This window comes from Harpegnathos saltator, unplaced genomic scaffold (assembly GCF_003227715.2).
Source record: "Harpegnathos saltator strain DR-91 unplaced genomic scaffold, Hsal_v8.6 scaffold280, whole genome shotgun sequence".
Taxonomy (NCBI): Eukaryota; Metazoa; Arthropoda; class Insecta; order Hymenoptera; family Formicidae; genus Harpegnathos; species Harpegnathos saltator.
The window spans coordinates 463,781-607,959 of NW_020230073.1; the positions used below are offsets into that span (position 1 = coordinate 463,781).

General features: G+C 45.5%; 6 protein-coding genes across 13 annotated transcripts in view; all 6 read right to left on the reverse strand.

Annotated features, from left to right (window-relative positions):
• The window catches only part of otd2 (homeotic protein ocelliless), a 17,924-nt gene extending 12,289 nt beyond the window's left edge, over window positions 1–5,635 (reverse strand). The window contains exon 1 of one of the 3 annotated variants that reach the window (XM_025299492.1): window positions 5,251–5,635. The gene's annotated coding sequence lies outside the window, so the exon portion shown is untranslated. Of the gene's footprint in view, window positions 1–4,433; window positions 5,147–5,250 lie in introns of those variants that run through there. The other 2 variants (XM_011148841.3, XM_011148842.3) reach the window with 2 other exon arrangements.
• A 25,728-nt stretch (window positions 5,636–31,363) lies between these two features.
• On the reverse strand, window positions 31,364–97,022 carry LOC105187812 (orthodenticle 1). The gene is made up of 4 exons (XM_019843461.2): window positions 96,438–97,022; window positions 50,786–51,189; window positions 37,597–37,751; window positions 31,364–32,602 (listed from the first exon to the last, which is right to left on the reverse strand). The coding sequence occupies exons 2-4, from the start codon at window positions 50,997–50,999 to the stop codon at window positions 31,889–31,891; spliced, it is 1,083 nt and encodes a 360-aa protein (XP_019699020.1). The 5' UTR covers window positions 51,000–51,189; window positions 96,438–97,022; the 3' UTR covers window positions 31,364–31,888.
• Window positions 97,023–106,656: 9,634 nt separating this feature from the next.
• Window positions 106,657–115,207, reverse strand: LOC105187806 (sodium-coupled monocarboxylate transporter 1). The gene is made up of 9 exons (XM_011148843.2): window positions 115,027–115,207; window positions 114,601–114,836; window positions 113,482–113,827; window positions 110,830–110,984; window positions 110,349–110,489; window positions 110,181–110,289; window positions 108,712–108,933; window positions 107,331–107,863; window positions 106,657–107,090 (listed from the first exon to the last, which is right to left on the reverse strand). The coding sequence occupies exons 2-9, from the start codon at window positions 114,819–114,821 to the stop codon at window positions 106,997–106,999; spliced, it is 1,821 nt and encodes a 606-aa protein (XP_011147145.1). The 5' UTR covers window positions 114,822–114,836; window positions 115,027–115,207; the 3' UTR covers window positions 106,657–106,996.
• Window positions 115,208–115,658: 451 nt separating this feature from the next.
• LOC105187808 (KICSTOR complex protein ITFG2) lies at window positions 115,659–118,382 on the reverse strand. The gene is made up of 6 exons (XM_011148849.3): window positions 118,082–118,382; window positions 117,756–117,981; window positions 117,372–117,673; window positions 116,461–117,248; window positions 116,079–116,313; window positions 115,659–115,995 (listed from the first exon to the last, which is right to left on the reverse strand). The coding sequence occupies exons 1-6, from the start codon at window positions 118,226–118,228 to the stop codon at window positions 115,816–115,818; spliced, it is 1,878 nt and encodes a 625-aa protein (XP_011147151.1). The 5' UTR covers window positions 118,229–118,382; the 3' UTR covers window positions 115,659–115,815.
• Window positions 118,383–130,195: 11,813 nt separating this feature from the next.
• Window positions 130,196–136,903, reverse strand: RIC-3 (RIC3 acetylcholine receptor chaperone). Of its 6 annotated transcripts, none has more exons than XM_025299487.1 (8): window positions 136,596–136,903; window positions 135,901–136,254; window positions 135,032–135,294; window positions 134,790–134,967; window positions 133,894–133,946; window positions 133,055–133,221; window positions 132,765–132,951; window positions 130,196–131,932 (listed from the first exon to the last, which is right to left on the reverse strand). In XM_025299487.1, the coding sequence occupies exons 1-8, from the start codon at window positions 136,738–136,740 to the stop codon at window positions 130,964–130,966; spliced, it is 2,316 nt and encodes a 771-aa protein (XP_025155272.1). In that variant the 5' UTR covers window positions 136,741–136,903; the 3' UTR covers window positions 130,196–130,963. The 6 variants fall into 6 exon arrangements, with proteins under 6 accessions (XP_025155272.1, XP_025155270.1, XP_025155271.1 ...); XM_025299485.1 differs by lacking the exon at window positions 133,894–133,946 and adding an exon at window positions 134,315–134,451 and having other exon boundaries at window positions 136,596–136,902; XM_025299486.1 differs by lacking the exon at window positions 133,894–133,946 and adding an exon at window positions 134,315–134,454 and having other exon boundaries at window positions 135,964–136,254; window positions 136,596–136,901.
• A 672-nt stretch (window positions 136,904–137,575) lies between these two features.
• LOC105184096 (28S ribosomal protein S36, mitochondrial) lies at window positions 137,576–138,492 on the reverse strand. Its single transcript, XM_011142648.3, has 4 exons — window positions 138,351–138,492; window positions 138,161–138,215; window positions 137,889–138,064; window positions 137,576–137,714 (listed from the first exon to the last, which is right to left on the reverse strand). The coding sequence occupies exons 1-4, from the start codon at window positions 138,372–138,374 to the stop codon at window positions 137,697–137,699; spliced, it is 273 nt and encodes a 90-aa protein (XP_011140950.1). The 5' UTR covers window positions 138,375–138,492; the 3' UTR covers window positions 137,576–137,696.
• Between the last annotated feature and the right edge of the window lie 5,687 nt (window positions 138,493–144,179).

The window sequence follows — 144,179 nt, forward strand, 5'->3', positions numbered from 1 at the left end:
CTAAGAGGACGTCTCACGAAATAATTGCTCCCGGCATCGAGAATCTGAACTTTCCTTCTCTCTCTCTCTCTCTCTCTCTCTCCTCTCTCTCTCTCTCTCTCTCTCTCTCTCTCTCTCTCTCTCTCTCTCTCTCTCTCTCTCTCTCTCTCTCTCTTTTCCACGGAGACGCAGCTTTATGTCGCAAAGTCGCACATTTTATGCAGACGGATTTATAGCGGGATACCTCCGTCGAGAGGCATGGCGGCGAGCACGTAGCCATGCGCACCGAGTCGTGCACGAGGAAACGTCTCTACGCGGAGGAGAGACTCGCGTTGAATGCAATTTTAGCCCCCTTCTTCCTCGTCCCCGTCCGCCCCGCCGCCGTTCGGAGTACGGCTGCGGCGTTTGTTGCGCGTTCATTGAGCGTAAAACTTAATTCCCGTAGAAATTCCACGAGGTATACGAGCGACAAGGGTATACCTCCGGGCCGGGGGCTCGTTCTCCGGTAGTTAGTCTTTATTCTCGGCCGGCAAAAAAGGAGATGCCGATGGGGCTTGCACCCCGTCGCCGCCCGTCCACGGGGATGAGCCTCCTCCGTTTCGTCGTCTCTCTATCCTCCCCGGCCCCCTTCCCCGTACGTCCGCCGTATATACGCCAGCGTTTCTCCTCATCCTTCTTTCCGCCCTGACGGACGGCGGAACTTACTGATTCCTCGGAGCCAATTTCGAGAAGGTTTTGTTCCCTCGGGCCGACATTCACGGTTCTATGGTGGCCGCGTCAATCCTCCCGTCGAAGGCACGGCGTAACATTAGGGCCCGTTCGCACGTGATAACATCGAGCAGGGTTCCCGACGAGAGAGTTTCGACGCTCCGAGGCTGAAGAGGAGATTGAATCCGTGAATCGGAGAACCGAGGGACCGCGAATGCCTATCCGAGGTCTCCCTTCGAGGGAACGGGGGCGTCTCTTCGCCGGCGGTGTGTAATGTGTTTCGACTTGTGCGAGAGCGAGAGAGAGAGAGAGAGAGAGAGAGAGCAAGAGAGAGAATTTCTATCGCGAGTTTGTTCATTGGAATAAACTCGGGCTCTCGCGTTACGAAATCCGTCACTCGATCGCGCCATGACGTTACGTCGAGACCGAAGTTGCGTCGCGAGAAGAATTAACAGCTCGTTAACACGAAAGACGCGATGTGTGTCCTTGCGTGCAGACCGTCCATCGCGTGGAAGCCCTGGAAACTCTCTCGGCAACTTTGTTGTTCGGCTTCCGCGTCTTCTTCAGCGGCGAAGTCATCTTAGATCGAGGCGCACGTGCGCTGTTCTTCTGCGAAATTATCTTTCAGCACGGGGAACGAGGGTCAAGATAATCACGACCCTGGCACTTCGAGTACTCTCTCCCGATTTTTGCAGTTTTGCATCTCTCTCTCTCTGTCTTCCTTTCTCCCTCCCGGGCAGAGAGACACCAGCAGCGCGCATTCTTTCGGTCTTGCTTTCGAGCTGTTGAAAATACCGGCGATCGCCGTCGACCTTAACACGATATCATTCGCACCTTAAATACTTCGTCATTAACGATGCACTCGTCCGATTCGTTCCGCCACGTCCATTCCGGCGCGCATAAACGTCGCACGCGTCGGCCTCCATCGTATCTATCGCGGAATCTCTCAGCGTCCACTTCATTCCTCGCGATTGCGCGTGTATACAGTGTAAGGATCCTTACATTCATGCCAATCGCGTCCTCCTTTTGCTCGTGAGAGACAGTAAACGCCGCGTTTTTCGAAGGCCCGCTCGAGGAAGGAAGCTCGCTCTGCACGAGCTGCGCGAGGCGGCGAATCGCGCGAATCGAACGACAGGCGCCTTTTTGCGGCCGAGAGACGGCGAAGAGATAAAATTCTCTTCTTAAACGAAGTCGCAATCGCCGTTGTCGCGATGTCCTCCGATGCCTCTCCATTTGATATCCTCGCAAAGAGCTGTGCATATACGAGTTGCTCCTTTTCCTTCTAAATATAAACTAGGTCGGCGCGAGACCTCCTAGCCGATCGATGTGTCCTTCTTCGTCCTCGTCGACCACTCGCGGATCTCGTCGGATCTCACGAACCGGTATCGGCCAGCCGTCGTCGCGTTGCATTCTTTTACGCGAGCGCGCCGCAAAAATGTCGCTCGCGACAAACAGCAACGGCCGTGGCGAAACACTCGGCTCCCGCCGCGGCGGAGGGACACGCGTCCTGGCTCTTCGTCCTGGCGTCGACCGGACGGCTTCGGTGCCGGCGAGGCAGAGCTCTCACGCATTAGATTGGAAGATCGAGCGCCAACTAGGATCCGAAACGTCCTTCGCGGTCGCCGCGAAGGAGACGCGCCAGCGTACGTGTACAGACGATGACGACGCAGACGGCGACGACGTTGTCGACGACGACAACGGCAACGACGACGACGACGATGACGACTACGTGAAGGAGACGAAGGACCTCCTCGTGGGGGCAACTCCTCCCTTAACCGGGAGGGAGGCAAGCCAAGAAGATTACCGTAAGCAGATTATTTCCGTGGAAATCCTGCTGGCCAACTCTCTCGGCACGCTGCTACACCGGAGCGTTTCGGCAGCGAAACTTCCTGCGGAATTTCCAGGCGCGAAAGGAAGTAGTCGAAGCCCGGTGCAGCGCGCTACAAGATCTGCTCTGACAGCAGCTGTCGGACATCGTAGATAAGATTATTGAAGGATCAGGCATCGCCCGTACGCCGTGGAATAGATCCTGACGAGCTGCGCTCTCGTCGCCGCGAAGCTTCGTAAAACCGACGCGACAGCTCGCGAGCTGTTCGCTCGCTTTTCTTCGCGCGCGCGCGCGCGCGCGCGAGAAACGCACGGGGACGTCGGCGCTCTCCTTTAATCACCGTTAATCTCGAACGGCTGACGTGTTAATCGTAACGTACATTTCGTCCTTCGCACGAACGGACGCACGGCTCTGGTCGACAACACGACTCGTCCCGCGCCGATGATAATATGTTCCTAAGCATCTGGCGGCTCGCTGCCTCTCTCTCTCTCTCTCTTTCTCTCTCTCTCTCTCTCTCTCTCTCTCTCTCTCTCTCTCTCTCGTTCGATCGTGCCGAACGGAGATAAACCGCCGATAAAACCGCCGAGCTCATTGATTCGATTGTTTATGTGTACGAGGCGTGCGACGAATTCTCGCGCGGGCAAAATGCGGAGAGTGTGGATCTCAATTTCTGTACCATCCGCGCGTTACGTCGCGCTCTGAAGAGGCTCGCGATTTTTATCAGCTTGTCCGCTAATACTCCCGCAAAGCGGCGTGCGCGTTTCATCTTCTTCTTTCCTTCCTCTTTTGTCTGGCGGACATAAAACATGTAGCGTGGCGGCGATCGATGGCGAAATTATGAATCGTTGTGATACACGGGCCAGCGAAATAGATTCTCATCGATTTTTTCTGCGCGTTTTTCTGCACGTCGGCTAATAACTTGGGACGCATGGATGCAATTAATAGACTTCCGCCGAATACGCGCTGTGTGCGCGCGTGTGGTGTGTGTGTGCGTGTGTGCGCGCGCGCGCGCGCGCGCGCGTGTGTGTGTCTCTTTCTCTTTAACATCGCGAGTTTCTGTTAACGTACGCGAATTTCGTGGATCCGCGCTCTTTTTCGCCCGTCACTCGCGAAATTTCCCTCGCTGTGCGGAATTTCGCACGGTTATTCCGAAACAAGTTCGCCCACGAATTTATACATTCTCTCTTTGGCCGGATGAAAGCTTCCATGTACGCCTCGCCGATTAAATGTCGGCGTTTTCGAGATATTCGCGCACCGCAGCGCCCGAATTCGGTTGATTCGCTCGGCCGGGATTCTCTCTGTCTCTTTTTTTTCTCGTTTACCGCGGGAAGTAATCGCAGAGGATATCCGCAATCCGCAGAAATCATAAAAACTGCGGCGTACGCCGGTCGAATTCGAACCGGCGAGGGGATCCACACGGTCCGGAATGGTTATTAATCGCGAGCGTTTACTAAGAAAGATGACATTTTTAACAGCACACGGTCGAGTGCGCAAAAGGAGAGAGAGAGAGAGAAAGAGAGACAGAGAGAGAGAGAGAGAGAGAGAGAGAGAGAGGGCAGGCGAGAGGGGAAAGGTGAACGTTGAGTAATAACCTTCGCGTTGTTCGCACGAGTTAGTTTGTCTCGTTGCGTGGAACGTCTTATGTAATTGTTCCAACGAACGCGCGAGACTTTCGCAGCAGAAATTCGCAGTAAAATATGCGCATCCTGCGACACGAAGAAGCGACACTCAGCGACATCGCGATGCACTGTCTCGCGGTCTTTTTAATTCCTCATGTTTAAACAAAAAGAAAAGAAGCCTCGCGACTGTTACGCGAAACGAGTCGCTCGATCGATAGATACGTCATTCCTGATTCGCGACGAAAGGTTATCAGCACAAATAAGCGACGCTGCTGTGTTATGCGCAGCTGGAAACTTACGATTATCTAACAGCGAAGCACATCCAATTACATCGCTCTCGGCTCTCAGCCAGTCGTGTATAATTTGTATTGTACACAATCTTCGTTGTTTCTTCGATGCACGAAACGTCGAAACGATTCCACGAGCTGTACTGACGCGAACGACAGACTCGAGCATCCAGACCCCGAGGTACCTTCAAACTCACGAACTTCTATTCTTTCCCGCCAAGAGATCTAGATTACACCGCGGCATTATCGCGCTTCGTTAATCGCGCGCTTATCAACATTCTCGGCGAGCGAATTAGGTCAGTCGCTGTAAGTTATCCAAGTAGTAGACGGAACGCTCGGTCCTATTGATTATCGCCGTGCAATCGGAACACCAGGTGACACGGCGAGCAGACGGACGTTGTTTTCTCACTACACCTCTACGGGCACGTGGACCTATGTAGGTCACTAAATCGTCCAGAGATGATTCACGAATCATCCGGCACATGACGAATCAGCGAGGATCCGAGCGGCACAACGCTACGCGGTAGCGGAAGACGCGAGTGACAGCTCCGAGCCTGCGGCGCGGCGCGGCGCGACGCGACGCGGCGCGATGAGACAACGATGTGAGAGGAACCGGTGTATTAAGGAAAGGCGACGACGCACATCTCAGATCGGACCGGTGGTCAGCGGCAACAGCAGCAGCACGTCACACAGCAGCAGCGCGACGACAATCGGCGAAAGTGCCGCGCGAGGTGAGACGAGACGAGACGAGACGAGGCGAGGAGACGCGAGACGCGACGCGGTACTTCCGCAACGTGGCGGAAATAGCGAGAGGACGCTCTCTACTCACCCACGAGCACTCGTAATTGCCGGCGCCGGTGCTCCCGCGTCGATATTCCTCGTCTTGAGCCCGATAATCCCAGCCGAAGCCCCCGAACTCGTACTCCAACACACACCGCTGGCCCGACGCGCTAGTACTCGCCGGCGCGCTCCCAATGTCAGAAAAGAGACGGGCTAGGTCGTTCGATCTCTCGGCACCTCACGCGCACACCACTCCGAAACCGGCGCTCACCACACGGCGTTTCGCCACTCCACCGACTCACCGAACGAGCGCGACCGATAGCTCGTAGAATACGGATGTATACACGATAATGACTATTCTATTCCCTAATCCGTCGGAGTCGTCCACGGCGCGGCTCTCCTCTCTTTCTCCCTCTGGTCTCTCGCTCTCTCGTGCATTCGTCCCTTCTCACTCTCTCTAACTCTCTCTCTCTCTCTCTCTCTCTCTCTCTCTCTCTCTCTCTCTCTCTCTCTCTCTCTCTCTCTCTCTCTCTCTCTCTCTCTCTCTCCCTCTCTCTCTCTCTCTCTGTCTCTTTCTTTCTCTCTCCCTCTCTCTTTCTCCCTCTCTCTCCTTCTCTCACCCTTTCTCTCTTCCCCTTTCTCTCTCTCTCTCTCTCTTTCTCTCTCTCTCTCTCTCTCTCTCTCTCTCTCTTGCTCGCTCGCTCGCTCGCTCGCTCTCGCCCTCTGTCTCTCCCTATCACCCTTCCGTTCCCTCCCTTTATCCGCGTTCGTCCATCTCGCTCCTTCTCTCTCTGTCTCTCGGAATGTGGGACAGATGGACAGAGACGGGAGGTAACGCGCGAAACGACGACGACGACGACGACGACGACGACGACGACGACGACGACGACGACGACGACGACGACGACGACGACGGCGACGACGACGACGACGACGACGACGACGACGACGACGACGACGATGGTCGGTAGAGAGACCAGCGCGCGAGCGGCTATTATAGCAGGAGGGCGTAGGAGAGCACCCGGCTCAACTTTTCACGAGAACTTTAGTTGTTACGGATCGCTCTCTTGGTCGAGGGGTTATGCGCGCGGGGGACGCGCTCGTTCGCCGGCCGCCGGCGGGGGAGGAACGTCGGCGTCGGAGCATTGGGAAGGGATGGGGTGCGCGACGCGATCTCGAAACGACAGAGAAGCGCGGCACGATGGCGCGACGAAAAGGCGCGAGTGCGAGCGAGAGCGGTGGGGTAGCGCGAGAGGGGAAGGCCGAGCGAGAAGGCAGGGCGAGAGAGGTGGGGGCGCGCGTTTTGCGCAAACAGGGGGGAGGGGTTTGGCTGGAGGAGAGACCGACACGGAGAGCGGGCTCGGGTGCGGGAGAGAGAAGGACGAGTGGGTGCTGCGCGGCAGGGAGGGAAGGCTGATGAGAGAAAAAAGACAGATGCAAGCGCGACGCGTGAGATGAAGTGAGAGGGAACGACACGCGCCGTCGAACCGCGTCGACTCGTTCCGGAGTTGGCGTGGCGGAGGCAGTGCCGACGGTCTCCGCGGCACCCTGATGGGGACCCAATGGCAGCTCGGGATGCGAAGCAGCCTCGCAGCCGCGATGGCAACGCTGTGCGACAACGGCGTTACGTACTGTCCGTCTCTAAAAATATACTCAAGCCCGGAGAGAGAGTCCTCTCTTCTCTCGCTCTTCCTGTCTCTTTTACGCCTCGCGCGATCGCACTTCCTTCCTCTCGCATCGGCGCGGCGGCTCTCTCGCTCGCTCGCGGAGGTGTACGAATAGATTACGAGGAAAATACGCGAGCGTAAGAGACGCTGGCCATTACTTCGTGACGTTAAGAGCGAACGAGCAAGCGTGTTTCGGCTCGCATTTCTCGGGCCGGGCGGGTGCGATTCGCTCCGGCTGGGTCGGGACGACCCGGATCGAAAAAATTCGATCATGCCGTGTCACCGTTGGCATCGATACTTCAAGTATCGATGTGTCGAGGGGATTAATGACTCTTCTTTGCTTTCCTTCGCTAGTTTCACGGCTACGGGACTTGAACGCTATCGATCTACGGTCCGCGGAAACTTTGCCGATCGCTCGCGACTGCCTCGCTCGCGTAAACAAAGTATGAACTTTAAGAGACGGAAAGTACGGAAGAAGTTACGCCAACCAGACACGCGCGCGCGCACCTCGCCTCGAGATAAACAAGAATGGAGATCGACAACGCGCGGTGTTGCTTGAATCAGCGAGATCTCTCGCCCCGCCGCCGCCCCCCCTCCCCCTTCCCCGCGTTGTTTACGTTTCACCTTCTCGCAGGGCGCAGCGCGTCGCCTAATCGGGCGCAACGGTAGCTTCCGCTGAATATTAATCTTCGACGTGATATCAAACGCATCCACGGAATGGAGATCACGCTTTATTAGCGCGTTATCGAAAATCAGGTTACAGCCCGTCCCAAAAAGCGATGGCACGCGTGATAACAATCCCGCGGCTGGACTGGACTCCACGGCTTAGACGCGCGTCGCTCTGTCGCGCTTTAACCCACAATGCCTAATCTCGTTACCGTTCGAAGACGCCCGGCGCGAATAATTTTTCTCCCCGAACCACGCGGGGCCCGGTATTCTCTTCCTCTCCCTCCCCTTCCCGCCCCTGTCTCTCACCCCCTCCTCGCTCCGTCGGCGATTCGCCGCAACCCTTCCTTTTGACGCGCTCTGTAGCCAGGTGATAGCTACACATACCCGCGGTATACCCGCAACATAGCAATTTAACTTGCTCACGTGCGAGCGGTTAATGCTCTTACGGGATTTCGAAAAGATCAGCCAGCATTACTATGCTATTAGCGTAGCTAAAACCGGCTTGCTTCCATAAACCTATACTAACGCGCGGCCACTTTATTCACCGCCGGGGCCCATTCATGCGCTCTTACGCCAATTTTCCTCATTGACGGATCGGGACGGCGGGATTGCATCGTCGTGTGAGACCTATCGGCGGCGACGAGTCGACGAGCCGCGATCGCCGATTTCGCACCTGCGCGTTCGATTTCACGGTGATAACGAAGAGACGGACGAAGAACGGACGGACGGACGGATAGATCGCGCGCGGCGTTGTTTTGACAGACAGCTGAGGTATCGCTCAGAGACATATCGCTCTCCTCTTCCCGCCCGTCTCTTTTCTTCTCTCCCTTTGTCGTCTCTTTCTCTGTCCGTGTCTTGCTCGTTCTCTCTGTTGCAGTTCGTGAGAATTAGCGATTCCAGGCGCACGTGGCGCCGCTCGCTAATGTAAATAGCATCGTGTGTGTGTGTGTGTGTGTGTGCGGAGAGTGGCTCGCCGCGAAATGTTTGGTATTCTCTTTCTCTCTCTCTCTCTCTCTCTCTCTCTCGCTTTCTCATACTTGAGGTAAGTTATCGGAGAGATGCGAATAGGAAAATATATGTACAGAACCACTAGCGAGTCCTGACATCGATAATGGGAGGGGGAGTTTAATAAAATTGTTTTATTTTATATGTTTCTTTGTTTCACTCCTTAGCTTTAACTCCAGGATTAACGACGAGGACGTGGCGAAACTTATAATCCCATTGTTTTGTTTCTTTTATTTTTTTGTTTTTATTTTTTACTTTTTTAAAATCAGTTAAAAAAGGTTTTTTTTATTCTTTATTTATTATATTTATTATATTTATTATCTTTTTTATATATTATTATTATATATATTATGTTTTTTATATATTTTTATTATATTTATTATATTTTTTATGTATTTCTATATATATTTATGTCTGTATTATTTAAATAAGTCCTCTCGAGCTTTTAGCTATTTCGTTTAAAATATCTTCAATGGATGACGTTAAATCCGTATAAAGATTCATCAGCGCCAATCCATTTAAACGGTTCTCTGAAGTTGTGCCTAAGCGACAGGTTCAAGATTCAGAGTTCAAAGTTCAATGTACTCGTATCTATCGCTAGACACGATAACCGTATCATATAATTGTAGACTAGGTCATTCTGAACGAAAAAGGCCTTTACCATTTTGCAAATAAACACCATTTTGCAAATTTTCAAGCTACCAATTAAAAGAGCCTTTAGACGTGGTCAATCATTAATAACTCATTTCAATTATTAATAACTTAATAACTATTTTTGCAAAATGGCACATGACTTTTCTTCTCAGTTTCATCTGATTAATCTTTAACAATTTTTCGTTTCCAAAAGATCCCGGACACTCTGTATATATTCGTCTGTGCCTGAAGGGAACAATCAATGTACGATAACTTTGAAGTTTCTTTCGCTTAATCTATCCTTATTGCCGATAAGTTTCCGACGCGAGATATTTTTTATTCCGAATGTACAATCGTCTCAGTTCATATACTCTTCGCGTCGTGCTGTATCAAGCGTCAAAGAGCATAAGAAGCATATCAAGAATAAATATCGTATCACGTCGAGCAAATACTCTCGAAACATAAAAAATATATGCTTTTGCCTTTACAGCAATTTTGCGAGGTTGCGAGGTCCAGTCGTTACAAACAAAGGAAGAAAAAAGAGAATACAGACGCAGAGAGAGAGAGAGAGAGAGAGAGAAGAGAGAAAGAATAGTTGTGCACTTCCTGCTTTATCGCACGTGCGATTGACGAAACGCGCTAGAGACAATTCGGCGAATAACAGGCGACACGCGCACGAGCGAATCGCGTGCGTATTTATTGCCGATTTTATCTGAAATTGCGCGATAAGGCGCGCGCAAAATGCTCGCACGTTTTGAACCGTAATCTACCCCGGCGGCATTAAGAGATCTGCATCAAATCGATAGTGGTATTACAGGTATTACACGGCATTAAAGTAAGAACCACCAATCCCAGTTTGACACGATTAATTAATTAACCGCCGGCAATCCTACCGGCGCTTTTTACCCCCGCGGTGGAATTCCGCGATCGTAATATTTGCGGCGACGTTGCTGTTAACGCGCGGCGAATCCGACGCGACGAGACCGCCTCGCCGCCGCACGCCGGTATGCCGAAATCGTATAATTTTCCTCGTCGCTGACGTCGCACGTCGCTTTCACCGGGGCGTGCGGACCGACGGTCGTCGTTAGGCAGCGCGTAAAATCGCCGCGCTATCTGCTCGTACTCATTGTACTTCTCACTTATCCCTGCCCGTAAGGTCGATACAGACAGGCGTCCGCACCTACGTTATCTCGCGCGCTCGCTACGACGCTTTCAATTAGTGTAAGACGCCACTTAAAGATTATTATCCTCGTCGCTGAACGAGACAAATGCTCTCGCAGCTGCGGATTATTCGCATTGAGTTCCATTTGCGGCTGGAGATCCGCCGCCGTCGCCGCCGTCGCCGCCGTCGCCGCCGTCGCCGGCAGGTGCAGGCACGGGCGGGAGCGCTTTTGGAGGCAGATACCAAAATATCGCGCGTATATCTCTCGCGCTTACCCCCAATCAGCGTCAGTCGCGCTGGAAATTGATTAATTAAACATCACTGCGTCGCGTTGTGTTCGACAATATACGTTAGATCGAGTCGCTTCCGCTTGACGAACGCGACCGAGTCTCGTATACACGTTCGTAAACGTCCGGATCCGCGCCAATCGAAACACACAGTCTTACAGACACGTGCGCGATCGCGAAACTCACAAATACGGTGTAACTAGGGGGGAGGGAGGAGGAGGAGGTGGGAGATTAAACAAAGCGACGACACCTCTCGAGGCGGAATTATGTCGCGCGAATTATGACCTCGGCGCGCTCATGCAATCTTCCGAGGATCTCGACCGAGAAAGGGGGAGATCAGCCCCGGATATTCGGGAGGTCATCCCCTTTCTGCGGGCGCCAAAGTCGTTCCCAAAATCTCTTCCTGCACGGACGCTTAAGGACGACTCTCGTTAAACGATCGATGCGCGCGAAAGCGCATTCGTGCTCCGGGGGCTTGAAGCGCTCCTGGATTTTATATAGAATGTAGTTCATGCTCATCATCCCGAAGATCAGCCGGCTGAGCCGTTCGACAAACTGTTCGAACAAAAAGCACTGAAAAAAGACAACTCGGTGCAAATAACCTTTGCTACGTTTCTCTTCCCTTTCCCCTTCGCCGCCCGCTGCGCTGCCCCCTTTATCCATTTCTTCTGTCTATCTCTCTCGTTCGCTCGTACCGCTTTATCTCTCTCTCTCTCTCTCTCTCTCTCTCTCTCTCCCCCACGTTTTATCCCCCTCCCCCCTCCCTCCTTTCTCTTTCTCTCTCCCGCCCGCCACAGCCACGTTATGTCCTTCGCTCGGGATTTGTCTGTCTCTTTTCCGGGCCGGCGAAGCCTCTTTCGCCGCGCGTCGGGGACTCTCCTCGTCGCGCCCGCGCGATGCAGGACTCATTGACGAGAGGAGAGAACGGAATTTGAAACTGAGGCAAGCCGCTTATGAAGTTTTTGCGTAAATCACCGGTGAAAGTCACCGAGTTACCAAGTCAATGAATTACCCACCTCGCCGTACGCGCGGGCCCGTATCCGATGGGGTCACGTGCGCCTTGGGGTTAGCGGGAATGATAAGTGCCTTCCGGTTTTAATGGGATACACCTATCCCACTCGAGCGTTCGAGAATGTCTGATGGCTTAAATTATACAATCGCTAAAAGAATATTAGGGAACTAGAGGAAGGCTAGAGATGGAAATGCTGCGATAACATGGAGCCCGGCAATGTTGCGTCCGATAAGATAGCGCAACGTCAAATCTTTATCGAGAGATCTCCTTTCTTGTTGCACATGTGCGCGCTCTTGCAAGAGAATTGAACCGTGGCACTATCTGGCGGGTCGCATGGAATATCAAGCGATGTCGAAATGTCGATGTCCACACTGCAAACCCGAGTGTGTTATTTTGACACGTATAAGCTGAAGCTTTCTTCGCGCTTCGCGCTTTCTTGAAGCGCGTCTGAAATAATCACGTCATTCGATGCATCTCGATGCGTCACTTAAAGCGTTTAAACGCGTTAAAGGACGCGTGATTTAAGACGACAAGATACGCGTAAAGGACGCTTATACGCGTCAAAACCACACACTCGGGGAATCCTCCAATCGCGGATTCCGCGTCGCCGTATATCTGCGACTGACCGTGCCGTTCGATCTAACGTTCGATCTAATGTAAATTCGATCGACTCCATCGACGCGGTAGGCTCCATTACAGCCATTGTGTTCGGGGACGTGTCCACCCACTGCCTCTCGTACACGACTATCGAACACTATCCGGAACGACAACGAACGCCATTGATAGTGATTGATCACGCGAGTGCAGATAGAATCGCGCGGGAAAAAAGTGGCCTTTAGACGCGCACCGCGGGTTTCGAGTGGATTTCGTTGCGGATACTACGATTATTCTTTCCTCGGACAGTTTTGCTCGTCATCTCTCGGCACACCTACCCTACGCCGGACACACCGGCGGTTTTCAGCGTCACAATTCCGACACTGCACAGGTGTTTCACAAACCGACAATTTCCCAGTGAATAATCTCCCTCGCCGCACATCGGCATTAGTCGGCCATTTCAGCGAACGCGCGCGCGGGACGATAATATTTTGAGGAACCGCCCATTCCGCGCGCGCGACCTGATATCGATGGAGTGTTAAAGAAAGGGATTTCGAAGAGCGTGTACAACAACGGATCGTACAGTTGCGACAGGAGAATTTCTCGGTCGAGTCGACATTGTCGGGCCTCTCGATACACTCGCAGATAATTTGATTGTGCCAACCAATAGCGAGATTCTCTAAGCGGTATCCCGCGGAGGACCCAATCCTATGGCCTATTCACGTAATTCTGCAGCGTAATACTCGCGGGACGCGAGATACCGATCGTGTACAGCCAGTAAGAAACTGATTCCACGCAGTCACCAAGCACGGCGTCATCGCCTTACCACGAATTTTACTCCGTGTCAAAATATAGCTATAGATGTACCAGACCGCATCGACCCGACGAAATCACGGGGACTTTTTCCGGCCACTTTGAATTTAAACACATCTGTAGCTGTGGCTTTTGAACCACTACTAGTTGCGTGGATTTCGGTGGTTGGTTTGCTCATCAATCTTCACCGCATATCGTTCCCGGTTTTACTCGAAAAATAACCGTAGTTGCTGAGAATGATCCAGAGTTGCCACCGAAACGTTCAAGATTTGGGTAATTATGCAATATAGAGAATACACCTTCAGTGACTTTGACCCTGACATATGTTGTCAAAGTCATCACCCTGAATAATGTGCAAAGGGTTTTAGGCGATGCTCATTGTTTGCTAAAAAGTTATCAACAAAAGAAGTTTCATTAATCGAGCGTAATTTTTCGTATACTGTATACATTTAAGTACGATAAACTTTACGCATATGTGAGCAGAGAAGAAGCTCAACTGCATAATTATTGAAAATAATTATTAAAAACAAGTTTTGATAAATACGATTATTTCGCCTTGTTAAATTAATGAGTCTACGATATACTATAAAATAACAGATTCTGAGAAGATTAGCAAAGACCCTTACGCAAGGTTTGGCACAAATGAATTACTTAAACGCAAACCTTGCGTAGGGGTCTTTGCTATTCTTTTCAAAATCTGTTATTTTAATATACAGTAGACTTATCAATTTAGAAAAGCGAAAGATTTAAATGCCAAAATTTATGTATATAAAAACGAACGTATTGATAATTCGTTTTGATGGTTCCGAGTACCATTCAAAAAGTTTAAATTGGCGGTCATTGTTTATTACAAACGGTGAATATAAATTACGTTCATTTTGTTGAGCTTTTGTTGAGCCAACAATAATGGTTCTTCCTAAATCATTATTGTCTATAACTGAAGGATGTCCACGACCCTTCTCATCTTCAAGGCTTTCGTTTCCATTACAAAATTTTTGGAACCAGTGTTGAGCTGTACGTTCACTAATTGACCCTTCGCCAAAGACAAATTTCATATTTCCAGCAGTTTTTGTTGCTTTACGTTCCAATTTAAATGCAACAAAATCGCGCGAATTTGCTTTTTTTCCGCGATTAATTTAAAAAATTATATCCAACAATACTAAAGACTAAAAACAATAAACATAAGCTGAAATCAGAGCCAATTATATAAACATAATTGTTTACAATGATGTATCACATGACTATAACAAAAGATAACGGTAACTAGAAAAATCAGCGCTAAGCTTAAAATGATAAACACCGCAATTTTGCACCAACCTAACATCAGTACACATTTATATTTGCGTTTTGGCTCTTATCAACTCGATGTCTATTGTTTCGACTTGTGAGGTCACGGGACAATTTTATAATTCATACTTCAAGAGATACGACGATATATATTTTTATCACATCCAACCGAAGGAATTGTAATTGTGGCACAACAATGTATATAAATTATATACGGGCGCTTATCGCCTCGTGCATAATGTAAGATCCGATCGCGGGAAAGTGCGCGACGCACGGGAGTATCAAAACAAACAACGAAAAAGGCTGCGAAAAGATTGTCGTCGCTGAGTGCTGAGCGTCGAAACAATGGAACACTAGCGAAACATACCGAAACTTCACGGCGGTCAAACATGTTTCCGCCCGAGCAATAGACAGACCTTCTCTCGATGCTGGCGAAAGATCGAAAGAAGAAAGAAGATATAAAGTGTAAAATTTCCGACGGACGGGCAGAAATCAATGTTCCCGCCGATCGTAACCGGTGGCGATCTCTTCCAGTATAAGGCCGAGGATCATAAATCGCGTAAGACGAGTGGCAGGAAGGACGATAGAAACTCGGGCAGCAAGGAGTGGGTGGCTGTCCCGTATAGTGGCAGTCCGTGTTCCCACATTTATTATCCTGGAAGTCGCACCGGCACTAACGAGCTTTTGATCGTTCGTGTCGGTACGGGGTCCATTGGAACCGCGGCCGTGGCACCTCTTTGCACCGGTCGTTGTCCATATGAGAATACCTGCTACCGACTCGTTGGCCCCTCTTCTTCTTCTTCTTCTTCTTCTTCTTCTTCTTCTTCTTTCATTGTCCAGCATTGTGTGAAAAAGAATCTGGCGTTGCGCCGGACGTAAAAGATTTCCTTGTACGAGGGAAGGAAATCGGGCTCCCCCGCTCATTCTTCCTACTCTTTCCCATCGCGTGAATCAATTTCAAGGTGACGCCTCTTCGCGGTACACTCGTGGCTGAAGGGAGCTTACTGCGATCCGTTAAATACGACGTAAAACCAGCTTCCGGAAGCGGTCAATATATCACGTGAAACCCCCTTCCCCCTTATGTGTAAGATGAATTTAATGCAGATGAGGCACGCGATAATAATTTCTCGCTTTTCTACAAATTACTACGCCCGGCACGTTAATGAATCGATTTAGTTTCAAAGACGAAACAACAACGGTGGTGAGAAAGAAATCGGGAAAGGGACAACAAGAGGGAGGGAGAGAAGAAAAGAATTATTGTAGAAGAGGGAATACGTAGACGACGGAATGTGCGACGGTCGCACATCCTTATTCTTGTGTGGTAGCTCGATGGAAAGTGGCCGGACAACGTAACGTGAAAAAGCTTGGGGGAACGCTATCGTACACGTATATCCAAAAGTCGAGCCGATGGCGAAATTTACAATGGGACTCGCGGATAAGCCGGTTACCAACGCATCATCCCTCAGAAAACGCTTCCATTGCGTGTACCCGGGCTTCGGCTCACTTTCGAGGGAACCGTCGATTTTTCGTTTCCGGCGCTTTTAACTCGCACGACGCTTTGAAACGGCGAACAAAAATATCCATCGACGTCGCGAAATTCTACGCGAGTGCATCTCGATCGAGACGCAGAGTATAATCTGTCGCCTATATATCGACTATACAACGCTCGATGAAACGCGTAACAGTGCGCGTGCACCGACGCACACGCACCGCGTAACGCACTGCGAAATTACGCGTTATTACGGTATTATCGGCGACGGTAGTTCTCTCGCAGTTTCTCCGGGACAATTCCGAGATCGCTTCGCGCGGAGAAGGAGAGGGAGAAAAAGAAGCGACGGGATCACCGGGAGGGTCGAACGCGGTAGGTCGGATCCATTTTGCAGGGTACCGTCCAGATTTCCCGGGGGAATCTCTCGCGGCGAAGGGATGAAAGAGAAGGAGACGCGACCGTGACGCTCACGGAGGGTGAAGAAGACGGGGCTTCGGCTATTAGCGATCACAAATAGGCTATTACGGGCCCATTAATAGAGTGCGGCCACGAGACGTACGCCGGCCGAAACGAGAATCGCGGGTACCAAACATCCATCAAGCTCGGCTACGTCTTTCTCTCTCTCTCTCTCTCTCTCTCTCTCTCTCCCCCCTCCCCTCCGTCGCCCGCTTCGCTTTCTCCCTCTCACCTCTCGCTCTCTCCTGTCTTTGTCTACGTCCCGCTTCGCTTCTGCTACGAACGACGGTATAGGGTTTCCGGGAGCCCCAGAGACCGGTAATCCGAGATTCACTTTGTGCATAAGGACTCGCGCGTCGCGCACGCACTCGTTTCGTGATGCACGCGTTGCGTCGTTGACGTGCGCCCACTACGCGTCGCGCTCAGAACGAACGCTCGACGTCCACGGACTGCGAAGAACCGCGCACTTCGCTGCCGCGCTCCGGTTTCGGAAGCGCGTCTGCATTGAGTCCGCGAATCTCCCGCTGTTGCTGTTTCACGTTTGTCTGACTCTACGGGGTGTCGTGTACATCATGGAGCTTCAATTATACCTGAACTTTGAAAGTTTATACGTACATACAGATACAAAATCCGCCAATGAAAACTTTTCATCTCGCTTATATTCGGTGACCGATTGATTTCTGTCAAAAATCCCGACATGTCAATATTGTTTTCAAAGGAGCTAATTGAATTTAACTATGTCACTTTATCCCCTTAATTGGGGTAGCCATCCCCCCCAAAGAACCTTAGATAGCAATAGGGGACGAATAATATTATTCCAACCGCACCTTTGAAATGATAAAAGGTGTGGTTTTAATACTTTTTACAACAGCGCATATTTTTTTAAATTTGAGTGAATATTTTTGGAATATACAGGGTGTCCGCGATCTTTTCGAAAACGAAAAATTGCGAAGATTAATTAGGTTATTCTGAAACAAAAGAGTCCTTTAACATTTTGCAAATAAGTGCTTAAATTTTCAAGTTATCGATTAGAAAAGCTTCTAGATGTGGTCATTTTCAATCATTGATAACTTAATAACTATTGCGATTTTTGCAAAACGATACTTGACGTTTCGTCTCGGTTTCAACTGATTAAGAGGATCCTGGAGCCGTCGGCGTCGCCGCTCCAGAATCCTTCTAATCTTCACAATTTTTCGTTTCTAAAAGATCCCGGACACCCTATACATATGCAGAATCCGCCAACGAAAACTTTTCATCCCGTTCATTCTGCAACCGATATATTTTTGTCGAGAATGAAAATACCGATACATGTCAATATTATTTTCAAAGAAGCTGTATAATTGTAATGAATGTAACTATATCATTTCGTCTCCTCAATTGGGGTAGCTATCCCCCAAAAGATCTTAGATAGCAATAGTGGATGAATAATATATCATTTCAAAGATATTTTAATACTCTTTACAACAGTGTTTATTTCTTTAAGTTTGAATAAATCTTTTTTGAATATATATTGACATTATATTGAATACACACACACATATGCTAAGCTGAACGGACTTCTCGTTCCGCAGCTTACTCACTTACGCAGCGTACTTGCTGTACGCAAAACATGCATGTGCACGTGCTTTTGTTTGATGAGAAATTGAGAAATGCGAATCTAGAGTAAATATCTCCGTCTTAACCGTGAAAAAACGGGATGAAAGGAGCACTAACGCGCGACTCGAAAGGGCGGCGGGAAAGTGGCCGCCAAGATGAGCAACGAATACGATCGCCGGTAATAAACGTAAGCTCGGCTAATCGAGTAGGCAGAGCGACGTAGGCTTGAGCCACGTGCCGGCCGACGACAACGTCGTCGACGACGACGTCGGTGGCAAACACTAGTGCGTTGTTAGTCCAGTTAGTCAACATTGGTGCCTCGGATGTTAAGCCGACCCGTAGTAGCACTGACTAACCCACCCTTGCCGCATCCCCTTTTCCTGTCGATCGTACGCCACGCCGAATCACCCGTTCGCTCGGCAGGCAACGTTCGTCGCCGATTGTCCGCCGCTCGGAGACACACACGCACAATGCTGCGCGACTCGAAAGAGACGTCTCACTTCATTACGCGGTCAGGCCGAAATATATACGCGATATACGAAATATACGTAATAATACCGGGGCGTTGCTCTCTCCCCATATTTCTGCTTTATTAATGTATCGATATCAATATTGATACAACTACAATTAATGAGTAGGCACACACACACACACATATAGCTGAAATCAAAGGGCAAAGTTGTGCCGGTGGTCATTGTTACCGCGTTCGCGCTCGACAAATACTTATTTAATATTTACCGGCAGCGAGACTTTGTGCACAATGTAGCGGTCGCAGGTACACACGGTGCGCGCTACGAATCACCGCAACGCACCGCGTATCGTAATTGGATACGTAACATTCTTTGAAGGCAGCGCATGCTCACGCTCCTCTGGGAGATCATAAGCCGCATCGGCCAACCGAGTCACGCCCGGCGACCCGTCACCGGTTTGATTCTTCATCGATTTCCAATCCCGATAACGAGCTAGTTTTTCCCGACCGCAAGCTCTCCAACTCGCGACGAATAATGTCATTCATCTCCGGCTTAACATTTCCCGTCCGTTAATCTCGCGCGCGCGCGCGCGCGCGCGCGTGTGTGTGTGCGTGTCTGCGTGCACACGCTAGATCGGCCAGGCTCTTGACGCGCTATCGATCGCGGATCTCCGGTAATCGGCCGGCCGCCTCGGACGATTAGGGACTTCGGTCGTAACAAACTCCGGCAGTTGTCTGCGGCTTAAAATTCGGTAACGTTAATCTAGTTTGAACGGCTAAACGCGACGCTCGCGCAACTTCCGGCTCGCTTTTAAAAGGCTTTCGCGACAATCGTCGCGCGCGGATAATTAAGCGAAACTCCGCGGCGCGAACGCTCGGGTTCTCTCGAGAAACTTCGCTGCTGACTCGCGAGTCGGATCGCGAGCTGCCTGAAAAACTCACCGATTGATCGGAGACGGATAAACAATCTGACCAGAAACTCGCTTGTGCAAATGAAGAAAAACAAGCTCAGTGCGGCGATCCTCTGATCTCGGATGATTCCCAGCCGTCGCTTATCGTCGTGATCGGCGCGCTGATCGGCGTCGCACGCTCAGCACGTGGGCCTCATTATCGGCAATTAACGGGGCAAATCTTCACGAGCCGATGACCCTACGCGTCCCCCCTCCCTGTCGCGCCCTTCATTCTTTCGCCCCCTATGTACGCGTCCGATGTTTTCCTAGATACAGCCGCGTCTTTACGGTCGCATAACGGTAGCTCTTTCCTATCTCCAGCGCCAAGGACCCTAACCGGTGCGCGCAGAGATCGCTCGCTCGCTCGCTCGCGCCGTGGCGAAGAGCGGAGCAGGGCGGAGGGAGCTGAAGAGTGGTCGCGGCGGGTTCGCGCCAGCAGAGAGAAGGCAGCGGAACCGGACGAGAGGGTAGAGACGAGGGTAGTTGCTGGTCGCGAGGGGCAGCAATCGGGCGGTGGAGGATCGGGGAATGGCGGGTGGCTCGTGGAGAAACGAGCGGGAAGCGGCGGACGGGAGGGCGAGAGGTGGAAGCGGGGGTTGTAAGCCGCTTACGCCCGCCGAGCGGAGAGCGACTCCTCGCTAATTATTTATAGGACCCTCTCTGGGCTCTCTCTTCTTGCACGGGAGATCCTTCGTGGAGACGAGCTCGCTTCTGCCTCCCTTTCTGCTCGCCGCCCTCCTCCTCCCTCTCAGACCCCCGATCCCCTTTCCGTTCCTCTCTTTCTCTCCCTCTCTCCCCCCCCCTTTCTCTCTCTCTCTCTCTGTTTGCCGTCTTCCACCGACCTCGTTCAACGTCCTCTCTCTTCCCGCTCTCTCCTCCTTTTACTCTTACGTCCGCAGCCACCCCCTTGCCCCCTCCCGAACCCCTGTCTTCCCCCGTCCAGCCGGTCCGCGCTCTATACTTTCATTCTGTGTGCAGAACTTATAACTGCACGGCACTCTCTTTTATCCCGACAGTGAGCGCACCTCCGAGTTTCCTAAAATGGGTATGGTTTTGGAGAGGCGCGCGACGCAGCTCGCCGACATTCAACGGCGGCGGCGGCGGCGGATGTCACGGAGCTTCCGCTAGTTTCGGCATAATCGCACCGCCGATCGCGCGAACTCGCGCGATGTGTAGCACGTGCTCGGGAGGCGCGGGCGGTAAGAGAGGAGAGGCAAAATCGCGTAAAACTCTTAACGGAGGACAATAACATCACGCTCGACGGCTCTGTGAGGTAATCACGATGTATAATGCAATTGTCCGCTCTGTCGTTAATTGAGAGCTCGTAATCTCAACGGGCCGTCACATTTTGCGTGCGTGCGCGTGCGCGCGCGCGCGCGCGCGCGTGCGTTAACGCGGATTCGTGCTCATCGTGTGATTATCGCCGGAGAGGCTCTTTCGCGCCTTCTCCCCGCAGGCACGCGACGCGTGAAGGAGCTGGAATTCCTCCGCCGTGCCGCGTCGGCCTCGCTGCCGGCGGCGGAAACGGACGGTTCATTTTTTAGGATTATACTCGCGGACGCTTTTCCTGCAGCCTTGCGGAAAGGACCCGAGGCTCCTGACAAGAACGAACGAGCGGAAAAGGAGAGGGCACGATATGCGCGCATAGGTGCGCGCGTTGATCGTCGACGGGCCGAGTCGAATGTTTGGACAGAGGGAGCTTAACAATGCGTAAGCGGCCCCCTTGACTTCCTGGCGGAGCGTCTGATCTTCTTCCTGGCCGTCGGCTAAAGGTCGAAATTAGGTCGAGCGTGGGAGGCTGGCGAGAAAGCGAGCTCTCAGGAGCGATTTCCCGATCGAGCGACTGCGCGATCGATTTCCGTCATTGTACAGGTGCGCGTAACCGCCGCCGCCGCCATACAGTCGGAATGAGCGACGGAGGTATCCTCCTCGGCGGAGGCAGGATGCGATCCTTCAAGGGCCCGAAGCCTCGCGAGGACGCTAATCCGCTGGGACGAGACCCGTCGATAATATTGTGCTGATTAAATGAGGCGGCGCGAGGCATCGAAGAATCGGACGTATTTTTTTTTGCGCGCGCGCGCCCGCGACGGCTGAAGCGAGAGCGCGCTCCTCCTCGGCGAAGCCCCACGTCGATTATGGAGCGACTCAATACGGATGAGAGCGGCACGGCGGCGGTCCTTTCAAGCGCGGCGATGCTGAATTTTTAATAACTCGAATCTCTACATCCCGTTTGTGCGCGCTCCACGTGGCTAACCATTTTATATTTCGATCAATTCCAGCCGCCGCGCCGTCGCGCGCGACGAACTGCCGTTGGCGTCGCCCGGTGGATGCTATTATTTCGTACGTCTACTCGTCCTCGCGATCTGTTCCTCCCGCTCGGACTGAATCGCTTAATTTACAAGATCAGTTCGGGCGATCGCAGTTACGCGCGTCTAATTGCTCACCGTTGCTCCATTATTCGCTCGCGCGGTTTTCGTCCTCCCGAGAGCTCGATGTATATCGGGGGCCGTTCCGTCGTCAGCATTCGTCTCTAATTAGCGGGTGACGGACGCGTTACGGTTGAGTTTGTCGCAAAAACCGTCGTCCGGACCAATCGTGCGGAAGGACGAAGGGCCGGGACGGGCGGGAGGGGGAAGGGGCAAACGAGGAAGATCAAAGGGTGCGGTGTCGGGCGCAAGGACGCGTCGCCGGCGACGTCTCGATGCGCACTGACTAGCGACTTTTTCAATCGAATTTGCGGCGCGGCGCGATCCCGATTCCTTTCTGATTCGATTTCGTCGAGTTTAAAACGGCCGCTTATAGAGCATTAAGCGATCCTCAAAGTGGGAACGGGAAAATCTAGTTACGGCTGCGCGAGCTGGCCTCTTTGATCCTGCCCCCTCCCCCCTCCTTCCTCCGCCAATCTCCCCCCCCCTCTCTCGGGTACACGCTCATTCTTTGTTTCGCCACCGACCTCCCTCAGCGGTCCCTTCCTCTCGTTAGGGATATTGCCAATCGAGAAAGAATTCCCTTCTGGACTTTGCGGACCTCCGAGATTCTGTGAAAATTTCATCCGCTCTTTATCCTCTTCGTCCTGTTTCCGTGAATCGCGCGCACGCTATCTTCCTCCGCCTCTCTCTCTCTCTCTCTCTCTCTCTCTCTCTCTTTCTCTCTTTCTGTCTTTCTCTTCCTTTTTTACGTATTTCTCCCACGGCATAAATTAATCTTGCGTATGGCGACCGCCGTTAATTTTCCGCCCGGAAATATATAAGTCGCGGAATAATCGTGGCCGCAGCCCGCGGCGCGATTTAATTATTTAATCGCCGGCCGAATTATCAAGCCGGCGGTGCTACGACGTTTTATTATTTATACTGTTTGCCCGCGGAAATTGTTGGCGCGATTGAACGAAATATTAGGAATTCGCGACGGATGGAGTTTAGTGACGATTTAGCGCCGACGACTTTTCGCGAGCGTGTTTATAATTTATGACTTACTCTTCACGCGTGTCGAACCGTCGCACCCCCGTCGTGCGGACGGACGGACGGACGGACGGACGGACGGACGGACGGACGAACGAACGAACGAACGAACGGGACGCAGGTGAAAAATGTAATGCGCGTAAACACACTCGGATACAAACTGCCCCTTCTGCGTCATTCTCATTTTCACCTGTGACCCGCCACCACGGCGTGAGGAAAAACAAAATATAGGTTAAACGAATGTCGAGGATATATTGCATTCCCCCATTCCCATTCTCCCTCCCCCCCCCGCCCCTTCACCCTGGTGTATAAATCGTGTTTTATAATAAATCCCTTTATGACATGCTTCAAATATATGAAAATGTCAGCATCCGATATCTTACAGGATATACGAATGAGTGAATGAATAAAAGAATTATTTGTTTTTATGTCTCTCTCAGGAGTGACAAATTATATCGCGCGCAGAAGCGGCCAAAATTCAAAAATTCACTTCTGATTTTCGTCCCTGAGAACGCTCGTATTTTCAATTTAACGGCTACTTGCGCTAAAAAAGAAAGAGAGACCGAAATAAATAATTTATAATTATTTAATTGATGATTCGCGCGCGTATTGCATGCCGCGACTTAAATTCGTCGGTGAGTATCCAAAAACCGCACACATGCGCACACATGTGGAAAAAATATTGTTCGCAACTGACTTCCTGTTGAACATCTGGGAACCAAACGAAGAGAGATCGACGAAAGTCTAGACGAACCGTTTTTGTATCAGCTACTTCGTGTCAAGATTTCCATTTGCTTCATTGTCTTTAGTTATCTCAACCTCACATTGACAGAAATGTTAATCGCATGTTAAAGAAAAGTCTATCGGCCGTGCTGGGGAACCAATGATGCGATAATGAAATATATAGCAAGTTATCGTTTCTTATCTCGTGTCTTGGGTTTTTCATCTCTACTTTCCATTCTATTCTACAAAAAAGGTTACTGGTACTGAGGTTATTTTTATCGTATACATGTGATTTCTCGTGATTTTCCCGATAGGATACCTCCCAGGAACATTTGATTATCGCGACATGTCAGAAACATTATACTCCGTCGTAAATCAAGTTTATCAAGGGTCATGTTCCGGTAGCTTAACTGATCCCGAATTATCCATCGGCAGACGGGTGGCTGGCTGGCCGGTCGGCCGGTCTTCTCTCGCGAAGACGGGTCACTAGTACCGTCCACGTCGGCGGCGACGTCGGGACGAAGTTTCGGATAGATGTGGTGAGAGGGCATAATGCAAGTATTAAGCCGCTATAGTCAGGAGCGGAGGCTGTAGGAAAAGGGGTAAGAGAACCGTTTGCGAGGATATAGGTAGGTAAGTCGGGGCTTAGCCCGGTGACACAGTGAGCGGAACCGAGGCATGAAGCTTACCGGCGGCTCCCGAGTTGTTATAATGGGATCCGGCTAAACGCAAGCCGATTTTAACTCTTCGCCGCGACACTCGGCCAAGTTCAAGGCCATTGTCTTCGCCGCAAGGAGGAATAAGCGGTCGCCGACTACGCGCTTACGCGTCCATCTCGCTGCGGCACCTCCGCTGCGCGCCGTGGCCGCCGATATCCTCGCGGCGAAGCTTCGCCGCGGGACGCGGCGGACAGGCTCGGCCCGGCGAGGATAACGCACCAGCGTGTCGTCGCTTTCCTCTTCCTTACCGCGCCTCTTCCTTACCTTTGATCCCCCGAAATACTGCGCGCATTGTTCAACACATATTCCAACGATCTGGCTGGTCTGCTGGTGGATGCAGGCAAGAAAAGCACCATTTTCCTCCTTCCTCCTGGCGCGTGAATGATTTTGCAACCGCGTTGCAACGTGTTGCACGGGACTATCGACGCGAATTCATCTAGTCACATTTTCGGATGTGCTCGTCTCCTGTTCCCGAAGAATACAAGAGGCCATCGTTGAGGATAACCCTTATTTCCCATTTATTCGCGGGGCGAACGCGTGACGCGAGTCGGCACGCGTTCGTGCGTTCCTGTCACGAGCGAAGCGTTCCCTCGTGGTGGCTGCACTATCATTCTTCATTATGACGTAAGGCACGACCCGGTTGCGTCGTCCGTCGAGCGCTCGGATGAGCGGCCAGTGACGCGAATCTGGCACGGCAGAGCGCCGCGGCTAATACTCTTGAGTTCGTCTTTCGCGCACATAAGCATCTCCCCGTTCCCTTTAAAAGAGAGAAAGTCGCAGAGGATTTGCGTCCCGATTATGCGTGCGTGTGTGTATATAGGGTCATGAAAGACCGCGGGCGAGTGCGCGCGGGCAACGGCCGATTAGTTATAGCTCGTTAATTTGATGAGTTAGAAAGGATGCCGGATTACGGCATCAAAAGGTAGACAGGTACGCGATCTGTCCAATTAGTCCGGCACACAGAGCAGCCCTGGGAGGTGTAGGGCGGGCGGCTCTTCTCTGCCTGCCGTGGGGTCCTTTGTTGCGATATTTAGACTACTTAGGTATACCCGCGCCACTAACGTCCCTCCCTCTCTCACCCTCCCGCCAAATCCAAATGCTTCGCACTGCTGTTTCGGGCGCGCGCGCGCACGCGCCACCTGTGATCTTTTAATGAACTATCATCCCGCTTGCACTATCATTCTACTGTGCGAGAGATGAATTTGGCGATCGAGATTATGATCGACGTTACGTTACGGCAAAGCATCGGTTTCCCCATCCGCAGGATTACGCTCGCACGCGCTCGCGTTAGCGGCGGGACTCGCTCGTTTAACCTTTCGTTCTCGCCGGTGGATTCTTTAATCGCGATAGCCGCGCGTTTATCGTGCGCGCAGGTAAATAATTTAATTAACTGTCCACACAGCGGGACGTGTGTGCCTGCTCCTTGGAGACTCGCCGCGGCTCTATCTCGGATCGGGCGGTGTTTTTAGAAATTAAGTAAACGAGGGCGATAATCGCCATGTCGCCGGGATGCACGCGCGCGCGTTTCATGCGGCAGGAAAAATTAGACGCTAGGGAGAACGCAACGAAGTGCGGCGGCGGCAGCCAGCGACGTTGCATCGTGATTATGGCGACCGCGAGTTTGTAATTAATACACGCTTAATGGTTCGAGATCGATACGCACGCGGCCACTCAAATAACGAAACGCGGTCGCTTTGATGTTAATTAATTTCAAGTGCATTAGCAGAATTGCAGCCCGCGGCATAGGGTCTTGCGAACATCAATGTGATTAATAAGAACCGCGCTCGCGATCTATAAAGCTGTCAGGCCAAAATGGAAAGAGAGAGAGAGAGAGAGAGAGAGAGAGAGAGAGAGAGAGAGAGAGAGAGAGAGAGAGAGAGAGAGAGAGAGAGAGAGAGAGAGAGAGAGAGAGTGTATGTGGGTGGTGTGCGCGCGCGAGGAAGAGACGCGTATTGCGCGCTGTGAATTCTCTCGCAGGCAGCTACAGAGTGCGAAACGTAATCCGCGCATCGGGAGGACGCATACACGAAGCGATAAAATTTCGATCCGAAACGAGCAGATGACGTGATATCGATATTCTTCGAAAAGGACCAGCTCGCTTTGCTGGCTCGCAGGACGCTGTAAGCGACGTGGAGACAGGAAGAAATGATCGAGACCGCTTATTAATAATATGCGATATTTTATTATCCCGATATAGGAAGATTCTCGTCGCATATGATGGAACAATCATATATTTTACAAGAGATATACGTTATGTACACATTCGCGTTGTATTATTACAAAGTAGCTTAGGTCTAGGTTTGCATAATATTCATTAAGATTTTTTTTTTAGGTCTATCGGTTTTTCTATCGTTAATCTTAGTGATATCCTTCTCTCCTTCGCTATTCCTTAATAATCGCATAAACTCTAAGCTTTACGAATAATAATATACACTAGATAGTACACGAAATATACACTCACGATTAGGTAGGCATTTCTTCACGTATCTTTTTTTTTTCCTGTTCGCAGAAAACACATTTACGTTAATTAAGTTAATCGCGCGGAGAAAACGCGACGTGAACTCTTACGACGAGGCTTCGCTCTCTCTTTTAAACGGGGACAAGTAGTGCTATAGAAACAAACGACTACATAAGAATATACAACTATACAAAAGCCTCACGACGAGGCGAGCTTTCACTTCACATTGTGCTATTGTTTGTTCCACCTTTAGCTGAACTTGTGTGTACTTCTCGCCGTTAGAGTGTGAAAAACAAGTGTATAACTTAGCGTGGAAAAGAAAATGTTCCAAGTTCTGTTTTGCGCGGCGCGGTACTCGCGTTCAGCTAAAAGCGGGCTTCGGAGACCTCGTATCTACGAAGCGACGTTCTCTCGTGTTTCTCTTCTTTGTGTGTGTGCGTGTTCACGCGCGATTGTGACTTTCTTACGTGTTTTTTTATTTACAAGTAAAGTATCTTCCGGCTACTGGCCGTACTTGATATGGATAATTATGAATACAATATTAATCGTAATAATGAAGTGTGTAATACTAATGATAATGGCGGCAGTGATGCGGTATTCGTCCGTGTAATCTTAAAAATACAAAGTATAGCAATTAGACCTTAAAAGAAATCGCGATGTATGGTGCGCACGATTGATACGCATGCTGCCGCATAAATTTGAGAGATTTAAGATAATTTGTATATAAATATTATGCTCTTTTCTTTTAGTCTGGCATACGCGAGGACAGATTTACTCGTTACGTTGTAACTCCTTGTCTTTCTTTCTGAAGATTTAACGAGAATTAATTTCTTATTGCCATTTTCTTCTTACGTTTTGAAGTTACCTTCAGGAAAGCCGTGTGTGTGTGTGTGTGTGTGTGTGTGTGTGTTTAACGTTTGTAAATAAAATTCGCATTTCACCGATAAAATAATATCGCTCGCTATTAAGAAACACGCGATACGCGATACTTTCCAGACAGCACAAGACGTTCTCAAGATGATCCTATGATGAATATGTCCAGAATGTCCTGGGATATTTTAAGAATATGGAATATCCTTAAAGTGTCCCAGGACATCCCGGACATATTCGGAATAATATCGGGGGATATTTTCAGGATATTTAATTGTGTTATTGTAAATATTTTAAATGAGAATTTTATGCGTATATTTGACTTCATTAATTATAGTGCAACATTAGAAGTAATTTCAAAATGTTAAGTAATAAAATATAAATCTCCTATAAATGTCCACTGTGTATCCGCTAGTCTCCGATAGCATAAGAACCCAGACAGCACAATCTTCTAAAAAATGTCTCAAGGATAAACAGTATGAATATAGCCTATTGAATTTGTGATTCTGAATTGTGCTTTCTGTCTTTTCGTTTAAATTATAAATGTAAGGAAAATAAAGCATTTTCGCGTGCGCGCGCGCGCGCGACACTAAATCCCAAATCGGACTTAACAAATTGAATACATTAATAGCTCGATCCAAGAGTCAAAAGATTTTAGGATTCTAAGAGATTAAAATTTAAAAGGATTCAAAATTATTTCGTTTCTAAAAATGAAATTGAAACTATTAAGATATTAAATTTGCCAATTCCGATTTAAAATCGAGTCAAGTGCATTTTTTCCTTGTATTTATAATTCACATAGAAAAAACATAACTCGACACAATTCGAAATTTGACACAATCAGCAGCAAATTCAATACATTATGCTTTTTTACTTTAGACGCCTAAGAAATATCCGCAACATATCCCGTAGAAAAGTATTCAGACAAAAAGGAGATTTCTTAGTCCGCTTTTAAGTTCTAAGTGACAAAAGTTCAAAAACATTAAAAATTCTTCAACACTCAAATCTGTTACACTTATTATCATATTTACATTGGTCAAGTAATAACAAAGAAGAAACTAAAGATAAAATTTAAAACTAAGTATTTTGTAAAAGTATTTCATATTTGCTACTATTTGCTTATACGATTTGTTGCAAATGTCGAGGACTTATTCTTGACCAGATTTCAAATATGCTGGTGATCGATGTTTCCCCACGCTTCTTCCAAGATTTCGAATAACTTGATTTTATTCGTTACGTCGCTCTTGTCAACCTTCTGGCCTCTAAAATGGATCACAAATTTTCAATTGCGTTTAGATATGGCGATTGTGCTGGTCAATCCAGCGGTTTGATCCTTAAGTCACGGAAAAAGATAGTAATTTTACGAGCGATGCGTTTTGGATTATTAGTTTGTTGGAAAATAAAGTCATCTTTTAAACCAATCTTTCTTGCTTTCGTCAAACTTGCTTTCGTTGCACTCCAAATCACCTTCTTTCAGAAGTCTAGTGGCTTCTCAATGTAATTTTTAACGAATTCTAGACGTTTGATCTTATTGGTCTTTCGTATCAAAAGGCGATGCAGCGCTCGTCTCATGCAATCAGCTGATTGTCTTTGCTACAAGTATATAAGAAATAAGTCATTTGTCCTTGTCCATTGTCATCATACTTGTATCCAGTACGCCTACCGTTTCCCGTGCGCTCATTGACCCAGACGTCTTAATTAATAACTTAATGACTATTACGCGAATAACTTTCGCGATTTGTGCAAAATGATGCACATGACTTTTCTTCTCAGTTTGATCCGATTAATCTTCACAATTTTTCGTTTCCAAAAGATCCCAGACACCCTGTCCCAGACACAGAATGTATAAAAAGTTCACTGGGACGGCGAAATATCTCGAAAACTAAGCATTTTAGGGAAAAATGTTTCAGACAAAGTTATATGGTTTCAAAGGGGACACATAACAACTCATCGTATCATTTTGTTTACACACAGAGAGAACGATTTAGTTGAATCTAACAAATGCTTATTTGGAATAGTCGAAATAAATTTTTTGATTGATCGAATAAAATTTTGTTTGACGCAACAAAAAAATTTCGTTGGAACTAAGCTGCAACAAAATATTTTTGTTGCGTCAAACAAAACTTCGTTCGATCAATCAAAAAATTTATTTGGACCATTCCGAATAAGCATTTGTTAAATTCAACTAAATCGTTCTCTCTGTGCAGATGGCGCCACTTTTGAGATATTCACTGATCATTACTTTTCTTAAATAGAAACTTCCATTTTTTATTATATCATCTTTTTCTGTTTAACACGTTGACTGCCAACTACGAGATATCTCGTAGGTTGTTTAGGTTGCCCAGGACGCCTAACTACGAGTTATCTCGTCCCTTCATTACTTGCCATATTTGTACAGCTACGAGGAAACTCGTATAACAGTGTAAATATGAATAGATGGCCTCAAGAAAGAGAATAAAAAATGTTTAAAAAAAAAAAACATTTTTTAAGGTTTTTGATTATTACTATGTACTATTATTAAAGTTTTTAATAATATAACATGATTAAATCAAATTGGCTCTTTTAGACCGGAATCGTGAAAAATTCCGTGGCAGTCAACGTGTTAATTAGTTTTTCTACTTGATTTTCTACTTAATTAGTAATTTTCTACTTAAAATTAATTTAGACAACTTTTGTCTGACATTTTTTTATTTGCCTATTTTTTGAGATATTTAAGGAAAACTTTGTAACTTTTTCAACATTTAACTTACGATATCTCGCTAACTGTTTGTCGAAGGGAAAAATAATACTACGCCCTTTTACTTTATTTAATCTCAAGAATATATTGCTACGATAGTGCCCTAACTTTTGTTAACTTATCGACCTTTGGAAATTTCAAAATTATCAAATTAACAAAGACGCTATCGTCGTAAGTGCCCTATAGTTCCTCTAATTTCCAGCAGTACCGAGAGAGAGGTAGTCTGCATGCTCTTGCTAATGAAATTAGATAAATAAATGCTCCAGTGCGTATTTTATTTTGTCCAAGATAAATATGATAATAAATGTAACGGACTTGAAGTGTCGAAGCATTTTTAATGTCTTTGGAATTTTTCATTAAGAATTTAAAAGTAGACTATGAAACCTCCTTTTTGTCCGAATACATTTCTTTTCTATCTGTCAAGATTACCGAGTTATTCAAGCAAGTATGAAAGTGTTCGTGATGCGTACCTGATTTTGTTCTGTACTGCACGTCCCAGCATAAAATTCGGGTATCCACAGGATATCCGCAATGTCCGTTTGAATTGTCCTTGGGATTTCCGGAGGATGTCATTGTGCTATCTGGGTCACGATACTCGATACTCGATACTGAGAGATATTCGTATCAGCGAATATTATTTCTCCATAATTGCCGATTAGTGATTTTACGGATTGTCTATATTCGATTCCTAGTACATTTTCAGTACTTTAGCGAATCGCGTCTGATTATCTCGCTTGTAACGATGCAAGCGCAAAGCCGAGTGCGTTAATGTGGGGCATTTGGCGATCTGATGGATACACGGCTACTCGTCCTCACTGCGTTTCACCGCGGTGCACTTTATTCGCAAACAATTTCGCAATCCGCGCGGTACTCGGAATGAGAAAGAGATAACGTAGTCAATCGTTGATATCATTAATTAAAAGTCACTACAAAATTAAAAAAAAAAATATTACTCTCGTTTCACTAGATTGATAAAGTAATTCGATATTTCTAAAGACGAATAAATACAGTCTCGTCTTGAGTATGTACAATTTCGACGAACTCAGCAACTTCGAACACACAGTGCCGTACTCGCGCGATATCGCTCGAATTTATATTTCTCTTTGTGTGTGTGTGTGTGTGTGTGTGTTTAAAATATATAAATATAATATATTGTAAGAGCAACTGTGTGATTTTGCTATTCGTAAATTATAAATTACAAATCACGGGGAACGCGACGCGGTGAACCGATGCGCGTTCTTCGACCGCGGGGTTCCGCCCGAGCCATTTTTCGTATCATCGCGCGCGCGCGCGCGCGCGGTCCGCTGATAAGCAATAATCGGGACGACACACCTTTTGGCGACTTTCGCGCGCAGCCAGCGCGGTGTGCGTGCACGCGACGAGTGCCGATCATCCGCCTCCGTGACCGGCGCCGTGAATCTCCGGGCCTTCGGCGCGTCCAGTCGATCCTCGCCGTCTTCGCGCAGCCATCCTCGGCAACGACGCATCAATTGTCGTCGGAGTCCAGGTTGCCGTTCATCTCGTCGCAGTTCTCCGTGGCGTTGAGCCGCCAGTGGTAAGACGACGAAGAACTGGCTACAGTCGCGGTCTCTTGGCTTCGGTGAAAAATCCCGGAGGATCTGCCGGCGGAGCGCTATGTCATCGACGAGTATCTTTGATCGGGCAGGACGTAACCGTCGGTGTCGGCCGACGAGGCGATGATCTCGTTGCTGCCGGCCGGGTTCACGTGGTGACTAGTCAGGTGCGACATGGACGAGGTGATCATGTTCGGATGATACTGCGGGTGGTGATGATGATAGTTGGTCTGCGGACTGTGCATATGCGAGAGCTGGGTCGGATAGTAGTCGCCGGTGTACGGCGTCTGGTAGGCGTTATAATTCTGCCCGGCGTACTGGCTCGTGTTGACGGATGTGGTCGTGGCGGAGGCCGGGGTCCAGCTGAAGCCGGGCGGATGGTACTCGGTGGTGTGGTGGATCTGATTGACCGGAGTCGTGTAGGACGGCGGTTGCAGCTGACTGGAGCCCGGCGTCAGCGGTGGCGACGGCGTCGTCAGGTTGCTGTTGCCCGCGCTGCCGCCGGTCGGTGTCGTCCCCATACGCGGATACGTCGTCGACGTCGTGAGCAACGGCGAGCTGCCGGCTGCCGGCGCTTCTCTGCCCTGCGGCGGCGAGTTCGGCGGGGATCGTCTGTTGGACGTCGTCGTCGACGTGCTGGTCGGTACCCTATTGGTCGCGTTGCTGTTGTTGCTGTGATTCTGACTCGATCTGGGGGAGCTCTTGGCTGGCGGCGGGGTCTGTTGCTGTTGCATTTGCTGTCTGCATTTCGCTCGGCGATTCTTGAACCAGACCTGCAACAGAGAGAGAGAGAGAAAGAGCCGAGGACGGCCCGTGAACGAGCTGCGGGAACCATCAACGACCAGACGCAGCGGACGTGTAAGAAATGGAAAAACGAAGGTCATTATTCGTGTCTCTTCCGGGACAATGTCTCTGCGATGATGATGATGATGATGATGATGATGATGATGATGATGATGATGATGATCGTCCTTGGGATAATATTCCGTCGCGGAAGAGTTCCAAGATACTCAACACGGCCGGAGAAAATCAATTAAGCCCCCCTGACTGAGGCATCGTCCGCGATATCTCAGCGAGCTTTCAACGAGCCGTGAAAGTCTGTTGCGGGAGGCAACTGATGGAAGCCGTAGCCCCAGGGACCGTCGGGGGAGGAAAGGTGTCCCAGTGTCCCGCCGCGAGAGACGAGACCGACCGAATGGGGAGTTAATCGGTGCAATGGGAAAGTAATCGCGGCCGAGCGGGCGTAACATTTCATTAAATCGCAACAATAACAAGGACTCGGAGGGAGGAGCCGTACGGGGGGCGCCCGTACGAACGCCCGACGTCCCGACACGCGTGTATTGGAGCATCCCCTGGGATCCTCGGTGACTACGGTGTAGTTCGTTGGCACGCATGCGCGAATCAGAGCCCGCCGTATGAACCAGGCTTGTTTCACCCCGGTGTTCGAGATCAAATAGTTGCTCCTGCCAACGAGTGAATGCGTGCGTGCGTGCGTGCGTGCGTGCGTACATACACGTGCATCTCGTTCTCATGCATACACGAACGTGTACCGCATACATACGTAAGCTTTCATACACATGTGTAGTTGTGCTTTATGACTATAAATACGACACGCTTCCATGTACGCACACGCGCGCGCGGCAATCCAAAAGACGCGCATACACACACACACACACACACACATACACACACACACGCGCGCACGCTCGCGCGCGCGCGGATTTTTCTCCCTGGAAAAGGGATGGCAGGGGGACAAAAAGCAACCCCTCGCAGGCCGCAAGCTCACGAGTGCGTTGTGACCGCCCTTCTCCCTCCTCCGTCCCGCGCGATACTCCCCCTCACGCATCCCTCTATAATCCGGGGGGCACAATGTGGCCAGGGGTGCGATCCTATGAATCTATGCCCGCGCCTTTAAAAGCGGGACCCGTCATCGTTGTTGTTATTATCGGCGGCATTGTAACAGTTGTTACGGAGAGCGCGAATCGCCGGAGCGTACAGGGGATTTCGAGCTGCAATGCCGCACACGTCCGCCGCCGCCGGCGGAGCGGCAAAAGCCGAGGAGCCATGCGCGCCAACCCTTTCTCTCGCCTTTTGTCTCGGCGACGTCAGGAGGAGACGTCGCTCACTCTTCGATTCAATTAGAGATTGTTCCGAGAGATTATTACGGGCCGGCGAAATTATGTCACGTTATCGCATGCATCGTGGAGAAATGTTGCGAACTAGATGGAAGATGGAGATTCTTACGAGACGCGGAAAGGGCTGCCATTCGTCCCGAATGATTCCGTCGCGCCTCGCGCGGCGCGATCGTAACGCAACGTTGAGGGTAACGAAAATGTTGGATCTGCGCGATGTTCTCTCTTTCCCCCTCCGCAACGTCTCGACAACGAAAGCGTCTCGGTCGACTCGGGGAAGCTGTAATTACTCGCCACCGTGCTCGTCGTCGCCCCGCTTGTTTGTCTTCCGCTCGTCTCCGCGCCGAGCGCCGATAGGCGGATCCATACGCTTCGCAAAAGTCATCCTCCGCGAGGCGAGGCGACACTATGGACGCGCCGCGACGCGACGCGATGGGGTGCGCAAATCTGTCCGGGCGCGTCATGCGCGCGGATATTGCGTATCAACGCGCGCGCGGCGAAACGAGCCCTCGCCGGTTTCGAACGAGGAAGACGGATCGACGTCGAGGTCAACGCGGCAGACAGAGAACGATCCCATTATAGCGCCGTGTTTGCACAACGACACCCCCTTTCGGAAGCTATAGACACGCGCGCGCGCGCGCGAGAGAGAGAGAGAGAGAGAGAGAGAGAGAGAAAGCGAGAGAGGAGGCAGAGAGGGCCACCCCAAAAACCAACCAAACAGGCCGCGATGGCATCCGAAGACCCCCGGGGGCAACCACCGCCGACGGTTTCACGCCTGTCCACGAGGCCGAGGTGCAAATTGCGCCACCATCTGGTTTACATCCAACGAGCGGGAAACCACCCCGCTAGCCGGGAACGGGACGGAACGAACGAACGGGAGAGGGAAGGGAGAGGGGGCGGCGCAGCTGCGTTGACACTGTGTCTGTTATGACAAATATATTTTCTTATTTGTACTATTAATACGAGCTCACCGGGGAGAGTATACCTATCCGCCGGGTAGGAACGTGTCATCGTTTGGTACGCACGATTGATGGAGGAAAGTAGCGCGCGCATGTGTGTGTGTGTGTGTGTGCGCGCGCGCGCGAAAGCCGCACGTGTTGTTTGACAATCGCGAATGCGCCGATCAGCGCGCGCGTTTGACGTTTGCTCGTTTGTCCTTCGCGCCCGATATCGCGGCACCGTGAATATTTGATCGTGGAACGCCTTTTTTTACTTCCATCTATCCCCTCCCCCTGCTCTCTTTCTCTCTCTCTCTCTCTCTGTCTCTCTTTCTCTGTAGTATAGGAAACATCCTACAGGAGCACACTCGGATACAACGGGAGCCAAGGGAGCATGCCGACTCCTCTATCTTCAAGCTGAGATTCGCGATCCTTGATTGATATAATAAGAAGGGGACATAGAGACAATAATAAGTGTAACGTAGAGAACATTGTTAACAATCACATAAAAGACTCATGCTTTATTAACGTACAATATTACGCTTATGATATTCGAACGCAAGCCTCTGCCCGGTACATATTCACAGAGCGAAGCTCTGACTATGGAACTCGGCGAGACGACGACACTCGAGGCACGTGGCGATAAACGGCTCAGGAGTCTGGCGATAGTTTCGTCCACATAAAACCCATCGAGAGCAGCCGGTTTCTCTTCCCACTCGCGAGGAAATCGTTTGTCCTGCTTTCTTGTCTGCCATCCACGAAACAACATTTTTCGTTTCGGCTCGCAAGTGACGTACGAACGACGCGGCGTTCAAAGAGAGAGCGAGAGAGAGAGAGAGAGAGAGAGAGAGAAAGAGGGAGGAAGAGAATGAGAAAAAAAGAGAGAGAGAGAGAGAGAGAGAGAGAGACAGAAGAAGAAAGGGAGAACGAGAGATTCGATGGTGAAGCGAAGCGCGGCGCGTCGCGTCTCTCGCAGCTGCGTGGTTCTCTTCAGCGAGAGAGAATCGCGCGTATAGAGCTCTCGCGCGCGATAGATAGAGCAGGGGGCTATAATCCAGGAACAAATCAACGATATGTTGTGCCTTGCACACCGCACTACCTTGTGTGTACCTTTATCCGCAGCGTACACGCGCCTACCGCCCGCGGTAGGGTGTGAGACCTTTGCCATCCTGCGTCCCCTCCCCCTCTTGTATCTCCTCAGCAGACCCCCTGCCTTTAAAACTTTCAGATAGTGTATCCCTCTCCTCTTCAGATATTATATTATTCGTTCGCGTAGATGCTATAACTTGGAAACGCGCGTATGCAGCCGAACTACATACGTGTGCCGCGCGCACGCGCGTATGTATGTGTACATGCGTACACACAGATAAACTCCGCGTATAGCAATTGTAGTTCGCCACTGTGCGCGCGAATACGCACACAACCACACACGTTCAACAGCCTCATATACGTGCCTCATATACGAGCGCGCGCAGATGTATATACGTATGTACGTATGTATCCCTACCGTGCGGTACACCCTTTTGCAGTTGCGCCGCCATTCACGGAGGCTTAACTTCGCGCGGAAACTCCACCGGCCCCGAATTTCCTCGCTTTTGTCCTATATATTTCATGATTCCCGCGGGACGCGTTCGTTACGATACGCGCGTTACCTGGCTGTGCGAATCGCCGGTGACTTGGACGCGTTTCCACAGAGAGCGCGAGAGAGAGAGAGAGAGAGACAGAGAGAGAGAGAGAGAGAGAGAGAGAGAGAGAGAGAGAGAGAGAGAGAGAGAGAGAGAGAGAGAGAGAGGCGCAAACGAGCGAGATCACACGCAGGACCTGCCGCCGCGAATAAAACGTTCGACTCTCCACAACCGAATCCGAAGCGACGCGATCTCGCTCCTTCTGCTTCTCATGTCTCGCCCGACATGCCGCGCAGCGCGATCGACTTATCCTCGCGTATCGCGCGCCAACGATGGTCTACGGTGGATTGAAATTCGGAATTCAAGGCACGAGCTCGAAAGCCCCCAAGAGAGCTGGAGAGAAGAGAGAGAGAGAGAGAGAGAGAGAGAGAGAGAGAGAGAGAGAGTGTCGCGATCGTGACTTGGTAGCGCCCCGCCGCGAAATAAAGATGTCACGGGGACCGCAATAAAAGCGTCAACGAGCTCGTCGGCACATCTATCAATGTACGAGCCCCGGGCTGGGACAATGGCGAGATGGAACGACGTAGGGCGCGAATGCCGCGTTGTGTAAATACCTTAAATCTCGCGGATGATTGCCCGAGCACGAAGTGTGCTCTCTTCTCGGTCTCTCTCTCTCTCTCTCTCTCTCTCTCTCTCTCTCTCTCTCTCTCTCTCTCTCTCTCTCTCTCTCTCTCTCTCTCTTTCTCTCTCTCTCTCTCTCTCTCCCTCTCCCTCTCTTGCACTCTCTTCTCTTCCCCTTTTCTTCGCTCTCGCTTTTCGTTCCGAGATCGGCGTGTTTGCATGTTACATTGAACGTGCAAAGGACATAATGTAACTCGAGGCGTCAATACGCAGAAACGAGCGCGCGCCGCGCGCGGCGACCTCGGGCTCACCGGAAGTTCACGGAAATCCCGTCTGAGTGACGCAGTTTCTCGTTGTCATAACCCGATCGTCGTCGACAGCTACAATTCGCCAAGGAAATTAAGTCCACGAACGGAAGGAGAGGAGGGAGGCAGTGACGCGAGGTAATTACCTGGACTCGTGACTCCGGCAAGTTGATCTTGAGAGCAACTTCCTCTCGCATAAAGATGTCCGGGTACCTCGTTTTCGAGAACAGTCCCTCCAGCACGTCCAACTGAGACCTGGTGAAGGTGGTTCTCTCGCGACGCTGCTTGCGCTGATTCATTCCTGCAACACGAGAAGAAATAGCGCTCGATGTTAATTATCGCGTCTCGTAAATCCCGGCGCGGGCTTTCGTGTTTCGTCGCGTATCCTCCAATGCGGTGCGCTTACGAGCCCTCGTAAAATCGCCCCGCGCTTCGAGAGAGAGAGAGAGAGAGAGAGAGAGAGAGAGAGCAGCGATACGGAAATTTGCCGGCCACGCTCGCGCACGACTATCGTCGTCCTCGTCGTCGGCGGCGGGTCGATCGGCGGTTCATTAAACCGCTCGATACTTTCGTGTGTTAATTGTACGCGATAGGAGCCGACGGTTTTACACCCTGCGCATAAAACGCAACGACGCGATCGACGTCGATGCGATGTACAGATAACGTTAAAAGTGCAAATAACGCGTGCAAATAATCGCGAAGCATGCCTCGCCGAGGTCCAACGAACTCGCACGTTGCGTAACGAAGAACGGCACAAACGAGATTGCTAGAGGATAGGAAATCGAGCTCATGTCGAAAACGTTTAACTTTCCCGAAGAGTACGCTCCAATCTTCCCCTTTGGTGTATACCATAAAACTACTATCGGATGAGGAAAGAACGAGGAGCGAAACCGCCGGAGAAGCTGTCGTCAGGTAGAAAACATTGATATCGCTTCAATACATTCGCCAGTCGCACGGAACGCTCGTCGATGACGATGTTTTCCTCCTCCTGCTCTTTTTCTTCTTCTTCTTCTTCTTCTTCTTCTTCTTCTTCAAATATGGAGCGTCGATGTCTTCCACGAAGAAGACGGGGGTTGCCGTGTACGCGACGGACGAAGGGCCGCAAAGGGGGATCTCTCGTTGCTCTTCCCCTCCCCCCTCTTTTCTCTCTCTCAACAAACGTGGAGGGGTGTGGAGCGTTGCGAGGCCGCGATAGCGTAATTTTGAACAGCTCCCCTCCGCCCCCCAATGGCCCACCCCACGCTCTCTACCTTCCTCGTGCCATCGAGCCTCGCTTGGCTCGTTTCGGGACCCACGTAATCCGCTTATGAGGGGGTCACAGGGGTGCCATGAGGCAGGATGGGGGAGGGAGGCAGGGAAGCAGAGAGTACACCCCGGAATACACGAGCATCCAGAGGACCGAAGTCGCGGTTCGCTCCCAGCTGCCGCTGGAAACGACGATACCGGCTCTCTCTCTCTCTCTCTCTCTCTCTCTCTCTCTCTCGCTCTCTCGCTCGCTCTCTCTCTCGCTCTCTCGCTCTCTCGCTCGCTCTCGACGGCGAGCGCACCGACCGACCGCGAACGAGCGCGGCGCGCGTATATACGACCCGTGTGTCCTCGTCGCGGGCCAATAAAAAGGAGCGCTTGGAAAACTGCGCCTTGGCAGTGTCTCCGGGTTGGAAGCCGGATCGTAAAGTCGAAGGCGGAATGGTGGAATCCTTGACCGAACCGGGGGGGGGGGGAGGAAGGGCGAAGGGGGCGGGGGAGATCGCCGGTCGCTCGGCCGCCGGAGTATTTTTACGCGGCGAATTTTCGTGCTGTCGTCTCGCTGCGCGCACGACAGCGAGCGAAGAGCTCGCGATGTTAATAAGGGGGGAAAAGAAACGGAGGCCCTTGGAATATACCCGATCGAGGATGTGGCCTAATCTCTTCATGAGCCTTCCTCGGCCGTGGTAAGCTTTTCCATGGCGCGAGTTCCTTATCCGACTTTATGACCGCGATGATCGACGACGTGTGCGAGTTGGGTAATCGAGAAAACAGGGTCATTCGCGGGCAGATCGCGGCGAAACCTTTCTATATACGAAGTATACGCCCGCGATCGCGACGGTTTAAGACTCGGTTGGCACGCGAAGCAGCTGTTTACCCGACGATCGATGCTCTCTCTCTCTCTCTCTCTCTCTCTCTCTCTCTCTCTCTCTCTCATACACACACATACACACACACTCCTTCCTCTCTCATTTTCTTATCGATGCGCAGAGCAGCTACTGGACGAGCAAAAAGAGACGCGGCATTATAGTGCGAGAGGGAGAAAGTTAGCGTTTCAGCGGTGAAAAGCAAAATGATTTAAGCTGAATGAAAAGCTGGGCGTTGCGAATCAAGAAGAGTACATGGCGGAGGAGAAAAAAGATTGTGTCATTTGTAAAAAATCGTGGGTCTGTTCTTTTCAGCTGAACTCGTGCTGCGCTGGAACTGCGCTGGTTCAGAACCAGAACCGACGAGTACAGCAAAGGCTCGTAGGTGCAGAAATGCCAGATAAAATAAAAAACGCCACAGTGCAGAAAACCACATAGCGCAACACGTGATTGCAGCTGTTAATTCTTCAGATGATTCTTCAGATGATTCTTCAGATGAAGAAGATTTTCTTTTACCTTTGTGTACCTCCATTATACACGCAGAACCTATCTCGGATGAAGAACATGATGGTAATATACTGTTATTTTATGCGGCAAAATCGGAATTAATATTAATAAAGTAAAAGCTACAAAAGTATCTCGTATCTAACAACTTCAGGGAGATGCTATTACCAACGCAAATGCTACCAAAGCCGTTCATGGAGTCAATAGCGCAATTGCGATAGCGATCAGCAGCTTCTGTGAACAGCTTCAGCGTTTTGAAGGGTGTTTGAAATTATTAGCTTCTGGATATTAATATTGATTTGTGTTACTAGAAAGTAGAAAACAACTTTGATATATGTTTAATATATCTCTAAATGTTTTATATATTTCTTAATGTTTCAGATCAATTTCTGAACGATTTAATGTCGGTAGAAGTGTACCGCATTATACATATTCATAACATATATAAAATAAAAATAATTAATACCAGCACTTTGTACAGTTCATATCACCATGTTCTGGGTGTTCATGACTTACAAACACTATCAAGGCAAACGCTATCTTTACACTACTTTGGAAGAAATAGCATTGATAGCGCGAAGTTATGATGTAAACGCTACTATTAATGACGTCATGACAGCCGTTATTAGCGCTACCGTCTAGCTCTGCGAACAGCCTGTAGCGCTAAATAGCACCAACAGCGTCTCCGTGAACGCACCCTGAAGGTCCCTGTTCTTTTCAAATGCACTACCTAAGCCGGTGTAAATCTTGCCCTCGCAATATAATGAACTGTTGCATTAAGCACTCTGCTGCACTGGTGGAAAGAACAGTAACATCTGACGTCACTTCTGCCGGAAAGAACGCTTCAATGTACACTTCTTGAACTATTAGGTGTACCGAAAAGTCTTTTCATATTTTAAAGCTTCCAATTTCCGTGGTTGCACAGTGTACGGGTTCTTAATTTTAATCCAGAATTAATTTATATTCAAGGATCAGTTAACAACATTTCTTTATTGTACATATCAATTTTCGTTAAGATCGAACTTACTCTTGAAGAATGGCAGCGTTTGGACCAAGTGAAGAACACGGAGAAACGGAAAGGTTTTCCGCTACCCCGAATAGTGCAGAAAGTTCAGCTGGAAAGAACGAATCCCGCGTACGCGCGGTTGTGCCGCCTTAAAGGACGAGCAGCAAAGCGCCACTTGAACGAGGAATAATTCGCATATAACGTGAGACATTCAAACGTGGTGACTTTCAGGAGAAAGAACGAGGCGCGTGAAACATTTCAGTGAGTAGCAGCGTAAACGTCAGTGCGCTCAAGCGACTTGGGGCTTGGACGAATACGCCGTTCGAGGTACGAACGACAGTGGAGCTCTCTCAATGGACGCGGGGCAACAGAAGCAAAGCAACCGAAGCGCCGAAGGAAGGAGCGGTCCAGGAGGAGGAAACGACGTAGCTCTCGTATCGCTCTCGCATCTCTCTCACCCGGGCGCTCTCCGCTCTTGGCTTCGAAGAGACCTCGGGGGATGACGACGATGACGACCAACGACGACGAACGACGACGATACCTGCGTGATTGGCTAACGAACTGGTCGAGTGGGCTACCAGCATGGCACCGCGGTAGATCCACGGAGCAGATTGCGTCGAGCTCACAATGTACGAACGCCACGGTGGTCGGAATTACCGCCATCGCTTCGTGACGGGCGCGACACACCCGCGATCGTCGGATCTATACGATACGTATCTCGGCCGCCCCCGTCGCGCGGATCCGCCATTGATTACAGGCAGGCAGAAAAATCCTCGGGGTGAAACAATCGCCATAGTTCTCGGGATAATCTCTGATCTGATCGGCCCGGCGCGGCGGGGGGAGTCTCGCGGTATTTCGCGACTACGCGACTGCTATCTTCGCGTGTGTGACGGGGATATTTCTTTTTTACACGCGCGGTGCGAACGACGCTTGCACAACGCGAAGATATTGAGAGAGAAAAAATGGCGGGGTCGAGAAATCTCGGCGATGAACGAGACTGCCATTGGAGTCTTTTCATGTGAACGTAGTCGTCGGATACGCCGGCGGAGATGGCGGCGGCGGCGGCGGCGGCGGCGGCGACGGCGACGGTAAAAAGGGGCTCCGAAAGGACGCTCTGATTGTCGAGTGGGCGTTAACGACGGTCTTTGCTATCGGCTCGGCGACAGCAGACACTTGCCCGCGGTCAAAACAATAGCTCTCCGATTATGATGGCTCTCGGCTGCTTCGAAACGCGGAGCACCGCGTACTCGTCGCGCTCGCGCTGCGTTTCGAACAACGGCTCGGCAATCTCCCTTCAAACGTAATCAAAAACATGTAAAATCGTCGCCGTCGCGAACGAGCGAGTAGTCGTCCAAATCGCCGCGAGTCGTTTGTCGTTGATTGCGCGCTGCGATAAAAAGAGAAAAAAAAGAGAAGAAGAAAATGAGCACGGAATATCGCGGATCGGAAAGTGCGCGCGCGCCCTTTGCGATTGATTGAAATGCATGAGCGGGAAGTCGTGACGACGCTTCGACGAGAGACAGTCGTCGGGTAAGCGATCCTAATGGGTCGGCAAACACCCGCTGGCTCCCGGAGTATGATCCAATTTATTATCGTCGGCGTGAGAGACGCGATACCGGGGAGGGTTGATATAAGGGTTGCTCCGCCTCATTGGCCCGCAACCAGATCAGACGCGACCCTAATAGCAAATTCGTTTCCCGTTTATTGGATTCTTCCGCACGTTTCGCCGTTTCGTCGGCAAGATCGGCGCGAGTCAACGGGCTGCTAATAGAATTTGCACGCTGATCTCTCGCGCTCACAATCCGTCAGTCGCCCCCCCCCCTCTCCCCCCCACCCGCTGGCCGTTTGCGCGAGCGAGCGAGTGACTCGGAAAGTCATCTCGTGTCGGGCTGTGACTTTCTCTCTCGTTGCGATAACCGGGAACGGAAGTATCCGTCGCTCGTTAAGCTCGTTAAGCTCGCGCTTGTTACGCGCTGCGCTCGCGTCGCGATTCATTTTATTTCGAGGAAACGTCTCGGCACGTGGAGCATCGCGGACGATTAGCGCCGGCAAGACGCGGCCAAGTCATTAAAGTCACTCGCGGCGAGCTGATAGCTGCTGGAATTTTCCTCGCTTGTCTACGCCGCGTACGCGCAGCTCGGTCTACGAGAAGGGAGGAGATCTATTAAATTACGATCCAACGTGGCCGCGCGCGCGGCAACAAAGTATACGGCATGAAAATAACTAGTGATCTTCGTTGACACGTTATTACTTTACGCGCGCGTATCGCCCGGCTCGGCGTGTTCATATTCCCGCGGGGGGGAAAGCGAGAGAGAGAGAGAGAGAGAGAGAGAGAGAGAGAGAGAGAGAGAGAGACTGAAGGGAGGAGGGAGAAATAGAGGGAAAAAGAGACAGAGACAGAGAGGCCGCGGTAAATTATACAAATAAATGCACACCCGATTCAGATAACGTCGCAAAGCCCGTTGCGACTGAAATACGGCGGCGGGAATTTATCTCGGGTGCAACATATCACTGATACGCCGGGGGACTGACGGTAATTAATCGCAATTACATGTACAGCTCCGGCTGAGTGGCGAGCGCGCATCGGCGCCGACAATTCCCGGCGAATTACCGCCGGCTTCACCGCCGACGGGCTTTGTGCGTCCGGCGCACTATTCGCAAAAATTCGCCGCCGCGATTGTTTACCGTAGACGCGCCGCGCCACTGTAGTGTGTGACTTGGCCGCTGTTTTCAGCCGCGGTCTTGCGCGGCTTCATACTCCCGACCGCAAAGCTTTCAGCCCCCCCCTCCGCCCCCCTGTGCGTCTCCTCTACCCAGCGTGGCTGGCGAAAAATTTCACAATCGCATCTCGCGAACTTAACGCTTTCATTCGCGTCGCGCGCTCTCGGCCCGCTAAACCGCAGTAAGACGAGAGAGAGAGAGAGAGAGAGAGAGATCAGGTTGGAATAACAATAATATAATATACTCGTGTCAATACACGCAATGATGTACGCTGACGGTGTGATGACGGCTCTTAAACCGTCGATGCATCGCAAACAAAGAACGTCGAGCGTTGGGGAAGCGTAAAATGGCGGATTCGTCGCGGAGAACCAAACGACTACTTTGATATTCATAGAAGCGAAACGTGGCGAATGGCGGATGGAAGACAGGCGGATGGAAGGGGGGGCGGGGCACGCCCGAGGAGAGAATCGAAAATTAATTAAAAGCTAAAACGCGAATAGGCTGCTACACGGCGCTGCCACCGCCAGGGATGGAGGGTTGGATTATTGGGGAGGAGGGGGCGACCGTGGGATGACAGCACGTGGCGAGCGGTGACAGAAGAGGGAATTCTAAAAGGCCATCAGCTACGAAAACATTTGGTCGACTTTGCGTTTACAACGTGACCGTCGTGTGATCGCAACGCCGTGGGCTCGACATGAGCGAGAGCGAGAGAGAGAGAGAGAGAGAGAGAGAGAGAGAGAGAGAGAGAGAGAGAGAGAGAGACAGAGAGACAGAGAGAAGGAGAAAGAAAGGGTGGGGGGAGAGAGCTAGAGAGGACCGAAGGAGCGTGTGTTATTCTCGCCGATCTATGTTCCTCTCATCGGGAGGTGATAAAAAGCGACAAGAAGAGGACGAACAAAGGAAAAGAAGCCATCCCGTGCGGAAGTTCCGACAGGTAGCGATGGAAAAGGGAAAAGAGCGAGAGCGAGAACGAAAGAGTAAGAGAGAGAGGGGGGAGAGAGGGGGTGGGAGAGAGAGAGAGAAAGAGAAAGAGAGAGAGAGAGAGAGAGAGAGAGAGAGAGAGAGAGAGAGAGAGAGAGAGAGAGAGAGAGAGAGAGAGAGAGAGAAGTGCGTGTGGCCATGGCGGATAGTCGTCCTCGCGTGTGATAATCTAGTGCATAAGCATAAGTACGTAACAAAATACCGACGTGCGTCCGGGACGTAGGCAGGGCAGAGTAATCGGATAAGCTTCGCGTTGCAACGCTCCGACCTACGCGCGCTTCGCCATTCCTCAGCGCGAGTTTCGCTCGCCCGCCGAGGAGCTTCGTTCGGCCGGCGAAGTTTCGTGGCGGTCGGCGATGTTTGCATAAGGGAATTCCGGTGTAAGGGAAACCCCGGCCGAGCACAATAGATCTGACCGTATCAATAACAAAAGACGTAATTCCGGGGAGGGACGTCGCTCGCGGTGGCGGCGGCGGCGGCGGCGGCGGCGGCGGCGGCGAGGTAACAACAGTCGGCGGAGCGACTGACACGGGCGAGAGAAAGAAGCGAATGAGAAATTGAAGCAGAGAGGCGGTGTGTCCCAGCGTCAACGTATCGCCGTTTCACGTGACATTTCACTCAACGTCGAGTGTTTGTCTTGCAATTAGGTCTAGATTTGTGTTTGGCCTCTCTGCAAGTCCGCCTACTCAATTTAGCGGTAACACGCGCCGCGCGACGGAAGAGCGGCCCTTTCTCTTCGTTCTCTCTCTTCTCTCTCTCTTTCTCTTCTTTCTCTCTCTCTCTCTCTCTCTCTCTCTCTCTCTCTCTCTCTCTCTCTCTCTCTCTCTCTCTCTCTCTCTCTCTCTCTCTGTCTTTCCGTCGTTGCTCCGTTTCGCAGGCGCTCGGTGGCACAACGACGTGCACGCAGCGCAGCACGTGCCCGCGCCACGTGCCGCCCTTAACCTGACGCCTAATTGAGTGATTGGAATCGCGCCGAATTGACAAGCCCGCCGGCGAAGGACACACTCGACACCGCGCAGCAGACACTCAATCGTGAGACGCATCCGGGGTGGGAAAATCGCGTGAGCCTCTTTCAGCCGTGACGACGCTTCCTTTCGCTTCATGTATCGCCACATGTCTCGCGGTTTCAAGCAGCGCAACTCGCGAGATCATAAACCGAAAGGGCGAGGAGCGAGGCAGCGCGCAGCGCTTCATCCGTCATTCCTCCCTCGATTAACGATCGTCAAGCGGAAAATCGCCCACGACGATGTCCTCCTTCACGCGTCGCGACACCGTCTCCGTCGCCGCGACGAGCCGCGAAGAGAGGAAGTTAAGTGGACGGGCAATTTCTCCGCGACAACAAATAGTAGCTCGGATGGGAAAAGGGCGGAGGCCATGTGACGCGATTCCCACGTATCCCGCCGGCGCGCGTCGCGAATCCTAGGAAGAGAAAGAGAGAGAGAGAGAGAGAGAGAGAGAGAGAGAGGGAGAGAGAGAGAGAGAGAGAGGGAGAAAGAGAGAAAGCGCTACCGCTTGCGCAGCCCTTCCAGCCTCCTCGACGAGCCTCCTGTCCGAAGTTATCGCTCTTTCGTCGACCTGGCTGCGATCGTTTCCCCCTTGAGCCTCTCCCGCCGGCGTGATTGCATAACAAAATAAACAGCGCCGCACAGCGCGTATTGCGCTACACGAAATCGCCCTTTGCGACCACGCGCCGACGTTGCCGAACATCGTCGCGCAAATTAATTCCCCGCCGGGGGTTGCCGCGGCTTCCGAGATGGGCTCGCGCGAGTGATGGGGCGGTAAGATGGGACGCGCCACGTTCCTCTGAAGGCGCCCGATGAGGCAAACGCGCGCGCGCGCACGATGACCTCGTATCTAACCCGCTACGGCGAGTCGGGAATGTTGCTTCGTCACGTTCGCGGATAATACAGGCGGAAGTTTCCGGCGGCAAGAGCGGCGCGCGCGCGCGCGCGTGCTATTCCCTTCGCGCGTCCGCCCTTTGTTTCTATTTCCGTCCCTACCGCGCGCAATCCCGCGCTGCTACATCGTCATCTTCGTCTCTCGTCTTCTCGTCCTCGACTACGACCTCGTTGTTCGTTGTTTCTCTCTCGTTCGCCGGCTTTTCGTGTAGCGCGGATACGCCTACAACGGATAGAGGCGGCTGGACGTAGGTACGCAGGGACCTAACGGACAGATCCGTGTTTCCATGGAAACCCACCTATCTGCGTCGGTTGGACCTATACTGCCTGCTGCCACCCTGATAAGCGGCTTACTCTCATGGTTCTCTCCACTCTTCTTCGCCGAAGCATCCCCCGACCTCTCCCCCCGGCCGCTCCATCTCCTCGACACCCTGCTCCTGCCCCCTCCTCGCCCTTCTCCTGTCGACGCCCGCGTCCCGCACACCTCGGCGGCCCGGGGGACCTCTTTCGAGTCGAAGGAGAAAGAGGGCGAACGGCGAAAGACGGTCGGGAAAGAGAAGAGCGAAGAGAAGCGTCGACGACGACGCTTTTCGCCGAATCGTGCCGCTAAGAGAAGCCGACGCGAAAATGTTGCCTCTCTCTCTCTCTCTCTCTCGCTTTCTCTCTCCCCCTCCCTCCCTCTCTCTTTCTCTCTCTCTCACATATTCTCCCCCTCCCCTCTGTCACTTCCTCGCATTTTGTTCGTTCTATTCTACTTCACCTCGTGCTCAGCTGTACTAACGCATAGTCTTCTTGCTTCTTCTTCCCTCTTTCTTTCTCTGTGTGTGTGTGTCTCTCTCTCTCTCTCTCTCTCTCTCTCTCTCTCTCTCTCTCTCTCTCTCTCCCTCTCTCTCTCTGCCTCGGCCTTCCACCTTCGGTACCCGCGTTCTCGCCTCCATCCTCCATTCTCCTTTCCACAGTAGCGATCTCTTTCTATATACGCACGCTCCGACGTCGGTGGCACACTGGAAAATTTATGCAGTCAATTACCGAGCCGGCGCTGCGACCTCGAGAGTGGTACCGGGGCACAGTGGGAATCCTCCCTGAGATTGCTTCGTCTTCTCTGTCTTCTTACTCTCCCTCATTCCCACCTCTCCCTCCCTCTCTCTCTCTCTCTCTCTCTCTGTCTCATTCTGCCTATTTCGCGCGCCGCCGCCGATCATCTGGATTTTTTCGTTCGCGAGGTTTAAATGGTGTCCGGGAAACGTCGAGCTCACCCTCACGGCTTCTCTGTGGGAGGGCATTCGAAGTGGTTTTGGTTAGCGGTCACGAAATGCGGCGTAATGGACGGTAGCCGCGCGGGTGCGCGCGTTCTCGTGGCTGGGTTTTCCGCACGTATTCATTTTGCCGGGACTTGGGGATTTTTGCGCCGAGTCGCAGATATTCCGATCGAACAGTTCGGATGTGGTCGAATTCGCCGCGGGAATTCGTCACTCATTATCGCGCGTCTTTCAGCGCGCGGCTTCATTTCGCGCAATTTTTTTTCTTTTTTTCTTTCACGTTCACCTCGCGAGAATTAGTACGTGCGGCAGCGGTGCAGTCGCGTGCATGTTTCTTACCGAGTCACACAGCGATAGCTACAGTCAGGAAGCCCCGAGATTGCTCGGACGGTCGTACGGTTTCAGTCGATGCATCGATTTGCATGGCAATCAATAACGGCGAATATGACGGGCACGTGAAATATTCTTACAGAGCGGCAGGCCAGGCTGGCGTGTTAGAAAGATGTGGCGATGTTAGCGGGAAGACGCATCAATTATTGAAACATAATCAGACGCGTGAGCGTAATACAAATCGCGCAGACATGCGCGGTAATGAAATAACAATACGGGCGACAAAAAAATATAATTCTTCGTTATTTTTGTTTGGTGTTCGCACCGAACCCCCTAGCGAGATTCTGACGAGCGGTCGAACGGTCTTCAGGGGTGCGCGATATAAAGAGGACACAAAACAAAGGCAAAGATAAACAAAGAACAGGTATGGTAATCCTAAAGGCTACGAGCCGATTGGCCAAGGGTGCCGAATGTTTTCGTTTGCTGCGTTTTCGCAACCGCTGTCCCTTCCGTGACGAATTTTCCGCAGCCGCTGTCGCTTCACGACCACGAGAGCGGCCGAGACAGCGCCCGAGGTATAATTGTGCCATTATTTGCGGACCCTGACACAAATCCCAACTCCGTCGCGAATTAATACGGTCCTGCTAATCGCTACGAGGAGCCTCCGCACGGTTGCGCCATCGCGAAGCCCTCAGTGTTGTTCCTCCCGAGGAATTTTCGCGCACAGACGCGCGTCACGACGCAAGTAAAAACAACTCAAAACTCTTGGTGGCGAGAAGGAGGGGAGGGGGGGAATTCATCATTTGGTTAACGAAGAAAAAAGAAAGTGAAGAGTTTCAACAGAGTCCGTTTTTAAGCACCGCGATTATCTCGGGACGGTTTACTGGATGAATACGTCTACGCTACCTGTCGCGCCGTCGCAAAGCCGAGCTGCAGATTGAACGCTCGTCTTTTATTTCGCTGGATTAGCCAGCCGGATTAATCATCATCGAAAATCTCGCGTTCTTCCCAAATCCTCCGCGCGTCGCGGGTATTTATGATGTCGATCGCGACGCTTTCGCGTAAAAGCACAACGAGCGCTTCGGGAGTTGGCGTGCGAGCGCAAGGCTCAAGCGTCGTCTACAATGGCAGTAAGCAGTAAGAAGTAAGCGTGAACAGTAAGAAATGGACGAACCACAGTTGATTATTTTTGTAATAATCATAATCTGTGAGTGTGATTGCTTTATTTCTTACCGCTTACGCTTACTTCTTACTGCTTACTGCCATTGTAGACGACGCTTCATAAACGCGAGTAAAAACGCTGCCGCTGTCGCCACCTCACGATTGCCTGAGGACTCTTCTACCTGCACGGGCGCGTCAATAGAATAGTCGGAGTGGACAAACCCGTTGCCGTTAGATCAAAACAGCAGCGGTGTATCTTCCGGTAGCAGAGGAATCTCGGTAGTGCCTATAAGGGAAAAGGGATAAAGGATCCTGGTAGGCTGTTTTGAAGGTTAGGACATACCCGTAGACATGCAGGTAGAATTTGTTGAGTCGGCTAGAAAACTCCTCTACCGTCTTGCGAATTATCATCGAGAATTATTATCGAGATATCGGTTAAATAAAATGGTAGAGGAGTTTTCTACTCTACTTAACAAGTTCTGTCTGTCGGCGCACGAACGTGCTGACGTGCGAAATCCAGACGCCGTGTGTTTGCTCCTCTAAAACCCACCATTCGAACCTCGTCGAATTGTGCACGAGAACGATCGATACCTTTGACGAAAGACCGATTTCCGACGGTGTGTTCTCTGTACGTTAGCGGTGAATCGAAAAGCGGTGTTGCGACTTTTTCTCAGAAGGAGCGACGTATGAAATACACAACTGAAAAACTTCGTTCTTGGTTGTTCGGCGTCGTGAAGCGGATCGCTCAGTTGCCGAAATGTTACTTGTTTAACTCTTTGAGGCATAGAATATTAAGATAAAAAAAGACTAGTTGCGCAGAAACTTTATTTGAAAGATATAACACAAAGTAGCTTTGTTTCTTTTGAATTTGGAATCTTTTGAAAATGTAAGATTGCGAAGATTAATCGGATGAAAGTGAGAAGAAAAGTCACGTACCATTTTGCTAAAGTCGCAATAGTTGTTAAGTTATTAATGATTGAAGATGACCATATCTAGAGGTTCTCTTAATCGATAACTTGAAAATTCTCTAGCGATGAGTGTATTGAACTTTGGGCCTTGAATCTAGGCTCGTTAGGCCCATTGGCCGTCATATAATTGTAGATTAGGTCATTCTGAACAAAAGAGTCCTTTACCATTTTGCGAATAAAGTTCGTCGATTTTCAAGTTATCAATTAAAGTCATTTTCCATCATTAATAACTTAATAATTGTTGCAATTTCGGCAAAATAGTACCTGACTTTCCTTCTCAGCCCCTGTATAAGTTGAGCCTAAAAAGGCGGGAAACCTTTTAGTCCGCTGTGCCCCAAAGTGCCAAAGCAAGATGCGAAATTGTCGCGCGAATCCAAGATAAGATGAATGGCTCACCTTGCGGATACCCGGGCAACGTATGCTCCAGCGGATGAGGTTGCCCATGGCCGAGGGTGAACGGCGTCGATAGAGCATGATGCGGTGCACCCGGATGCGGGTGAGGATGAGGATGAGGATGGCTGCTGACACCCATCGGATGCGTATGGGGGTGGTACTGAGGACTTCCGGTCGGGGTGCAGGACGAGCCTGTCGCCCTCAGGTACCCCGCCATGTAGCCTGCGAGGCAAGCCAGCTCACCCGCCACCGCGGCGCGCTTATCACGCTCCCTTATCTCGCAAGTACCTCCGCCCTGCACGCCGCCCACCAGCTATTCTCCTCCCTGCGAGGGAGTACCGTTCACGTAGTGTACCGATGTCCTTGGAGCCGGCACTTTCGACACGCTACCGCGAGTCGCCGCGTACCTGGAAAAATGTAACAGTCCTTTTTTCATCACCATCGCGTTGACTACCGTTGACTTCGTTGCGTACGACTAATGTTTCACTGGGGAATTCTCGACGAAAATGTTGCTTTAATGTAACTCGAACTTTACGGGAAAGTATAATTGTATACGACGGCGTGCGTCGCAACGCGATAAAGTGCGGATAGAACCGGTCAAAATGAGTGAAAAGATCCCACACGATTTTTCAAACAATCACGTAAAATTTCGAGTCATTAGTGAAAGAAAATTAACAAATCAGCGCGCGCGAGACGGCGCGATCGTATGGAAAATAGTTAGCTACGTCTCTTTGCAACGATCAGTGAAAAAACGGAGAAAAATACGAAATAATGCGTAGACAAGAAGGTGTTTATCGTAGCATCCGAACTGTGCATCTGTATGTTGTGACATGGACATTCTGTTTAGTGTTAATTGTATAGCGTTAACTGGGATTTTAACTGGAATCCAAATTGTTTAGCAAAAGGGAACCGTCGAAACTATGTGTTTTGTATTTTTATCTTAATCTTCTTCTTTCTATTCAGTTTTCAAATATGTTGTAAAGCAGAAAAAAATTAAAAATTCTACCCTTCGCTTATACGTGTTTTGTGGATTGAAATAATCCCCGTAAAAGATAACTCAAATATTTCATTTTCACAAATATCACAGAGAGAAACTACGAAGCGTACACAAAAGAATTCTGTACAAAAAAATTGTTTTTTTATGATACTTTGTACTTTTTATGTATTTTATAAATCTGATAGGGAAACAAGAACAGGACAGAATAAATAAAATTTCACATTTTCAGAAAATTCCGCGTACAAAATAAAATACGGTTGTTTTAATCTTGTTGCTGCTGGGAAAACACAAGGGAAAATATTTACCGATTTGTCGAGGTGTTAATCGTGTCACGATCAATGGCTATTGTAATGCCATCTGCAGAGGAAATACATGTTTACGACTGCAACGAAAAACTTGCGTCTCTAGATTATCTCATCGTTCACACCGCGATATCATTCAGTCCACTGCAATTACGGTGTAAATCTCACGTCGTACGCTCCGGCGCGGTTTTGCGATTAACACTCGTTTAATTCACGATAACACCAGCTCGTCAATGTTTCACATTGACGCGCAGTCTCGGCGGCGTAAAGTCTAACGTGCAAATCTGAAGTATATCGAGCCCTGTGCCGCGATTCTGTAACTCGTTATTGGAGTTAACGACACTTTCGTTATCGTTGCGTAGCTTTTGTATACCGTAGAAAAGCTGCGCAACGATAACGAAACTGTCGTTAACTCCAATAACGAGTTACAGAATCGCACCACTGCTCTCCTAAGGAGGCTCCTTGCTCCTGTTGCTTCTTTGTGAAGGCGATTTTTCGGTGATTAAGTCCCGTAAAAACTGGAATGACTAGAATGGATTATTATTCCTCTTCCCATTTGTCGCTGAGTAACAAATATTACACTTGGACATGATTATATCAGTCGTCACAGACGTTGCACAACACATTACTGACGATTGTCATTGATGACACACGAGCAAAATTCGTAACCTAACGCGCAAGAGACCAGCTCTGCCAAGCCCACGGACCCATTCGCGACCTACGTTCGATACTGAATAGTTTTTCTTTTCAGACCCTTCTTCAGTCCCTTTCCGAAGGAGATGGGGGTGGGGAAGTCCCCCGGCAGCGGTGGGGAGGTAAGAAATGGCTACTCGTCAGAGAAGGCCTGTCGAGGGCCACTCGCGGTTTTAGCACAGAAGCAGCTATTGCGAATCTCCGATTTTTGCTCGATCGTGTGCGAGCGGCGAGTCCTTTGAAGCTAAACGGCTCCATTTTCTGTAACTTACGCGGTAGAATCGACATCACCGATTGCGTGGAAATTGCTCCAACGAGGAAGATGAAAACTCTACTAATTATACGTGTTTGTGCAGCCGCGACAACTGTCTCGTTAACATCACGTTGCCAGCGGCACGTGCGACGACGACGAAGACGCGACGCTCGCGAAGTAATTACATGCAGCATTGGTGAGCCACTCGTTGAGCGGTATCTGCTGGAATAAGGGCAGAAAAGAGACGCACGCACGCACACACACACACACACACACACACATGTACATACAAGTGTCGCGGCGAGTCGTCGACGCGGCCGACACTTCCGTGTGCGCTAAACCGGAAATAGCGTAGCCGTCGGGAAAGAAGTGTTTCTGAAAAAAAAAAAAGTCGGCTTAGCCGCGTAAAACTGAACTCGTCGCTAAACGGTTAAATAAACTTCGAGACCGCGTTTTTATACGCGGCTGCAGCGCGTTACACGCGCGACGGGCGGCGAGAGGAGCCGAAAGGCTGATGCACCACGTAGGTAGGTATGTTTACACGGGGGCATTATGGCGGATAATGTTTGTTATGGGCGTCTATGCCGCGGAGCCGGGAGAGGCGAGACTATCCGACGTTAAAAGGCCAGCTTGGTCGATCCGCTTACGGCGGATGAGGCTTAAATTGAGTGAGAGATAGTGAACTCTCGTGCAACGAGTACGGGCGCGAATAGCGCGCGCGTGCTGCCGCCGCCGCTGCCGTTGTTGCTGCTGCTGTTGCTGCTGTTGCTGTTGCTGTCGCTGTCGCTGCAGCCAACGCCGTCGCGCTGCGTCGTGCGACGCATCGTGCGCAGACGTCGTTTATAATCTAAGCGACAAAACAACCCTGCGTTAATTCCCTCCGCGAGGATACCCGCGTTATCTTCGGGCGAGAAGGGCGGACTGATAAGGGGCGTGATAAATATAATCGTGATCGACGATTGTCCCGACCGGGGTCTTTCGCTTCGACATCGCCATGTTGAGCAGAAATGAGAAAGACATTCCTCCCTTCACTCCGTGAGTGTGCAGTGAACGGAAATGACTTGTGATTTTGAGCTTTCTCACGTCGTGTCGCCAGATTTCGGTTTTCTCATTTGTCAGCTACTGAATGAATAAAGTTGACGTCGTGCCTGTTAAACATTGTGACTATTAAACCCCAAAACTGTTCGACTCTTGTCCCCTACCCGAGCGACGACAGATACGTTATGTTTCAATCAAAAAATTGCTTTCACATTGTAACCTCAAGCTAACCTTTCTCCCTTGTCCTGCCTTGTCGATGAAGGTATCCTTCGAATTGCAAAGGGGCAAAGAATATTTCATAAAAGATTATAGTTGCTCTCCACGGGTTTCTCTCTCGGGAAAATATCGAAATGCATGTGCTGATCGGAAATACTCTGAGGGGCAACGGTTTTCTTTCGTTTCGAGATTATCTCGAAACAGACAGGGTACGATTGCCCTTCCTCTTCCTCGCCAAAATTTCCTCACAATTCCGTCAACGACTGCGATCCTCCCGCGCAGTTCGTCGTAATGCATGGACAACTCTATGAGCATCGATCGCGCGAAGAAAGTCTGGGATCGATAGGACCCTCGTAATTCGCCCAGCGAAACGACGGTTGCACATCGCTCGATATTCGATTTCGCCAGTTTATCGGCGTTACTTGCGTGCGAGTATCGCTCCGGCGACGTTAAACACCTCAAAGCTTGCGAAAGCCGATTAGCGTCGTCGCCGTCGGGACGATTTCGGTGAAATGCGAACACTACCGAAAAAACTTGGACATCCCCGCTGTACCAAGGGGGGTTGGAAATGTGGGCCGCGCGATCATTCGGCGATTAAGCGACCTCGCGGATGATTCCGCATTCTTTAAAAGCGCGCTCGACTCGTCGAGCCCTTCTCATGGGTTTATTGGTTAATCCTTTCGCTCTCGCGAAGAACGATCGCGCTTCGGGGATCTAATATTGTCGCTGCGCGATCGGTGCTTCCGAAATAATCCTCTCACGTTAATTGGATTGAAAAAATGTTGACAGCGCCGATTTCGGCGACCTTCTTCTCAAAGCACAGACGCGCAACGTTAATCTTCCGACGGTCCATTAAGTGCAGTCTGTTTCCGCTTTTTTCTCTTTTTCTCGCTTCGTCTCAATCAGACTTGTGGCCGAGTTACGTTTTTCGACCAATTTTTCACACTGCTATCCCAACGTCTTTCTTTTTGTAGCATTTAGGCTGCTCGCAGAAACACAAGACACTTCAACTTAGGAGAATGATAAGTTTTTTGTTCGCGTTGCTTGCACCTTTAACATTTTTCGCCCGTAATCGCCCATTGCACACTGGCCCTTCTTTAAAAAGAAGAACACTCATTGGATTTCGCTCGTCGCGTTTGGTGTGCAACGGGCATTAGGTGCAAAGATGTCAAAAGTGCAGGCAACGCGAATAAAACTGATGTTAGCTGAAAATCGTACGGATTTTTTTACGTACGCGCATTACCCCGCGGGTTATGTGTTTATAGAGTTCATATTATTATTATTATTATTATTATTATCAATATTATTATTATTGTTATTATTATTAGTGTGTTATATAAGGGTACAAAGTACCATTACAATGGAATATGTATGTTAATTTTGTTTATATTTTAAGATCGTATATTTTAAGATTTAAGTACATATATATATATATATAATTTTATTATATAATAAGATATAATAAACTTACATATACACAAACTTTAGAATATATAGGGTGTTAAAAAAAGGCTTCAAGACTTTAAGGACAGATATTACTTACGAAATGGAGGAAAGGAATCCTAATAAACATGGATCGAAAAATTAATATTGTCGAAGTTATGAACAATTATTTATCTTAATTAACACGTTTCGCGCCATGTGTACTACACGGTGGTACTGCCGGTTAAACTTTCGATTCAGGCCGCATGTACCACGAGATATACGATATGATAATTGCCGTATACAAGTTAGTTACTTATCGGTCAATGAATAAATGAATATATTAACGAATATAATGAAATATTTTATGATAAGATATCTGCCTTTACTCTAAATATCAAATAGCCTGAATAAAAAGTTGCGCAAAAGCAGCTCGTCACGGAACGTGCTAAAGTGACTTACTCGCTTCTCGTATATTTTGTATTCTTTGACGTAATTTGTCTATATTATTTATCGGTGAAAAGTGCCATGCTCTAAAGGAATCTCTAAAAAAAGGTCTCTTCGCTCTTGCCCGAATGTAAACAAACATCTATTTTCTTCCCATTGATACACACACTTCACCAAGAAGTTATCGGTCGTGTATCTTCGTCAACGGTCATAGTTGTAGGAAGCAATCACAAAGTTTCCACAGTGCGGTATATGAATATATGTTACAGTTAATACAATGCGGTATTAGAAGATCTGTACATTTTGTAAGCACCAGAAGCGAATAGGTCGCTTGTTTCAATTAAAATAAATAATTGTTCATAATTCCGACAATATTAATTTTCCGTCCTATGTTCATTAGGACTCTTTCCCTCTATTTTTTGTGACCACTACCTGTTCTTCTAATCCTGAACCCTGATACCTGAATCCCTTTTTGAACATCCTATATGCGCACGAAATTAATATAGGTGTTTGATTTGAGCTTTATAATATAATATATAACAACAATACGACTTTATAACATACAACAACAAAAAGGACAATACACCTCATACGATTTTCAGCTAATGTCGTCCCTGAGAGCTCGAGCATTTTAGTGTAGCCTAGATGTTACGAAACGAGAGAAGTAGGGATGACGGTAAGAACAATCGGCCGAAATACGTAACCTAGCCGCGGGGCTGCTTTCAATCAACAGCGACGGCAGCACACTGGCGAATATATGGCGAATACTTTGAATCTGAATTTGCCCCGCTCAGATGTACCGCGGCCGTTTGCCGATTCAACATTTATCAGTGGCAGGATTCGCAGAGAGGATCGAGAATTCGCCAGTGGATCACGAATCAGTCGTGTTACGAGATTAATCCACAATCGCGCGCTATTTGCAATTATCATTCCATACGAGTGCCGTGTATCATGTAATTTAAAGTATCAACCAAATTTACATACTGACGATTCTAATTGTGACGCGTCGGTGTCGCACTGATATGCGCGCGTGGCGCGACCATGGCGGTGATAATACCGCCAGGCCGCGCGTCAGGCTGCCAAGCCTCGACGCGTTACACGGAATATATAATATCTCGGCGTTTTCGGGTGTAGTTTCATCATTATATGCCGAATTCCCTCGGCATGATTCTTCTCTAACAATCCTCTCGCGCCGTTCCGTTGTGTTTAGGTACGTTCGGATTAACAGCTCCGCCGGACGCGCGCTGTCGCTCGACGCTTCTAGATGCAACGAAAGTCAATTCTAGGATTAAGGGGGCTTACTCGGCAGAAGTAAAAATCACGCGTGATTCCGCGAGCAGTCCTCGCCGTTTCATATGCGATTAGCCGTCGCCGCTGCCGCCGCCGTTGTTGCGTGGCACGAGCGTGACTCGTTACCGAGCTTGGGCAGGGGCTCGATAAATTGAGAGGAAAGAGAAGTTAACAATGAAGCGACCTACGAGCGACAACCGGTTCGAGGGGAAGTCCAGCCGGAACTTTGGCAGCGAAACGTTCGCTCGCGGAAAGTCGCGGAGGAGATGTTCGATTTGCACGCCGTAAGTCCAGCCAAATCATCGACGTTGAAGCGCCTTCGGTGACTTTTGTTGGCTCATCCGCGAGTTGCGTGAACGCGACTTCCACGTGACGCATCTAACCATCCAATCGCTACGATACGACGGATATGCAAAAGACACACGTGTACAATACCGTTTACGGGAAAGAAAATACGCGTGCGATAAAGCGAGTTGGGATTGAAATAAGACGGCGCACAACGAAAAAGCTCCGCTCTCGCAGCAAATTCGGGGTAGATTCGTCTCCCTACTTCCCCCCCCCCTCTCTCTCTCCCTCTCTCTCTCTCTCTCGCAAAAAAAAATACAGAATATTCCCTCGAACTTTTTAGCCGGCCTGGTTAAATCTAATACTGTCGGTGGAAAAACACGATGTAACGGCGAGAAATAATTTAACAAGAACGGATCGACGTACACAAAGATCCTGGCTACTGTTACCGGAGTAGGAATAAGCGAGACATTACGAGACCGCTGAGACGCGAGAGGGAGAAAAAACAGACGGGAAGGAAAAGGACAGTGAGTGAGTAAGGAGAAATGAGGAGGGCTCATGCGGCAAGTTTGCGCAAGTCTCTCCCGACGAACGAGAGGAAGAAGGGCCGCACGTCTAAAAAATCCATATAAAGGTGAAAAGAGGAAAACCGGATGGGGTGGCTCGCTCGAAGGGAGAAGCGACGAGGAGGGAAGGGGGATAAAAGGGAGAGAAAGAGAGGAAAGGCGAGAGAGAGAGAGAGAGAGAGAGAGGGAGAGAGAGAGAGAGAGAGAGAGAGAGAGAGAGAAACGCTCGTCGAGTTTGCGCGTTTTATTCCTCCTCCCGTGTTCAAGCTCCGCCCTGATGTTTCCCTCCTCCCAGCTTTTCTATTCGCCCTTCGATTTCTTCTGAACCGTCGGGACCATACTCTGCCGACATCTCGACTTGCAATCCTACCGTCTAAACAGCGGCTGTTGCAATGTTGTAAAATACGCGCACCCTGTACATCGAGAAAATTACGGATTACCACGCGCGAACACATTGCGCGTGGTTTTCGAAATTTTGCATCTCACCTCAACGAGGACTTCGAAAAAATAGTAGTGTCAATTTTGAGCTACCATCTAAACATGCACCACTCAAGGTTTGAAATAGTATAATACATCTCGCGGTTAACGTGATTATCTCTCAGGTATCTTCGCCCCTGGAAGTATTCGATTTATTTCAGGACAACTAAATATTTTGACCTTCACCGCGCTATAGATCCCCTCTTTAACGAAAAATATTCTTGTAATGTATTGTGAAATTTTCCCGGCCACAAAGGAACTCTTAATCCGTCCGCACCTCTGGCTGTCACACAAACGGAAGGAAGCTTCTGCGTGCAGAAAACACGTTGAATTATGCCAAATTCTTCAGTTGAGACTTCAGTGTCCTGACGATGAATATTTATTATATTTCCCTAACGAATGAAACTTCAATTTTCAAATCGTTTCATATCGCAAACACTTGTTAATTTTCTTCATTTCGTGCGCTCGTTTTTATGCGCAAAAGAAAGAATCCGCAAATTCTTCACGAGAGCTTGACGAGAATTCCGAAAGTGCGAGCGGAAGAAGTTACATCTAAGGTCGAGGTTTAAAATGATCCCTAGGTAAACCTAGGTAAACCTTATCTTTGCATCCTGTTGTTACAGCAGCGTGGTAACTTTTTGCTGCAATTTTTTTCATCATTATGTTAAGAGCCGGCGTTCTTTTATAAGAACATCGAAAATAAGTACGAACGCATTTTATTATCGTCTTGTTCCAAACGGGCGATCCTTCTGAGCCCGCGCTTCCATGAAATATATGCGTCCGCGCTATAGCCATGCTTACGCAGACGGAACAATCGTTGCAATTAACGGACGACAAACAGAGTAATGGACGCGAGTCGTGGGCGGGAAATGAAGAAGCTCCGAGCTTCCTCCGCGCGTAGATCCTCTCGCGAATCGTCCGGCAATCATCCCCGCGTCATTTCCCTCATCGGCTTCATTACTTTCACTCGGATTCCAATGCCATATTCGCGCAACCGGTTTACACGGACGCACGCATTTTTCTCTCTCTCTCTCTCTCTCTCTCTCTCGCTCTCTCTCTCTCTCCCTCGTCGTTCGCCACCTCGTACCACTTCGATTCCAAATTCCGGAGATGTCGGGCGAATTGCTCGGTTCGGTTAGGCGGGAATTCCGCGCGCCTATTGTGGCGAATAATAACACAACGAAGCGAAGCCTTCCCGTCCCTTCGCGATCTCGCCGCGCGCAGGACTATATATCTGTACTTCTCGGGGAAACTTTACATTTTCTGCGAATGCACCAACACAGACATGCCCGGTTATTTATCGAAATTACCGGCGACGCAAGCCGTCGACGTCATCGATTCGCTAGGCTAAATTTCAGTTTGTCACGCGGACACAATTGCGAACGGACCGCGGCGACTCGTGGCACGTTGATGTTTTTATGCATCGCCCAACCGAGGTTGAACGACTGACCACGAGGGACATTCCTGCGTAAACTCGCGTAAGTGCCTGTTAAATCCTAACCCAACGTTGCGGACGCGCGACGCTTCCTCAACATCTCCTCCCTCTCTCTCTCTCTCTCTCTCTCTCTCTTTCTCTCTTTTTATCTATCCATTTATCTTTCATTCCCTCGTCGCTGAAAAATTTTCGAGCTATCTTGACGAGCTACCTCCGTCGACGAACGTCGTTTTACGATCGCGTGTTAACGTCTCCTCGTTCCTCATACGCGCAAGCGCGATTCTCCCGCGATCGGTGGAATCGGCGAATCGAAGGAGCGAAAAATCGACAAGAGCGATGGAGAAACGACGAGTCTCGCGAGCGCGTTGTTTTCTCAGCTGGCGAGGATAAAAAGCGCGCGCGAGTCTCACGGTCGCGCCTTTGTCGCGTCCTCCCAGTTCTCGCACGACCGCGAGGACGAGGATTCGTCCATCGGGAGCATCCTCCTGTTTTTTTCCTTTTTCACATTTCTTCCTTTTTTTCTCTCCCTTTCGATGCGCTTCGTCCTCATTCTCTCGTAGGACGATTCGCCCCCACTCGCGTCCTCTCCTGTGCCGCTCCCACTGTCTTCTCGCAGGGCTCACGGGAGCGGGCGACAGTGGCGGCGGCGGCGGCGGCGGCGGCGGCGGCGGCGGCAGCGGCGGTCGATAATAAACGATACGCATCACACACAGCCTCGCGAATTATTAAATACAGTCGCGCATTTACGACGGTCCACGGTGGGAAAGAGAGACCGGAGAGGGCCCCGATATCTGGTCGGGTCCACGCCGGTCCCCGCGGGAACCCTGCGGAAGGAGCTCGGGCGCGGTGGGGGAGGAAGGGGGGAGAGGGGAGCGGGCCGGAGGAAGAAAGGGTGGACGCGCGAGACGAGGGAGGGTGGTTCCCCTCTCCCCCGGCCGCCGCCGCCCCTCGCCGTCGCTGCCCTCGGTCGACGAATTTATAGAGGAGAAATTAGGAGGTTTATAGAAGCTGTGCGCGGTAGCTAACCGTAGATCATCATTAGAGGCCCAACTGGGCTATGCTATGTGCGGATACATATGTGCCGCGCGGCCCGGGCATATATTTACCACGCCACAGCGTGGCAACGATATAGGTATGCCGGGCCGGGGCCGGAGCTCGAGAGATGCAGCCGAGAGAAGTACGGGTGTTGGAGGCGCGGCTGCTTCTCTCGTGCGTGTGCCTCGTCGTGCGTCGTTCGGGGCCTTGCCGGCGTCGGGAATATTTTCTCTCTCTAGGGCAGAACGTAGCAGCGCGACATTGCCGTCGTCGTCGTCGTCGTCGTCGTCGTCGTCGCCGTCGCCGTCGTCGTCATCATCGCCGTCGCTGTCGGCGGTAGCGACGGCGGATAAACCCAGGGAGGCACGAAGGTGGCTGGAATAAATTTGATTAATACCGGTGTATCGGCGGTGTCGCCGATCCCGCCGTAATTACAGACTGGAAAATAGTACAATAAGTGTCGTTTCTCAGGCACGAGGAGTAGAGTTTTCCGTGAGCTTCAGTAGATAATTTTCGACAAGTAATTAAATAGACCTAAAAGTTGGCGCGTACTCGCGCGCGCGCGCGATATAATTGATTCGCGTATCATCGCGCGCTGTCGCCGCTGTCGCCGGAAACACGGTGCGTTGTTAAGGTATCGGCCGAGAACAATATCAGCGAGCTATGCGGTAAATTACCGTCGCTACACGCAGCTTAATTACAGCAAACACACAGCGTCGCACGTTAATTGCGCGGGGTAATTTCTTCCTTTCTCTTTTCTTCCTTTTTATTCATACTTCGCGAGACCAAAAGTGTTGCGAAACATGCGATACTCGCGATACTACACCGCGCGCTCCTGTCGTCTTCGCGCCTCGGATCTTCTTTTTGCCGCGCTGTTGCGTGCCGATGTGTTGCGACGCGAAATAAATGTAACGCGCGAGCGTACCGAGATACACGTTCCAACGCACACAGTTATTAATGTCCCGGTGCGAGCCGCAGAGAGAGAGAGAGAGAGAAAGAGAGAGAGAGAGAGAGAGAGAGAGAGAGAGAGAGAGAGAGAGAGAAAGCGAGAGCGAGATCGAGAGCGAGAGCGAGAGCAAGAGCGAGAGAAAGATAGAGGAAGGAGCGAGCGGGGAGGGAGGGGGGGGCTTTGAGTTCTATGAATTTCGAGAAAAGTTACTGCCTTGCGGGGGATGAGTGGGTGGATGGGTGTGCGGCTATATAGAATGCACAAAGGAGCTCGTGGGCACGAGAGCGAGGCTGCTTTGTGAGGAGCCTAATGGACGACGCGTAATGATGTCGACGAAAGATTGCTCCTTGCGCTGAGGGACGTCCATCGCTGCAGTGATATTACAGTTGCGAGAAATTTTCGTCGGAAATTTCGTCCTGTTATACAACGTCGGCTAAGCGTATATACCGGCGGCTTCGCCGGGAGACGTGAAATATCGCGCATTATCGTACGATATAATATTAGCAAGAGTTACGAGCGGCATAAAGCATCGTCGCTCGTTATTGAGTGATGTAGAGGTATGCGCGTATGTACATACCCGCCATATGTTATCGCGGAATGTTCGCGAGACAGGATGCCTTGGTTCGCATCATTGATGATAAGTCCGCAAGTTACTCGGTGTGCCGCGGCGACGCTGCTTGGTGATTTATTAAGTTGGCCGCGAGGCGCGAGTCTCGGCGGATTAGATAATTATAAGCTCTGAGCTGCGTTATTCCCCGCATCGACACAATCGCACAATCGCGAATATTGATACCTCGCGTACTTGTTACCGCAAATGACCCGCGAGCGGAATATTTGCCGAGTGTTTATTCATTTTCGCGAACGAGGCGCAAGTTCGTTGGCTCTTCCCGAGGAGCCCGAGCAGCCCGACGGTTGATTCGTGTGAAACGAAGAGGTCGCACAGGGACATGGGGAACCAGGGCCCGAAGCGGTATTTGCGGAACAGCGGTATATTTGAACTGCCGTGCGGAATACCTGGGCCACTCTGGGTGCCGCGTTAATTGTCGAGGTCACGCTAGAGAGGAGTGAAAGGACCCGACCATTAGACACGCTCCGGCACTACTACGTGGAAGCTATACGACGAATTATCGGTGTCCGTTCCCGCGCATCATCGTCGCCATGATTCTTGAATCCCCGACGATTCTTCCAGGCTTCCAATTAAACGCGCGGGCGCGCGCGGTCGGCTTCTCTTCGCCGGTGCTTTTCATCGCCGGATGACCGCCGTCTGTTGATGGATTCCGTTATCGTTCGCTACCAGGGAAGCGCCCGTCGCACGCGCGCGCGCGAGCCTTTGCGAATCCGTACGATCGTGAAGCTGTACAAGCCGAAGATACAACATGAAGATTTAGAATTATGAATAATAACGAAACGCGCGCGCGCGCGCGCGCGCGCGTTGCAGGACAGCCCGCCAGGTTAAATCATTCATTAAACTGCAATGACATTATCCACAATGCCGTGTGGTTTCTATTATACGATCACGTTTTCGAGGTGACAAAGAGAGCAGGTAAAAGCGGTGAAAAACTGCTTTTGAATAAAGCTTTTGAAAAATCGAAAGAAAGTCGTGGGAGGATAACGAGGTTGTCGACCACGAACTGAGTCCACCGCGTTATTTCCTTCCCGTGTATGGGAACTTTTGCTTTGTTCCGTTATTATTGTATATTATTGTTGTTATTATTGTATATTCACCGCGTTACTTTCTCTTTCACACTTATTTATCCGTACCTGATCTGTCAGATCAGAGCGCGATGAATACAAAAATATCGTGGCGAAGTTTTGTCAATTCTTCCGTAGTTAGAGTCTTTTTTCTTTACCAAACGCGCGGTGTGTGAGCGCGCGCGCATATCGAGGGAGCAATATCTGAATCGTTGTTAATCCGAGTGGACAATTTTTTCTCAATGATCGCTCCTCGCGATTGCCGGGCTTGTTTTCCCGAGAGAGTTCGTCCCGAGGAAGTCCCGATTAATCGAGCGACCGGTCTCGCCGATTCACGAAATGACGAAACATCAGACACATTTCGATCGGACACGGAAAAGTGACAATTCCACGACGTCCTCTCGTCCGCTATCCAGTGTCCAGCACTCGCGGGTAACACGTACCTCACCTCTCTACCTGAGCACAGGCACGGGCACAGGCGCGAAGCGAAGCGACGGGACGATGCGACGGGGCGATCCGAGAACGGTCCGCCACAGAAACAGTTAATCTTCCGTGGTGGTAGCAAACACCATCAGTGCAAAGCCACAAATCCTAGCTTAACCCGAGCCTATGAATTGAATTGGTTAAAACCCGCGTTTAAACGGGGTTTTCTGCCGAGTGTACTCGACGACAGAGAAAAAGAAGCGCCTCTCTTTCCTCCCTGCTGGAGTGCTCTCTCTCTCTCTCTCTCTCTCTCTCTCTCTCTCTCTCTCTCTCTCTCTTTCATTTGATCTTGCCCTTTTCCCGCGGTCTCGTCCCTCCTATCGCAGATCGGCCACGAAACGTAGGGTCTAATTGGCGGTGCCGACAGATTTCTTAAAATTCGCTCGGATTAAAGCGGCCAACTGTATACGTTTATTTGCTTTACAAATACCGAATACTCGCTTGAGACTCGTTGACCGGGCGAAGAAACGGTACCTACCAACCGGCAAGGGTTAAGGGACGCTTCTTGACGATCTTTTAAATATTGCCGTATGAATGGAGCGAGCGGTCTTTTGAGGATCGCCTAACCTGTGTCCTGTGGTTCGTATTGTTGTGAGACTTGTTACTGTAAACGTCGGCTTTGCACTGGTTGTTTCGATTCCGACCGATTCGGACATGGACTCGGGTACGATAATCTGTTGTTACTCGATTCGAAATTTCGGTTTCGCATCGATCTTGCAAATCCCGCGGGACTTGAAGGTTCAAGCGAGGATGGTTAAAGTCAAGGAGAATGCAAGGCATTGTTATCTCTTCACTGTGTTCACGGTTACCTACTGCAGCTTCCGAAACTTTTCCCTTCCGTCCCCGATTATGAATTTTCCCGCAAATCGAAGATAAGATAAAGGTCAGCTGTTTCGTCAGAAATCAAGTTGAAGATTTCTGGTGAAAAAAATCTTACGTACTTGATTCGTCACTCGACGAAATTAAAGATAGAAATTTAATGCATATATGGTTCCACGACGCACGTTGCTGCAACGCATAAACGATTACCTAGCCAGTTCTCGTGTACTTTCAAGACAATTCGCTCGCTTCGTACCGATCAGTATGTGAAAATCACGTTGCCTAAAGAAAAATGTATCTTACAACATTTGACATTCGCATTGTACCGTTTTACTTTTACTACTGTTATCTGTTATCTCTTCTTACCATTTTTCTTAGCTGGGGATTAAGATATGTGAACATCTCCCCGAAAACACTAGCTCTATCTAATCGCTCGAGCACTGCCTGACAAGCAACAAAATTAACAAGATTAATTATCAAATAACGAGATATTTCTTGTTGACAGTTGTTGATTTTTCAGAAACGGGGCGGAACAGGACATATGAGAAGATACTAAACAGTAGCGGATGTATTAGAGCTATGCAAAAGTTTCCATATAGTTCACATATAGATGATATTGTGAATTATTTACGTAAAAGTTGCGATGCATTTTTGTTAAATTATATCAGTATTGGCCAACCTGTATAGAAACTGATGCATAATAAGTTATATTCATTGACATAAACATTTTTAATTCGTACGAAGATAGAAGTCAATAAGACGCATATTCGCTATCGTATGATTTTTTATTTCATCAACGCAAAACAGCCGTCGAAGCAACCGCGAATCATCTGCGGAACTTGTGGTGAGGGAACGATAGCTGAAAGTTCACATCGTGAGTGGTTTCGGCGTTTTGAAAGTGGCGATTTTGACAATTGAAAGGAGCGTGCCGGACGACCGCAAGAGTTCGGTCATCCGAAGACTTGGAAGCGTTATTGCAAGGAGATTAGGCTCGATCGAGTATAGAACTTGCGAAAAGGTTACATGTTAATCAGAGCACTGTAATTCGACGCTTGTATGAGATGGAGAAAATTCTGAAGGAAGGAAAATGGGTTCCCATGAATTATCCGTGAACGCTATTGCCAGTTGAGTCACCATTTGCCCTTCGCTGCTCAATAGACGAAGTGCAACAATTCATCGATAACTTCATTCATTCATTCAAGAACAAAGACTCCTTTCATCGTGATATCCATTTTTTGCCTGAAGAATGGCAAAAAGTAGTAAACAATGCTGGAAAATATTTTGATTAAAAATACTATGTCATATATAATAATATCAATAAAAGACATTGCCTTTTAAAAGACCTTGACAACGATGAAAATTTGTATATACCCCTAGTATTATCAAGTTAAATAATAAAAAACAGGTCTAAAGTCTAAAGATAGCAGTCTATCGAGAATTGCCCACGTTTGTTCATGTTTTTCACTACACGCTGATAAACAGGCTGTTATCTAACGTCACTGTAACGTTAGCTTTCCCGATTGCGCGAACCCAAGTCGACAATCAGTTAACACGACTGTCAAATTGTATCTCTGCAAACGTCGCGATTATGTGACCATAGAAATAGCCTTAACTTTGCGCAACTAGGACTTATTAGGATTTTTTAATTGTACGTAATATTGACTTACTACTCATTGATTAGTCAAAGCGGAGCGAACGATTCTGTCAAAACAGTAATTTGTCACAGTGACAGCTTTAAGTAATGTCTGGAAAAGAACTCGTATGATTGGAAAATACTAGTAATTTTGTACCGATTGTTGAGATTATTATGCTAAACTATGTAAACAAAAAATTCGTTTCGTCCGTTCATAACGCAGCCGTAACGACAATCACGCCGTGACGTTGGAAATTGACATCTCCGATATCATATCGATTTTCGATCGTTTTCAATCCTTGTTTGCAAAATCTAATATCGGCACCATGATCGCGTCGATTAAGACACAATTAACCGATTTAGACACGATTTACCGATCGAGAAATTCCTCTCCGTATTATTCGCGTTGTCGCGTTCTCTAAGAGAATGCATCGTTCGAAGTATATCCGCCATGAAATCGCGCGGCAGGTGTGCCGCAATCGTAATCGAGACAACCTGTGTTTAGTAAAGGAGAAAGAGAAGAAGAAGAAGGAGAAAGAGAGAAGAGAGAAAGATAGAAGCTGACGAAGAAAGCGATTTCTTCTATGAAACCATCACCCCTCCTCTCTTCTCCCATCGTCGTCGTCTTCGTCGTCCGTACCATGTGCATCTAAAGACCAAATTCGCCGAGCTTCTGCCGCGGCTGCACGCATACGGACACGCACGCGTGTCTGGGCAATAATGGGACGCGGTCGCGTTTTCAACGCTGCGAGGGTCCAACAATGGGCGGCTTCGATCTCCGGATTCGAATCGAGCACAATGCCGTCCGCTGACGTGTTTATATAGCTGCTCGCGGAGGGCGGCGCGCGACGGCTCCGGACGGATACAGCGTGTAATTTAGTTATAGATCAGTTTGTTACAATTTGGCGTTTCGTTTGTGCGGGCCCTGTAAACGGTGTTTACCCAGGCCCCAACGATCGACGAGTAAACGCGGTCTGTTTGAGGGTCGACGCGGACGGACCCCGATACAAGCCATCATATTTCTTTTTATTTTTCTTCTTCTCATTCTCCTTCTTTTTCTTCTTCTTCATCTTCTTCATCTTCTTCTTCTTCTTCTTCTTCTTCTTCTTCTTCTCCTCCTTCTTCTTCTTCTTCTTCTTCTTCTTCTTCTTCTTCTTCTTCTTCTCCTTTTTCTTCTTCTTCTTCTTCTTCTTCTTTTTCTTTTTTCTCCTCCTTCTCTTTTTCCTCCATCACCTCCTTCTCCTCATTCTCCTTTTCCTCCTCCTGCTCCTTCTGTTCTTCCTTCTTCTCTATTTTTTTTCTGCAGTACATCGTACTGCAACTTTGGAGACTTCGAGATGCGCGCGTGGCTCGAGAGGAGTACCGCACAGAACAAACGGTGTTTGTGTGTAAGAAACGATTGTCCTTAGAATTTTGAATATACAGCAAACATGTTTGTTTTCTTTTTGATATTTGAGAAACAAGGGGTCTCTTGTCCGCGATAAAACGGAACATTCGTCCGTCCCTATCTCCTTTTCCAAGTTTAACGTGAAAACTTTGAACATTAAGGTGCGGAAATCCTGCTCACCGAAATTTCAAACAACATAATTTGTAACATTACACCAAATCTTTTGTGTATCTTTTCTCTTCTCGAAGAAAGATATCGAAAGATGAAAACAAATTCTCAAGAAACATTAAGATAATAATCTTAATTAAACAGAAATCTGAGAATTTTTCAAAAGCGTCAAATGTCAAATGTTGGCTGTCGAAGATTTCTCAAGGAAATGCTGCCGATAGATAATATTGTAATTTAGAGAAAAACGGAATATTGAGATTAGTCCTTTCTGTCCCACTCTTGCTCATACATTAACTTTCAGGACAGGTCTAGTTTCCAAGGTCAATAGCATAATTTGGTCCGACGTCGTTTGACAAATGACCAATCCTCCATATTTTGTTCACCATATTTTGTTACATCGTTAAAACAATGACCTACGGCCTGGATACAGGCATCCGCTTCCTGTCGTGTATTAATTTTCTGTATTTGGACGCTGAAGGAGTCGAGAAATTTTGGTCACTCATAATCATTCTCATTTTCGTCGGGTTTAGCCCTCGAGACCTCAGCTTACGGCTAACACGGTGTCGTATTTACTAAGAGTTGTAATTATCTGGTTTCAAAACCACAACAAAACTGCCGGATGTATACCTCGTGCTCTTTGTAAAAGAGTGTCTAACGACCATGCATATATCCTGAGGAAATATTGTTCCTCCAAAGCATTTCCGTTAGTTCCTTGGAATCTCTAAGGAGCGGTCTCCAATGCCAAGTGGAAAAGCACGATCGTATCTAGTTGCCGTTTTTCTCCTTCATTTCTTCGACCGTGTGCTAATCGAGACGAAGTAATTATGCAGACGGTAATTGTAACAACATTGCAATGCAAAACACATAATTAACCATTCAGTCCAATTTTGTTCGATACACATCCCGAGGAAAATCTCAATAGTTCTCCTCGACTAAGTGCCTTCCGACTCCTCCGAAGTCAGAGGGTTCCTGAAAACTCTCCCCCCTCACTCTCTCTTTCTCACTCTTTCTTACTCGACTACGCAAAGCGAGATTTTTTCAATTCTCCACTCCCCCCGCGTCTCCTATCGAATTACGTGTTTACGCGTAGAATCGCCGGCACCAAAAGTGACAAGAGCGCGACAAATAAAGGGGAGGAGAGGGTGCGAACGCCCCGAGAATCGCTCTGACACGGCGATGATGTGAGAGACTCCGATCGAGGTGCGACAGATATATTATTCCAGCTCGGCACAATGTTCCACGATCCACCTGTCGGGCGAAGCGAGCCGTGAGGACGGCCGAGAACAAAGTGGTAGATGTGAGAAGAGACCAGGTAAAGCAGCCCGATCGAAAAATGGTGCGACTTCTACGGATACACAAGCTCGACATTTCAATGGGACCTTTTCTCCTCTTCCATTACTGCCTCGCGGCGTCAGAAGGTCAGAAGGTCGGAAGGTCTACGCGAAACTTGCCACTGTTTGCGTTAAACATAGGACACAGGATCTGTTCTTTTTTGCTGCACTGCTGAACCGGTGCAGTAAGTTAGAGTGAGAAGAAATATAGTTGTCTCACTCTAACTTATCGCACTGGCTCAGCAATGCAGCTAAAAAGAACAGACCAACAGATTTACTAGGTATAGACTGAGACAGCAAGGGATCTGTCTAGCAGTGATAAGTAATCCTAATGAACAATTGAGGGATGAAAAGAAAAAGTCACAAAATGATCAGATACAGACGGCGCAACGGCTATAAATAATCAAACAGAGGCAAAAGTGGTTACGAAGCTCCTCCGGAGATGAGTCACTCTTTCTCGAGTCGTGACGGTGGAAAGAAATGGCGCGATTGCAGATGATGCGGCGATACCGATCGCGTCAGTCGCGGGAGAACGCGTTGAGAGGGGCCGATTCTCTCTCCTCGGAGGATTCCTCGGAGAAATTTGGGTGACACCGGGGCGTAGGACGTTATAGATGTCGCGCGCTGCACACGACCCAGGCGTGTCTCGGAGCGTTTTAACCGTTTGACATGGCGACACGTAGAATACATTCTGCGGGCGTCCCTCGTAGGCGCAGATTCCATCTCGCGCGTCAACCTGTCCAGTCGCCTCGTTTCTCGAAAGCTGACCGGGACGAGCACGCGGACGTGTTCGAGTATCCAAGGCGGGAAGACGATTCCTTTTGAGCCACTCCTCGATCCGCCGACGTGGAGCGTTTCTTTTCTTTCTCTCTCTCTCTCTCTCTCTCTCTCCCTCTCTCTCTCTCTCTCTCTCTCTCTCTTTTCTTTTTTCATTTTTCTTTCGTCCGATCGAAATGGGAATAAAGACACAACGGGCGCGCAACAGATACACGTACGTCGCGGTTTCTGTGAAATCGATCGCGCCCGAGTCGGAGCCTCGAGAGCCTCCTCACAACAGGTTGCACTTTCCTGCCCCGTCGTACATTGTCCGTCGCGAAGTGTGACGTTCAACGTTTGTCGCTCTCGGGCAGGAAATTCTGCCCGAGTTGAATTCACGCGCGTGCACACCTAAAGCTCGCCGTCGCCGACGCGCGAGCGATGCGCGACGTGAAAGAAGAGAAGACGCTAGGCGGCGTTTCCTCGTCGGAAGCGCGCTACTCCTCCTCACGCGGACGAATTATTGCGTGAGGGATGCACCGGGCGGCGGTGAGAAGCCGTCAAGAAAGCGACGAGCGAGGAACCGAGATTCCAAAGGCTTAAACATGGCAACTGGACTTCCTCCACAAACATTCACAGATTAGATTCCATCTGAAGCGCGCGCGCGCGCGTCAACCCGTCCCCGACGTCCTCCGAAAAGAGCACCAGAGAGACAAGACCGTGAACACGAGTCCAGGGGTGGAAGGGAACGACAAGAGAAAACGATTCCTCCGTCTGCGCCCGCGAGAGATACCAGCGAACCAATCGCGCGTTCAGATTCTCCTCCCGGTTCGTCCTGGCGCGTTTGTCGTGCGACTGCCCACGGACACGCGCAAACTCGGATCCTTCGTGTTCGTGGCAAATTGCCATTGCGGCCACTTATTCCAACCAAGGTGCGTTTTTTCCACCGTTTCGCGAGTATCGTCGCGATTACGGACAATGCAAGTTCTATTTCACCCGAATAAATAATTTTAGCCGAATAGATTTTACTAGGTGCTTGCCAAAATTCGGTCTGATTGCGAGTAAGCGGAAGTTATTGCGAGCTACTGTGACGGTTTTGTTCTTTTACGGAGCTTAAAATTTATCTACGGCATCTCGCGTAACAGCGTAACCCCATTTTTATTGTAGGTAAAAATGGAACTCGATGGAATGTATCTACACCACTGTATACCTTTTCGTTTTAAGCAAAAAAATTTGCCTTAGTAGAGAAACAAAGCGCTTACTCGCCAGACGTTGTCCCAACTTTCATTTCATTCAGATCGATGTAACGATCGACTTGTTCGTAGCACGCGATTTGCTATTGCCGAGCAAGTCCGAAGATAGTTCGATTAGTTTTATTAAAAAGATGTATTGTTTCTTTGAAATTGAGATCAGATAATTATCTGAGGGCAAATATTTTGGTCTGAAAATTAATATGCATGGTTTCTTTATCGCATATTAAATAAGTATAAATAAATATACAGAGTGTCCAGGATCTTTTGGAAGAAAAAAATTGTGAAAATTGATCAGATCAAACTGAGAAGAAAAGTACTTTGCAAAAATCGCAATAGTTATTCAGTGCACAAATTTTCAAATTATCAATTAAAAGAGCCTCTAGATATGGTCATGTTCAATCATTAACAACCTAATAATTATTGCAATTTTAGCAAAATACTTGACTTTTCTTCTCAGTTTGATCTGATTAATCTTCACAATTTTTCGTTTCCAGAAGACACTCTGTATTTAAAAATCGGACAAACTTTTGCAAGCATCGAATATATTATCTCTGTTCAGAGTGCGCGGTAGAATTTCTCGGCGGACAATTTGTGATCCGTCGCGAGCGCAATCTTGCCAAAAGACCACGTAAACCCTTTCTTGCCTCTTTTTCGCGACGTCGTTGATCGTTCGGCGTGCTTTGCGCGCGATACTCTTCCATCGCACGAAAATCTCGCGTCTTGACAGTTCAAAGTTACTTGCAATCTCAATACTAGTGCTTATCCCGACAGTTATCGTGAACGGCTGTCGTCGTTCGCAAAAATTATGCATTTGGCCGAGTTGAATGTTAAGGAGCATTTAAGCGCGCTGTAAAATAACGTATAATATATAGTTGTGACACGCAGGATATTGAATTTGCAAATAAATAAACGACACTACTCGAGCGCGTGATTTGATCGATTGAAAGTTACGCGACACCTCAGCAATTACCGAACAATGACAACATGAGCGACGACAATGGTCGACGCGCGACTGAACAAATCGGGAAACTTCACGCGCGACTCTCGAGTCGATCCAAACGTGTGTGAAGCGCGTTTCATTGTTATGTTATCGTGCTTATCTCGAACAGTGGTAACATTCCTAATTTTTCAGAATAATTAGCGTACTCTGTGTTTAGCAGTTTACAATAAAATGCACTATTTCGAGTCGAGAACTTGCTACGTTAATTTCCATCAATGTAACTAGGTAGAAAACTTACTTTTCGATTCAGATTCGAGAAAAATTGTGATCGCTGCGATTCCCGGGAGGTGCACTTTCGGTGAATGCAGATGCCATATCAGATAATCCGATTCGGGCCGAATAAAATCGGTCCGAAAGTGATGATGTTTATAGAGTTCTTCTCGCAACCTCTTGCGCAGTCGAGATTTTGAACACGATTGTCCGAGACAATCAGAAATCGTTGAGTTACAACGACTGCGAAAGTTAAATGCACTCATATTCATGCGTGTTATTCCTGTTATTCTAACGAAAAAGTAGTGGTGCAACATTTACTGCAAGATTGTTTCTGCTGTCGTCTCAATGATTTTACTGTACGATTATGTTCACAAGTATCAAACATTGTTTTCTCAGCGTAAGGTTTGTATTGATGTCGTCCATTGAAACACGCTACTCGGAATAATCGGAGAACTGCTTTTCTTTTAATAACCATCTGATCCATCAGATATCTCAATTATCAAATATTTAATCTATTAAACTGCAGTACACTCATATTTTTATATATAAATATTTCTGCGCTGGTTTAATTTAATTCACAATTCAGGATTATTCGACGAAACTATTCGTTTAATGTAACTCCCCAATTATTTTAAACAATATAAATGAATCATGCATTAAAAGCGTGGACTAAAAGCGTGCATCAGAATTATGCACCAAAACTGTGCACTAGAATCTACACACATTATTCGCGATTACTTATTTTGTTTATAATTAATTTTGCATTCGTTGCGATCACTAATTTCTTAAATCTCTCGTACGTGACGAGTTTTATCACTCCATTCGGAATCATCTGTAAAATATTAATTGTTTCCGCATTTGATTGAGAACTTGCATGAAACAAGGACTTGATTTCTTCTTGACGAAATACAAATGTCCGTGAAATGCGATATCTTGGTTTTCGTTTTACTTGTTTGTCGAAAGTTAGAAATTGGTCCACAATTTTTTTTCATGCACGATTTGCGATTCGCGATTACACGCTCTGTGTGCTGTAATTTATCGCGTACTTCTTGTTCAATCGTTAAACGTCGTGAAGTATTATGACGATCGCGAGTACAGTGCAGCGAAGTGTGCGATCGATGTGAGACGATGATCAGACGCTTCGGAGGCTAGACGCGGAGAACCTGGGTGACTGGAGACATTGCGAGATATCAACGTACAGCGGTGAATATACAGGGTGTCCAGGATCTTTCGGAGACGAAAAATTGTGATGATTAATCAGGTGAATCTCAGAAAAAGAATCCATTTCGTGTACCATTTTGCAAAAATCGCAATAGTTATTAACTTATTAATGATTGAAAATATTCACATCTAGAAGCTCTTTTAATTGATAATGTGAAAATTTGTATAATTATTTACGAAATAGTAAAGGACTTTTTTGTTCAGAATGATCTAATCTACAATTATATGACGGCTATTGTGTCTAGCGGTAGAGTATATTGAATTTTGAGTCCTGGATCTTAAACTTGTCGCTAGGCACAATGGCCGTCATATAATTGTTTAGATTAGGTCATTTTGAACAAAAAAATCTTTTACCATTTTGCAAATAAGTACACAAATTTTCAAGTTATCAATTAAAGTGGTCATTTTCAATTATTAATAACTATTGCGATTTCAGCAAAATGGTACATGACTCTTCTTCTCAGTTTGATCTTCATAATTTTCCGTTTCCAAAAAATCCCTTGCATAACTTAAACAGATGCAAAACATCACATTGCGTACACGCAGAAAATTATTCTGTGATAACTATAAATTTTCTATCACATGAGATTCGGTTGCAGTAACAGAAAATTCTGTTAGATAAGTCGGAAGGCCATTCGCATCAACAACTGCTTTCGATTGAAGGAACTAAAATTTTAAATCTCGAAAATATAGTCACCGCAGCTGAATATTCGGCTACTCTACTTTCGCGTACGAAGGTGTGACACTTTATCGTAAATGTAAGGAGAAATGAAATCTCAGTTACCGCGACAGAAAAGATTCGTTTGGAGAAGTCGAATGACGCTGCCAATGATACGATTTCATGCCGGCCGCGCAATTAATTTTCCCCCTCCCTTACCTACACACGTACGATGCACAGTACTAAAAGTGTAAACATTGCCGTTTATATCATTTCTTTTGCAAAGTAGTGTTGTAGAGTTTTATTATAGTTATAAATTTTACTTGTAAAATTTTATGTTACATATATAACTTGAAAAAAAATTATTTGAAATTTCTAAAAATAACACAATACGTGTTGCGCGTGTACTTGCCGCCTCTTTTCACCTTTTCGTTTAAAAAGGTAAATTTTATACAACGCTACGAGCTCTCTGAGACGCGTCCCAGCGGGACAAGGTCGCGCGATTTTGAAAACAACATATTCCTAAGTACGCAACTGCCACGACCGCTTCCATTATTGTTTACGCCGCGGCGGCGGACGGATCGGCGGATCGCCGCGCGTAATAATTTCCAAATTTTGATGCTCGATCATAGTATACGCGCGCGTGTAACGTGTAATATTCGTGCATGTGTGTGCGTGCGTACGTGTGTGTGTGTGTGTGTGACAATCCGGAGCATCTTAAGCAATAGCAGTGTTTCAAGGTAAACTTTTATTGGTTAACTTGGTTAAGTTGAAGAAGTTAATTTGTAGTCTCGAGTCTTGGTACTCTTGATGCAGGGCGCATTTGTCGCTGTAATACTAATGAGGAAACTCGCTTTTTCTTACAGATCTACTGGAGTTTACGGCCACGCGATAGCTGCGGTTACCGGGATGCAGTTTCGACGGACGCCGATGCTGCACCGGAGGATCCGGTTCGGGCCGAGCAGAGTCGGCTTGAAGGTGAGGTTCACTGATCGTTTGTACATTTCTTCTTGATTTATTGCGATCGAAAACCGAGTGATTGTAATAAAAGCCGTTGAATTACGATGGCAAAGGATCAACATTTGTATCTGCGCGCGCGCGCTTCCGCGAACTGAACTCAACCTAACCTAACTTTTAACCTAACGGTTTAACTAACGAAACTATATTTTTTGTTACAGATCCGCAGCAGAACGCGGCTGACTCTGTCTGCTGTGTATCGGTGAGTCAGAGAAAAAAAGACATTTTTATGGTGATGGGTGTTTGCGATATCTCGAGAAAATCAATGCGATTTAATTATACTATTTTCACACGTTGCTCGAAATAATCAGGAGATCGTGTCTTTCAATGACCGTATTACACAACAGAATTTTTAAGATATAATATATATTTCTCTCTTTTATATTTACTCTGAATCATTAGAAGATACAGATATAAATGCGTTAGTTTGTTATTATATTGAAATTAAGATATGGAATTATTTGCTGCGATTCAATCAATATAACTCCTGCTTCGAGTAGTGTGTAATATTAAAATTTGACCAATCTGAGATAACAGAAACCTTTCGACAGAATTTATCTTGTGTTGTAACCAAATTTTCAATCGCTTCCCAAAGAACGGAAGATTCCGGTTGTCATAATTGAAATTCAATTCCGAATAGTTTCCCGCGTGCAATGTATTATGCAGCACGTTAATCGATCGTCGACTACCTATAAGAAAGGTCACCTTGCGAATGGGATGACACTGCTGGATTACTCGAAGATCTCAAAGTCAACAGCGCGCTTCAGTAGCTCCAATAAACAATCGTTGAGTCGTTTTATCAAATACCGGTCAACTGGACGAGCACTCGATTGAGACAACAGACAAGCATAATTATTTATTCGCAACGCGGAGAACGACAGGCTCTCGCGACGCGATTTCGCCGTGAAAGCTACTTATCGAAATTTTTCCAATGGCGACAAATTGACGCCTGCGAGAGTGACGATAGGACGAGTCGAGGGACGACATATCCGCGGCTTATTTTCACGGTCGGCAACGATCCGAGCATTGTTGCAGTGCGGCGTGGGTTTACGAGGTTTTCGTCGTGGTAGGCGGGACAGGGGGTAAGGGGAGGGGGAGGAAGAGACTTCCTGCGCGCAAAGATTAGCACTCCCAATGGGATTAAACGGCCCTTTTCTCCGTGACGCGTATTGCGCCACGTGTGTCATGCAACACGCGCCCGCAAGGGAGAAAGAGAGAGAGAGAGAGAGGGAGGGGGGCGGGGGTCGGGTATCGACTGGAAAGGGACCTTCGCGCTGTCGAACTGCGGTGAGTCTTCATGGGAGGTGGCCCGTGACGTTCCCCGGGGACTTCTATCTCCCCGCGTAGTTAATTACTGGCAAACGACTCATTTATCGATATAGACGAAACCCCGTCTGGAGCAACGGCCGTCTGCCTCCGCCGCAGCCGCCGGACCGCTAATAGAATGCCGAGATTTTATCAGCGAATCGGAGCGGGTCCGGGGAGATTCCCCCGATGCGATAATTTCGAAGCTCGTGCGCCTCGTCTCGCTTCCTGCGTCGGCATCGATGTCCCGCACAAGCGTGCTAATTTCAGGCGGAATTGTGAGAGGCGCGCCGATCTGATTAGATATGTGCGAGAGCGCGTACGTTCAAGACAATCGCCGATAAACCGTCTCGGTGCGTTGGAAAGCTCGAAGGAGGAATATGTCCCGCAGGAATTATTTCGTGCGTCTCGTCCGCCGAAACGACGAAAACACGATGAAACTGCTCCTTACACGTTATTTCATGTAGAAAACAAATATATCGCGCTGTTTACACGAACCTTCCTGTTACATCTCGCGGTCTCCAGAAAAAGAGAGAGAGAGAGAGGGGTGGAAGGGGCGCTATATATCTCAACTGGCTCGGGCGTCGAAACAAGTGCGCGAAGGATTAAATGGATACGCGAGAAAAGTGCCCACACGTCCGGTTCTCACGGAGGGATGGCCCGAGTGGACAATGAATCCGAGAACGTAGGATTTATAGTCCTACTAGGACGAGTGAATGGAGCCTGAATGGATGCCCACCCTCTACTGCGTCATGACTTTTGCCCCTTCAAACGGCCCCGAATTAATTTATATTTCCTGCTGGAGGTGTACGTGTGCGACGTGCGACCTGCGCGCGTGTGTGCTCCGGAGTGCCCTTCACGATCAGGTGATTCAGCTAAGTCGTGCCATGAGAGAGAGAGAGAGAGAGAGAGAGAGAGAGATTTTGTTAAAAGGCGCTATCGAGATCCGGGCGAGCCACCTAAGCCATCTCGCTCGCGTTTATCTGGGATCATTCTCGGTGATCCGTAGGCTCCGAATTTTCATTCACAGATCAGCGTTGCTCGCGACTGGCTCAGAGCGACACCGAAGGATCCCCACGCCGATCTCGATAGACGAATCGATGTTTCGCCCGTTATTGATTTCAACCAACTCAACTCAACGTTATTGAGTTTTCCAACAACAGAATAACCGAAAGCGAACGCAAGCCAGATCGTCGTCGCGTCATCCGCGACCCTGGCGGATTATTATCACAGAGTGTAGGATTACAAAGTCGCGTGTTTGAGATCGTTCGCCGAAGATGGGATATCGCAGAGAACAATATAGCAGAGCATCTCGCCGTCAAGTTAAAACGGCTCGATTGGAACCGCTCGAGCGCGTTATGCGTTACTACGGGTTAAATAATTCGGCTCGAGCTTTCCGCTCGCCTCGCGCGCGCGCGCATTCGGGTGTCTCTCGCTTGGAAGAGCGACACACGAGCGGCCACAGAAAAGAAACGACATGAATGGAAGCGCTCGCTCGTGATGGCGATCATTCCGGGACATCTGGCCCGCGTTCGAGACACGAAATTCCCCGATGTCGCCGCTAAGTGAACGCATGCGTATGCACCGCGATAGCCGCCGTCTAGTTCCTATCCAGATATTCAATTATCGACGAGCATGCTAAATCAACCGAAGCGACTCCTCGCGCAAGGCTCTCGGCACGAAGATCGCCTTCGCGGCAGCGAAGTTCGTTGCCGTTCAGATTTACGGTGGAATAATTGAGCAGGCGTCTTACGCACGTCGTACGACGGCGAGCTCGAAATCAAACCGGTTCCCATCCGAACAACTGCGACCGGTCGTCATCATCGTCGTCCTCGTCGTCGTCGTCGTCGTCGTCGTCGTCGTCGTCGTCGTCGTCGTCGTCGTCGTCGTCGTCATCGTGGTCGTTGTCGTCATCGTTGTTGGCGACGAATCGACCCGTCATTTCCATAAAGTGCCCGCCGATTTGCACAACTCTTGGAGATTTTGCTCGTCGCGTCGCGGAGAATCAGCAGGATTGACGACGAACGGTCTGATAAGAAGTGTCGGCACGATCGCGAGCTCCCGAATTCAGTGGGCGTTGTCGGAAATTAATATGGTCAGGGGATCTTCATCATTCGAGCCTTCGAGGAATGAAGAAGAGATGTATTTGACGATTTGAGAAATCCAAGCTATATTCTCGGACCGCGCGAAGACTAACGTTTTCAATTAACACGTTGATTTTCGCGTCCACGGCGCGAAGGATCCTCAGCGACGACGGCGACGGCGACGATAGCATAAATTAAATTTCATTTCCGCGAAGCGGCGGAAGGAGAGGGACGGTGCGCGTCGCGCGAAGTAATTTTCTCGTTGCTCGCGACATTTGCGCAGTAATACCAGCGGCAACCGGAGCACCGCGAAGGAGAAAAGAGAAAAAGAAATAGAAAGATCCTGTCGTGTGATGAAACAGGCTACGAAAGAAAAGGCGAGTAGATTAGTGACATTTTTGCGGCTGCTTTAGTGGGAAAACGGTGTAAACTTTCCGAGGGAGATCCAATCTAGAGAACCTCGCGCGACCCTTGACGACCGACGCCTGTGGTGTGTGCAAGACTGTTACTTAACCCTCCTCCCTTTTCGATCTTTTGAAGGACGCGCCAGTCCCCGTTTTCCTGAATGAATGTACCTTTTTTGTACTTTGCATCACTGAACGCTTGGACGGGCGTTTTGACAGGACCTTCAACGAAACCGCGGCCTAAAGAACGTCGGCAGAGACAGAGTGCGTTGAGAGACATGAGGTCCCCGACGCGGCCCACCGCACAGGGCAAACCGAGGTTAAGCCCTGGATATTAACCGTCGAGGATATTCGTTTTTAAAGAAACACGAGATCTTATCTAGTATTCGTCGCCGCCGCCGGAATTCCGGACGATTCGCGATGACGTCCTGCTGCGACGAACGTCGCAGTCCAGAAGAATGTTCAACACTCAAGAAGAATGTTCTACTGAAAAATACGACACCGAGTTCCCGTAACAGAGAAAAAGAGAACGGAGGGGGAAGGAGAGAGAGAGAGAGAGAGGGAGAGAGAGAGAGAGAGACATTATTAACACGCTAACGAAGCTCTCGAGATTTTCCCCGAGATTTCCCGTTAAGGACGACACCTTGATGCGCGCGTATTTCATTCAGCGCGATCCGCCGCTACGTTGGTCTTGGAAATATATTCGGGGATGCGAACCCCGCAATTTTTCGTCACCGCACCGTCGTTCGCAACCGCAACCCGCCCACCCTCCTTGAAATCGTCACCGCGGGTGCGATCCTTTTGGCGTTTCACGCCCGGACGAGCCGAAAAACCGACGAGCGTAATAAAGCCACCCCTTCGGTAAACCATCAGCACGCGGCATATCCGCCCATCCATCCGCCCTACAACCATGGGTGGCAGCGGTAATGGGGTGTCGTGCTACTTCTCTCCTCTCCTTTCCTCTCTTCTCCTCTCCTCTCCTCTTTTGCAGCCAGCTGAGATCACGACGACGTGAGAACGCGAAGCGAAGACGAAGAGAGAGAGAGAGGGAGAGAGAGAGAGAGAGAGAGAGAGAGAGAGAGAGAAAGAGAGAGGGGGAAGGAACACGAGAGGTGGAGCTGAGTACTTCTCTCTGGACACGGTTCGGCAAATTACTTTACAATGCTTTCGCGCGCACGCCACCCTCGCGACTTCCGTCTTGTTTCTTCGAGTCCCGTCCCTTCCCTGCGTCATCTTCCCTTCCCCTGCCCTGGCCGATTTTCCAGCCCAGAACCACGCTCGCGCGCACGCGCGCGCGTTAATGCTCCACGTATTTTCTCTCGTCCGAGCCGCATTCCCTCATGCCCCCCTCGACCTCCGACCGCCCCCGCGCGCCATATCGGAGGATGCTTTTAGAAGGCATTAGACGGGGCGCTCACGGTTCGTCGCCCGTAGTCGCTCCGCATTAAGGATCCACGCTCGGGGCGTGCTCGACACGATCTCCCTTCTCGCTCGATCCTCTCCTCGAGAATCGGCTGGATAGCTGTGTGCGTGGGCGGCGGCGGCGGTGAGCGATTTGCACGCTGATATAATTTCGATGACTCTCGAATATGACGCCGAGAGTGGGCACCCGTTGACGGAGGTAGCGCGTTTCGCGAAGCATCGAGGATGAGAGAGAGAGAGAGAGAGAGCGCAGCGCGCGGCTTCAAGCACGTTGCATTTGAACCTCAGCCTTTCGGGCCGTTTTCTCCACGACGCGAATAAATGTTGCCTCATAGTGGAACTATACGAGTACCCGCGGGTTTGGAAATGAGATTGCAGGCTGAGAAGGCAATCGTATTCATACTGGCTACTTGCGGATGATTCGTCAATGTAGCTTCACATTGTCTCAAGTGAGTCATCGTCGCGCGTCACTCCTTCACCGACAGCCGTGAAATTGCGCACGACGCGGTCGCGATTGTGTCGATATGCTCAGTTTCGGAATCTGTCAGCCCGCGGTGTATCTCTATGGCTGCCCCCTCCTCCGTTCCCGGGATCGCACCAGGATCCAAATAGCTCTCGGGTAACATGGATACACGAATGTCCATTGTCATCGCGGAGATTAGGGTCGGCCGATTCGTGTCTTTCGTCGCGCGCAGAGGATCGGCAAAGGGTCAAGGTCATTAACGCGACCGCGGCGCGAAGAAGAGACATATCCACGCAGGGGACAGCAAATCGGTGGCCCGATCCTTAATTAAGGGATGAGGCACTCGGTGGCCCAGGTCACAAACAACGCTCGTAAATTCTTCGGCAAACGCATGCAAAAGGTAAAAGTCCAGAGGAGGAGGATGGACACGGGGGGAGGAGAGGGGGGGAAGAAGAAGAAGAAGAGCGATCGAAATATAAAGGAAAGCGGACAGGGGGGAGGATGAAGGGAGAGGGGGGCGAAGGTGCCGCTGCCGGCGATGACTCCGACAAGCGTACAGTCCTCGTAGGAAATCGTGTCCTCCGCGCGAGGAGGAACCTTCATCGGCCAGGCGAGTTCGCGTTCAACGCGGGATCAACGTCGCGCGGCGTGTCGCGTCTTCGAGGGCTGCGCGAATCGCGAATACGGCCGCGGACATAAATCCAAAGTGTCAGCGATACGACTTTTATCGATTCGAATAGATCCTACGGTTATCGTAGCTTTTCCCGGCCATTGTTCGCATCCATTCGTATCTCCGCGGTGTATCAATGGCGTTCTAGATTTACGGCTGCACGCGCGATCGTACGACTCGCGACGATAACGAACGCGACGTCGGCTTTGCATCAAGCGTCATTCGAAAGTGGACAATCGCGTTCGGGAATCGCTCAAGAGGCAATGACATTCAGCGTGATTGCGAGTCCTCAGGTTCGACCGCGAGGCTCGATACTGAAGACACGGATGAGCGCGACGAGAGAGGAAAGTATCGTCATCGTCGATACGCTTGTCTGGAACGCCGAATATCGCGCGCTGTGCACTTTCGATTTGGAGGAGCCGGATTTATGAATTATTATCAGCTGTAGAATTTGTCAGTAGATGTAAACACCGGGCGTAAAGAGTAACCGGTGAGCTTACGCGAGCCGCATAGAGAATTAACCTTGCGCGGCATACTGATTAGCATGGCCGACTAGTCGGCCGGTCCGTGCCACTTCTCAGCTTGCATAGTAATGTGATTACATAATCATTTCTACGCTGATTGGACTCGGTGTGCCTAAATAAACACGCGCGTACTCCGGCGCGCACCGCCGGAGTATACTTTTAAATGACAGTCAATAAATCTGTTACGCTCGTTATGTACCACATTTTTTCACAAATTGTCACAAACTCTGGTGCAACGTCGACGTCTCACTGAATGCGATGGGAGGACGTCCCGTAGAATGCAACATACTATGAATTGTCTATTTCAGAATGTTCTCGACAATGACAGTTCCATCGATAATAATCTTCTAAACGCGCGTATATAGAGAAATATATGGAAAATAGTTCATAAAGCGAAATGTGCCGTAAAAGGAAGAAAGAAGAAAGGAACATCCTGTAACCTGGAAAATCAAACAATATTCACAAGTTCTGTGGGACGTAACGACGAGATGCAATGAGAAGCGAGGGCGAAGTCGCGTATCGCCGAAAAATACTGACAGCAGGTCCGAAAAGAGCGATTTGAAGATCTGCACGAAGTTTCTCGGGCTTGCAGCGCGAGTCGACGAGACGTCACACTGCCGCGCGATTCGCCGCTGCCTACGAGTTCTGTTCTCGAGATGGCAAAACCGTCTACTTATCCGTACCTAACCGAGAGAAGCTCCAGGCGACAAATCTTCGACATGAACGCGAGACGGTCGTGCGAGCGCGTGGTGCTTGGCAACGACGACGAAAGAAAGAGAGAGAGGGAGAGAGAGAGAGAGAGAGAGAGAGAGAGAGAGAGAGAGGCAGACAGAGAGAATCTTCCGAACCCTTATGATACTGTCTGTACCCCGTACACGGCACCCCGTATCTATATATAGATGTGGGACAAACGCGCACACAAACCCATAAAGGATATCCAGCGTGAGCGTGGAACGAGCCTTGAGCATATCCTGGTAGGAACGGAATATGGGATGGCATGGGAGATGACACATGGTCCGGCCGCCGGTTGCGCGTCCTGCACTGCCGGCTGAGGAGTCGTCGGCGGCAGGAACGGTGGCCGAGGTTGTAGGAGAGATAGAGAAGTAGAATGAGAGAGAGAGAGAGAGAGAGAGAGAGAGAGAGAGAGAAACGGTGAGAGACACACAGAACGAAAGAGAAGCGGTGAGCGCGGCAGAGAGGAAAGGAGGGACGTCGGTTAGTTCTCTGCCGCAAGCCGCCGGCGCGAGAGCACAGTAGCGGCAAATACCCATAAATATAAAATATGTCCCTCCTTTTCACCCTTTTGCACGCACACCGATGCGAGTCGCGTAATATATCGATAACCATACACGCGCATCTCCTCCACCGATGCGGCGAGCTGTCCGCTCTCTCTCCTCTCTGTCTCTCTCTCTCTCTCTCTCTCTCTCTTTCTCTCTCTCTCTCTCTACCTCTCTCTCGTATTCTCTCTCTTTCCAACTCTCGCACCTATCCTTCCTTCTCGTTATTCTGCTCTCTCGCTCTTTCTCTCGATCGCTCTCTATCGAGGAGGATCGCGCGCACTCGTTCTCTTCTCCTCGCAGCCTTTTTCCAGCAGTTTTTTCTTCGACTCTCTTGCTCTCTCACCGCCATCCGCCTCAACACCTTTGTGTACGACATTCCTCGCTTTTTCCTCCCCCCCCCCTCTCACTCTATTTGTATTGGATTTTTTTCTCTCGCTGTCCATCTTCGTAGAGAAATTCTACGCAGAGAACAATCTTTACCCTTCTTTCGCCTGTCGTTATTACTCATACGATTCGTGATCTACATTTGAGGAAAGGGAGAATAGAGAAGAGGGGGAGGGAAGAAAGAGAGAAGTAGAGAGAGAGAGAGAGAGGGACGCATTCTCTCTCGCTCTCTGACGGTAGTCTCTGCGCTTTTACGACCGCTCACCGATGGTGGAGAGTAGCGAGTGCCTCTGCATGCGCACACAACGTCGTCTTCGACGTTGATTAATCGGATAATTAATTGATGTGGGGCTCCCGAGAAACTGCGCGACTGCGTCTCGAGAAGGTATGGAGGAAGGGAAAAACGAGAACTCCTAACTGGTTCCACGTCCTATCGAGTTGTGTCGCGCGTGCGAAACTTAATGAGACGATCCATTATTTCGTGTTTATGCCAAATCTGCGGTCTTTCAAGTCGCGACCCTGCCGCCGCTCGCTTGCCGCCCTTGCCGGAGCTTGCTTCTGCGAAGCTCGCGGGGTCTCGGCGTTTTATATTCTACACCGTCAACGTGCGAATGATACGCTCGCATGCGTAATCGTTTTTTAACTGCGGCGACGGTGTTCTCTCCTCCCATCGCGTTGCAATATCGGATTGCAACGGACAGATGCATTTACGGGTGAAGTATAGAGCGCGAGCGACATAAGATCTCGAGTGAGCGCAAACGCAAAAGAGCCTCGAATCCAACGAAGCCAGGGCTAATCTTTGACAATTGCATCGCATAAAAATCGTGTCGCATGCGAGCGAGGGGCGTACCTTCACGATGTGGAAGTGGTTCTAGCGCAAAAACGCGTCAGCCGACCCCCAAGAACCCCGTGAAACATGATTTAAATGTATCCTCGGCCACCACGGTGTCTTCCAATTATCTCGATATTCTTACGGAAAGTCCACCATTTTTCCTTTATTGCGTGAGATTTCCCAGTTTGCGCGAAGGGAACACGACTTTTTCTAGCGTCAAGTACCTGGAATGATGCGGGAAACATTAGAATGGTAACTTTGTGCGTGTATACACGATGGTAATAACGGATAAAAAGAAAGCGGGCAAAAAGAGAGAGAGAGAGAGAGAGAGGGAGAGAAGGAGGAAAAGAGAGATCGTCGTAGCGGACGGAGAACCCGTTCGTATCCTTTAGCCGCGATCGATACCGCTCTCGTCGCACGGCAGCGCGAGGATGCATTAGCAGGTGCGCGTCCGCACTGGTGTCCAATAATACGGCGGATCGATCTGCGTCAGAGGAATCCTGCAGACCGCGATATCGCGTAATGCGACGCGAGAAGGCAATTTAGCGGACGCAGCGACATACGTCCGGTTTTGTTGTTGTCGCTGGCGCGGAGCGCGCGAATATACGCGCGCATATGCGTCCGCAGAATAATAACGAGAGAAAGAGAGGATAACGAAAAGGAGCCTGGAGAAGATGAGAAGGAAAGCGAGCGAGCGAGCGAGCGAGCGAGCGAGAGAGAGAGAGAGAGAGAGGGAAGGAAAGAGACAGGAGCGACTAGCCGCTGTAAGAGAAGAAATCTCGTGAGCGAAGCCGAAGGACGAGAAGCGGAGAAGCGGAACGACGACGAAACCCGTTCTCATTATTATATTCATATTCAGGCACGATGGGGCGAACCCTCCCCCTCGTTCCGCGTCTTGTGCCTTCTTCTCGCCCGCCGCGGTCCTCTCTTCCTCTCGCCTTCTCCCGGGGACTCACACACAACGTTTCCCTCTCTCTCTCTCTCTCTCTCTCTCTCTCTCTCTCTCTCTCTCTCTTCTTCGTACGGCCGCGTAGAGAGCGGTATAGATATAGCGGTATAAAAATCTCTATAAAAAGTTGAAAAGTGCCGCCGCCGGAGTTGAGGGGCGACAATGGATGAAATATGCCGCTCCGTTCGACCCTACTGGAAGCCTTAAGGTGCCGGACACCTCTTTACACCTGCGCGCGCGCGCGATCCTGGCGTGTGTAGTGCCTTATTATAAACCCGGCGAGCCGGTGGCGGCAGCGACGGCGGCGACGGCGGCGGCGACGGATCTGGCCCCGGCATCGCCGGCATGGACCCAGGACCTGGGACGCCTATCCACGAAATCGATGCGGCCTTTTGCCTTGAATTATTCCCGTTGCCGCGCGAGACTGCGAGGCGTTCGTTCCCGGCAATTCTGTGAAATTCGGAACCCTCTCTCTCTCTCTCTCTCTCTTTCTTCCCTCTCCCCCCTCTCCCCCTCTCTCGGCACCTCCGTTCCTCCCAAATGACTTGTCCTCCGTCGTCGTGCTGCTTTTGCTGCTTCTCTCATGTACGTTTACGTTCATTTGGGGGAGTTCGTAACGCCCCCTCGTCCTTTCCCGGCACGATTGCACGGCGGGATAAATAAGTGGATAAAAGATTCCGACGAGCGACTATCGAGAGACGATCGCAACTCGGACACATAAGGGCGCGGCTGCACCACCTCGTATTAGCGTGCGCGACTTTTGCCTGGGTGCAATTACGCGAATTTAGAATTGTGATTTGAGCGTCGAGTCAGATTCTCGGCGTTGTGGACGAAATCTTTTTTCGTTTCCCTTTTGCACGCTAAAGCACAACGACGCGGATTGCCCAAGCGTCGTGAATATTAATCCGAGGCATCGCCGAGGTCCTTTCACCGGTTCTGATATGCCTAACCGATCGTCGTAACCGTCGCGACCTCTTCACACCATTTAAGTGCGATTCACGCTTCGCTATTACGTAACTTTACCAATGACATTTCATCGGTATGAATAATTTTTCAATATATAGATGAAATGTGGCCGCGTCCACGATGGTGAAGCCCGCCGACGACGGCGACGAGGACAACGACAATGTTGACGTTGACGGCGACGGCTACCACGACATAATAACCGACTCATTTAATATATGCCGTTGCGGAGGTAATATTGTGATTCAGCCGAATCATAGCAGGTTAGATCAGAGCTGCTTAATAAAGTTCCTCCGCACGCGATATTTCACCGGGCGCACAACGGCCGTAGTCGCGCTGTAGTAGTCGTTAATAATGATTTGTGCTCGAGACGCGTCCTGATCCGCAAAAACGTCGCCCTTCCCTTTCGGCTTCGTCCGAGAATAGAGAGCGATCAATTTTTCTTTTTCGCAAGGCCTACCGATACACCCCCCGCTATCCGGGCGGAGCTGCGAAAACGCGAGTTCGCGTTATCGTCGCTCAGATTAAACATCTTGTACAAACGATCTTCGCGTCGAGCATGAACACACGGTTCATTCTTCGTTTGTCGCGGATCCACTTAATCCGTCGTGTTCCAATAACTTTCAAGTCTGTTCTCCAATGGCCGGCGGTTGCGACGGAAGAGATCGTGGTGTAAGAAACATCGGAACTCGCGTAGGCGCTTTGAAATCGGTCAATATGGTCAAACTCGGGGAGTCCGTAAACGTTACGCGCTCAGCTGACCCAATCGCGATGGCACGACGTTATGAATCAGTTAATCACTTTCTTTCTTCTGGTCCTTTCTACAGTGAGCAATTGCTCCTTTCGGCATTATTTTGCCCAAAGTACATCACGATCGTGTCGCGTCTGCGTTGAGTTATTGTTGCCGAACCTGACCTGCGAGAACTGGCCAGTGACGGATAGGATGCGTATAGCATGTTGACACAATCTGACGAACACAAATGAAAATAACTCTATCGCTCAGGTGATGACGGTTCTATATATTAACTCTGCCTTTTGTTGCGGACAACCTCTCTCGGGAGGAGAGGACTCTCAGCGACCTCAGCCTTGATTGGGGTCGTTAGGCGAATAGAGAAAGAAAGTGTTGTAGAGAGAAAGAGACAGCGAGAGAGGGAGAGAGGGAGAGAGGGAGAGAGGGAGAGAGGGAGAGAGGGAGAGAGAGAGAGAGAGAGAGAGAGAGAGAGAGAGAGAGAGAGAGAGAGAGAGAGAGGGAGGATCCCGGGAAGATCATTCAATGCAAGGATCACCCAAAGGATGTAGTTTGTTCACCCAAAAATGTTTGTTCACCAAGAAAGTCTATCCCGTTAACAATTGCTTTCGAAGGTGACAGTGAAAGTCACTAAGTCCCCTTGAGACTATGTAGGAAATGTCTAGATGTCTTAGAATAGATGCAAAGGAGCCCTTGCCATTTATGTATTGAATTTGTAATCATATATACGGATTGTGGCGCTTGGGACGTGTAGTATAAGATATTGTTTCATTTTTCACAGTTATGTTGAATACAGTTGGGAACACAAAAAAACAGGTTGAAAATCTACTGGAAAATCGATTACAAATATGCATTCTTCGAAAGAAAGTCCCAAGGTACGGTTTGGAAAGTCTTCAGGGAACGCTGCAGAGGATTAGTCGTGAGGGAAAATTTCTGATTATAATATCAATGTTTCGCTTACCCTCACAAAATGTTTCAGCGATTTTAGCCGTCCGTCTATTCTTCATGATCACCTCAGAATTTTCTCTTTAAAACCCATTCCACACTAGTCGCAAATCGCAAATTCGCAAGCAAACTGACCAATCACAGTCGATTGATTGTTCGAAGAATAATTGCGATCGAAGAATAATCAATCGTGATTGGTCAATATCCTTACGACCTTACGACTTTTAGAACTTTTAAGGCCCATCTACAATGGCTGCGAGAATAAGGTTGTAAGCAGTAAGAAATGGACCAACCATAATCGATTACAATTTATAACAGTCGACTGTGGTTGGTCCATTTCTTACTGCTTACGCTTACAACCCTATTCTTGCAACTATTGTAGATGAGCCTTAAGACTCACGACTTCTATATTATAGACTTTCCTTAAAGCCCATTCTACATTAGTCTCAAGTCGCAAAGTCGCAAGCAAATTGACCAATCACAGTTGATTATTCTTCGATTATAAAGAGAACAATCGATCGTGATTGGTCAATTTGCCTGCGACCGTGCGACTTGTGACTAATGTAGAATATGCTTTAGAGACAATCATAGTTACAAGCGCAAACGCAGACGCCAATCGCCGGTGTGATATGGACATTAACATATCAGTTAATCGCAATCGCGGGTCTCACAGTTTGGTCACGTTAAGGTCACCGATACGGATAGTCGAATGTCCAAAAATAAAGCGACCGTGTTCACCGATGAGACAAGCGCGCTTCGTCGGAGCTGCAACGTTAACCCCCCTCCCCCCCCCCGTAAAATTAATCGCACATCGAATTGCGAGCAAATTAATCGCACACAGTTATAACCGGACGCAGCTGCAAATACGCGGTCGCGATTGCGGCTTAACCGCGTTAATCGGCGCGCGATCCGCCGAGTTTCGCGGCTGATTTCAGGCGCGCTTTTCTCGTTTTTGCGCTTGGCTAAAGCCGAGCAAGAACGCGCTCTCTCGCGAAAATCTCGATCACGCGAGCGTTTACGTCACGTACGGAACGACAAACGATAAGCGCGCTCGCAGTAGTAGTAATCTCGGGTTTCCTGCGCGTCGCGCGTGCGACGGGGACGTGTCGTCGCTTGTAAATCACGGACGCGGACGTGCGCCAATCGGCGCGGGACTTAATTTACGGCCGCATTACGAGCCAACGAAGCGCTGAAATGGCGCTTCGCCATTCATTGTCAGCCGCTGCGAAGCTCGAGCTTAAATTGCGTAAGATTTATGTCTCGCCTATCCCTGGCGTTAATCGTCGCGCTCCGCCGGTTGGCATCGAATTGTCGGAAAAAAATTTGACAAATTTTGCTTTATATCCCGCGAGGCGAGACGCGATGATCCGCGATATCCTTGGTATCGCTAACTGATATTTACAAGCGCGAGCGTGCACGCGTTGTTTAGCGAAACATTCGTTGCGATGTCCGACGTTGCGCGCGGGTTACTCTCGGAAATTTTCCGACAATGGACGGCTGGTCCGTGTACGAATAACTTTTGAAAATAATAAATTTTGCAAGTTTACATTATGCTCGTGCAATTACTACTTGGAGGGACTTTTTGTCGTCCTCACGAATTTCCACGACGACAGTTTGATGCGCGAACTCTGAGCGACTTTCTGAGATCTAAAGCAAACGATTCGAGAGTCTTGCTGGTAAATTTTCCAGAGATATAACTAAGGGTTGCCAGATGCGAAATGACTATTTCCGGGACATTTTTTAAGCGACGGTTGAAAAATAGGTTGTTAGAGAATTTTAGTTAAATTTGAGAGGTAGAGGGATAAGACGGCTAAGAGATGCCGCTGTGCACTCGCAATAAACAAATGCGTGAATTATAGCAGCAGAGAGAAGTTTGGACGGTGCGATTGTATTTTTTATCACGTGAATGGCTTAATTGACATCAATTTCCTTAGGTGGCACGTTGAAAAATTTGATCCTATCGCGGTGACCGCTGTCAGGTTTCTCTCCGGTAGCAGTTAGAGACATCAATGTTATGATTATGATTTTGTTGAAATTCTAATTTTCCGAGACAGTAGACTTAAATTCCTGGACACGGGACAAGCTTAAGAATTCCGAGACATTCCCGGAAATCCCGGCCATCTGGCAACCCTAGATATAACAAGCTATTTATTACAAAAGTGTATTCCGCAAAGAACCGACCACTTTGCATCTCGCTGGAAGCTCGGTTCGATCTACGTGAGTCGAACGATCGGAAGAAACGGAGCGAATTTAACAAATTCCGGACCAAGGGCGTATCCAGACGACAAAACAAGTGGACGCGATTGGATCATCAGTAGGAAATTTCATCCCGAAGAAGCCGTTCCCGACCGCGAGCCGCGATGCGACGCGACGCGGCTGCGAACTCGCGGGCTGGCCGAATCGACGAGCTGACTCACTCGACAGAACATAGCCTGTACGAGCCAGTTCGGAACGGTCAGTCCGGGCCTGACCCCGTCCTGGCCGTTACCATTTCTGAGTGACGTCTTCATGTCTGGCTCTGCGGGGCATTCCTCGTTCTCATTGTACGTTTGTCCGTCAGTTCGTTCGTTCGGGCTCCAGACCGCGAGACGTATATCGCCAACCCCCCGTCGTCGGCCGCCTCTCACCGTGAAAACTGCGCGGTTCCTACAGAGATGACTCGTGAAAAAAAAGAAGACAAGGAGGCACACACTACTACGAGCCGAGCCCGGCCGGCTGGGGATGACGCTGGTAACCGCTTCTTCCTCGCGAGAACCTCGGCAACGCGACGTGTTGGAATCGGGTGAAAGTGAAGCGACGGCTGCGACGACGACGACGACGACGACGAGCGAACGATCATCGCGGCGTTGAGAGGTGCAACGATCGGTAGTCGGCTCGATAAAATCAATCACGTCTTCGACACTTTTGCAGCCCGAGTCAGACCGTACGACTCCATGTTCGTTATGTTAATTACGTTCATCTCAACACGGATAGGTTACTCCTCGATGATGACTCTCCGAAATATCCGCGTTTTCGGGACGACCTTGACTCGAGGCTACGAGCTTCTTGTCTACGAGGCAGCCAGGACCGTTTCTATAAACGGCACTTTATGTAATCGAATAGCAGCACTATTCTGCAAGTCTATGCATTTTATATACCATGACCGCTTCGATATTCCTATGAATATTCATGTAGCGGGAGAAGGTTGCCGCGCGAAATTCCGCCGTACGTTTCCACGGTTTTTATAGCGTACATTCTCGGCGAATGAAGTTGTCTCGTAAAAAGAGAAGCGACACCTTTATCCTCGATCCTTCGCAGATCGAGCTGTAAGGATCTATGATAAACTAAAAAAAGAAAAGAAAGAAGAAGAAGGAGAAGAGGCGGCCCAACCAATCGGGCCTCGGTCACAGGTCGACTATGGCTGTGTTCCGATATACACTGCCGGTATTGGCAGTACTGAAAAGTTCGTTATTAGCGTACAATGCACTGCAGCAGCATCTAGTTCTATTAATGACGTCATAAATGACAACCATATTGCCACTGCGACTATTGCAGCTTATGAGGTGAGACAGTCGCAGTGCAATATGGTGTCGAGTAAAGAAATTAAAAAAATAGACTTAATAGATGCAGAAACTAATCAATTATATGCTATACATGCAAAGAAGAAAGATGCACAGTATAAAGAAAAAATAGGTTTATTGAAAGATATAAGAAATTTAATACAAGAACCGTTAAAAAAGGAATAACAGTGAACAGTTTAAAAGTAAAATAAGAAAACACTGAAAATGAAAAAAAAAACACTGAAAATGAAAATTAGAGTTTCTATATGACGCAATTATATATAAAATGTAGTGTTATATGCGTTACGTTCGATTTTATTTTTGTTAGAATTTTTATTTCTCCATTTTAACATTATCGATTTATTAATATTTATATTACATATCCTTAGTTTATATTACATATAGATAATTAATACGAGGTCGAATTGTTTGTATTGGTGACAATAATTCTATTACATCTTCATCAGAAAAACTGTTACTGCTTTCATTTTTTTAACATTTCTAATGCAATTAAGCACAATGCAAATTTTATTTGTCCATAGTGTTTGTTAGAATTCCGGTTAAATTGCTGTAACAAAAAACATATTCAAGCTTGCTCGGAAGTAACCTGTGATTTCTTTGGAAACTGGATTATTTACAAAAAATAATTATTATATTAATCGCAAGAATATTATTCATCTATCATTAATTTAGAATTTAACCTATCAATGTCGATTATGTAAGTATATATATAAATCAACCAAACTAAACAAAAATGAAACAAAATTAAGATTAAACCATATAAATCACTAGAATATATATATAATTAAATTTAATACTTACTAATTAATGAAGAAGCGTTAGCGATAACTCTTTATCAATTCTTAAGGCCAGATATTGAAAGAGAGAGAGAGAGAGAGAGAGAGAGAGAGAGAGAGAGAGAGAGAGAGAGACTGTTATAGTGCACTGCGACTACTGGAATACTGTTCCGAAATGCGACGTCACAATTCTACTGCCAGCACTAAAACAATTTTGGAACGGCAGTGTACTGTAATGACGTCATTTCGGTAGCACTGCCAGTAAAAACAGAACACAGCCTATAAACGCAAATATAAGACCAGGCTAATTTCGTCGGAGCTGCTCGATTGTAACTCATCAAACGCGTCAACTAATAGAATTAAAAGCTATTAGCTCCTAATTGATATTTATTGTTCCACTTAATACCGATATATGAAAGTAGGTTTCATTAGCGACGTCATAAATCTCGGCACCGGAGACTTCAACGTGAATACAAAAGCCACTTCCACCATGTGTCCCGTGCGTGTTTCCCAACTGGGCACGCTCGACAGTAATCGAGATTACTTACAACGTCGACCAAAGGAGGGAGAAAAAATGAATGTGACAAAAGAAACAGAAGCGATAATGTTATCTGGCCGAAAGGTCACTCGCTAAAATTCTGACAAATGACGATTTAAAGTCCGCAGCGGGTTTATTTACGCCAAGCATCGCGCTTGATTCGGACTGTTAATAACGTCGACTGTTCTCGCCGGAAGAAGTTCATTTCGTTCGCGCGCAAAACTGAAAGAATTCAGCTCGCTCTAGGAAGAGAAAGAGGAGGAGAAGGAAGAGAGAGAGAGAGAGAGAGAGAGAGAGAGAGAGAGAGAAGAGATAAAAGCGGTGGAGGAGGAGGAAGAGGAGGAGAAGGAGGGTATGAAGAGGGAGGGGGGAAGGGGAGGAAGAGGAGGTGGAGGAGGAGGAAGAGGAGGTGGAGGAGATGGGGAAGAGGGAGAAGGAAGAGATTCGTCGAGGTAAGACATTCTCTTGCGTACGCTTGGCGCGCCGAAGAAGAGCCGCGAATCCGCTTCGCTAACGAGCGGCGGTTTCGGTGCCGGAACCCGGCAGGAGCGATAGGTAACTAAACTCGTATTACCGATTCCGCGGCGGTTAGGTCGAGCGTTCGCTCGCACGCTCGCTCGCTCGCTCGGGGCCAAAGAAATCGGTACAAAGATTGATGCTCGCGGCGCGTTTCACTCTCGCGGCCGGTAGCAGTCTTTATCGGGAGACGACGTCGTATAAACGCGGCGTACTTTTCGTGACGATTAGCGGGGATGACGGTGCGTTATGCCGACAAAAGCGCGAACGATGGTTTACCGCTGCTCGTCGGGGTGTACGACGAGCCGGCGGAGAGAAAAGGCGGCGGCGATCCTGAATAGAGCCGATAAGGAGGTGGCTGGCAAGGAGCAAGGTGAGACGACGCCGACGCGCGAGGTGTACCTCGTTAATTGGCGACAATTAACAGGACGAGCATGCGACTGGCTACCGGAGCCCGGCTCTCGAGCGCGATATGAGCGCGCGGCCGCGCGCGCGCGCGCGCGAAAAGGCGCCGGTCACTCTCTTTCACGCAGGCTTACGCAAGAAGAAGCAGAAGCAGACGAGGAGAGGAGGAGAGAGGAGACGAAGCCGCTTTCGAAGCGGCCGATTTCCGCGACTCCATTTATCAGAGACGCGCTGCTCGATCGCACGCACGCGGGGATCCGCGTCATGCGATGTGTGTGAGCGACGACGGTTCTCTTGGAAGCGAACCCCGGCGACGCACCGCGCCGCGTTTCTTTTTTTTTTTTTATCGCGCGAATAACAATTACACGTGTGCGCGTATGCGCGTGCGCGCGCGCACATCATGTTCGATAACATCCTGTCGGGATTCGTGCGACGGGATTGAGGTTGAAACTCACGGGCCATCTTTTTGTACCCTTCCAAGTGTTCCAAGCGTTCGCGGTACCGACGTCACCGACGTCGACGAGAAAACACGAGGCGTTTTCGTGGCGTTGATATCGCGATGTCTGTGATTGTTCTGCGCGCGACGCAACTACCGCTTTTATTTTTACTTCACCGCGGCTACTGCGATTATTAACTGCTGCTTATCAACGATATAGAATTCGGACTGATTATCGATGCGTTGACGCAGAGGAGTATCGTAGGTGCGACGAGGGCGCAGGAACCGCGTTGGAAATGCACGAGATTACTTTCTGATTTATATAACGCAACGTAACACAAGAAGCCGAGAAGAAGAGTTGTCAAGCCGAGTTACGGATGTATCGCCTTCACGGACAAATGTGCCGAGGAAGATGGGACACGGTTCCCGGGGCAGTTTCGAGGGCGAAAATTTCATCTGAATGGAGGGAAGGAGGACCAGAAGTCCCTCCGAATGAATGACCGGAAGGCGTGTCAGGATAATCGTTAACCTAAAATCTGGCCGGAGAATGAGTAACATACCGATTCACCGTGGTTTCTTCTCCTCTCCCATCTCTCCGACGATCTCCCACGTCCGCGGTGATAATTTCTAAATTTTCGTCGTTCGAACACGCCTTCATTTAAAGCGTCGTTAACACTGCAGGCAATTAGCGCGGCATGTTTAATATCATTATATCATCGAAGGTCGTAAAAATTTTTCTTTTTTGCAGAATATGCTAATCTGATGCATCTCAAATACTGGAGGGCTTTGAAAGTTTCTTACATCACAAAAAGGTTTCGTGGGATCTTCGATCGTTTAAATTAGTCAAGTGTTGTTAAAGCCGGTGGTCTCCGGTCGCTTTCGCAAATCTGCGATACATGTAGCGCTTTTTCAACATTACGTATAAATGTTATTTAATTTAAACGAAAGTTGCAGAAGACGCAGAGCTGCGCCATGTTAATTATCCTGTTAGTTGTGTATTTAAGGAGCCTATTAAAAAACCCCATAAAGCGCGAAATGTGATCTTTTTCAAGTGGCAAGATGCAATAATAACAAAAGGGGGAGGAAAATACAAGAATAATTGCTCGTTTGAATAAATCTGTGGAACCCTTCGCCCAAGAGGGACAACAATTAGAACAAGGAACAAAGTGTAAAAACACACAGAGAATGAAGGCCATCATGTTCGATAACATCTCCTCGTAATCCGCTAGCTAGCTACCTGGAGTCCATAAATCGACAATCGTGTCAGCACCGTTGTCCCATTTTGTACAGCCTCAGTAAAAAAGGAGGAAAAATTACAGAACTGAGAGTCCTTATCCCCCTCGCCGCGGGTAGCCAATCATTCCTCTGAGCGTGTTTACACCGCACTGTGTTATAGAGAAACCTCCTCCGCTTACCTTTTTCCGGCGTACCCTCGTCGTATGTCTCGCGTGTTGCGTGCTGTCCACGGACGGTATCCCTTGGACGTCACTTCTACGCCGTCGGTATTCACGTGGCTGTTTCTGGAAGGTCCTCTTCTCGACTCCCCCTCCTTCCTTGTCTCTTATTCTGCTCTTATCTGGTCTCCCGTCAGCGTCACTCGCGAATCATTCCGAGAATTTCCCGCAAGCGAGTCACACCGGAGGTGTCGGGACTACTACGTACTCCGCGAACGCATCCGCGATATACTTGCTGCTGGTCGCGGATGATGCGACAATTACGTGAGCAAGAAGGACACGACGTCGGCTAAAGCACCCTCGTGCCTGTTGATAAAGGAACCCGATGCAGCGGGATCCGCGAGGTGTCCGCACGTCGATGTGACTATCCTCCCTCGGGGCTAACCCGTTCCAAAGGAACAACGACGCGCGACAGGGGGTGAGAGGCGGCGGGAGGGCGAAAGCTCTTCTTCTGGAGGTGCCACCACGCCGTTGAACGTGGAGCAAAACGCCGTCGCCGTCGTCGTAGCTCTACTACTCACTTCGCGTCCGTCTCACGCGCGCGAGCGAGCGATACCTCGGCGGATGGGTGCTCTCTCTCTCAACTCCTGTGGCGGCGGCGGCAGCGGCGGCGGCGGCGGCGGCGGCGGTGGCGGCGGCGGCAGCGGCGGCGGCGGCGGCGGTGGCGGTGGCGGCAGCGATGGCGACGATCGTCGTTGCTTCGTGGTACCGCCGTTCGGTGGCGTTGATCCTCCGCGTCCTGAATCCTCCTCTACCCTCGCTTCCCTTCCCGTCTCCTCCACCACCTCCACCACTTTTCCCTTTCCTCGCGACCCCCACTGCTGTCGTCGACGAGCCTCCAAACTGGCCTGCGTCTCTCCCTGTAACCTGCACATGCTCTGTTCTGCTCCGGGAACCCTGCCGTCGCGCATCTGCCTGTGTGTCTGTAACAACGAGGGAATACACAGTGGCGCGGCCAGTCAGAGAGAGAGAGAGAGAGGGAAGGAGGCAGATAGGTGGGTACCGCAGAATCGACGAGCGGGGAGACCCCCCGAAGATGTAACGTTGTGCATGGGGGGAAACAGGCTACTTGCGATATCGCGTGTATGTGTGGCTTCGAGAGTGAATGCGCTATGGCACATTGACAAGATTCGACTCGCTTCTGGGACACACACACACACACGCATACACATGCACACGTGCGAGTGACTCTCGCCGACATAGTGTGAGAGAAGACGCGCGTACATGTGTGGTCCTGGATTCGTCCTGCCCTCGACGCGCGTTCCCCGCTACCGACGACATCTTCTATCTCGCTCTCTTCGAAGTGCGACAAGGACGTTTGTGCATGTGCGTTCGAGGACCGGTGGGGGTTACCACCCGTACACACACACACACACACACTCACGGAAGAAACTCGCTACCGAACACGCGTACACGCGGCTGTTTCCGGAGGGGGTGTGTTCGCGCGAGTACTCGCGCACACGCCAAGTTCCTGGATCGTCGTCCTGCCTTCGATGCACTCCCTGTTACCACCTCCCCTGAAAGGCATCCCACTACCACCGCCTCGTTCACCAAGTATACCGCGAACGCGAGTGGGTTGGTAGGTAGACAGCGGGAGGGAGCAGAGAAATAGCGAGAGGTCCGCGAGAGAGTCTGCTCTTTCTCTCTCTCTCTCTCTCTCTCTCGCGCGCGCGCGCGCGCGCGCGCTGTATCTTCTTTCTCTCTTTCTGCGCCCCTATCTTCCCGTCTTAGCCTTGCTATCATTATAAATAAGCTCTGTCTCGATGATACATACGCGTACACGCGTGCAAGAGGGAGACACATAGGACTGCGCAGTCTCCCCTCTTTCCCTCGCCCTCCCTCCCTCTCTCTCTCTTTCCTATTCTCGCCATCTTACCCTCCTCATCCCTCCCTCATATCCCCGTCCTCACCCTCTTCACGGCTAGATTCTATCTCGATGAAACACACGTGTATCCCCGCGCGCGCGCGCTCGTATGTGAGCGGAGGAACGTGCTCGACGTATGGGGAAAAAGAAGAGCTCCGATGGAGGCCGAAGGGCGAGTCAACGTACGAGCTCTCAACTTGCCCTCATGTTCTCTCTACCTCGATTCTCTTCTTCCTCCTCCTCCTCCTCCTCCTACTCTATCTCGTCGTCGTTATTTTGAAGATTTAATGCCGATCGTTATAATTATCTACGTCGGCTCGCGATTCGCGTTTCTGAAAGTTATTCGCATATTGATCGCTCTTTGAGTTGCGACAAGAAGGAAAGGAAGAGGAGATGGTATCTCGCTACTGTTACTCTCGGTAAAACCAGGATTCGACTGAAGCCTCAATCGGATGGTGGGCGCTTCCACGTCACCTTTGTTCTCTCAATCGCGTTCTCATAGCTGCAAACACTTACGAACTCGAGGACAATTTCGCTCACCGATCTTCTTCCGCGGTTCCTCGAGGACCGCAGAGAAATGACGACGCGCTTGTTGCGCGTAGATGAAGAATCCAACGAGCGCGGCTTCTTCGAGCATCTCTCGTTCTCTAATGGAAGTACTCTGCCTCGATGAGCAAGCATGTCGCACGCGCGCGGCGCATACATACACACACACATACACACACACACACACACACACACACATACAGAACCCTTGTGTGTACGCATACCCACCGTCACGAAGCAACACCCTCTCCTCAGTGCGCAGTGAGGCGCACCACGAGAGGCAGACAAGGACGGTGCATGCGCTCGCAGCATCCGCATGGACCAAAATGGCCGGCAGTTTGCGCAGCGATTGGTCGAACAGACTCGGAGGAGGCGTGGAGAACGCTCTCTCCACGACCGTTAATCGGTCGACGATAAAAATAAAGATCTCCCGTGAAAGCAGCAAGTAGCGGGGAGACGTGACGCGCGAGTGGGGCGAAATGTGGGGTGCACACCGCGCTCGTAGGTGCGTCTGGTAGGGCGAGATTGCGCGACGGTGGGGTAAAACCGCGATTGGTGGGGCGAAAGGCTTTTTTATGGATCATACCGCTGTCTCTCTCTCTCTCTCTCTCTTCCTCTCTCTCTCTCTCTCTCCCCCCCTCTCTCTCTCTCTCTCCCTCTCTCTCTCTCTTTCTCGGGTCGCGGTCACGCGCGTATTCTGTGCCTGTATACGTGTGTCATCATGTATATACAGAACACTCTACGTGTATGTGTATACACGCACATATATACGTGTTATATACATATATGAACGTCACATGCGCGTACGTATCGGCGTGTAAGTATCGCGCGAGCGCGCATGCACGCTCGGCGATCGTCATTAAGGGAGATGCTAATTGGTGGCAAAGCGAGGTCAGGTCGAAAGCCCGCGCCGAGTCCAGAGACTTTACGTGTTTTTGTTCCGTTCTCTCTCTCTCTCTCTCTCTCTCTCTCTCTCTCTCTCTCTCTCTCTCTCTCTCTCTCTCTCTCTCTCTCTCTCTCTCTCTCTCTCTCTCTCTCTCTCTCTCTCTCCCTCTCTCTCTCTCCCCTCTCTCTCTCTCTCTCTCTCTCTCTCTCTGCCCCCCCTCTCTCTACCCCTCTCTCTCTCCCTCTCTCTCCCCCTCCCCCCCTCTCTCTCTCTTCTCTCTCTCTCTCCCTTTCCTTTCGCTCTCTCCTCTTCCCCTCTCTCTCTCTACCCACGGCCGCTCTCCCCCAGCTCTCACTCTCTTTTCCCCTTCCCCTCTCTCTCTCTCTCTCTCTCTCTCCCCCCCCCCTCTCTCTCTCTCTCTTTCTCCCTTTCTCGCCCTGTGTCCGCTTTTCAATGTGTGCGCACTGCTGTGTTTGACGGAAGTTCTGCAAATACGTAATCTCGCGAACGCTTGATTTAGCCATCCGCTATTGACATCTACGGCTCACATAGTAACAGATACATATATAAATAAATAACGAATTGCGGCAAAATCGTTGGACTTATGTCACTTATTCAAGTGTCTTAATGACCCTCGTGTATGAAGCGAAATTCTAACATTAGGGAGTGAATTATAAAAATATATCGATCGAGCCTTACCCCTTTGGCAATATTATTTTCTCTATTTTGAATCCATAATACAGGGATTGTATGCATTTTTTTATCTTTTCCATTTATATGCATATTTGTAATATTTGTTGGTGTTCTTTTGACGCAACAATATATATAAAGAAGAATCGCGCGAGGTCGTCTTTTAAAATTTCCCCTATAAGTTTTACAAAAGTTGCGCAATAAGTTAAGCGTTCGTCCTATTTTTCAATAATGTAGGATATTGACTCTTCTCCCGCTAAACCGTTCCTTCTCGTATTCTTGTCAAGATACTCGCCATTGTGAAGAAGTATCTTGAAGAGGAACCATATATCATGTATTTGCGACAACGTCTGCCTCCCATAACAACACATATACAGGATGTTCCAAGCATTGCATAACTTTTCTCCGTGCGAACTCTTGCCAGAGTTCAGAATGTACCTTTTTGAAAAAAAAATTGATCAAATTAGATAAATAACCCTCTTCAATTGTTTATTTAATAATTGTCAACATTAAGTATCTACCTAAGGCCCCAAAATTAAAAGTTTCTGTCGAAACAGGATTCGCTTGAAATTAGATAAGTTGCCAGATTTCCTGATGTCTGTTTACACCGAGAGAGCGTAATTGTTTGTCGCTTGTGCGAAACTCGAAAATAACTCACAACCTGAAAGAGACATTGCTCTTCGAACTTATCTTCCGGTGTCTCCATATGGAAAAGTACATTGTGCCTGAAGCAACCTGTACGGATGCGTTACATGAGAATAAACGTGACCCTTTCTGCGCGACGGAGCCAGGCAACGTATATCCCAACTTTCTTTGTACGATCTACTTCACCGCTGAAATATAAGTGCTCCCCTTTCCTCTTACGCTATGTCGACACGATACTATGTGCGTTTGTACACGATACATTGAACCGGAAATGAACGAGCTCGCATTTCATCTCGCCTAAATATTACGTTGCTCCGCGCTAATTCGCGCGATGGAGGACGAACAACGCAGGCAAATAAAAAAGTAAAGACGGTGAAATATTAATAAATTACGCGCGGCGCACGGCTGTGATATGATAAAATTGCAAATCTTTACTCCATGGTTAATAGTAGATGCTCGTAAAAGTACGACATTACAACTATTTTTATTTATCAATAACAATGAGATGACATATAATATCTTTATCAAAATATTAGTTGTTACTATGAATAATTTTTGCCATCTTTCGGGCGTCACGAAACCTGGCAACTTATTTAATTTCAAGCGAATCTTGTTTCAACAGAAACTTTTAATTTTTGGAACTAGGGTAGATATTTAATGGTGACATTTAAGTAAACAATTGTAAAGGATTGTCTAATAGTTTGATCCTCGTGTCGATAAAATGACTCATCTTTTGAGACAATCCATTTATCCGCTCATTTTCGTACTTACTCATCATTTGGGTATTTCATCATGTATTAGATAGATCATCCTGCATCGATCTGAATAAATGAAAACCAGACAAGGTGATATTTAGTAAGTACGTTAGGTGCGGCAGGACTTTTCAATCTAACTCAAACAACGTCTCTTTAATCAATATTAATTTAAGCAATATGCGATTTGACGTTATCGTGAAGTAGGATGATTGTATCGATAACTCGATTCGCGGCTACTTGAGAGCTTTTTTTTCATGGATTAGTTCAAATGTCAATAATTGTTGACTGCAATGATCTCCTGTGACTGTTTGCTCCGCTGATAATAGTTCGTAGCAAAGCACTCCTTTACTGAGTATATAGAAGAATCTTATGATCATGAATGTTACGTTCTGTTGTGAATATGACTGGAATCAATCCAGGACATTTTAGAGTTGTCAAAATAGATCCACTTTTCATCATCCGTATTATTCTCTACTCCCTCTCTTTTTTGTACCTGGCATGCGATGAAAGACAAATCATAAGCCGATTTGCAATCACACTTGCAGGTCATGATCGCATTCATAGTTCATGGCGAAGTCATCATCCCTCTTTCTGGATCTTTTTCGTTGCTTTCAAATGGCGCGATCTGTTGATTCATCAATTTCAAAATGTTCTACAAATTTTTTAAATGTTTAAGTCGAGTTTTCAGCAGGCAGTACTTCCAATTTGTTGCTTTTCGTCTCATCCGGATAATCAAAATATGGCTTGTCGTTGACATCGTAATTACCATTTCCAAAACTTTTTTTTCACTTATTTTGTTACTGCAGCAATTTCATATTCGTTAAAATGGCAAAGCATGCAGTCGCGAAGATAAACTTTAGTTTCTATCGCATTAAACGTAACGTTTTGTTCGGAACTATTATGATATAAATTGCCAACCATCGATTCTGATCAAATATCGCCAACATTTCAAAACTGCAAAGCAATTTAAAGGAAAACAATTACCAAGTCGCTGTTAGAGCCATCTATTTGTGATCTTATGAATCTTTGCAAACTTCTAATATAACATGTACTCGCATTATATATCATATATGTTTGATGCACGACGTCTACAAAGAAATGTATCAAAATAGGAAACAATCGCGGCATTGAATTATAAGAAATAAATGAAATTTGCCTGAGACTCCGTGAGAGATTCGAAGTCATATTTTAACTAGAAAGACGAGATATCGCGAGCAAATAAAGGCAGAAATTACATGATACATCGGTAAGCGCGGGATTAATGTTTAATGATGCTCTGAAAATTAATATTTCACTATCTGCACGACAGATATCTCGGATATGCCGGTCGTACGGATTGTGTGTTCTCTTTGTGCGATTTACTCCGGGCCTGGAACCGCATATATTTCGCTTCTTTTTCCAAATACGTGTTTGGATGTGTTTCCATATACGCAAACCGCTACTTGGCTTGTCGGATACAATGCACTCTCTCAAGAAGGAATAGTCGATTCTTCTTCCCGGCCCTGAACATGTTTTTATTCGAGAAAGAAGAAATGTGAGAAATGTGCAACCATTAAGGAAAAATATCGCGATTGTTATAATCTTATTCGCAAACAAGAATATATTGAAAAATTAACCTGCAGACTAATATGCAGACGGGCCATTGTGGCTTTTAAAATTTCCCCGAGCGAAAAGGACGCTCGTTCTCTTCTCTCTCTCTCTCTCTCTCTCTCTCTCTCTCTCTCTCTCTCTCTCTCTCTCTCTCTCTCTCTCTCTCTCTCTCTCTCTCTCTCTCTCTCCCCCCTTTTTCTCTTTCTCTTCCCCTCTTTCTCGACTATAATTAAACAATCAATGCATACGACTTCTCGATTGCGAATAGCTCGCTTGATTAAAGTTTCGTCGAATCCTATATTTCACGATTGTTACGTTAATCCGTCCTGGTGAATGCGTTACATTTTACATTCGAGGAAAGTGGAACGATCGGATTTCACGGCGAGTCTCGAGATTCACAAAAGATTCGCTTTTCGACGCAAACTCGAACTCAAAGGTTCAAAGGTCGCGGAGAAATGTCGACCGACAGTCCTGCATCACTCTATTCCTTCTGGCCGTCTGCCGATCTCTCTATCTTTTTCTCTCTCCCTCTTTCTCTCTCTCTCTCTACCATGAGTCGGAACGGGGATCAATTGTTGTTTGTTTGTATTTGCCATGAGAGTATCCTGTCTGCGTCTAGTGAGATGCATCGACATTGTGAAAGGCGGGCGGAGTAGGTTGGGGATGCTCGGGTGTGTGTATCGTATTCTCCATTCTACGGTGCGTACAGTGCGTGCGGTTGAAAGGGGCGAAGAGGGGGGAGGGGGGAGGGGAGGGGGCAAAGGCAACGCTCTGCTACCAGCCCGAAAATTGAATGTCACTCGGAGAAGAAATGTCACAATATATTCACGCGCGTCTGCGAGCGGGGGCTATTTTATAACATCGCGTTTCGTCTTGTCTCGTCCTATCTTGTCTGCTCCAAAATCTATTATGCTTTTTGTTACGCGATAGTTTTTTTTTTTCTTTTTTTTACAGTGGCACAAACGGTAACAGCGATCGAAACGACATGTCTGAAATTCGTTTCCCGTGTCCGATGATTTTCTCTGACATGTTGACTGCTGATATGTCACCGATCCATGTCACACATGTCCGACTCGTTTAAAATGAGAACTCCATGAATATCTCTGAATGTTATTTAACGTACACATTGTTAAGACCTTCGTTGCTCCTCGAGGAAAGTAAATTTTTCCAAACTCATGTCCAGCCCAGGGAATTTCGCTTCTGAATTCGAGCCGTGCAGCCAACGTGTTACGCCGCGCGTCTCAACTCGTCCTCGTCTTCGAGTCTTAATGATGACGATTATCCCCGCGGAAAGATGTACTCGTCGATCGTCGAGTTGATCGTTCGAAGTGCAAACGCTAAGGTGACGGCATTCTAGCGGTCGTCTAATAATAACGTTCGCGCGGATTCGCATCTCGTTGACCGAGAAATCCTTTCGGCATCTGCCGGAGGCTGCCAATTGGTGCGCCTTTTCTGAAAAAGCGTGTCACAGAAGGACACGAGGTCGCCGCCGCCGTAATCCGACGCCCGAATGTTTGACAGAATAATTTTCACGTTAGCGGGGTGCATTATGCGCCTTTATGCTCGCGCCTAGCCCCGGCCATTGTCGCCGAAATAAGCCGTATCCCACACTGCGTGCGCCGATTCTGAGTCGGCCTTTTATGCGCTTTCGCACGTATACAGTCGTTCCGTAGCAGCGAACGGGAGGGGAACCTGATAGGAACCGTACATTATTGCGAGTAGAAGCTTAAATTTTATCCCTCACCTATTCCGCGCACTCTCGTCGAACTCTCCTTCTTATCGCTTTAATAACTTTATCAACGCGTTAATCCTTGCGCGACTTTTCGAAGCTCCAGACGCCGACTTGAAGTATCGTCCTCCTTCGATACAAGCGGCACAATTCTCTCTCCCTTGAGCTTGATTGCAAGTATGTGATAATTGACGTGAAGGGAATCGCACGGAAGGGATCGCGAAGCGTATAGTCAAACGTCTCTCTTTTGAGAGACGCCCCGTTGTAAGAAGATACGGTACAATGTCAACCACGAGGAGGAGGTACAGCACGATCGGGCCTCTCAGGTCTGTCACTCGACACCAAATCAGACAGAATCTGTCAGAAATCTGTCATCCGGTCACAAAGCAAGCCGAGCCCTCTTTTCGGGGTTTTATCCATACGCTGAAATCAGACCGGACAATGAAAGGCGAGGAGGGCGCGGGAGAGAGGAAGAAGAGAACAGGAGAGAGAAGGCGGACGGCTTCCTCGAGGTCGCGTATCGGTATGTAAGTAGATGAGGAGAATCCCTCCCTCCCTCCCTCTCTCTCTCTCTCTCTCTCTCTCCCCCTCTCTCTCTCTCTCTCTCTCTTTCTGTCTCTCCCTCGCCACCTATATTTGACACCTTTCAGTCCAATAAAATAAAACGATCCACGATGGAATGTAGTCGCTGCTTCTCTCGAGGCCGCAGAGCCCCAAGAAGAAGCGCCGTTGCTCCGCCGGATGTGGAGTGTTCCCGCGGACGATCCGGGGTTTCCTCCGCCTGAGAGACTCAGCGATCGCATCTCATATGCTGATAAGAGGTTCCCGCGTCCGCCTCGTCGTCGAGAAGGTAGCCTCGTCCGATTGATCGGACCAACGATCATCAGGGGACTCTCACGCGGCTACGAGGAACCAAGCCAGCCCTCGATGAGACCCTCGAAATTTGTCACGAGTCGGCCGCGATGACGCGACTCCGGCGCGACCCGTCGCGGATTTCCAAGAGAGACTCGACGAATGACTCGACAAAAAACTCACGCGCGGCATTTACATTCGGCCTTAATCCGATAGGCATCGTTCCTCCAGATGTTCGGGCCAAGGGGTGGGGGCAGCGAAGGGTGGGGACGGGGGGACTTGTTTGTATTGAGATGCGTGGGGCGAGATATATAATCTAGTCAATTTGACACCCTCATCGACGTCCTAATGGGTGCTTTCAACTCCGGACAAGCCAGTTACAGTTCTCTCTCTCTCTCTCTCTCTCTCTCTCTCTCTCTCTCTCTCTCTCTCTCTCTCTCTCTCTCTCTCTCTCTCTCTCTCTCTCTCTCTCTCTCTCTCTCTCTCTCTCTCTCTCTCTCTCTCTCTCTCCCTCCCTCCCTCCCTCCCTCTCCTTCCCTCCCTCTCTCTTTCTCGGCAAATGCTCGTGCCCGCTCGCCCGTTAATCTCGATAGTTTATGAGAGATTTATCGATTGTTTGAGTGGATTGATTGGGAATTTATTGATTGTCGCTTCCCTTCTCGGGCGGTTTACAAGAATCTATGAGCGCCTTCGTGTCGAGCCCGATACGTTTCAACAAATCGCAGACTAACCCGCGAAATGATACAGTCTTCGCATGTAAATTCGCTGTACAATGGAACATTTAAACCATTAGCGTAATTCGATTATATATAATATGTAATATCGTTATGGAGATCATTGGACACGTGACCGAGCGATTTGATAAAGCAGATCGGGTACGCGTTACACCCTTTCGCCGTAATAAAATCTCGTAACGCTCGCGGACGGGGAGACAGATGAGACAGGCGATGAGGTATTCTTCCTTTAAGATTTCAATTCTTCCTTCTCGGGATTGGTTACTAGCGCAGTCGGTATTGTATGCAATGACACTTCCATGTATTTTTTCGTTGGCATAAATCTGCAAATGAGACAATGACACATATATGAGTTATAAACGGAGAAGTGACTCGACTGATCGAATTTGAATATTCAGAGTTGTGTTGAACTCGGTGAAGCAACTAGATATCAAGTGTACATTTTAAACGAACTTTACGATTTTTCTAAAACATTTTGTAAACGTTCGTTTCTTCAGACCTTGAGAAAAGAGTTAAATGGGAAAAGTATCTTAATACATTCCGAATAAAATCCTAGCCGATACCTGGTGACAAATGGCGGGAAATGATCTCGGTCGATGTCACCCAAGTCAGGCGCGCCGCAGATGAAGCTGACTATTGTGCCAATCACCATTACAATCAAAGCCCCCAACAGCGTGTAATACATGAAGGATATCCTGTATATGAAGAAGGGCTCATCCGCAGGTTCGATCTGCACTGGATTCTGTGTGGTGGTACTGGTAGTGATAATCGTCGTCATCGTTTGGTTGAACAGACTTGCGGGCGCATGCAGGCAACCTTCGGTCGTGGTGGGAAGCGACGGATAAGAGAAATGATGATTGACCATGTGCCATTGCGCGCCGACAATGATCCACATCATCATTATCATGGAGACCAAGCCGCCGCTTACCGCGCCCTTGGTCGTCGCCCAAGGCACCAACATCCCCAACGAGAATAGGCCGAGCATAGTGCCGGCAGTGATACCGGTCACGGTCAGAGACAACTGGAAGATATCACCCAAGCGGTCCACGAGAAACACCATACCGACGCATAGGAAGCCTAAAATAACCACCGTCACCTGGAAAACGAGATAAACCGTTCTGGAACATTGGAACCGTCTGACACTTCGGGTCTACGAAGTCTGAGATGAAGTTTCCGTCGATAATTACACGGAAAAAACGTCTCGTTCCGTAGAATTGTATGGCTATAAATAACTATCTGACAAGAACAAAGATTGGTCGGAGAACCGCTGACAACTCGGTAAAGCCAAATATGACAGTTCTCTTACGACAATATTAATTACCTCGTTATCTGAGGTTCGAACACGGTTAAGATAAGCTGAAAATGTCTGAATAGAAATTTCCTTTTTTTCCAACATGGGTTTTCAACAATATTTAGCCCACTAGCGGATCCTGATGTCGATGATGGGGGGGGAAGAGGGGGTTTAATAAAATTGTAAATACAATAATGCTGTAGTTTTGAGGTTTTTTATAATCATCAATAGGCTCTCAGCAAACAACAGCGGATATTGTATATCAGAAATCGGACAGTTTGGATGCAGTGAATCCTAGACATAAGAATTTGATTCACGGGCGCCTGTGTTAATCGGCCTGTATCATGTTACCTAAATTTTTTAAACGGATCTAGTAAGACTGATTTCTTTTAATTTGGAAGGGGGGGAAGTTTAACTCCAAAACCCCCCTTTAGAATCCGCCAGTGATCTAGCCCCAAGATAACAAATAACCATTCATATGAACCGAGCCGTTTTACTTTGTTTTGCTCTACGTTTTAATTCGTTCGACAAATCTTAACAATATCGTATTACGAGCGATGAGCGACGAGGAAAAGGTTTCCACCGAGAGTGAAACCTTTGTTTTCTCTGCGGTTTCGGACCGTAATATATTCCGCGCGTGGTTGCCTTTGTACCTTCATAATGTTGGCGGCTTTGGTCTCTTTGTCATTGCTCTCTGGCATCCAGGGATCGATGAAATCCTCGTAAATCGTGCCGGTGACTGTGTTCAACCCGGCGCTCATCGTCGAGAGACCAGCGCTCACCAGGCCGGCGAGAAAGAGGCCAGGAAGTCCCGGAACGTTCGCGGCTACGTCTAGCACGTAATACGGCAATATCTTGTCGCTTCTTGCTACAACCTGGAAGCAAATTAATTCCTTTACAGGAGTCCTCGCCACCCTTCTCAACACCACACCCCCGTTTTCGCGAGACGCTCGGATTTCGTTTAATCCTCAATTACCCGACTTCTTAATCTCATTTTAATTACGCTTATGATTCACTCTTTCTACGATATGTAGGGATCGTTAAAAGAAAAATAGGGAGGGATGGTTGGAAGTGTGGGAAAAGGATAAATAAATATTTTATTCTATCCCACGGTGGAATCTCTTAGAATACAAGCGGAAAGAGAAATATTGGGAGCAAGAGAAATAAAAAGGCTAATGGATGTATACATAGTCCCATTTTAATCAACATACTTGAATTTCTTGGAAACCATACGAGATATCGAAATTCATTTTTTTCTACGAAGTTGTATGGTATCAAAGTGGTCAGACTATGTAACAAATGAAGAGCTTCTAAAGAGGAGTGATTAAAAAGAAATAACGAAAGAAGTCAAGCGTAGGAGATGGCGGTGAATAGATTATATGCTTAGAAGAGACGGCGATAACATAACCAAACAGGCGCTCGAATGGAACCCGCAGGGCAGCAGACGCAGGGGTGTGGAAACCACCAAACATGTGAAGAAGAACTGTGCTGCATAAAGCAGAACAGGCCGGAAAGTCATGGAATCAGATAAAACTCCTTACCAAAAGTAGAGATAAATGGTGAAATTTCCTAGAGGGCTCTATGCTCCACCTCGGACTGATAGGAACATATATATATATATATATATATATATATATATTCGTATCGAAAAGGACACATTTTGAGATAAAAAGATCTTGACCTTGAATGGAAGCGTCAAGCTCAAATTGAGATCAACTTCATTTTTAAAAATGGCAATATATTTTTTTAAATACCTACGTTTATAGCCCTTCTCGTTACAAGCTCAACGCAGCGTAACACAAAGTTGTTGAAAATAAAATTACCAAGTGCAAGTTTGGTAATATCGCTATATGCAAAGATGGCAACTTTTTCTTGTATGTGTTACATATATATATATATATACACACATATATATGGATATGGATATGGACATATATATGGATACATATATATATATATCCATTTATTTAAATGGACAGCAAATTTATTATATTCTAGGAAATAAGAGAGAAAGTAAGAGAAAGAGAGAAAGAAAAAGAAAAAAAGAGGAAGAGAAGCGAAAAAATATCATAAATATTTCCACACACACATACACATATCATGGCTATCGAAAGAGACTTACGTGCGCGGCTATGGGATCGCATTTGTGATACCTAGCGTACATTATGAGGCCGGTGAAAACGGACATTAGTTTTACGACCACTAGACCGACAGCCAGGAACCATATTGATCTGCGAAGGTTACGTGTATAAAAAATGGCTCTTTGTTTAAACATATAACGTGCACTTACTTTTGGGCTTCCTTGATATTTGGTACCGCCAAAAACCTTTGCATAGAGACTTGACTGATACCTAAAGATGCCAGCCATGTCATCGTCAGTCCCACCGACATACCCCAAAATGAATTTCTAACGAAGGGACTCGGATTCATGCTGTTGTTATATAGAAAAAAAAAATATCACACATGTAATCGAATGAGGACCAGACGAAAATTTATTAACGAGAAATAACATCCCTGTTACCGCCACCGAAGACACACGTTTGAACATTTGGCTGTGTTGAAAGTCAATCGATATAACTGAGAACGAATGAACTGAATAGAGATCATGAAACTGAATAGAAATAGAAATTGAGTTATTACGCAATATGGAATTCATCGTTACTTTCAATGAGCCGATTGCCCTCGTGTTTTATGTGACGCAACGAACGACCGAATTTCTTTAGCTTAAGCCGCGTTATAAACGGTGACGTAAGGAGTGCAACCGCGCTTACTTCCAGAATACGATTCTACTGCCCTCCTGGGCGATTCTCCACGTCTCGCCGACGCCGCCCACGGCGATGGTCCCCAGGATCAAAACGGCAATGAGACTTCCAACAGTCACCGTCATCTGAACCGTATCCGCCCATACGACAGCCTTCAGACCTCCCTATAAATTTCCAAAGAGAGATTATTCGCGCACAATGAAGGTATCAGTGTCACTCACGGCGCAACGTACATTGAATCAAACGGCACGTTATGATCGGACTCGGCGAAACGTAAATCTGAGGGGAGAGGCATAGGAGGAGGAAGATACACGCGCGATTGTGTCGAGACGGGGTCGTGTCGCCTCACAATACGAAACTCATTATCTATTCTAAATCTACCATCTTTTAGCTGCGCGCATATATATATATATATATACACATATATTAATATTATTATTTGTCAATCTATTATATTTGTTATCTCTGTGTATATGTGCATGCGTATATCCAGTTGTTATACAAAATAGGGTATTTAAATTGAGATGTTTAAATATTTAAAAAATAAACCAAAATGAAAAGAAATATTTTGGAAAAAGATTTGCATATGTTAAGTCTAGTGAACGGATAGGCCAAGAAACTGCTTTTTTTCGTCCTATCTACCTATTATTGTAATAAATTTTCCTATTATTACAAATAAATTGAAAAATATCTTGATTTGATAATGATGATGATAATGGTGATTTGAAAATAATCTTGACAATAATAATAATAATAATAATAAATTGATTTGATAATGATAATAATAATGATTTGAAAATGATCTGGATAATAATAAATTCTGTCTTCCATCATTTAATTTCCAATGACCTTCGTTCCAATGACCTTCTCTTTGAAACATTTCCAATTTGCTTTATTTTTATATTTTTATATATCCGGGATTTTTTGGAAGCGAAAAATTTTGAAGATTAATCAGATCAAACTGAAAAGAAAAGTCAAGTATCATTTTGCAAATAAGTACGCAAATTTTCAAGTTATCAGTTAAAAAAGCTTCTACATATAATTTTCAATCATTGATAACTTAATAATTATTGCAATTTTTGCAAAATGGTATTTGACTTTTCTTCTCAGTTTGATCTGATTAATCTTCACAATTTTTCGTTTCCAAAAGATCCCGGACACCTTGTATCTTAAGGTGTCTCAATTAAAATGTCCCATTCTATATATTAATTTTATCACACAAATGCCGAGCAGCAGTGACTTTTACGCTTCGTAAACCTCCACAACTAATTATTCATCGCCAGCACGTGTATTTTTTGGAAAATCATCGTCGATTAAAATTTCATTAACTAAACATTAATATCGTTATTATGCGTCGAACTATCAAGTAGGATACAACGCATTTCCCCTTTGCAATCTCTGAAGTGATATTGGAGAAAGTTATCTCGAACTATGGTGGAAGCGCACCCTGCATACCTGTCTTCATTTTCCACAACATGCTCTACCCGGCGTACTATTGTCCAAACAAAACGCAAGTTCCGGGAAAATAACGGCGAATCTCATCATTGTTTTCGTGTACCTTCTTATTGTTGAAGTGACGCGGCAATGCAGCGGGTTATTGTGGTGTCAGTGCACGTACCGCGCGATGCTGCATATCGTAAATATAACCGGCGGGATGTGAAACTGATAAGGCCACAGTCACGTTCGCGAAATAATTCCAGTCTAAACAAAACGCTTTTTTATTCGATAGCCGTCACGGTAGTTGTCCCATGTACACATGATCGTACAAAAATTGCGACGCGATGTTCTCCGAAACGAGAAGTCAAACCTCGCGGATCGAAAAACTTGTTCAAGCTCGAAAGTACGTATCTTCGATCTCCTGTATTATCGACGGTGAGCCAGCGGTGAAAAAGTCATGACCCTTTGTTCACTTCGATAGACGGATGAGAATCGGCCAAGCGGCTACCTCGTGATCTCCCCTATTTCTACGAAACACCGAGAAATACCGATGTGTTTTTATTTAAATATATCGCGACATCTGATAATGACACCGCACGATAACGTGACTACTTCGTTTCGACGACCTCTCGGCTTTCGAAGTTGATCTGCATACGATTATACGATCTCTACGACTCAGTAAATCTCTCTTTCAATATGCAGCACGTGCGAATGCCAGCAGACGATCACTTTATCAGCTTGACGTCTTAACATAGCGCAATTGAGCGTACAAACGCTGCCGCTGCGTGCTTAGCCCTTTAGCTAATGATGAAAGTACACGCAGAAAGAAAGGTGGACCAAACTGTTAATGATGAAAATATCCGTGGAAAGAAAAGTGGCCTAAACTGTTGATGACAAAAATATCTGCATATTCTAGAAAAAAAATCAAAAAAATACTTATAATGAAACAATTGGAACAAGACACTAGATTTTCATGTTTTGGGGTCATTAAATTCAAATCTGAGGTTAAAACTGAGTCAAACGACTTTTTTTTATTTTCGGTATATTAGATCCGCCATTTTGAATTTCGCAATTTTCATCTACAATTTGAGCCACTTTTTTTCCGCGGATATTTCCGTCATTAACAGCTAAGGGGTTGATGATATATTTGCGGACTTTTTTGTCATTCAGTTTTTAGTTTCGTGAAAAGAAAAATCAAGACAATTAGGACATCTTTTTACTTACTATTGTCGTGTAAAAAATGCACACCATGCATATCACCGGCGCGACGAAGTGCAGATTCATACCGGTCGCCTGCGAGAATGCCAACGCCGGCACGTAGATGATCAACGGCACGTAAACGACCAGCGAGAGGGTGTAAAGAAACGATGCCAATTGCCGCACCGGCCTAGCGAACCGCATCTCCAAGTATTCGAAGGTGCTGGTGAGTTGCAGCTTGTAGAATACTGGCAGGTATATCCATACGATCATGGAGCATGTTAGGAAAGACGTAAAAACGCACGCCGCGTATTGCGTCCCGTACTGATACACCTCGGAGGGCACCCCGAGCAACGACACCCCCGATATGTGGCTGAAACGGATTTAGTTCACGTTATAAATGAGACTTTCTCATTTAACTCGCATTTTTTATATCACATCAATATATCCATTGGATATATTGATTCAAGGTTAATCTTCGAGTTATTTATTCGAGCAACTTTTTATTCCTTCCTTAAGATTTTTATTCTTTCTTAACCCTTAAAAGCCATCATCGAAGAAAATCACGTGAATGCTATCATGGGTGAGAAAAATTTCACCCCACACAGTATATTTGTTATTTTAAAAATTGGAAAGTCAAACAAATGCAATATTAAATGTTTTATCATTATTAGTTAAATGTTTTATTATTATTTGATATATTAGTTTAATGTTTTATTATTATTGGATTATTAGTTAAATGTTTTATCATTATTGGATATAGATGAAAAGTAGAGAAGCTATTGTTTGTAGCGGATAAAATAACATTTAATAAGATCAGAACAAAATATATTCGCATGAAATTTCATCCATGGCAATCTTTAGAGATTAAGAGCTCTTTCATAAAGAGAGTGAAAAGAATATTTACTTCATTTTGCTCAAGCAGAATAAATATTAATCATTTAATCGGATCAATCTATTTGCCCATCTAATCGAATCGGTCTTTAATCTAATCAACACCAAAGTGGTATATCAAGGCTTAAATGCTTGTTCCAATCAAATGTTAAATCATTTCTTCGTGAATTAATTCAAGAATTAATTCCGTTACTCTTGGACAATAAAGATTACGGTGTCACCGTAAAAATGAAGCACGAAATGCGATATCACCTTGCTATTAAGCTCATGCTGATCGGCACGAAGGACATGGTCTTGCCGCCGAGCAGGTACTCGGTGGTGTTGTCCTGCTTCGTGCTAAAGAAACCGAAATAGACGCCGATGAGCACGCTGACGCCCAGTAGACCGCCAAAAAGAGTGTAATCGGTCCATCCGAAGCTCAGCTCCTTCAGCTCATAGCCCGCAAAAAATGAATCCGTGCAGTTGATCGTCATTCTAGACTCGTTGGTCTGGATTCGAGGGATCGCCGTAATTGAGTTGCGCTTTTCAAAAATTCGTGTAAAACCACGATACGCTTCGGAAGATCGATCTCGCGCGCGCGCGCGCGCGCACGCGATCGTACCAATGAAGTGGTAAATTCAGAAACGATGACCGCGGGTCATCGGGAGAAGTCTCGCGGATATCGATTGTCGCACTTACGTGTTTCGATTACTTCCTGCCTTGTTCGTCCGACACGCCAGTTTGGCATTTACATCGAAACAGTCGTCCGTAACGGCGCGCGATGTGATTTCGGAAAGGTGCCGTTTACGCACCCACGATCTAATCATGCACAGGTTTGACGGGGCGGGCTCGTAGGAATTTGGAAAAGTACCCGACGAAATCTGCATACCCACTGACAATGATGACATGCCATGCAACGCTATATGTTCGGCCGATATTCAGCATGGTGTCAGTCTGATTTACGGCAGACAGATAAAGCGATGCGACACGCAAAGTTTCCGCAAATAGACGGAAATCTTTAAATAGGCGCCTTCGCCGCTGCACTCCGTTGCTAAATTTAATTTCATAACCGATATCACCGGGTGCCTGTTTGCCAAAAATTTTGCGCGAATTTTCGTCGGTCGTATATCCTTCGCGATAACGTGACAACGTCAACGACGACGACGACAGTAACGGTGTCGAAGTGTTCCTTAAGACATGACCTAGGGAAACCTGCGTTGACGAGAAACAAAAAATCAGAGAGACGCGCGATCGCTTTGCGTTCGCGACCAAATGTTTCCTCAGCGGAGATAATACTGATTCGCGATACGCGATACGACATATCCAAATACTTCACGTCGATTTCTCTTTATTCGGTATAACAGAGATTTAAAGGACAATAACTTGGTATACGTACGCGATATACATATATACACATTGGGATACTTATTCAATTATATATCTATATATGAAATTTTCTATGTATATAACATTTGTCTTTTTTATACACTAATAGTCGCCATATAATAACCATTCGGTTAATTGTTGCATTTTCTGTTGTCTCTCGCCAACACTGCACTTGCCTAACAATTTCTCTAAAAGTTGCACTTTGTCCGACTCGAGATTCTCCATAGGGTTCAAAGGACTGACTGTCATACTTGGCAAAGTGATATCGTAGTAAAGAAAGATCTGGAAAAATGAATATGCAATTGTCACTTTCGCTCATTGAGCAACATTAGTTGATTCATATGTATAGTGTACATGTAAGGAACCTTGTTGTTGAAGGTATTATACACTAAGCAGGGACTGGATGTTCCGGAATTAACGTTGTAATTTCCCGTACAGAAAGCTCTGACCGGTTCCTCGAATTGGAAGCGCACGCTGTGCCGTTGTTGGTCCAGAATATAAGTCTGACCATCCCAGGCGCAGGCGATTATCTCATCCGCGTTGTTGCCCGTGACGTCCAATCGGCACAAGGCAAATATCTGATGATCCACTTGCATAGCCCTGCAACAGAAAGAAAATCTGATATTTCTCGAATTATATATCCATATACTAAACTGTATATTTTTAAGTCAAAATCATTTTGAAAATCGAATTAAGTTTTTCAACTGACACAACATTCAAATATTGCGATGTAGTGCGATCGCTTACCACAAGATGATTTCATCCTGCACTAACATGATGGTCCCATCAAGCGTTGCTAACGCGTACGGCTTTCCTCTCGGAACGCTCTCGCCAGCGATTATATAGTTCATATCGTTGCCTTCCTTGTCACATTGTTTCACATTAGCGGTATTGTCATTATTATTGCTATTATTACTATTGTTAACATTGCCAGTAATATTGCCATTATTGCAAGAGAAATCCTTGAAAGTCGGCAACACTGAATCTTTCGTCTTTTTATTTTCGAAACCGCCCAGAATAACATTTCCACCGACGAAATTACCATCCACTTGATCAACGCCGGACGTGTCAGCAGTGCTGTAAAATCTGATCGTTCCCTGACTGTCCGCTCTAAATTCTCTACTAAATTCACCTGCCGTATTCGAGCTGTTCTTTCTGATCTCGGGTTGCGAATAGTTCCTTCGAAACTCGTGTCGCGACACGGGTTTGAAGGTTTTCATACCTAGCTGACTATCATCTACGAAACCTTGCTTCGGCAAGTTATCTTTAGGCTCGTAATTAGCGATTTTAGGCTCAAAAGTCGAGATAAACGGTACTGGTCCCGGCTCTAAATCACCAATGATCTCTGTTGAGATATTTTGATTGCGCATTCTAGATATCCCCAACGTCTGATAATCTACGCAGTTGGCCGCTACCTCGCTGTTCATTTCACAGGAACCATTCTCTATATGGCAATCATCAGGATTGCATTTAATTCGCATAAATGTACCACCAGGTTGCGCGACCAACAAAGTTGGTGTACCATCACCAGTATGCTAGACAAAAATTTTTGTATCAACATTTTTAAATTTCACATTTTATGTCATGTATACTTCATCTATATTATTATCGATATTGTGATTTACAATATACACATTGTGCATGTCAATTTGCCATACTTGCAGTGTAACTGTCCCTATTTGATTGGTGCACTCCCATTTATTCAAGCCTATCAATTTCCCTGTTCCTAAATCAGCATTACTTGACCATCTGTAAGATCTAACAACACGATCCGTTAGACCAAGAATCATCTCATTAGCGCCATCTTTGTCGACATCAGCTATCAATACTATCTTTGTGTTGGTCGGAATTCTTTGTATATGTACACATTCCATTTTCCCAGACAGTTCATTAATTTCATTCATATTGTCGATTTGTTCAGAGTTCTGAGAGTTTAATGTGTTAATTCCTACTCCAACATCTACAATATATATGTGATTTAATATAAAAGATTTTTACTTCTTACAAATTATATCTTTCCATATCTTGAAATTTGGTTTTACCAGAACTTCCTTTAAAGTTGTCTTGATCACATGAGTCTTTGCCGATATGTTGACCTATGGACATATTTGGGTTATTAGGATTGACAGACCTAGGACTATAAAATATGTGTGTCCATCCATCACCGCAGATCACTACAAGAGCATTACGTCCATAATTAAAAATATCACCAATTGCTACACTGGTTATGAGACCAAGACCTGTGATCTTTTGCCATAGTTCTGATCCCTATTATATAAAAATAAATATTAGCTCTAGAATAACTCTGGAATATAGTTTTAAGCGATATTACTATTTATTTAGAAAATAAAATATAAATGGTAGTTACTTTGAAAATATAAAGCTCTCCTTCAGCAGTACCCACAACCAATTCATTATCACCATCATTATCAACATCTCCTATTGTCAATCCATGTCTACATACAGTACCAGGCAAGTCCCACTGGAATCTTTTTACAAAACTAACAGCCCTCATGATTTAACTTCGTAGAATGCAATGGCTGCCACCTGCTTGGTGGCCAAACTATATATGTTGCTTTTGCTGTCACTAGACCAAGAGAGATTGGTCCAAAACTATTAGAATCTAAAGAATGTCCTGTGTGATCTCCTTCCAACCAACAATGTCCTTCTGGCACCTATATATTAAAAGTTTTTATTTTATTAAAAAATAAATAACAATGTATATAAAGTATTACTTCATTATTAATATTGCTATATATTTGATATCTAAATATAATTATGCATACTTGAAAAGCACTGGTTTTATATCCACGTCTGTCTACAATATCTCCAGAAAGGCCCACAACTCTTTTGATAAGTGTTTGGTTTGGTATTTTGGGAGATGTAACACATACTACATCACCACGTTGTATATCATGATTCCGCGCTGCCCAGCGATTTAAGAACACATAATCAGAATATCTTGCATCTGGATTTAATGCAGGCTGCATAGAGATTCCTTCTACTCTTGCTACATATCCCACTGTATCACAGAAAGCAATCCCAATTGGGATGCCTATCAAGATATTACGTACAAAACGTGTGATTCTCATCAGACTTCCTAAGAAAAAAATTTGCAATATATAAGTACTTTATTCATTTAGTCCAGCCCAGCAATATATATAAATAAATTGCCATTTATGCTGCTTATATTATTAATTTCCTTTAGAATACTAATACATAAATATAAATATCATATAACACTCGTTATGATTGTCACAGTATTATAATATATGTGAAATATTTTTAGGTTATACATCAATAAAATTTTGCTTTCAGTTCATCATGAATAACTTTATATTGTTAATAGATCATTGAAAATTTAAATTAAAATATTCTATGTGCATGGAACAGAACTTACCTTTTCTATTAAATAATAAAGGAAATAGAAATTCGAAAGAAATGCAGAAACAGATAAATTTGAGTTACAGTAAATTTAACATACTTAACCATCATGGAATTATGAGGTCGTAACTATCAGGACACAAATAATCGATTTTTCAATCAAAGAATCGATTACTTTCTTGATATACTTTCAATATTTATGTTTCTTTTTTCCCGACTATAAAATTTAATAAACTATAACTAGCAAAAATATAATGGTAAAATAGTTTAAGAAACATTTTACAGCACAGTCTTCAGTTTTTAGATATATTTCTGAATATAAAGCATATTTTTTTACATTGTTTACATTATATTTTTTTACATTGTTGCACGAATATAAATTGAGATCTGTCAAATGCTACAATCTTTAATAAATTTTATTAAGTAGTATCACATAATAAATATAAAATTATATACAAATACAATTATACAAGTACATTTATACCATGTGAAAACGCGAGTTTTTCCTTTCAATTACGTAGTACTACCACCGACGAGATATTATAAAGACTGGTGGTCTTACGGGATTTAGCACCAGAGAAATCTCGCTGTGCACTAGCGCCCTCTTAGGAATATCGTGGCCGGAATGTAAAACATAACTCAAAATAAACATGGATGGTAACAGATATGGAATAATGGGGAAAAAGTATCGGAAAGTTCTGTCTGAGTCATTTCTGTCCTGAGGAGGGAAATGAAGAAAACTAATACCTCGTCTACAATAGAAGTCGTAGAGTCGTAAGTCGTAAAAATTGACCAATCATAATTCGGTAAGAGAAAAATAATCGACCACGATTGGTCAATTTGTACGACTTACGACTCTGTGACTTCTATTGTAGACGAGGTATAATTGGTTTATTCTCTTATGTGTTATGTATTATGTATTATGCAAAAGCCTGTGCTCTTGCCCTATATCTCATCCTCCCCACTCTCGACTAGAGATCTGTTTTTATAGCTGCACTGCTGAACTAGTGCAATAAGTTAAAATGAGACCATCTTTTTTCTCACTCTAACTTATTGCACTAGTTCAGCAGTGCAGCTATAAAATACAAGTCCTATACCAGAGAGAAAGCTAAGAGCCGTATTCATAGTCCGGTCTTATACTTAAGATCGTCTTAAGTTCATCTTCAGATGCTGTATAGATCATTTCATTGGCTACAAAATATCTGAACGTGTACTCAAGACGGTCTTAAATATAAGATCTGACTATGAATACGACCCTGAGAGCGGTCAACACGACGTTTTCGGCGACACCGATTTTTCGCACTGGAAATGGGCGCCATCTGCATCCATTCTGAGAGGAGAACTACGATGCTACATCCACTTTTAGGTCTTGGTGGTAAAATCTGCATATGGTGGAAGTCCGTGCTACATCCACTTTCAGTCGGCTTATATCCGTGCTGCAACCATAGTTACTATCTCTATGCCAGACTATGCCCGAAGGTCTAAAAAGAGCGGGGGGGGGAGCAGGAAAAATAAAAGTACATATTAAATATTAAATCCTCTACATACATGTTGCCGTATCAAAGTCTCCTGTATAATAAACGATTTGATACGTCTGGAGACGCATGATGTATCGTTGCCCGCGTCCCGTTCCCTTCATCCTGCTTCTCAACTCAGCATCCGTCCGCTCTGGACATTCGATCGTGGCATTGATAGTGACCGTCGGTGAGCATTCGATCCGCTCGGAGGAGCACATGTTAAGCCAGCGGCACACGGTGCTTGTTTTCATGCTGGATTGCTTACTGGATGAAAATATTGCATTCTGATTGGTGCATTTCCATCCATCTTCGAAAATATACCAATCAGAACGCAATATTTTCATCCAGCAAGCAATCCAGCACGAAAAAAAGCACCGTGTGCTGCTGGCTTTAATTAACGCGACAAAACTCCGATTATAAATATCCCGCGAGTCGACGAAATATTTGAACTTTTAAAAAAAGCATCAATGAAAATCACGTTGATGTTGTCATGGGTGAAATCTCACCCTGGTATATATTTTCTTATTTTCGAAATAAAAGAAGCCAAACGAATGCAATTAAATGTTATTTATTATCATTGAATATTAGATGAAAAGTAGAAGAGTTATTGTCCGCAGCAGATAATCTAACATTTAATAAGAACGAGACAAAATTCGCATGAGATGAAATTCCACTCTTTAATGCCACGCTACTGTGACCTTTAATTATTCTCCGAAAACAGCGTTACAACAACTTTGACATTCTGTACAATTGCTAACACATTTGTTGTACAGTTGCTAACATATTTTCTAATCGTACACATTCCTCTTTAATTAACATAAAGCTAACAAATATCCGATGCTTCGACAGAATAATTTTCTTTATTTTCAGTAATCAATAAGTAGTAAATCAATGTCGCGTACAGTTGAAAGGCCTTCTCGCATTCCCCTCGTTGTCTCGGAACCTTCGAGAGTTATATATATGATTATTGTATACTTAACTTAATATTTTTAGAAATCTCAAATTCAAATTATTTCCTTTTTTAAGATATATATTATGTACATAACATAAGTTTTTATAATATATGTACATAAACTTTTAAAAGTAAAAATTATACAATACGTATTTAAAAGAAGTATCAAACTCAAATTATTTTTTATATTGTATATATGTGTACATAAGTTTTTACAAGTAAAACTTATAACTATAATAAAATTGCAACACTTTTCTACTGTACAAAAGAAGTGATATATTAGAACAGTAGCGCCAACTGAGAAACCTAACATATATATATATGATTATTGTATACTTAACTTAATATTTTTAGAAATCTCAAATTCAAATTATTTTCTTTTATAAGATATATATTATGTACATAACATAAGTTTTTATAATATATGTACATAAACTTTTAAAAGTAAAAATTATGTCGTGTTATAAAAATTTAACACGTTTGTTAATAGTGTCCAATATTTAAAAAAAATATATTTTTAAATATTATGTACATAACATAAGTTTTTATAAGTAAAACCTATCAAATTATTTTTTTTGTAAGATATATATGTACATAAACTTTTAAAAGTAAAAATTATATCGTGTTATAAAAATTCAACACGTTTGTTAATAGTGTCCAATATTAAAAAAAAATATATCTTTTTAAATATTATGTACATAACATAAGTTTTTATAAGTAAATAATTAATAAGTTTAATAAGTTGAAAATAACACAATACGTGTTGCGCTTGTACTTGGCGCCTTTTTTTACCTTTTTGTTTAAAAAGGTAAGTTTTATATAATATTAAATATACGTACGTTTCACGTATAACGTGATTGACTTGGAGTACTCCGTGCTCACGGTGTTTGTTATTCATAGCGACGCATTCATACTTTCCCTGATCTGTTACATCGGATTCGGTAATCTGCAAGGCACCTGAAAAATAAAATAAAATGCGATATTCTCGAACAGCGTTCCTCTCAGGATTTTCTTGTCCAAAGAAAGATCAATGATGCGATCGCAGATCTCGTGTATGTCATGTCAAAATAGAGACAGTTTGAATTCGGCGTAATATGATTCTTGGAACAGACGTAAATAAGTATTGTGAAGTTTGAAGCGAGTCTTTCACAGGCATGCTTTGAAAACACGAGTTGTTTTCATTTTCAGCTAACGGACGACGCAGGCATCAACACTGATCGGCAAGGTCAGCGACTGGTGGGGGGTAACCGTGCTTTCCCGATTGTTTGGTTTCGTACCCTTACATATGACTCCGTGATTGCGGAAAGGACATTGCGCCTCGGGCCGACGAACGACGCGCATACCGCGACGCAGAATAGTACGAGTGTCGGAATATCGCGGTTAATACGCGTTTCTTTGTCCCCGAATCTTACTTGCGCGAGTGTTAGAGCTAGAGTCAGTGTCGTCGCCAGTGCTACGATGGAGTATCCGGGGATGCTGCGACGGAGTAACCAGAAGGAGGACGTCGGATCGAGAAGTCAGGATGGAGAGAGGACTTGGAGCGCGCCGAGAGACGTAGCCGAGGACAGCGATACATCATATATGGTATTTGAGGTACCTCGAGTCATTATTATTACGCAGGATTTTTCTGATTTTAACGGACCTTACTCGAAGTAAGGACATACCCGAGTCGAAATTAGATCAGCATTCATAGTTTATCATCTGAAAAATGATAAAATAGCTTGAGATTTGATTATTCGTTAACCTAATTTCACGTAACATGAGTTGTACTTTTCTTTTCTCATAAAATATGAATGTCTATTCAAGCAAGGTTGCTGAGGCAAGCTAAGGTTTATCAATACAAATTTTTAATTATCTTCTCAATAAAAAGTTGCACATAATTTAAAAAACTATGAATAATGATCTTAGAATCTAATACAAATTTTACAAGTGTTGATTTTTATTCGTCTAATAATGCTCAGATTGCTGTTTTCGTTTAGAATTTGCTAGAATGTCCGTTTCTCATTCTTGTTTATTTTTCTTATTGTACCGAATCTGAATTAAAATCTCTATTAGTGAAACAGCATTATTAGACATAACCGTTGTCTTTTTGCAGCTTCAGCTCTTTTGAGAGCTACAATTCTCATCATTCTCAGTAGAAAAAAGAAAAGAAAAAAAAGAGAAGAAAAAAAGGAAAAAAGAACTTTAAGAATGATGAGAATAAAAAGCATTTTTCATCTCCCATTTCCTCTAATTCTTATATGATTATTTAATCCTTATATATTTATCTCACGCGCAGTTCTAACAAAGGCAGTTCTAGTTACGTTTTTATCTTTGTTCTCTTTCTTGCGCTGTTAAGCGAATATATAATCAAAATCATCAAAAATTTTTCATTTAAATTAAGAATATAAGGATTAAATACATATATATTATCGAAATAAACGAGTATTAAATAACTGCGGAATACGTCGCTGTTGAAGATACATCATGGGCGAGACTGCGAGAGTAGCCAGATGTAACGTTCAGGTAGGACAAAGCTTGTTCACTATTGCGCATCTAAATATTCTGCATTGATTTTTCAAATTGGATGCAATTTGCAGGATCAATGTAGAATTAATATTTCGACTCGGGAAAGACTCTTTTTTATCAAATCCTAACTTGTAGAAGTAAGTACCTGAAAAATGAGAACGAATTGTCATTGCACTTGGACAATCTTCTGACACTGATTTCTGGTATTGATCGATATTCGATTTTCGGTACTGATTTACTCTTTCATTTCTCTACAAGAAAAAAAAATTGATACGACTTGTTCATTTATCCGCATTAATTTGATGAATAAATTAAATATTGATTGGTTTTCAATTTTCGGTACTGATTTATTCTCTCATTTCTTTATAAGACCAGAAAAATTGATACGAATCATACGTTTATTCGAGTTAATTTGTTGAATAAATTAGAGGGCTAAGTACCTGAAAAATAAGAACAAATTGTCATTGCACGTGGGCAATTTTTTGACACTGATTTATAGTATTAATCGATATTCGATTTTCGGTACTGATTTACTCTTTCATTTCTCTATAAGAAAAAAAAAATTCATACGAATCGTTCATTTATCCGCGTTAATTTGATGAATAAATTAAATATTGATCGGTCTACAATTTTCGGTACTGACTGATTCTCTAATTTCTTTATAAGAGAATAAAAATTGATACAAATCGTTTTTTTATCCGACTTAATTTGTTGAGTAAATTAGTGGGGTAAGTACCTGCAAGATGAAAACAACTTGTCATTGCACTTAGACAATTTTCTAACGCTGATTTATAGTATTGATCAATATCCGGTTTTCGATACTGATTTAGTCTTTGATTTCTCTATAAAAGAAGAAAAGGTTGATACAAATTATTCATTTATCCGCGTTAATTTGATGAAAAAATTAGATATTGAACGGTCTTCGATTTTCGGTACTGATTTATTTTCTCATTGTTTTATAAGACAAAAAAATTGATACGAATCATTCGTTTATCCGAGTTAAATTGTTGAATAAGATCAGAGGGGTAAGTACCTGAAAAATGAGAACAAATTGTCATTGCACTTGGACAATTTTTTCACACTGATTTATGGTATTAATCGATATTCGATTTTTTGTACTGATTTACTCTTTCATTTCTCAATAAAAAAAAATTCATATTAATCGTTCATTTATCCGCGTTAATTTGATGAATAAATTAAATATTGATCGGTCTCCAATTTTCGGTAGTGACTGATTCTTTAATTTCTTTATAACAGAACAAAAATTGATACGAATCGTTCTTTTATCCGACTTAATTTGTTGAGTAAATTAGTAGGGTAAGTACCTGCAAGATGAAAACAACTTGTCATTGCACTTGGACAATTTTCTTGACATTGATTAATGGTATAGATCAGTCTTCGGTTTTCGGTACTGATTAATTTTCTCATTTTTTTATAAGACGAAAAAAATTGATACGAACCGTTCGTTTATCCGAGTTAATTTGTTGAATGAGATTAGAGGGGTAAGTACCTGAAAAATAAGAACAAATTGTCATTGCACGTGGGCAATCTTTTGACACTGATTTATAGTATTAATCGATATTCGATTTTCGGTACTGATTTATTTTTTCATTTTTCTATAAGAAAACAGAAAATTAATACGAATCGTTCATTTATCCGCATTAATTTGATGAAAAAATTAGGTATTGATCGGTCTTCGGTTTTCGGTACTGATTTATTCTGTCATTCCTTTATAAGAAAAGAAAAATTGATACGGATCGTTCGTTTAACCGAGTTAATTTGTTGAGTAAATTAGAGTGCCAAGTACCTGAAAAATGAGAACAAATTGTCATTGCACTTGGACAATTTTCTGACACTGATTTATGGTATTAATCGATATTCGGTTTTCGGTACTGATTTATTTTCTCATTTTTTTATAAGACAAAAAAAATTGATACGAGCCGTTCGTTTATCCGAGTTAATTTGTTGAATGAGATTAGAGGGGTAAGTACCTGAAAAATAAGAACAAATTGTCATTGCACGTGGGCAATTTTTTGACACTGATTTATAGTATTAATCGATTTTCGATTTTCGGTACTGATTTACTCTTTCATTTTTCTATAAGAAAACAGAAAATTAATACGAATCGTTCATTTATCCGCATTAATTTGATGAAAAAATTAGGTATTGATCGGTCTTCGGTTTTCGGTATTGATTTATTCTGTCATTCCTTTATAAGAAAAGAAAAATTGATACGGATCGTTCGTTTAGCCGAGTTAATTTGTTGAGTAAATTAGAGTGGCAAGTACCTGAAAAATGAGAACAAATTGTCATTGCACTTGGACAATTTTCTGACACTGATTTATGGTATTAATCGATATTCGGTTTTCGGTACTGATTTATTTTCTCATTTTTTTATAAGACAAAAAAAATTGATACGAACCGTTCGTTTATCCGAGTTAATTTGTTGAATGAGATTAGAGGGGTAAGTACCTGAAAAATAAGAACAAATTGTCATTGCACGTGGGCAATTTTTTGACACTGATTTATAGTATTAATCGATATTCGATTTTCGGTACTGATTTACTATTTCATTTTTCTATAAGAAAACAGAAAATTAATACGAATCGTTCATTTATCCGCGTTAATTTGATGAAAAAATTAGGTAATTGATCGGTCTTCGGTTTTCGGTACTGATTTATTCTGTCATTTCTTTATAAGAAAAGAAAAATTGATACGCGTTCGTTTAACCGAGTTAATTTGTTGAGTAAATTAGAGTGGTAAGTGCCTGAAAAATGAGAACAAATTGTCATTGCACTTGAACAATTTTCTGACACTGATTTATGGTATTGATCGATATTCGGTTTTCGGTACTGATTTTTTCTCATTTCTTTAAAAGACAAAAAAAATTGATACGAATCGTTCGTTTATCCAAGTTAATTTGTTAAATAAGATTAGAGGGGTAAGTACCTGAAAAATGAGAGCAAATTGTCATTGCACTTGGACAATTTTTTGACACTGATTTATGGTATAAATCGATATTCGATTTTCGGATTACTGATTTACTCTTTCATTTTTCTATAAGAAAAAAAAATTCATACGAATCGTTCATTTATCCGCGTTAATTTGATGAATAAATTAAATATTGATCGGTCTTCAATTTTCGGTACTGATTTATTCTCTCATTTCTTTATAAGACAAGAAAAATTGATACGAATCATTCGTTTATTCGAGTTAATTTGTTGAATAAGATTAGAGGGGTAAGATTAGGGGGGACCTGATAAATGAGAACAAATTGTCATTGCACTTAGACAATTTCTTGACACTGATTTATGATATTAATCGATATTCGATTTTCGGTACTGATTTACTTTTCCTTTTCTCTATAAGAAAAAAAAATTCATACGAATCGTTCATTTATCCGCGTTAATTTGATGAATAAATTAAATATTGATCGGTCTTCAATTTTCGGTACTGATTTATTCTCTCATTTCTTTATAAGAGAAGAAAAATTGGTATTTTGCAATAATTATTAAGTTATTAAAAATGACCACATCTAAGAGAGTCGTTTGATAAGTAAGGTAAATTTCCACGAGATGGCGCCACTATGAACTATGTAGTATATGGCCAGGAAGTAACTCTTTCAACTGCCTCATACCAAGTTTCAGCCAAAAGCGATGCTTAGGCCGATATTCATAGTCGGATCTTATATTTAAAACCGTCTTAAGTTCATCTTCAGATGCTGTACAAATTATTTTATTGGCTACGGGCTATTTGAGAGTGAACTTAAGACGATCTTAAATATAAGATCTGACTATAAATACTGACCGTAGTTTACGTGTGGCTGATGTTCGAATTGAGTGACTACGTTTACACGGCTTCTAACTTCGACTTAGTAACTACCGTAGTTAGTACAGTCTCGAATCCGATTAGAGTATATTTTTAGATCTAAAAGAATATACCAATCGAATCAAAGAATTCACTGACTACGGTTGTTACTAATACGGTTGTTCTTGCCGTTTAAACGTAATTATTATGGCAGTAGTTCTAAAAATAGAAAAAGACGAATTTCGTGCAGTGATTAAACATTTCTATTTAAAGAAATGGACGGTTGCACAGATCAAAGCCGAGTTGAACGAAGTTCATGGGGATTCTGCACCAGCGTTGGAGACCGTTTATTTTTGGATTAATCAATTCGAACGTGACCAGACATCAACTAAAGATGAAAGGCGCCCCGGACGTCCAGTTGAAGTCACTACGCCAAAAATGATTGAACAAATCTATCGTATCGTCGTAAAAAATCGCCGAATAAGAGTGCGTGACATAGCTGAGATTGTAGGTATCTCAGTAGATAGGGTGCATAATATCCTGCACGTAAAATTAAAAATGAGAAAGCTATGTACACGATGGGTGCCGCGATTGCTGACCACCAACCAAAAACGCACGCGAAAAGTCATTTGTCAACAGTGTTTGTCAATGCTTAAGCACAATCAACAAGACTTTCGGCATCGATTCGTGACCGTTGATGTGATTTCGATCCACTACACACCCGAGTCAAAACAGCCTTGTGAATGTGCGCCAAAGAAGGCGAAGACTGTTTTATTGGCCGGGAAGGTAACTGCCACTGTTTTTTGGGATTCCCAAGGAATCATCTTCATTGACTACTTAGAGACAAGTCAAACAGTCATAAGAAGCGGATATTATTCTACACTTCTGGATTGTTTGTATGAAAAGCTGCGAACGAAACGGCCGAGATTGGCGCGCGAAAAAGTCATCTTTGATCATTACAATATTCCGGGTTACAACTCCACAGTTGTAATGGCAAAAGTGCACGAATTAGGGTTCAAATTGCTGCCCCATTCACCCATTTCTCCAGATTTGGCCCCTAATGACTTCTTATTCCCAAACTTCAAGATCTGGCTCGCGGGAGAGACATTTTCATCCAATAAAGAGGTCATCGCTGCTGTGGATGCGTATTTTGAAAATCTCGAAACTTCTTGGTTTTCCGAAGGGATTAAAAAATTGGGACACCGCTGGACCAAGTGTGTAGAACTCCAAGGAGACTACGTCGAAATGTGAATTTTTCGTATGAAGAGTCTATTTTGGAAAATAGGTGGTTTTATTGCTTTTTTACTTTACTTATTGAATGACTCTTGTAGAAGCTCTTTTAATTGATAATTTAAACATTTGCGTACTTATTTGCAAAATGGCACAGGACTTTTTTGTTCAGAATGACCTAATCAATCATATGACAGCTTTTGTGTCTAGTGATAGATATGAGTACATTGAACTCTGAACCCTGTCGCCAACAAGATAAGAATAGCCGATAAACCCCGACGACTGGATATAAAAGCTAGAAGCTTGATAGTACAAGCATCCAATTGCTCACCAGACTCTGAAGATGACACACAACCATGGAGGATGACCCAGAAGACCACAAGAGAGACCTTTGAAAACCAAATTGATTGGCCACTTTTCAGCCTCCACTTTCCTATACTACAAAACAGCCAATTAAATTGCCCCAATGATGAAATATCTTATATACGATATTTTTTTATAAATTTTCAAGAATAAAGGCTCAGACCATCTCCATTGTGATAATGCGGCCTCCGCATCCCCAATTTACAGGATAGCTTTGTCTGCTTAGCAATGGTAAAGCGATTCTCGCTTAGAATAGAACTTCTCCACCGTATAGCCAAAGATTGCTGATCATTAGATACCGAGCTCCTCGGACACGTGTATATATATTGTAAATATACTGTAAATAGACCATTGCTAATATAATAGAAAATAACTGAATAAAAAAAATAAAACACAGACCGACATTTGTCGTTACTCCTTTTCGCTCTCATATACTCTTTCCGGCCTTGCAAACGTATCGAACCCTGGGCCGGTGAGCGTCGTCAGACCATCGTTACCGCACCGCGCAATGTTATATTAACTTTAATTTCCATTAACTTTGATACGGTCAATCTTTTTCTAATTGCACATAGATGTAGATTATTTTTACATTAATATACTATTAAAATTTTCAAATTTTTTAAGAAAATGGGTTTACAGGCCAATTACCTTCAACTATACTTTTGCTCTATGTCAGAGTTATATAATGGATCGTTATTATTAATAAAAAAAAATTTTAAAGTACTATTAAATGAATATATTTTATGTTCACATGTTTAAGTACAAACCAAAATCAAATGTCGAAATGATAAAGCATCCTATTTTCCACATTAAATATATATGTCGAGAAGCGTTCATTGATAAAATCAACATAAGAACTAGAAATACAGAGTCAAATGCTAAGTCTGATATAAAATTAAATGTTCGAATAAAAATGATAATTAGTATACGAAGCAAAAGATTTATGAACTAACTTTACTCGAAATAGGAAAAAATGACTAGATCTGGTCTTTGGCTTTAACATGTAAATTGTATCAGTGCTTGCCAATCACCGAATTTTATATTTATCTATATCATTACGCTACGTAATGATCAGAGAAAGACTTGTCTCTTATTAATAATTGTTTTATCTATCAAATCCTAAAAAACATTTCATAAATGGCTTTCTGGCTAGACAGAGTAACATCTATATATAGATCCAAGAATCTAAGCTGTTCTGATATTGTAATATGGCACAAATGTATGAAGCACTGCCTCTTTCTTTTGGCCCCTGTATAATTAATAAATTTGTGATTCTATCACATATCGAATATAACGAGTAATAAAACGAAAATGTGATGCACATAGCATTTTAAATATTTGGCAGTGCTTAAACAAGTTTATACATTTTCATGTTGCGGGTATGCCAGCTTTTCCATAATCATTGTGATTTTGTTTTCTTTACATTATAATGTAGAGATTTTTTAAAGATTGGTAAACACTGATTCATTGCCAGAAAAACAGAATTGCTCTAATCTCTTTTCTTGCGAGTAACGCGTTCGCTGGAAAGTATTCCAGATTCTTTTGCATCGCTTTCCTCATGCTCTTCATCTTCTTCATCAGCATCCATATCGTCGTCTTCCATTTTATCGTCTTCGGTGCCCTCACCTTCTGATTGTTCTAAATCCTGATCAGAATCTTCCATATATTTCTTTTTATTTTCACAAGTTTTATCATTTTTCATATGACTGAGTTGCTGATGTTCCATGGCTTTTCCTCCTTGGTGCTTTTCTTCCTCCTCCATCTCGTCGTCGTCCTCCTCTTCCTGCTGTCTTTCTTCTTCCTCATCCTCCTCTTCCTCCCCTATCTCATCCTCCTCTTCTTCTTCTTTTTCTTCTTGTTTCTTTATATCTATTTGTTCATGTTTCACCTCTGCTGTAATTTTATGTTTTTGTTCTTCTTCCTCTGTTTCTATTTCTTCTTCTTGTAGTTCCTTTTCTTCATATTCTTCCTCCTCCTCCTCCTCCTCTTCCTCCTCCTCCTCTTCTTCCTCTTCTTCTTCCTCTTCCTCCTCCTCCTCCTCCTCTTCTTCCTCCACCTCCTCCTCCTCCTCTTCTTCCTCCACCTCCTCCTCCTCCTCCTCCTCCTCTTCTTCTTCCTCTTCGTATTCCTCTTCCATTTCTATCTTTTTATTACCATCTTTCATATCATTTTCCTTTTTCACTTTTATTTCTTCCTTTTGTTTCACTTCAAATTGTTTATAATCCCTCATAAAGTTCACGTTATTTTGTATATCCTCCACTTTTTCAACAATTTCTTCAACCTCTTTCTCAGTTTCTTCATCTTCCATCTCTACTTTAATCTTCTTTGCCTGTTTCTGAATTATCTTTTCTTCATCAGCCATATCTTTAACTTTTCCTTGGATGTCCAAAATTGTTTCTCTTTTCTTACCATCCATGCCTTCTACCTCCTTTGTATCTCGAGTTTCATCCTCTGATTCCTACATGTTAAATACAATTCTTTATACAAATGTAATGTAAATAATAAATAAATGATAAAAATCCAATATATGAGGTATAAAAAGATTATATAATAAGATGTTCATTAAATGACATTTTAACATCAATATATGCCACAAACATGGCATTGTAACAATGTGTGTAATTAAATATATGATCAAAATGTATATCATTGTATAGTTGTAGTAGTTAATGTGTTAATAGTGTAGTTTGAATTAATATGGTAGTGTTGTTTCTTGCAAAGAGCAATTTGCATAACATATCGTTAGCATCATGTGTACAAAAAATTCATAAATCTATCGTCGAAATAATAATAAAAATAAAATCAAAATATAAATTTACAGTTTGGTCAGATATAATAAAATCTGTACATATACGCGCGAGGACATATAAAACAACATAGTAAATAATTATAAGGTACTAACAGGTCGTCTCTTTTTTAAACGAAACACAACATTGTCGCTGAGACTTAAAACAAACCACAGTATATTCTATGTTAAAATTAAGATATTAGTAAAACATAGGATGTACGAAGGCACATAATAAAAAATTAAGTCATTAATATCTAGAACAAATCACAGAGAATAATAGGAATAGAAATAATAAATAAAATCAGCACATTACTCATACCCATACATGTAATAGCCAAGAAACCATTCTTTGCACTGCATTTAGTTCCTGTGATTTGTGATCTCTATATTAAGTAACCTATAGAGAAGTTAGGCAAACAATTAAATGAATGAAAGAATCACCAAATAAAACAAGGCTCCGCAGATTCATTTGATTCTGTTGGTAATTCTAATATTTCCTTACAGCTGCGATCTGGTCGAGGCTGATGAGGGAGAGAGTCATTTTGCCAGAAAGAACAACGGGAGCATCGTCATCGTCTTCTGATTTTTCTGCTTGCGTTTCTGAGTCGGTCACAAGTAATTCGCATTGTGGCGGAAGTGCACCCTCTAGATATATGGGTTTTGGTGGCGTTTTTTCTCTCTCGACATTACTAATATAGAAAACACAATATATCCACATTACAATAAGACCATAAAAGATGCGAATAATAAAATAAATACAGTAATAAAAAGAAGGAATGTTCAATATAGTACCTGCTGGGTGGTGTAGGAATTATGGGAGTGGTAGGTCTGCTACATTTCTGTCCACTTTCGCAACTTGCTGTCATTTCCATACCCATGACTTTAACAGTCGGTGATTGTTCTACTGCATCTAATTCTTCACTTTCTCTACTATGTAACTCCTGGTCTGCAGTGTCCTCCTGCAAATTAAATGTTATTTAACATTGTCCCATTATTATTATTTTCATTCAATTGTATTTACATATCTCCTATGCCGGGAATATGTAATAACACATTATGTAATAACTTTAAAACTATTTCGCTGATCTGACAGGAATCATTTTGTAATTGTTTTTTAAACATTATTTTTAATATAACAGAAACTATATAATATTTAAAGAGAATATATTATATTAAAGATATTCTGTAACTACTAAAAAAGAAAAAAAATTATTTAAATCATTTGAAACCATAGGATCGTAGGGAGGGACCTACGTATTATTAATTATCTTATAATATGTCACATCAATAAGATATAAAATAAGCAAGCATCATGCAAAACATACAATTAACACTTATAATTAAGAAGTTATAGAAAGAATAACTACCACTTTGTTAATTTATACTCGAGTAATATTTAGCATCGGCAAATCGTATCTTTATTTATAGAAAAAAAAATAATAGCATTTTTGCATTTAGGGGACCTAAATTGTTATTACAGAATCGTACCAATGAAACTGTCAAGCCCAATAAACATTTTTGTGTGATAAATTTATTACTCGTAAAACTAGTGCACCAAAGAAACACAACAAGTGTCTCACAAACTCTTGGTTACTCTTGTTAGGAATATTCTCGGAGGCAAGGGCATGTACCTTAGAACCGCGATCGACCCCTGCCAGACCATTGGACTTTGGACCCCCATCTACTACTCAAAACGTAAAATATATAAAGTGAATTCTGGTACTGAATAACATATTCCGACTTATGTATTCGTACTCAATGTCGCATTCGATTAACGAGTGAATACGAATTTCATATACATCGCAATAAAAGTATAAACTAATAAAAGTATACAATAAACCAATAATTTGTAATTACGCAACGGTTATCCGCAAGCATCGGTATTCGAGAAAAGCGAAATATTGAAGATAAAATTTTATAATAAATGTACAACATGTTTAATGTACATTGGATGGGTAAAGCTTGTAACGCAATCAGAACACAGCAACGTGCACATTTCTAACGACTAATAAACTGAAACTGCGAATTGCTTCAAAAACTAATCTGGTAAACCTTGATTTCTGGCTGTGAGGCCGAGTTATGCATTACTGAACGTGATATGTTGCCCATCTGGACAACAATTCTTTCCATGGCTGCTTCCGTCTCGACCAATCGTTGTCTCAGTTGATCTATCTCTATGTCTCCTGCTGCTTCTTGTGTTCCAGCATGTAGAACATCACCAAACGTGTTCAGAGTATAAGTACGAGTACTTACAATATGCTCATTTTCTTTTTTTTTTTTAATCAGAATCTTGCAAGTATACTCGCGTGTATAAATACGTGTGTGTTCTAATTGTGCAAACCTTGCATCATGCAACACCATTTAAAGATCCGTTTAAATACTTAAGACATATATATTTGTATATAAGTATTTTAATACTAAATATATTTCTCTAAAGGAAATAGTTTCTCTTAGAACAGACGTTGCGTTGATGATAATGTAAATGAAACATGATTTATGATATCGAAAAGATTGCGACAGTACTTACGATCCTTTAATTCCTCTATGGTGGGTGCAGCTGACATTTCTCTCTGATAATGCAGTGTACCTCCAGTCATTGCAGTCGCCAAAATTTCCGGATTAAACACCATTTTGCGAAATTCCTTTTCAGCTTCTGCTCCTGGATATTCCGAAATGATTTCGTTGTCAGAATTCTTTTTGAACACCTGCCAATATAAGTTGTAAATTAGTCATGTTCACTTCGAATTATTATCTGAGTTTATATGTCACCTTTGCGATGGTGTACAAGAAGAACACAACTATTGCTATTGTATAAAGCGGCATTAACATTCCCGTTGTACTGTTTCCCTTTGGAGTTGGGACAACATGAGCAGCGCCGCCGAGAGGAGGCCTCATCTTTGGCATGACGTGATCAGATCTGTCCACTATCCTCGGTACAATGTGGGAGGATGGTATGGCTCTTCCCCGTTCTCTCATTGCAGGATGCATTTCGCCTGCGTGAGGAGGAGTACGACGCTCTTGTCGTATCGTATCTGTGCATATATAAATATTAATAGTTTATTTATAAAATATACTTTGATTTAACAGTTTAAGAAAACTCAATCTACACCAACATATTTGAGATAAGTGAATTAATTTTTTCAATATCGACTTTGTTATGATTTATTAAAATATAAAACTATCCACCACTATAATAATCTTTACAAAGTCTTGATCTATATCTATAAAAATCTGAATAAAAAGTAACGGGTCACAAGTATGATTGTATTCAAAGCTAACTATAAGTCAGGTCTTGTCTGCCAAACATGACGCTTGATTTTTTGGTATTCAGCCAAAGCAAGATAGACAACATGAATCTGCTTTGGTTATATACATGATGTACATAATGATACATCATATTTCTTCAAGTTTACCTTATTATATAAGGCATAAACTATATAATTGTTGTGTACAAATTGCTGATTAAATTAGTATATTAATTTGAGTTAGAATGGCAAAATTATGAACTCACACGTTTTAAAAATATTATATACCACACAAACAGAATTAATTATTATTTTAATTCCATACTAGAATAGTATAATAAGATTCTGTTAATATCAAATGACGATCAATTCATATATCCTTGCAATTCTTACTGTGTGGCATCAAGATATGATATCTGATAAGATGAGGTGTCCCTAACTGTGATAGTGGTATACCAAAATTCATCTTGAGACAGAGGGAACCATTGAATGATCTAATTTCTTCTAGTACTTGTTTATAGGTTTTCCCCAAACGTTCCCTCTCAGCTAGAAAGGATGATAAATCTATGCCACATCGGGCTAGAACTTCTTCTCTGCACAAGCTGGAGGTTTGAGGAGACAATTTGCTGTGTTTTAATGCGTCTCTAATGCGTGGATCAACTGGATGATGCCTCAATATATTTTGACACATTTCTTGCATAATATCCACTGTAGTGACATCACTTTCAAATATCACTTCACAGCATGCTACATAAATATGAATGATAAGAAAAAATCATCTTGATCTAATAAAATCACCTAAATCTCTTAATTCAAATTTAACTTAAGACTTGAATAACATGATAAACACATTTTGTAAAGAATTATATATAAATTTTCACTTGTATATATATATATATACATGTGTGTGTGTGTGTGTGTGTGTGTATGCACATATACATACATACATACACACACACACACACATACGCATATACACTCTAATAATATTCAAATATCTAAAATCATATCATAATAAATTACATCCAGACGAATTTTTAATATCATTAATATATAACCTAGCACGTGGGTTATTATTGAAATCTTACCGGAGTTGTCCGTATGATGATGTGAAGTGACAGATGCTGTAAGCATAGGGTAGAAAATTTTCGGCCATAATATCGCAAAGCAGCCAGCCACAATCGCGAGTATAAAAATTGTCTTCTTCGGCCCAAAGTCTGTTATTTCAGCCATTTTCGTTCGTAAGTGTTTCGAGCTTCGAAAGTTTCGGATAAAACTATGAACTATAATCGCGAGACCTCTCCTCCGCACTTACATTCAGGAACCTCACGACAAAGAGATGAGATGAAAGCAGCCTTCGCAGCGCACTGTCGTCTGCTATTTTTGTCATATCACAGTGCCGTACTATTGAAGGAAGTTACCTTAAATTTTATTTTATTTAAAATTATGGAAATAAAATAAAATACTAGATTTTAAATAAAAGTACATAAAATTATACCATAACAATATACTATATAAATATATAAAAAGCTCAAAAATAAATATTTTGAGTTTCAAATATGTCTAAATATATATCTATATTTACAGAAAGAATTATTATCAATGATATTTAAAATTTATTAAGAGAAAGAGAAATTAAAAATAAATTTTGCATAAAAATTGTGTTTATTACATTGTATGATTTTGAATATTGTGCCAAATTAATATAGAGAATTTTATTTCATTCAATACACACTTCTATTGCCATTACTGTTCTGTCATAAATCAAAGACTATCGAGAATAGCGATTTATTTTAGACTTAGAGCAACTATTTCAAATTATTGCAATAATATAATCGCAACAAAACACATAAGTTTTTCTTTGTTTTCTTTAGCTATAAAAGAAATACAAGTTTGACAATTTGTATTATAAACTATTTGATCAGACTCGTTATCGCGCGCGCGCGTATAGACCTAGGATTAACTCACATTGCAGGAATGAGCTAAGAGTTGTGCCAGAAATAGCAGGCCCTGGCAATGTCAGGGTAGACCTTGCCCGATAGACATCTAGTATAAATATGAAATAATATTTGCAGCACAGAGTCTCTCTGTTAGAATAATTTATTTAAACAGTATATTGCATCAAATAAATAACAATGTTAAGCACTTAGGATTTAGAATATTTTAAATATATTTAATGTACTACAAACTCATTCTGGTCCACCACGCTGTAACATATAAACAAATAAGTACACGGCATTAAATATATATAGCATATATATGTTTAAACTTTTTTGAATACATATACATATATGTATTTATTATTAAGAAACAGATTAATAAATATTGTCGAAAGTAAAACCTATACTAAAATTCTTGTTATAGAACTAATTATAGCTTACATTAATATATTCGATTTCTTTGTCGCCTAACGGCCGTCTCTGATATCTTGGTGGCAGGTAAATATCTTCTATCGTTGGCAGGACGGTTACTCCGGGACCCGTTGCGGCACCGCCTGTACCTCGCTGCATTGGACTCGAGCCTGATAGCGTAGATGGAGTGGATGTCGCACCCGCAACTATTAACCAATAATACTGATTTTAGTACAAAAATACAAATTTTTTTTAACAGAAACGCACGATGTTCGCACTTCAGTCGTATCAATATACGTTACCTAAATCACGGCTGCCCTTGCGAAACTTAATCATCGGTATATGCGGCTTAACTACCTGCAAAAATTACATCATTGTCTGTCAGGAATGAGACATGTTAAACAAATGCGGTCGTAGCAACGTTTGATGCGATATCATTGTAATATGCGATAATTTATGTCTGTTTCCTCAAGACATGTTCGCGATACTAACCTTCCAAACCTGGCTTGCCATCATAAGATTTTCCCTTACCAGCAACCACGAGATAACCTCCAACTGATTTCATTCGTAACGAGAGCTTACTGTTCTCCTTCACTCATCTTAACATCGGCTAGATGGCGTTTGGTAAACTAGAGACCTTCTAATAGAAGCCTGGACATAAGAGTGCCAATTCTGATTGGTCCGGCAATTTTTGCCAACTCCCGCTCATATGTGAATCACACTAATCTTACCATAGACATAAATGTTATATGTCAGCAATAATTCTATTTGCGTCTGTTCTGCTTGCACTTTAGATATTTTTATACTTCATGCTCGTTGCATACTGGCCTTTCTTTAAAAAGAAGAATTCTCATTAGATATTGTTCATCGTGTCTGGCGGTGTGAAACGGGCATTGATATAAATATAAAAGTGTTAAAAATGCAAGTAATACGACAAACTTAATACAAATAAAAAATGGAAGTTGCAAAAGAATCAAATATAATGCCTGTTCTTTGTGTGTGTGTGTGTGTGTGTGTGTGTATACAGGGTGTCCTATGAAAAGTTACTGAAACTAATCAGCTGTCATTTTTAAATGTATTCAGTTATTAGGGAGTTTTTGCAATACCGTCTCTTGGATACAGTAATGTAAATCGTAAACGTTATTCGCTTAGAAATAACGTAGCTATGCGATCAATGACATTTACGATCAACCGTTTACCGTATCTGAGAGACAATATTATAAAAACTCTCTATTGTAAAAACAAAAACTGTGTCGAAAAGAGCAAAGTTTTTCAATGAATATAAAAAAATTTTTTTTAATTAATAAATAATTAGTGCATCAGTTTATTTTGTTAATAAAAAACGATGAAAAATATGCTAATGATCAAATAACTTAGTGATAAACATTTTCGCATCATCTGAATTTGTACAAAATTCAACTCTTTTATGAAAATTCGTAAAAACTTCTTATTTTAATATATATTTCTTTTGTTGTTAAATTATTCATTTTGACGCGCACAGACTTGCTTCTACTACAACCAATAATAAAATTGCAGACCCTCAGGCAGACGACCATTATCTTTAAGACCTGTTCTAAAGTCATGGAGGGGAGAACCAATCGTTTAGTTTCAGCAACTTCCCGTGGGACACCCTATATATATGTAGAAATATCTAATAATATATATTATAAATATAAAAAATAAATATAAAAAATAAATAATAAATATAAAAAATTCCTCATGATTAATGTTTGTTTAGTTGAATATAAACGATAAAAGAAAATGTATATAATTTTTATAAAAAAGTATTACTAGGTATAATAATAAAGTGGCGGTTGGTAAATTATTGTTGCTCAATAATTGTATTATTCATACCAGTACTGAAAAATAATTTATCACTGACTAATGTATTACAGCCAGTAATATTTTTTTAAGAGAAAGTAAAATAAAGGGGAGGAAAAGTTTATTAAAGTATTATTAGTATTATAATAAAATAATAAATATTATTGAAATGCAACATACATTCCCATTGATTTGCTATATTAATTGTACACAATAGTAAATATTTTTATTATAATTATTATAAAATTTTAATCGAAACGCTCTCTCTCTCTCTCTCTCTCTCTCTCTCTCTCTCTCTCTCCCCCTCTCTCTCTCTCTCCCCCTCTCTCTCTCTCTCTCTCTCTCTCTCTCTCTCTCTCTCTCTCTCTCTCTCTCTCTCTCTCTTTCAATGGTCTTACAAACTTTGGAATATAAATCATGACGTTGTAAAATATATTCAGCATTTACTTTTACAAGTTTTGCATTTAGAAATAATGATAACTAATGGTTTGCATATCATTAAAAGAATACTATAATAACGAAATATTTGTTCCAGTAGTATAAATTGTATAATTATACAATAGTGCTGCATATTAATCCATTTTCACAATGTTTCATATGTTGTAATTCTTCACTTCTAACCTTTTATTATTTAAAACAGCGTAAACTGTCTATAACGCGCGTGAACGTATCAGAAAAGAATAGATTAAAGTGAGAAATAGTGAATATATCTTTCTCTCTCTCATACAAATATACACATTTTGACTAAATCGCTCTTATGTCTAGATTTTTATTAGAGTTTCTACAACAAACAATCAAACGAATCGTGACAAAATTTTCATCTCATATGTAATGGAAAAGGGTGGATTTATGCTAATAATATTGCATTCTTTAAATATTGCAAAATCTCGTTACCTCGTGGGCGATAAAATTGAAAAAATTTTCCGTCTACATATAATATTTACATACAATAGTCTACATATATAATGAAAAAAATAACTGCAGATCAAGAGAGAGAAAAAAAGAGAGAAATCAGGATGTCAAAGGTAATCAAAAAGTTTCGTATAGCATTGTATGTAATATGACTCCTTTCTTTGGGGAAAAAATTAAAAAATGTCGTTAATAGAGTGAAAGATAAAAAATTGCCCATCTTTAAATATGTATTTGTATATTTGTATATTGCATAAAAGATGTAATATTATTCTTTAGAGTGTAATTAGTAATACTTATTAATATTTATTAATTCAATCAAGATACATTTTTCAAATTCGACCTTGGAAATCATGGAAATATCATAAAATATTTCAATTGCGGCATAAAACAACTATAAATTAGTAAAATTTATCAATCGATACTGTATAGACATTCACAGAGATGTATAATTATTTTATTTTTATTATAATTAATTTTACCGTAATATTTATTTGTTACTTTAACATTTATATATTGCTTTATCAACTTCTAATTCTCTAAACTCAAAATAAAAGCGCACATACTTATTTATTATCTAAATGCGTTGCAAATCTGCTTAAACAAATTTGTCTAGAAACACAAGTAATCATTATCGTAATTACATACTTGTCTCTAGAAATCCATTTTACATGAAAAAGAGATAGATTTCTTTCTAACATCGCGTAACATTGATAAAAAATGTCGGGGGAGATTTTTATTTATCGTTTCAATTTCTACATACAAATTTAAACGAAGCCAGGAATTTCTCCTGTAATATCACGCCGGACGTGTTCGTTCCTGTGGTCGCATATACATATGTATAATTGGTAAACATATCCCGGCTCCTTTATTGTGGGAACCATCGTCGTCACGTACCGTGTCGGCACACACTTAAAATGTAACGTTTCATAGGCACAGCGTGTGTTTAATGAAACAACTCGTTTCGTTCTCGAGTTATACCTTCGATGCGTTAATGTATCGGACTTACGGCGTTTACAAACTTTTGCATTTTTGCCAGAAGAATGTGGAATCAGCAATTTACCGTAGGAATATCGTAGAAGAAAAAATTGTAATTACAATATAACGACAATGACAACAATATATTACAATGACGACATATTTTTAGCAATCGGTGAACATACAACGATCGGGAAAAATGTTATATCTAATTCTATATAACTACAGCTGCATGACTATTATTTCAAGTCGACGAGATCGCGCCGAGAATGTTAACATACGCCAGCTTTTGTGGAGTTCTCCCACGGGTCGTCCTAAATCGCGACGTGACGGCGAAATCAACGATGTAACTTTCCCCAAATAACAAAGCGACTATCGAAACGGCGCGGCGGTGCGAGTTATTTCCGTCTACGCGGCCACGTAGCCGCGAAATAATGCGCGGGAATATCGATACGCACGCGCTTCTGAAAAGTCCCCTCGACAGGCCAGTCACGAGTCAACGACACTAACGGCAATTACAAATGCCCAGCTCGTAGTTTTACGCGCGAAGGGAATACAGAGAGCTGCAGGCAGAGCTGACGACGCATTCGTCTTTTTTTCATACGTTGACGGTCGCGAGTATCAGCCGACGAATGTCGCTTACCTCTTTATGGATTCGCGTCTGTTCGCTTCCTCATATCGAACACTCGGTCCATTGTAAGGACCCAATGATTCGCACGCATGGTTCGATGTCGGCCACGACAATGCCGAAAGTCCTCTTGTTCGAAAAATATGGACGGGAAGAGAGAACGTTTCTGGAATTCGCTGTTTTATTCGCAACGTGACATTTAAATCGTTCGCATAAACATATAATAATAAATATCCTCATTGTAACCAAATCACTCTCCATAGGACGTTTGCAACGAATTAACGTAACGACGATCGTGTTACGACGCGATATGCTGTAACATATGTTAGAAAAATATGCGACACATTTTTACAATTAAATCTCAACTGTTCCAATGATCAAACATTGCAATTTACAATATCGAGTGCTTCGATTGAGCGCTCGATATCGCGAGCGTGAGGCGAATAATTGTATCTACGTGATAAAGACACGTCGAGCCGCAATTTGTTGTCAAAGATATTCGGTCGTTCAGCCGTTATCATGACTTTACAGTTTTTTCTCTCGTCTGTGTCTTTGTTATTCAATAAGTTGATGACGCGACGATGGCCAGGACATGTCAGGTGTAACAGTATTCGGCGTCTCGGTTCTTTATTTTCGCTGAAGCGTAGAGAAGGGGAAGATCGCTGGAGTTGATATGGCGAGGAGCTTAACTCCGGTAACCTAGCTTTATGATGTCGAATAAAACTCATACAGCTAGATAACCAAAGAAAATGTCCGCGCCAAGATCCTCTTGATACGATGAGAAATATTTTTCGATCAGTGTGAACCGCTCTAATAAGAGAAGCTAAAATAAATCCGATTATTAGTACAAGCATCAGATATTTACAGCAAGTAGATTTCTTATCTTTGTAATCAAACGTATATATTATATATATACATCAACAATTTATATAAGTAAAATATTATAAATGCACTATAATTATGATATATAGTCCTATAAGCTAAAATTATAAATGTAACTATTTGCTTTGTTTTTACGATTATATTGCAATAATATTGCAATAAACGCTTCGGTGAAAAATACGTTTTTTAAGCAATATCGTAAAGTAAAGATATAAATAATAGGATGAGAATGAAGCATCACGAGATGCACGTGACTCGTGAGAATAAGTCGCCAAATCGTGAAAATAAATTGCGAGTTTCTCTTGTCTCAATCGGAAGATCGCGTTTAATACTCCGCTTTCCAGGTCGCGAATTCCGATTACTCGTGATCACATCGGCATATAATACACGCGGCCATCGTGTCTACTATCTGAAACAGATACAGAGAGAAATCGTAAATCGCCTTGCAACAATCGTCCCTTTGTTGCGGATTGATCGATATGCGCGCGGCGGAGAACTGAAAAGTAAAACAGCCGTTGACATTTCGGAGTGAAAGTCGTGTAACTTGGGCCTGCGGAGCTACATAATGTCCAATGACTAAACATACAAGCGAAAAGTCTCCTGGAGACTTAGAGAACCGGCCTGCCTCAGTATAAGAGCTCTTGAAAGAAATAAAAAAAGTAAACAAGAAAGAGAGAGAGAGAGAGTCATTAGTCGATGTAATCGTCGAAAGTCACTCGTCGAGTGTTAGTTCGTTATCCTTACTTTACAGAGAAGTACATTATAACGTAATAAAATTAAACGAAGTAATAGGATCATTTTTTCGCGGCCGTTCCGTCGCGACTTTCGGAGCGAGATTATAATTCGATAGACTTCAGCACATTATCCAACATATTCGCGACAAAGAAATACTGACGCGGTTCCGCGCCATGTGCTGAGCCGCATTACGTGCTTCGTTACGTCATAATTACTCGCGCGCTTAGCAGCATCGACATGTCATTCAAGCCACGCGGATTTCAGCTTAACGAGAAGGATCCTCTCGTGTTCTAGCCGCCGGTTTAATTCAATTGGCGGAACAATGCGCGTATGACTTGTCGTATGACTCGACGCAATTGAAATATATA

Coding starts and splice junctions, on each gene's coding strand:
- LOC105187812 (XM_019843461.2), bottom strand. CDS start 50,999: ATGGCGGGGTACCTGAGGGCGACAGGCTCGTCCTGCACCCCGACCGGA. Junction 37,752..50,785: donor GTTGCCCGGGTATCCGCAAG/GTGAGCCATTCA, acceptor CTCGTGTTGCAG/GAATGAATCAGCGCAAGCAG. Junction 32,603..37,596: donor TGCCGGAGTCACGAGTCCAG/GTAATTACCTCG, acceptor TCTCTGTTGCAG/GTCTGGTTCAAGAATCGCCG.
- LOC105187806 (XM_011148843.2), bottom strand. CDS start 114,821: ATGACGATCAACTGCACGGATTCATTTTTTGCGGGCTATGAGCTGAAG. Junction 110,490..110,829: donor AGTAGAATCGTATTCTGGAA/GTAAGCGCGGTT, acceptor ATATAACAACAG/CATGAATCCGAGTCCCTTCG. Junction 108,934..110,180: donor GCGATCCCATAGCCGCGCAC/GTAAGTCTCTTT, acceptor ATTTGCTTCCAG/GTTGTAGCAAGAAGCGACAA.
- LOC105187808 (XM_011148849.3), bottom strand. CDS start 118,228: ATGAGGGCTGTTAGTTTTGTAAAAAGATTCCAGTGGGACTTGCCTGGT. Junction 117,674..117,755: donor CAACTTTAAAGGAAGTTCTG/GTAAAACCAAAT, acceptor TATATATTGTAG/ATGTTGGAGTAGGAATTAAC. Junction 116,314..116,460: donor CAGGATGAAATCATCTTGTG/GTAAGCGATCGC, acceptor TTTCTGTTGCAG/GGCTATGCAAGTGGATCATC.
- RIC-3 (XM_025299484.1), bottom strand. CDS start 136,740: ATGGCTGAAATAACAGACTTTGGGCCGAAGAAGACAATTTTTATACTC. Junction 134,455..134,789: donor CATAGAGGAATTAAAGGATC/GTAAGTACTGTC, acceptor CTGGAACACAAG/AAGCAGCAGGAGACATAGAG. Junction 132,952..133,054: donor ATTCCTACACCACCCAGCAG/GTACTATATTGA, acceptor TTTCTATATTAG/TAATGTCGAGAGAGAAAAAA.
- LOC105184096 (XM_011142648.3), bottom strand. CDS start 138,374: ATGATGGCAAGCCAGGTTTGGAAG. Junction 138,216..138,350: donor TGGCAAGCCAGGTTTGGAAG/GTTAGTATCGCG, acceptor TAATTTTTGCAG/GTAGTTAAGCCGCATATACC. Junction 138,065..138,160: donor CAAGGGCAGCCGTGATTTAG/GTAACGTATATT, acceptor ATTGGTTAATAG/TTGCGGGTGCGACATCCACT.